The sequence below is a fragment of the Myotis yumanensis genome, unplaced genomic scaffold (genome assembly GCF_028538775.1).
Source record: "Myotis yumanensis isolate MYYU_CA2020_CCGP unplaced genomic scaffold, mMyoYum1.0.hap1 SCAF_8, whole genome shotgun sequence".
NCBI classification, from domain to species: Eukaryota; Metazoa; Chordata; class Mammalia; order Chiroptera; family Vespertilionidae; genus Myotis; species Myotis yumanensis.
The window spans coordinates 870,554-1,014,732 of record NW_027223759.1 but is presented as its reverse complement, the minus strand read 5'-3'; the positions used below and the strand labels follow the sequence as shown (position 1 = coordinate 1,014,732).

At 46.9% G+C, this 144,179-nt stretch overlaps 1 protein-coding gene across 1 annotated transcript; it reads right to left on the bottom strand.

Annotated features, from left to right (window-relative positions):
* Positions 1-81,988: 81,988 nt before the first annotated feature.
* On the bottom strand, positions 81,989-132,581 carry FSIP2 (fibrous sheath interacting protein 2). Its single transcript, XM_070423239.1, has 15 exons — positions 132,501-132,581; positions 131,114-131,227; positions 130,441-130,580; positions 129,348-129,489; positions 128,034-128,144; positions 125,626-125,752; positions 116,319-116,458; positions 111,621-112,026; positions 105,535-111,527; positions 103,083-105,474; positions 91,421-100,833; positions 88,508-88,894; positions 86,075-86,172; positions 84,238-84,398; positions 81,989-82,125 (listed from the first exon to the last, which is right to left on the bottom strand). The coding sequence occupies exons 1-15, from the start codon at positions 132,579-132,581 to the stop codon at positions 81,989-81,991; spliced, it is 19,842 nt and encodes a 6,613-aa protein (XP_070279340.1).
* Positions 132,582-144,179: the final 11,598 nt, after the last annotated feature.

Below are 144,179 nucleotides of genomic sequence, written 5' to 3'. Positions count from 1 at the left end.
AGTTCTTCATATATTTTGGATATTAACCCCTTATTAGATGAATAATTGGCAAATATGTTCTCCCATGCAGTGGGCTCTCTTGTTGTTTTGTTGATGGTTTCTCTTGCTGTGCAGAAGCTCTTTATTTTGATGTGGTCCCATTGGTTTATTTATTCCTTAGTTTCCTCTGCCTGAGGAGCTATATCGGCAAACACATTGCTACGAGAGACGTCTGAGATTTTGCTGCCTATGGTTTCTTCTAGGGATTTTATGGCTTCACGACTTATATTTAAGTCTTTTACCAAAACTCCCCAAACAAGTGCTTTTTTGACTAAAGCCATCCTCTGTGAATTAGTAAGAACACCTTTACATTTCACCAAAAATTATTTTTAAACTCTCACAAGATCTGTTTCTTTAAAACACAATAAAAGGACTAGATGCATGTCTGGTGATTTCTGTTGGGGTCGCCCAAGGAGGAACGCACGAGGCCACAGTGGTAAGGAAATAGAAATGTATTCGGTCATCTGGAGGCCGGAGGGGCTGAGCCCCAAATGCGCCTGCCCCCAGGGACTTTTGGAGGCTTTTTCTGGCGGAGAATTCTCTGTGCAGGACGGGGGTGGTTAGTGGGGGGGAGGGGAGGGGAGAAGGGGGACAGAATGGCCTCAGCGAGAGGGAATGTCCATTGTGAAATGGCCTGGAGGTCGGTTCCCAGGGGAGGGGTGCAGATTCAATTATTTGATCAAAGCTAACCACTTTCAGTCAATGAAGTCTAACGAGTGATTAATAGGAGAATGTGTATTTGCCATAGGGCTCTCCCTTTACTCTCTCGGAACCCCACTTTACAAAGGTCGGTTTTCAAAGCCTCCCTTTTAGTTGTGAGATGGGAAGAGTCTAATGGACATACTGCTTTCCAGGCAGAACCATGTTTAGAGTCCTTACATTTATTCTTTTATTCATTCAAAAATTATTTATTGAAGGCCTATTGTACATAAATCACTGTTCTGGGACCGGAGAAAGATTTAGTGAGCACAAAGCCTGGATGCTTAAAGGTGCTAATGTTTGTCATGATCTTAGAATATTCAGGGAGTCGGAGGAAAAGGCTGTTCGCATTTACATGAAGCATTGGAAAGGAATCCGAGCGCCTCAGGAAAACGTTACAGACACCCATGCCTTCCCCTGAGTGAGGGCGCTTCTGTCGGCCGCCTTTCCACAGAAATCCCTCTGCGGTGGCCGCGTGAATTTGAATGTGAGGTGTTGCCAGCAGGAGCGGAAGGAGTGAATAATCCGTGAAGCGAGTCCGCTGCTGCCGGGAAGCACATCACAGCGCGACGGCCTCCCTCCTTATGTTTAAGCATCGACCTAGCAATACTTGGGAAGTGACTGAGTTTTTGGCGTCGGGGGAAATTTCACCCAGTGTTTATGCGGGGAGTCGTGGCGTCTGTCATTCTGTAAGAGGAGCTGTTTTTAATGCTGGTGGGTTCCTTGCTTCCCCTTGGCTCTCACTTAGCATTTGGTTAGGACTTTTTGAAAATTAAATCCTGAGAGAGGAGAGCAGGTACGTGCCCTTGACCGGGATTGAACCCGGGACCCTTCAGTCTGCAGGCACATGCTCTAGACCAGGCGTCCTCACACTATGGCCCGCGGGCCACATGCAAATACAAATATTGTATTTGTTCCCGTTTTGTTTTTTTACTTCAAAATAAGATATGTGCAGTGTGCATAGGAATTTGTTCATAGTTTTTTTTTAAACTATAGTCCGGCCCTCCCACGATCTGAGGGACAGTGAACTGGCCCCCTGTTTAAAAAGTTTGAGGACCCCTGCTCTAACATGCTTCAGCCCATCAACCAACCACACCGTTGGGACCCTTTCTAACTCCCCACGTTGTAACATTACACTCGGACTCTGCTGGGTGAGACCAGGTCGGTAACTTCAGCCTGATCTGCTTTCGGTTCCTTCCACCGTATCTCACACCCCTACTGTCCATTCCTATACTTGCTCCTTGGATTTCTCTCTGTATAAATTAAAAAATGTGTGGGTGTGTGTGTGTGTTTTTTGCAAAGAGTCCATTTATTGTCATTAATTAGCCCTAATCAGACATTAAATATACTATTTGAAATATCGATATTAAAAAATAATTTATAATTGGTTTCTAATTAGGCACAACGTAAATATTTGTGAATTTGCAGGGTCTTGCTCAATATTTAAATCTCAGTGGAAGCCAAGTTCACGAAGGCCTTCCTGAGGGCGCGGAGAGCGAGCGCTTTTTATATACCTTCTGACCCTCTTCCCTTTGCCTTAAAGGTGCACTCCTTCCGCACGAACTCACGTCCCCCATCCCTTCTTCCCAGTAAAACTGCTACTAGGCTGCGCACAGTGTATCTAAAGAAAAACCTTCATTACATTTTATTTATTTCTTACATGGAAGGAAGTAGATTATCAATTAGATAACGACCCACTCCTTTATAGTTTGTTCATTTTACTGCTGTATACTTAAAGGACACTTAACATTTTCTGTGTGAAAAATGTATATCGTAGCTAGATCTGCTGTATGTGGCTTATTTCTTTACCTAGAGAACAATTTTGAAAATGATATTAGAAATCTGAGTAATAAAGCAATAACAATACCAGAAACAACTACCAGATTTTATAGATCAGGTAAGGAAATGAATCAATTGCTTATCTCTCCTGTTTTTGAGAATAATACTTTTTTATGAATTCAGAAATATATTCAGTATATAATTCTGACTATAATACTAAATTTCTATTAATCATAATGGTTTATGTACCATTTAAGGAACCAATACACATTATTTATAGCTTGTTTCTTTGGTCAGATTTGATTTGCAATTTTAGATAACATAAAAGTCTTAATTTCTAAATGCAAAGAAGAATCTTACCTGTATTTTAAAAAATATTTTCTATTAAAAATGTTCAGTCTGTTCTTCACAAATGTCTATTGTGACTCACAGTAATAAGGTTGTAAAGAGCTGTTATTATGTAGAGACAGAATAGCTAATCCAGATGATAGGATAAACATAATTAGTATAATTTTCATAATACATCTGTCTGGTTCATTGGTACTTAATCCACTTTAAAGCACCCTGAGCGACACGTTTTTCCTCTTCTTAACATAAAATGCTCTTTTTAAAATGTATGACTAGAACTTACAATACTCATTTCTGTGATGCATTCATGACTGGGGGAACAGCGGTCATTCAACTTCTCTTGATGTTTTATATCTCTACTTTAAAAACAATTGCTGATTTCAGGTTAAGTTTGCTTTCGTCTCTGCTTGGAATTTCCTGGTGTTGATGATGAAAATGATGATGATGCGTGGATGTGGGACTTGACTTCTTTTCTAGGGGGGAGGTGCAAGAAAATCACCTTGAAATGCGCGTGGTCCCCTTGCCCTCTTGCCTGGGGAAGAGGGTTAGAGTGGAAATACATTAGCTGTAGCTACCGGTGCCAGCTCAGCCTGGGAGGGCGGGATCCTCACCCTGAGGCCACCACCGCAGAGCCGGTGTAGACCCTGCGTTGCTCTGGGCCTGCGCTGGGCACTGGGCACTGGGCACTGGGCGAGGTGGGTGATGAGCCGGGAGGCTGCCCTAAGGGTGCGCCCTGGCCGATGCTCGGGGCCCAGGAGCTCTGAGCAGGGACGGGCCCCGGTGGGAAGTCGCAGAGGAAGGGCGGTCAGCAGCACTGGGTCCTTCCCGCTCAGTCCCGACCTCTCTCTCCGCGCCTGGAAATGGCCTGAACTTGCCATCTGTGGACTGTCGCCCTTTCTGGTAGCTTCCTTCCCTGGCCAGGGAACTGCCTAGGGAGCAGATTTCCACAGCAGACGCTGAACTCAGGCTCGCTCGTTGTATCCAGTGAACGGCTCATGTCAGTGAACCGTGCGTCTAACCCGGGTCTTGGATTAGTGGTGAAGAAGGAAGTGCCTGCTCTTCCCTTATGCTTTGCTTTAAAAACGGATGCTGATATTGGATGACTGCATGCATTTAACGACGACCTGCTTCTTTCTGACGAAGGAACCCTCCACATGGCGCCTTCATGCAGCCAGGGCACAGCTCAGCGGGTGAGCAGACAAGCCGGCCCTGCTCTCCAGGCTGTGGTCCCAGCGGCAGTATTCCCGCCGGCCGGCAGGTGTCACTGCTGTGCACGGAATGGGAGAAGAAGGAAAAGCCAGTAACTTGTGCACAGTTCCACCTGCCCCTCCCAGTCTTGTCGCATCTCCACCCCCCCCCCCCCCCCCCCCACCCCAGCTCGGGTGAAAACCGCCTTCCCAGCTGACAGGCCCTGGAAAATTCACCCACTGGGTGGATGCCCGTCAGTCACGCTCCGGCATCTCTCCATTTGGGAAAAGAGACGACAGCACGTGCGCAGAGGATTCCACCTCAGTTAGTAGTTTTGTGTGTTGGTAACTGGGAGTTAACCTCACACGATATCTGTTTTACCTCTAGCAAAAGAGAGTGTCTATCATCAGTACATTTAGCAGACATTAAGAACAAAATCAGGCTGTCTTGCAAATGCCTGTGGTTAAAGTCATAGCTCACTTAAAGCAGAGGAAAGCTACCAAAATATAGGTTTTACCTTGAGGTGAGTGGATGTCATGAATAGAATACGTTTTTAAACAATATGTCAGACCGTTAAAGAGTTCTTTTTATAATGAAAATGTTGACATCCCTTTACTTGGTGCTATTAAGACATTACAAAAGAAGCTTCACAATTTATAACATACTAGAGGCCCAGTGCGTGAAATCTGTGCACTGGAGTGGGCGGGGGCGGGGGGAGTCCCTCAGCCCGGCCTGCGCTCTTGCAGTCTGGGAGCCCTTGGGGGATGTCTGACTGACGGCTTAGACCCAGAGCAGGCCTAAGCCGTCAGTCATACATCCTTAGCACTGCCCCGGAGGCGGGAGAAGCTCCCACCACCGCCGCTGCACTTGCCAACTGTGAGCCCGGCTTCTGGCTGAGTGGCGCTCCCCCTGTGGGAGTGCACTGACCACCAGGGGACAGCTCCTGCGTTGAGCATCTGCCCCCTGGTGGTCAGTGTGCGTCATAGCGACTGGTTGTTCCACTGTTTGGTTGATTTGCATATTAGCCCTTTATTATATAGGATGAACTAATATGTAACACTTTGAACTACTAAGGTGATGTGAGGTTTACAAAATCCACAAAGATGCTGTCCAAGTATGTGATCAATGAGCATGAGCCTTGGTGGGAGAGTGGGAAGAGATCAGAGAACATCCAAGCATATTTTCACAGACAGTAGTGTAGCGAAGGCCTGGGTGGGGCGGGGCTGGGCGGAGGGGGAGGCACGGGGACATCTGTAATACTGACAACAATAAGATGGAAATAAGCATGAGCATTCACTGGTAATCCTATCTAATAAAAGACAAAAAGGGTAATTGACCGTACCTTTGCTACGCTTCCCATTGGCTAATCAGGGCAATATGCAAATTAACCACCAACAAAGATGGTGGTTAATTTGCATACATAGGCTCCAAGCGGTGGAGCGAAGCCAAATGGCCCCGAAGCCGCCGAGCAGCGAGGCCTCACGGCCCCGGGATCAGCGAAGCTGCGAGGCCTCACGGCCCCGGGATCAGCGAAGCTGCGAGGCCTCACGGCCCCGGGATCAGCGGAGCAGCGAAACCTGACCGCTGGGGAGGGGGAGGGGCTCTAGCCGGAGCCCAGCCAGAGCTAAGGCCTGGGTCCCTGGTGCCAGCAGCCAAGGGAAGGGAAGGCCTATTGCACGAATCTCTTTGTGCAACAGGCCTCTACTTTATCATATTTCTCCAATTCTTCCATGGTGCTTTGCTCGGACTTGAGAATGTTCAAAAGGAAGTAGAAATAGCATGAATATTCCTGATCTGCCTGTGGGACAGAGCCACTCCCTGCCTGCCCAATTGTCCTTCTTCCCCTTTTCTTTACTAATAGAACCCTGGTTGCTGTCTAACAGAAGGCCAGCTCTTCCCGCATACCTGGGCATTGGTGACGGCTAATGGTCTGAGGCCCAGGCTCCTGAGCACCTTAGTAACTGAGCTCTTGGTGCCTCTGTCATTTTCTCACCGTGCCCTCAAGCCCCAGAAGTACCTACAACTTTTGTTAAATTGTAGGTCATTTTAACTTAATCAATGTAATGACTATCTGTGTTCTATTTGGAAAAGTAATATATATTAATTAAGAGAAAAACTGCCTTTATTCTATTTTGACCAACCAGATTTTCGTGTTAATGGAGGTTCTTGCCTTGAATGCAGCACGACTTTTCAAAGCTTAGAATCTGGGCCCTGGCCCCTCATTTTCTGTTCCTCATTGATTTTCAAATAGCACTTGCTTCTTTTCTTTCTTACAATAGCCATTGTCAAAATCCCAGCTTTTCAAAGATGTGTCATTTCATGTAGCAAGGTCAACTGTTGAAACTGAATTTGCTCAGGATAGTAGCTCACTGGCTGTCTGACGGATGGCCCTTTCCTGGGAAACTTAAGGCATCCTGTTAGGCCCTGAATTTGCTGCAACACTTGTAGTTTGGCACAGAGTTTGGGTCTGTGTGACGGCCATTTCAGAGGGCCAACCAGCACTTGAAAGAACAGAAGATATGTGAAGGCTGGGAGAAGTTTGTCGAGGAGGACGCTTTTACTATTCTCCAGGAAAAGAAAATGCTCCAACGTTCTCTGTCACGGCAGTGAATTGGCAAAACGGTGAGGAATTCTCCACACAGATCCGAGCTTAGAAAGGTTTGCTTAGAGAAATGCATGTCTGACTGAGCCTGTTGGCAGCAGCCTTTCCACACTGTCACCCTGGCAGACAACCAGGCTGCAGAAACATTGGACGTTACAATTGAAATAAACGGAAATGCCAGCACCCCTCCTTCCAGCGTCAGGAATGCTGCTGGCTTTCCATTCCGCGTCATGTCCTCCTTCACGCGCTCCCGCTGTCACCCAGTATCAAAGGGCCACGGACAAGTGCCCTCACTGTTACTTTAAAAGGGAGCCTTGAGTTTGACTTGCAAATTGATGGAAAAAGAACACACTCATTTGTAGGGAACAGGAGTCCTTTGGGACTATCTGTGGTAAGGAAACGAGTCAACTATTTCAAATACAAAAAAACAAAACTCTATTCAGAGTTTGTCAAAGTATTTAAATACTGAAGATGTGTACAGAAGTTACTAAATTCTTTCCTTTCAACCCTAATTTCCAAACATCATTTTATTTTAATTTAATTTATTAAATACGTTTTTATTGATTTCAGAGAGGAAAGGAGAGGGAGAGAGTTAGAAACATCAGTGATCAGAGACAATCATTGATCGCTGCCTCCTGCACGCCCCACACTGGGGATTGAACCATGACCTCCTGGTTCATACGTCGACACTCAACCAGTGAGCCACACAGGCTGGGCTCAAAGACCATTTAATATACTTACCCCTTACCTGCCACTCCCACCTTATTCCCTCTTCCTCGGTCCAGACAAATAGATACACATTATTTCATTTGCAAGGCCCAGGGGAGGAAGTTGGTTGCACAATTTCAGAAAGTTTTGATATTTGTGACTTCAATATCTCCTGTTACTTCGCTCCTTTTCTCCTTGTCTTTGGACTTAAGTGGTGGAGAGCAATAATCTTCACAAGTTGAGGAAGGAAATTAATATTTACTGATACCTATTGTGTGTCAAGTTCTAGGAAGTTCTTTTTCATATATTATTTTACTTAGTATTTCTGCATAAAAATGAGACTATCTCAGACAAGGTGGTCTGGCTGAAGGCTTGGGATTCCAACAGCCTGTTTGCACCCCAGCCTTCTCATTTAGAAGCTGTTGGATCCTACTCATTACCTCAATGGAGGTGTTACTATTTCCATGCTAAAGACAGTTGTTTTTTAAAAATATTTTTATTGATTTCAGAGAGGAAGGGAGAGGGAGAAACATCAATGATGAGGATCAGTGACCAGCTAGCTGCCGCCTGCACGCCCCACACTAGGGAATGAGCCCACAACCTGGGCGTGTGCCCTGATGGGGAATGGAACTGTGGCCTCCTGGTTCACAGGTCCACACTCAGCCGCTGGGCCAGTCCGGCCGGGTGGACTTGAGTTCCTCGTTGTTTATCCTTTAATGGCTGAGCTGAACTTCTTAGGAAAACACTTCAACCGGCCCTGAGGACTCAGACACTTGATAGAAACCCGAGGGCTGGCAGGGACTCTCTTCCGGCTAGTTTCCTGGTTTTGTATGACTTCCAAGCGCGCTCTGGAATTCTGTCCTTAGCACTGAGAATCGAGGCCCCTTGCATCCACATTTGCTAAGCAGTTGGTAGTGAAAACTGAGATGGTTTTTGTCGACAGGACTAAGTGTTGGGTTCAGGATTCTTGCCTGGGAGGAGCTTGCTCGCCCGTTCCAACAGCAAATGTCTCGAAACTGTTCAGTGGTGAAGAGGTGCTTCATGTTCCTGTGAAGACGGAGCACAGCGTACCAGTGTCTTCCTCGCATGCGCACAGTCCTACACTGTGATCTGTTTATTTTTGCAGTATATATTTATTGATTTCAGAGGGCAAGGGAGAGATAGAGAGAGAGAGATACATCAATGGTGAGAGAGAATCATGGATCAGCTGCCTCCTGCACGCCCCACCCTGGGGATCGAGCCTGCAACCCGGGCACATCTGGGAATGACCAGGAACCGTGACCTCCTGGTTGGTAGGTCCACACTCAGCCGCCGAGCCACGCCAGCCGGGCGACACTGTTACATGGGGAGCTTTGCCCAATCCCGTTGGTTTTCTGCCTTGGAAGACCCGCCTCAAACCACTTCATCTTGGACCCCAAATCCTCTCTGCTGGTCTTTTCTGTCGCCCCTTCTTTTGGAGACATGAATGTGACTTTGTTGTTGGCGATGTTCTCCCTCATAACAGATGTGCACGTTTTTAGCTTTCTTCTGTTTTGTTTGTTTTCTGGTGCTCTTTTGAGGAGTTGTCAGTCAACACCATCAGCACCCGTCAGCCTTATACTCTGTCTTTTGAGGAGTGCTGGGTAGTCAAGAATTAACCTTCCCCACAGACAGACTCGGCCTTTGATTCTGGCTCCTGGGGAGTGACCGCTGAGCCTGTGGAAGAGCCTGCTCCCCGGGGCCATGGGACACTCGCACAACTGAACAGTGTGGTTTATGGAATGGGCTTTGGGCCGTGCAGTGTCAGCTCCACCCCCAGAGGGGCTCGGGGCTAGAGGTCAGTTATGGAAATGATGCCGGCGCCTGGCTCTGCACAGGAAAGAATTCAAACACCATCCAGCAGAGAGTTAGGGGGGCAGAGCTTATTAGTGAGGAGGTGGGACAGAGAAGGATACTCCAGGGAGAGCCGCCCCTCCCAGGGGGACTTGCTTCCTTTTGGGGTTTATTTCCTCAGAGGGCAGGGCCTCCCGTGAGGAGGAGGACGTTCAGCAGGGGGGGGGGGGGGGGGGGGGACTTCTCGGAAGAGCCCAATTGTCTTTTTGTGTCTTATATGGGCGTTCAGTTTCCAGTCCTGGCGGCGTGGGGTTTGTCGTTTAGGAGACTAATATGCACAGAGAGTGTATGAAGAGGCTGGGGTCCCCTCAGGGGGACGCTCGGGGCCATGTTGGATCCAGCTGGCCTTCTGTCTGTTTTAAGCCTTGGAACCATTGGGAGTTGGTCTTACTGTCTCCTGACAGTCCCTGTAGCCCTTACCGCAGCGGTTCTCAACCTGTGGGTCGCGACCCCTTTGGGGGTCGAATGGCCCTTTCACAGGGGTCGCCTAAGACCATCGGAAAACACATATATAATTACAGATTGTTTTTGTGATTAATCACTGTGCTTTCATTATGTTCAATTTGTAACAATGAAATTGGGGGTCACCACAACATGAGGAACTGTATTAAAGGGTCGCGGCCTTAGGAAGGTTGAGAACCACTGCCTGACCGCCTGCAGCCACACCCTGTCTCACAGGAGGTCAGTCCTGTCTGTGCCCAGCCCCCGTGAAGACTCTGGATACCAGGGCTTGTGTGAATGGCCCTGGTGGGCCATGCTCCACGCGTATTGTCACCGATCGTCGCCTGGGAAAGTTAGCATCGTTATGTCAGTGACGTGCGCCCATCATTATGGTGTGACATAGGACATGGTCGCTGCCCTGCGGTCCTCCGTGCTGACCTGTGGGCCCGTTCCTCACCCCACCCCTGAGAGCTCCTGGTGGCCAGTCCTCCCAGCGGGGAGTGCCTCTGAGCCGGCGGCGTGGGGGGCAGTGGGTCCGGGTGGGAGGAAGCTGTGCTCCTTCCCGTCCGTGTGGTTGTGCTCCCGCTCCTCCTGCTGGAGTGGCTTAGGCGGATCCGCGCTCTCCCAGAGCTTTCTCCGTGGATCGCTGTCTAAGTGTCCATCTCTGTGGAGGGACAGGGGCGGACCTTTCCTGCGCTGCCCTGTAGGTGATGTCACTCTTAAGTCATTTGTTTTTAACTTGCACCTAAATTACTCAGGTGTGCACTGTCATTCCAAGCTTCTGTGTCTCCGGTTCAGGAACTCCTAGGTGCTGGGTTGGAGAAACCCGGCCTTTATTTTCTAGCCGGTCTCCTCTTTGTGCTGAGCCTTGGGCCGATGTATCCATCTCTCAGTCCCTTTCTCTGATTCCATTGGTCTCTAATGTTCCTGAAATTCCAGAAACACGGTGGGTGGTTGAGGTAAATCCTCGCTGTGTATGTATGTGTGTGTGTGTGCACCCATGCATACATATGTGTGTTTTATAGGTAGTAGTTAACAGATAAAATAAGTTTTACATTTCTTTCCTTAATTTAATGATAGTTTAGAGGTAGAAGAAATGATCCTAAATGGCTCAACTCACTCAAGCATTTTCTTAAAATTACTAGATAGAATTTTGGACAGGAACACATCTATAGGATTTGGGAGAAGGATGAACGAGTATTATGCTGTTCTCAAAGGCTTTATTTTTCAAGCTTTTGATGATTACTCGTTCTGTAATCCACCTTCAGATTTCCCACATGCATCATATTTTAAGGCCTAAATTATCTGTAATACTTTAGCACGTTCATTTTTTTAGCTTTAAGAAATGATTGTATCAGAATGTTTGGAAACAGTTTTCTCGTGGTAAACAGCCTAAATTTGTCCCTGTTGGGCCCACTATGTAATGACTTAGATTTCAGCTAGATTGACCGCAGCTAAAAGAATGGCGCGTGGAGCCTTTAACGATCCACTGGGAACTAAAAGCCAAATTAAGAGACTACAAACCCAGTCATCTGTGACGGTGCCTTTAATCACCTCCAGGAGGAATTTACTAGGAACCTACACTTTTCCAATTCAGATAAGAATCTTCTCATATATATGTTTAAAAATATTTTTTTTATTGATTTCAGAGAAGAAAGAGGAAGAGAGAGAAACATCAATGATGACAGAATCATGGGTCAGCGGCCTCCTCCACGCCCCCTACTGGGGATGGAGCCTGCAACCCAGGCATGTGCCCTGACCAGCAATCGAACCTTGCCCCTCCGGTTCATAGGTCGACGCTCAACCACTAAGCCATGGCGGCCGGGCTCTCTTAGAGGGGTTTACTAGGAACCTACATTTTTCTAGTTCAGATAAGAATCTTCTTATGTTTAATGGGATCCTGAGGGAAAATGATGGATAATGAGGAAGGAAACCTTGAGAACATAGCCTGTTTGTTTTCTCATCAGAAATCTGATAAGGGATATAATTTTATTTGTAATTTGATTAAAGAAACTTTATAAAATGGCAAAAAGTAAATGAAATACAGTTTGTTCATAAAATAAGGATTTTTTTGATAATATAAAGTGTGTATTAAATTTTTCATTTTATTTTTATTGTGACATTATTTTATTTTTGTTTAGTTTCTATGGTCTCCCTTTCCCCCACCACAGATGAAGTTTACTTCATGATACACACAAACACAAGGCCATTACTGGCTATTAACACATTGTGGACCAGTAGTTTTATTGCTAGCTTTGCCCAGTGGCCAGATAAGTTTCTATTGAACAAGTACAAAAAACGTTTTACATGAATGTTAAAGGTACACTTTAAAATGAAATACCCATTGCATTTTGAAGTTATTTATTACATGTTCTTACAAGCTAATATCTTTTTAAAGTATGAGACTTTGTAAAACACTGTGTAATATGAAGCGAGAATTCTTGTGATTGGTCCGCAATGTGTTAAAATAAGAGCTAGTGTTTGTTATGTGTGTTTGTGCCCGGCCCTGCCCCCAGTGTCCTAGAATTATGATCTGTGTTAGTCCTCACAACAGTTCAATGAGGTAGCATTTATCATCATTCCAATTTTTAGGATAAACAATTTAAGGCTTAGAAAGTTTCACTTTTTTGCTGATGTTCCCCCAAATTAATGAAGTACTGGAGTCTTAGAATCAGACAACCATACTCTTAAGATCCATCTTTCAAGAATATGAATGTTGCTTGGACTTTGAAATACAAAGATAGAACCTGTTGTGTGTCCCCGGAAACGCTCAGTCTGTGTCAGCAGAAGACACCTGTACAGGGTCATCTGGGGAACAGAGCCTGAGCGTGAAGGCTGCCCGTGTGTCTGTGCAGGTCCCACGGGAGGGGAGCTCTGACTCTAGAATGAGTACGGAGTGTCAGCTCCTGAAGCAGGGGCTGCTGTTGAGGTTGAAGGAATAGTTGGTGAAATTCTAAAGGCATATGAGACCATTGCATGTCTGAGAAAGAGAAAAATAATAGCTATTAAAGTTTAGAAGCAGAGTGGCTTCTTAAAAAAAAGTCCTGTTATTTTGACCTTTCTGTCTCTGCCTCCCAATTTTACACCCACACGCACACACCCAGACACACCACACACAGCCACACACAGCACATACACATGCACACACACACACAGCCACACACACACACACACACCCCCACACACAGCCACACACACATGCACACACGCACACACAGCCACATACACACAGCAACACGCACACGCACACACACAGCCACATACACACAGCAACACACACACCCCACATACACAACCACACACACGCACATGCGCGCGCGCACACACACACACACACACACACAGCCACGCATGTTATCTGAGAAAAAATACGTTCCAGTTTCCTAAATTACTAAGCAATGGCACCCCTGTTTCCCCACTGTGGACAGCTTGACACTATTTTTTTCTGTTTCTGTTCAACAAAGTACTGTGGCCTCTGGTGGGCAGCCAGGAAGGGCCAGCACACGGTCCAGCAGAGCGGCCACAGTTCTCTGCTGCTTTCATGTATTCCCATCCCTGACGACACAATTACAGAGAAATGTGACTGGTGCCGACATGGACGTGGGAGAAACATGGAAGCAGCCTGGCTGGCTTATGCATTTAAAACCACGGATCACCTGGGGTGAGAAATACCCATTGCAGTTGATTGAGTTAAGGAGCAATAACATTTTCAGTGGAAAACGAGCGTAGCTTTAGTCTGAAAGTTAAACTGTATTGTCAACAGGTTATCTTTTCAAAGTCTCTGTGTCTTCCTTCTGGTTGTGAGAAGATGTAAAACGAATATGAGGACTGATAGATATAGATTCTTAAATCTCATAGCAGCATAACCTTAGTGATTAGAGTAATCATGCAACTATTGTGTGGATGCATTTTGTCTCCCACTACATCTATATAATCAAGGTGTTCATGAACAATTAAAATTCCAATTCCTTAGTACAAAATAAAAATTTTATGAAAAAATTCCTTTTGGATGGGAAGAAGGGATGCAAAACAATATTTCTCATAGTTGTACTATCCAGAGAAAATTTTAACACTTGGTATTTTTTTTCAATATCTTTATGAATGAAGTATGAATGTTACCATATTTATTTTAATCTATTATATAAGTGGGCATAAATATAGGATTATAATACTAACTAGAGGCCTGGTGCATGAAAATTCATACACTGGGGGAGGGGATCCCTCAGCCCGGCCTGCCCCCTTTCATAGTCTGGAAGCCCTCAGGGGATGTCCTACTGATGGCTTAGGCCTGCTCCCTGTGGCCAATTAGGAGAAGGCACTGCCCCCATCACCTCCTTGCTGCTGCTGCCTCTGGGAGGTGACCCAGCGATCAGGGGACACCCATCACGCCTCTGCTGCTGCCACTGCCAGCCACGCAGCCACCTGAGCCTCGGCCCTCACAGCCACCACGGTTTGCCTGAGCCTCGGCCCAGCCCTCGTTGTCTGAGCCTCGGGCCTTGGGCAGCGGCAGCCGCCATCGTGGCTTGCCTGAGCCCCAGGCAGCTGCTGCGGCTTTGTCCAGAAGGATGCAGCGTCAAGTCCCCGCCCACCCATGCGCGCCTGCCACACACGCAGCCTCCTGCTGATCGGTCGTTACGGCGTGATGGCCATTATCATATTAGCTCTTTATTATATAGGATAACCTAATATTTATAGTATTTTATAATAGAACTTGACATAATTCTGATTTGAGTGGGTTGATAATCCACCATGAAATCCATGGAGAGTCACTGTTATTCATCGTTTTAATGTAGCGATTATTTTAAGGTAGATAATAGCCCCATGGGAATACTCTGACATAATTAAGAGAGAGATTTAGGGGGAAGGGGAAGTTTGAGTTACTTTTTTATTTTTTGTTAATCCTAACTTGAGGGTATTTTTTCCCCAATGATTTTTTTAGAGGGAGTGGAAGGGACAGAGGGAGGGAGGAATTGGGAGAGAGAAAGAGAGAGAAACATGGATTAGGAGAGACACATTGATTGGTGACCTCCCGCACATGCTCAAAGTGGGGCCAGGGATCAAACCTGCACCCAGGTACGACATGTCCTGACCAAGAATCAGACTGGCGACCCTTTGGTGCGCAGGCCAATGCTCTAACCACTGAGCCATGGGCCAGGGCAAGCATTTTATCACGGTGTCCTATCATATTAAACATCAACTGTTCATATTTACAGACACATAATTTGCCATATTAATAGGAACCTTAGGTTTTCCTGCTGGTTGAGTGATAGACGATACCACTTCAACATTTTTTTGTTTTTAAAAAATTCCCACAAAAACTTCTGTCAAATCTGAGGAGAATTTAAAAAAGAGAGTTATTAAAGTGTATCAGAAACTTATGCAGTTGTAGAGAAAAATAAATGTTAATGTTAAGCGGTTAACCTTGGCTAAGTCATCCAGCATATTCACTCGATAACTCCCCTCCTACTTAGTCTAGACATGAAATACTAGAGACACAAAAGGGAAAGGCATGTATGTTTTTTTTAAATCTTTGTTGTTGAAAGGATTGCATATGTCCCCGTTTTTCTCCCGACTCATTGCCTGCCCTGCCCCCGGCCCAGGCCTCCACCATATTTTTGGGGAGGAGGTACGATTTGCCCCTAATTTGAACTCATTTGATGAAATATAAAATCTCAGGAAATTCAAGCCAACAGAACCCCCTGAGCTCCCGGCGCCCTGGAGCGCGTGGCGCAGCTGGAGCCCCGTCCCCACTGTGTGCAGGCTCATTCCCTTCTGCCGCCTGCAGCGGCCAGCGGCGCCCTTGCAGCTGCCAAGTGCAGCCTCGCCAGCTGTTGGACAACATGGAGCAACATTAACTCCTTAGACACACATTGATGCGCTGGCTGTGCTTTCTTGTCGTTCTGGCTGCCGTTCCCATCAGTCATCTGGCATTTGTCATGGCATTAGCGGAGCAAGTACTGTTGGCTCAGCCAGCTGACACTGTAGAGAGAGAATCATTGCTGTTTGAAACCATGCATCCCAGCTGGGGAACCAAAGGAGGACGGGAGACCTGTGTGGTGTGCCCGTGTGTTTGTCTAGCCGAGAGAGTTCGATCATGGACAGCTCAGCTGCATCAGTGAATAGAGCTCAGAGTTCTGCGTATTTGGATTCAAATCCTGCTTCTGACCCTTCCCAGAAGTGTGGCTTAGAAGCAGGCTTAGTTATCAATCTATAACGTAGTGATGCACTTATACCGTACGTATCTACTGAGCCTTTGTTATGTGCCAGATACTGGGTAAGTGCTGGGGCACATGTGGGCAAAGCTGTGGTGGTTGGCATGGGCCTTACAGCATAAGGAGGGAGACAAGCATTAGGATTAGTCACCAATAAACCCGTTATTCCAAATTGGGAAATTGCTGGGAAGGCAGAACATGGCTTTGTTCCTCCCCTCCCCGGAGCTTGCTCTGCCTCACTCCCCTCCACACGGCCACGCCCTTGGGTGTTGGTGTTTGGACCAGTGGGCAGGAGAGCATGTGGCGTGTGCTAAAAAGTCCCCAACTCATTAGTGAGAAGAGGTAGAGGCCAAAAAACGTTTGACAGGAATGAAAATCCTCGTAGCATCAAGTCAACGGTTATTGATTATCTTGGATTCAGTAGGTGCACAGGAGACACTGTGAGTATGTTGAGTGATTTTAGCCTGAGAGGAGAGCATACTGTATTCACATACTAGAAACATTGAAGACTTAATACTTTCCCTGGTGGGTGCAAAGCCATGTGGGTTGTTTTAGGTGGGGAGGGGAGAGATTATACACAAGAGAGTGGAACTGAATTTTCGTGCCCTGCAATTTCCGTCTTAAATAAAATAGCAGTAAGCACTGTGACGCTATCCATTTCCCTAACTCAGAAGTCTCTCGTTCAGCAGCTGAAGGCATCCATCCCGACTTGTTATGAATGGGAGAGTTTTTAGACCTTGCTGCTACCCCACGCTCCTCAGCTGAGCAACAGTTAACAGAACAGAATAAAACTGTCCCGGGAGCTAATGAGCAGGCGGCTTGTTCTCTTCTCTCTGTGACTTTATTCATAGATGCAAACAGAGTGCTTTAGGTGACTCCCCCGTAGACCTTAGATTTCCTGCTTTCTCCCCATACTTACTATTGTTATTACTTTAGGACTCAGTACCATTCTCAATGCTTCAGAGAAGCGCCGGAAGAGGTGTGCAGTGACACCGAGACCAAGAACAAGGGACTGGCCCAGGGGTCGGGGCAGGACGAGGCCCATTCGGGCTGGATATACAAACAAAACCCTTGCCTCAAAGCATGAACGTGCTTCACAGCAGGTTTTGTTGACTTGCCCACCTTCACCTTGAGCAATGACAAGAGGAGTCAGCATTCCGAATGTTCCGTTTGTCAGGTGGCTGAGGTCAGCGCTACCTGGACGAGCACTAATTGCTTTGTTTGCCTGCATTTCCCAGGGTTGATGTGGTTACGAGTAATAGTTGAAATCAAGGCTTGAGATGAAATAGAGTCTATATTTTGCAACAGCCTTTCTCTAAAGATGTCATTTTCCCGAAAGGGCTGTTTTAAAGGCCTGGCATCAATTTTTTATCAAGGGCTCAAACGTTTTGTGCAAAGCCTCTAATCTCCTACAGCAGATAATTTGATCTTAGTTCCCAGGCAGCGGGTCTTGTATGCCGTCCACTTACCACGTCTGTGATGAGGCAAGGCTGTGAGGTGTTCATGAAGTGTTTGTTGAAGATATCGAATAAATGGTAGAACTGGGGATAGGATCTTAGTGCCCTTAATTACTACTGCTCTATTCTAATTACTTTAGAGTAAAACTTAAGCTCCAACAAATTAGACACACTAAATAAATCCCCTTACAAAACCATTAAACAAACAAACATCCCCCCCCAAAAACACACCCAACACCCCAAAAAATGCCCTACAAAAAGCTTTAATTCTGACCACCCTTAAAAAAAGTAGTTTGAGATATTCTGCTAAGACTCCCACAACTGACGAGTTTCCTTCCTCTTCTTTAGAATTGCTTCTGCATTGATTGACTCTGACTCCAGTATTGCATTAGCCTGCTCTGCAAAGGATAATGGAGAGATAAGGGGATTAACATTTTGGAGACGTATTTGGCAAGAAGCAATATTAAATCTTTCACTAGGCTACCAACAGCATTTAGACAACATGCCAATCACATTGTAAGGCATCTTACACTCATAGATGGGACCCAGTGCCTCTCAGCCCCGGAATTGAGTGAGAGGAGCCGAGAAGCCATGGGAAGGGAAACCCTGCGTCCCAGCACACCTGGGACCCCTCGGGGCCTAAGCATACGTCTCCACGGTTTTGCGATACAAAAAGATTATAAATGTCAGCATCCGGGAGTCTCAGTGATAGCATCAGCGCACAGGAGCTCATTAGAGGGGCCATGTGACAGTGTCTCCTGAATTTTATGTTAGTCTGTGTTTTCACAAAATCAAGGCCTTCAGGGCCATGTCTGTCATCACAGTTCTCAAGGGAGGCTAAGTAGAGTCTTTTAAAAAATGTATGAATTGTGGGGAGGTGCCCATAGACGGTGAGGTGACCACACTTATCCAGGCAGTGGGCCTTTTTTTTTTTTGTAGGACTGTTGCATTTACTTTATACTTTAAAATTTTTTCATTAAGTAAATACTTAACCATAGTCTAAAATGTCAAATAATGCTAAGTGTTATTAAAAATGGTCGTGCCCGCCACCGTCCCGACATTCCCGTCGAGCGCTCTGGCTGTCTCTTCTGGCATTTATCTGCATATGTCTACACAGACATGCAGTGCGATATTTTGCTTTGTCATTTTGGGCACCATCTACTGGCTTCCTCATGTTGTAATTGTAAATTTTACTTCTCTCACACCCCCCTTTCCCACTTCCTTATCTGTGTATGGCGGTATTAACATTTTTGGTTGAACCCATAGTTACTCTTTCCACTAATATGATCTATAATAATAAAAGCATAATATGCTAATTAGTCCAGATAGCTGAATGACCTTCAGATGTCCTTCCAGATGACCTTCTGGATGAAGCCAGGGCTGCCAGGGCCAAGGCAGCTGCTGCAGCTGTGAGGGTCGAGCCCCTTGCACGAATTTCGTGCACCGGGCCTCTAGTTATGTATAAAAAAGGCTAACTGCCCAGCTAAGTATGCACCTTGTTTTCATTTCTGTTCTTGGACAATATTTTATTTCCAGCTGAGAATCATCACACGTTTTTCTGCTTTGATAATCACCTCATTTTGTTTTCCTTTAATTTGCTTATTATTATTTTTTTAAAAATCTGTGACATCTGGGTTATTTTACCTTCTCTGAGAGTTCAGGAAAATGCCTTTCCTTACAATTTTCCCCAGAGTCAACCTTACCAGTCACTGTTTGGGCGCTACTTTTGTTTTTCTTTGATACACTCATAGGTGGGACCCAGTGCCTCGCAGCTCTGCTGCTTGCTGAGTCAGAGGGCTGCCCTGGGAGTCCTCTGTCTCTCCCCATCTCTCTCTCCGAACTTTATGTCCCGTTCTTCCTTGCTGTGTTCCCTCTGACGCTGGCATGATTTTGAACCCAGGAGGGAAAGTGTTGGCATTCTGAGGGTCAGAAAATGGTTTTTGCTCTACGCTGCTTGTTGGTGAATCTTTGGGATCCATAGACACGTTGAGGTCAGAGATGACCTGGCCTTGGCAGTGAGGAGGCCCCGTCCCACTGCCGCTAGCCATGCTGCTGGGAAGATGCTCTGTGTGTGACCTGATCCTCGCAGGGTCACCTCTTCCCCCCGTTGTCCTAAAACTCTCTAAGGACGTGCCTGTTGTAGACCCTTTTACATCCATTTTGCTTGTACTGTTTAAAGGAGACGAATTTCCTTCTGCTGTAGAAAATCTTATAGTTTTTGTTTAAAATAATTTCCTTTCGCCCAGTTTCTCTGTTCTTTTCTTTCTGGAAATGACACCCTTCCTCCCCCCTCTGCTTTACTGAGATGTCATTGGCACATAGCATTGTGTAAGTTTAGGGCAGGGGAGGGCAAACTTTTTGACTCGAGGGCCACAATGGGTTCTTAAACTGGACCGGAGGCCAGAACAAAAGCATGGATGGAGTGTTTGTGTGAACTAATATAAATTCAACGTAAACATCATTACATAAAAGGGTACGGTCTTTTTTTGTTTTTAGTTTTATTCATTTCAAATGGGCCGGATCCGGCCCGCGGTCCGTAGTTTGCCCACGGCTGGTTTAGGGTGTAGATATGATGGTTTGGTAGACATATATGTTGGGAAGTGATCGCCACAATGGAGTTTCTGGAAATTCTTTAATTCACCTCTGGGCTTCCTTGTCTTCTCTCTTGGTTCATTTCTTTCTTCCTCCTTTCTCCCCCTCTCCCCTCTCTTCCCCGCGTGTCTGTCTCCCCTGCCCTCCTCCTCACTCCCTGCCTTTGCTGCTTGGCCACTGCTTTCCCTCTCCGTCTACTTCTGGGGAGAGAGATTTGACTTTATCATCTAACCTTTCTTTACAGATTAAAAAAAACCTGTTGTATTTTTAATTACTAAAATTTTTTCCTGCTTTTTAAATATTCCTTTTGACCCTTGAAGTCATTTTAGTGAATGCGTTATCATCTTTTATTGCCTGAGGGTATTATTTACAGTTTATTGTTAAGTCCAGAACCTTTGCCTGAAAAAGCTTCTTCTCTCCCTGTGACTCCGAGTCCATGGTCTGGATCGTTTCTGTCCTTCGTCTGTGCCCTTGCTCACACACAGTGCACTCTGAAACGCAAGTTACCGCTTCCTACACTGTGGCTCGCGCAGCGTTAGTGTGAAGTAATGGATCTCTACATGGTCTTTGCAGAGTTACGATGCTGCCAAGATGGGCGTGTTTTTCTGCCGGCCCAGAATTATTACATGACGCTCTGCATCCTGACACACCCACTGGCGGACAGAACATCGGGTTGGAGGTTGCAGACATTGCCACAAACAGTGGACACTGGCTAAGTGACTACATTCTCTGCAACAGGGCGATAGGTTAGACCAGTGGTCGGCAAACTCATTAGTCAACAGAGCCAAATATCAACAGGACAACGATTGAAATTTCTTTTGAGAGCCAAATTTTTAAAAATTAAACTATGTAGGTAGGTACATTGTTATTAACTTAATTAGGGTACTCCTAAGGCTTAGGAAGAGCCACATTCAAGGGGCCAAAGAGCCACAGTTTGCCGGCCGCAGTTTGCCAACCACGGGGTTAGACTCATTATTGTCTTCTAAACATCATACTGTGTTAGTCATGTCAAGGATCAACATATATTTAGCCTTTGCATTTGTAAGAACAAAAACCAAACTGTATTTATATGTAAATTCTTCCTGAGGAATATGTGATTGTTGTGTATATTAGGTAAAAAATATCTTTTTAAAAAAATGTTTTATTGATTTTTTTACAGAGAGGAAGGGAGAGGGATAGAGAGTCAGAAACATCGATGAGAGAGAAATATCGATCAGCTGCCTCCTGCACACCTCCTACTGGGGATGTGCCCGCAACCAAGGTACATGCCCTTGACCGGAATTGAACCTGGGACCTTTCAGTCCGCAGGCCGACGCTCTATCCACTGAGCAAAACCAGTCAGGGCGGTAAAAAATATCTTAACGATGATACTTTACATATAGGAATTTCATCAGAAAGTGTTACTAGTTTAAAATATTTTCATGAAATCAGGCTATGGAGAAGTGAGATTACTTGTAATGTATTTCAAAGTATACAGGTGATCAAAATCCCCTTTTATTTACTCAGATTGTGTTTATTATTTCTCCTGATAATAAAATTAATGCATTCTTAGTAAAAATTCCAACAATATAGATGATTATTTGAAGTATGGAACTTATCCTTCCAGAAGTTTTATGCATATAAAACAACCTATGCATAAATTTACTTACTTTAATATTGAAGAGTAACATTATACATAACATTCTATAATTTGATTTCAGAGTTCTTTGAATTATAGGTAATAATGAATTCTACTTAGGGCAATAAAATATTTTATATGATAGAATGTGATTTCATACTCGTATCCATAAAACTCTTGTTAGTTATAGAAATGTTACACCCTAATGAGTAAAAGGAATGCCTCATAACATTTGTCACTGAGTCTCTAATTTATTTTGACAAGCATATTTAATTTTAATCATTTGTGAATTTGTTTAATAGCAAACTAGTGAATGTGGATAACATTTCTTAAAAGTTATTACCTTAATGTTACGAGATCTTATTATAATTGTGCAGTTTTGATGAAACGTACGGAGACTGGGGAACTTACCACGCTGTGGACTGGGACAAGATCATTAGATGTGTGAGCGCCGACAGGATTCCATAGTTTGGAGAGGGATGTCTCTAGATTTTGTGCAAAGAACGCTTTTTTTTTTTAAACTGAAGACTTGAGCTCCTGTTGGGGGTGAGGTTGAGAGCTGAGCGTGAGCAGCAAAGGAGGTGGTTCTGCCGCGTGCACCTCATCCCATCGGTGGGGATTCCAGGGGCCTAGAGAAAACGGTGGGATTACCCAGGAGGGTCCAGTCTTCTGATTGGTGGGTGGGAGCTGAGCGAGGGCTGGGACCAAGGGCCAAGCTCTCCTGCCCTCGCTTCTCTGGGCACATTCCTTTGGAAGAGTTAGGAGAGTGTGTTTGAGAAGAAGCAAAATTGTTGTTAAAATTTAAACCTCTTGGGAACATCTGGAAACTATTTCTGAGTTGCGAGTGTCTTCTACTCCCTCTTCCAGGTTTGCCTCTTCCACATTCCGTTTGGGGAATCCGTTTCCCGAAGAACTGACGGAATGTCTTCCTGTCCCATAGACACACCATGGCACCGAGTTGACCATGAGCTTTGACTTTCTGTAACTGCTTTCACGCTCCTCCGGCCACGTGCGCGGCGTGGAGGGGCGAGGGCTCCGCCCGCAGACGTCTCTAGACATTTGCTGATGGTCTGTCACTTGGTTTCTTTGGATCCTGTAGCTTCTAGTCCTGCTCCCGAGGCAGGACTTCAAGGCAGGAGAGCTGTGCACATTCCCCACCAGACACGGGTGTCCAGGTCAGAGGTGGCTCTTCTGCAGCACCCACTCCCCTGTTCTCGGTCCCGCACCCTCGGCGGACATCCCTGACCTACGGTGGCCTTTCTCACGGGCTTAGCTGTCACCTCAGAGGTGCTCATGGACTCGGGACTCCTGGGCTCCTGCCTACACGGCTGAGACCCATAGAGAGACCAGACCGTCTTCCGAGTCCTTGGCCCGATGGCTGCATCGCTGTTTAGACATCAGGACTCACTAATCGCAGGCGGCACTGGAGAGATGGTCTCTCTTCCTCCTTGAGCCAGACTCGAGGTTGACTTCCCAGTGAATTTCACAAGGTTTGAGTTGGTTTTGCAAAACTCATTTGACTTCATTCCCAGACCAGGGTTAGCCGACCTTATTAAACAGCCAGTCGAAGTGAATGTTTACACGGCCCAGTGCGACCTCAGGGAACGCTGCTCACGCGCACGGTCATCCCAGCCGCAACGTGTCACACGGTCCCTTTCTGTCACTCAGGTCCCATCTCCCGGCTCCGGCTCAGTGGGTCAGGAATGAGCCCTGACCGGGCAGGTGGCGGCCAGCAGAGGGTCTTCTCAGCAGCCTGTGCTTGCTGTGCTGTGAGCAGGGGAAATGGGCCCATCGGATCCCCGCTCTTGGGAATTTGAAGAGGAAAACGCAGAGTTCCTTAGCCACACGGACCGCGGCCGAGAGGACACTGGCAGGTGGTTGATGCGTGGAAGTCGAGTAGAAACTGAAGTAAGGAGGGAGCCGGAAGCGGGTAAACGGAGGGACCCGGCCAGCAGAGAGGAGTGACGGGCAGGAGAGCGGGGACCGTGAGCCGCCGTGTGGCTCCTGGTGGAGGGAGGTGAGCCAGCCCCGGGCGGGTCCTGGCCCCGATCCTGTGCCATCACACCAACCCCCGTTCGTTTTATTAAATGAAGTGGACCTCTTCCCTGCCTACCTCGTCACGTGACAATGAACATGGTGCCATCCGGTCGTGCCAGGCCCTCACCCCTTGTTCTGATGCTTATTGTGAATGCTTCCTGGGTAAGAAACATGCAATGCTGTGGCCATAAACTAAAGTTTTATTAGGACCCGGGACTCTTAATACATTATTGTTTCATTAGGTTTGATAAATTTAGGGTGGCAATCGTGCCTGAGAGATTGGAAAGAGCATTTCTGTTTTATTGTAAATAAGCCCCAGAGTAGCCTTTATGTAACAAATCTTGGGAGCACTGGGCGCCGGCTTTGACGTGAGCCCGGAGCGGGGGCCAAGGGGCCGCAGTGTGACGAGGAGGAAATGTCCCCTGAATAATGGCACAGAGTCTGGACGAAAGAGCGTGAGAGCAGTGCCACGGTGTGGGGGGTGTGACAGGTGATGCCGGGGCCTGGGACTGTCCTCGCTGCCTGTGTTCACTTTTCAGTTTCACCAGGAAATGAACGTGGCTTAATAATGTATTTAAAAAAATTACCCAACCCGGCCGGGGTGGCTCAGGGGTTGAGCGTTGACCTATGAACCAGGAGGTCACAGTTGGATTCCCGGTCAGGGCACAGGCCCGGGTTGCGGGCTCGATCCCCAGTGTGGGGCATGTAGGAGGCAGCCGATCCATGATTCTCTCTCATCACCGATGTTTCTATATCTCTCTCCCTCTCCCTTCCCCTCTAAAATCAATAAAAACTTATTTTTAAAATAATTGTTATCTAGAAAGAGAAATTTTTTTTTTGGTAAATAGTAAAGGTCTGAAATTGAAAATAGCGGGTATGTTACATTTAGGAGTGTGTCCTAAGAATAGGTTGCAATTTTGTTTTACCTTATAAACGTATTGCAAAACCATCTAAAAAGTTAACCAGACTCCTATAAAAGCAGACACACATACCTGGCTGGTGTGGTTCAACGGTTGAGCGGCGACCCATGAACCAGGAGGTCAGGGTTTGCTTCCCAGTCAGGGCACATGCCCGGGTGGTGGGCTTGATCCCCAGCGTGGGGCCTGCACAAATATATGTAAGCGAAGCAGCCATTAAGAGATACATTCTGGCTGCAATGCCAGAGATGTGCGTGTATTTATATTTCTCAACATCAGATGTGATTTAAAGGATGTTGTGCACTATAGTTCGGGAATGTAAATTGTTCTGTCTTCTCTAAAGCTAGCTTATCTTTTCTAAAATCCTTCATTCGCAATATTTATTACTGATTTTATCACATCTGATTTATGTTATTTTCATAAATTGTTTCTGGAGGTAAAATTGTTCTCAGTTAAATAGTAATTTAAAATCTGTCTTTCAAGGCTATAACAGCACTGTGGTGGCATGACATATTTTCAAAGTCTGTTTTACTTGGGGATGATCATATTTCCCAGCTGGCAGTTCTAAATGACATAACTGCTCGCCAGTAGAGAGTTCACCTGGTAAGAAAAACACTAGAACTAGCCAAGCCGGAAGGTGTTTTAATTTATATTTCATTAAAGCTACAAACGTGTGCTGCTCTCTCCGGGATATTTCTTTTCCAGATTGCTTTCTGCAGAGTTTCCGTCACTGGTTTACTTTATGGAGCCATAACCCTGGGGAGATGTGTTTGCCATTTAATTTTCTATAACTGATGAAAATTGCGAAGGACAAATGCACCAATTTTTTGAAATTATGCATTAATTGATTTTTAAAAAGTCAGGAAAAAACTCAGATATAATAATCTGGAGACTGTCATTTTAGCACAGGTGGTAGAATAGTGATATAGTAATTTTGATTTTATTTCTACCTGTATAGAGCAAATAAAGTCAGAAAACAGTTAATCCATTTCTGTAATGTACTGTGGAAATTTAGTGAGATTATTTAATTAAAGAAAACATGTTTTTACCAAGTGGAAACATTTACTGTCTGATTTTGAGAAGTGTTGGACCTCACAGTTGTTTAAGAATTTAGATTCTATTGTGACTATATGTTTTTTTAAGTTTATATCAAGCCAATAACTCCTTTGCTTCTAATATTTTTAATCAATTTATCATGGAAGGATGGTTCTTTTTCAAGATAGAGATGTGTTTCCTTATATAATCTCTGCTATATTTTGTAATATTTCTTGCTAATATTGAGCCTGAGCAAGAAGATACCAAAAGGCCTCCTAGTGGCTAATTGGGCCTTTATTTATTTATTTATTTATTTACTTATTTATTTATTAGTTATCTGAGCCCTAATTTAAAACCACAAACTGCATTTGAAGTTGCACCCTGCACTGAACTGCCCACCTGCACTGGGTTCCCGCATCCCGACCAGCCCTTACACAGCAGTTCATAGAATGGCCTTTTAACCAATAGGACTGAGACTTCCCCCCTCCAATCAGAGTTGTGCAGGCATATTCCCCCATCAGCATCTTCATTGACCAATCAGAGTGGCCCCACTCCAACCAATCAAGACAGTGCTTTTTGGACCAATCAAACTGTGAGGATTTGGAGTCTTCATTTGCATGAGGACAGAGCAATGGAGGGACCGGGGTGGGGAATCCTCTGAGTCAGCTTCCCTCTGGCCTGGGAGTGCGCTTTCCCTTGTCATTAGAGACTGAGATTATGCTTCCCCGGCTGGAGCTGAACCGAGGAAGACTCCCCACGGGACCAAGCAGCACAGAGCCTGCCAGGCGGGGTCCATGGAGGGGGACAGACCCAAACAGACTGGAAGGGAGCTGAGGGGAGGGGCAGAGCTTTCTGGCCTGAGCGCGGCCTTGCTGAGGGTGCTCCTGGCTGTGCTTTCACCACCGCGTGGCTCATAGTTGAGCTGGTCCTGGCCTGGCTGGTCCGTCTCACCACTGAGCTATATGCACTGAAGTTTCCTTCTCCCCTGAGCCCCACATCGGGGATTCCTGTTGGCCTTGACTTGGTGGCAATGAGCATCGGTTGACAGTAATGAAGTCACACGAACATTTTCACAACTCGGAGTGTTTAGACATGCGTGGAGCTGCTGCTGAACATGATCTACTTTGAGTTCTGCATTACCACCTTCGGATGCAGATGAATTACCACCAACCTGTGAGGATGAGGGAACCAGGATGGCGGTATTTGTACAAACATCAACTATATATATAAAAGCCTAAGTGTCCGAATGGCTGAACGACCGAACCACTAGTCGACAGGTTGCTATGACGCACACTGACCATCAGGAGACAGATGCTCAAGACACAGGATAGGGCTCCCTCCTGTCTGGATCGGGCATGTGGGGATTGAGCCTGCCGGGATCGGGCCGAAACCAGCTATCGGACATCCCCCAAGAGGTCCTGGATTGCGAGAGGGTGCAGGCCAGGCCGAGGGACCCAGTCTGGCACGGATTCGTGCACCCGGCCTCTAGTACTATGTAAAGGTCTTGGAACAAATTATACGGCTTGATGATCACGGAACTGTAGCGAAATGGTGGGCAGCATATGCCCACCAGCTGAATAATGGACAGTTAGAGTCTGCACACAAATGTGGGTTCATAAACTAGACCAAGGCCAGTGTCTTGGGTTCAGATGCAGTGCCATTTTCCTAGAGGCCGATGCCCCTTAAGGAGGGAAGGCATGTGCACGTGAAGTTCTACTGATTTCGTTGGCTTGAGAGTGACGTGAACAAAACTTGAGCCAAGGACTCTAAAGTAAAATATAATTTCAATGTCACTAGCTACAAGAAAGAGGAATGCAGCACAAACCATAAACACTAATTTAGACTCATTTTCTAGCTGATCAAGACCCATACAAGCGTCACGTAATTACATGAGATCAGACTGTCTCATGCTCAGCAGCACACTTTTGACTCAACTTTGAACTTGCAATGGTAACGTTTAGTGCTTTGAAACTTCAGCCCTTTATGAGTGAAAGCCCGAGAATTACTGCCATGGCTGCTTCTGTAACTAATCCGAGGCGAGGGAAGATGTAGGAGGCAGGTGGGTCCAAGTTTCCTTTGAATTCTGCACCGTTCTTTACTTGCCATAAATATATTTCTTAAGTTAGGAGGCAACAAAACAAAACAACTATCTTGGACCAGCACCCTGCTCTCTGAGGAAGGAACACCTTTAGTCAAGAGAAGCAGTCCCAAAGAAGAGTTGAGAGAGAGGGACTTATTTTCAGAGAACTCATCTCGCCGGCATCAAGGATAAGGAAGCGAGTGGATCATGGCATGTGATTGGCACCTGGTCCTGGCGATGGTGCAGGCGTTTCCCCCCGGTGACAGCCTGGAGGCCGAGCTCAGCCGTCCTGGGCGTTGGTTTCCCACCGGCACATTGCTGTTGCCCAGGAGGCCCAGGCTGCCTGGGCGGCTCCCGAGGGCTCTGGTGGCTGCGGATTAATGAGGTGAATGAACTCAGCCACTTAAGGCACCTGTTATGGGAGCTCAAGCTGTTCCCACTGTTGCCGTGACGATGAGTAACCCCGACGGTTGCCAGTTAAATGCAAGTCACACATCAGGGACGCCAGGCTTCTTACCGACAGGAAGGAAGCCATTTCGTTTGCTCTCTAATGAACAAAATAACCTGACAAAACAGACCCAGAGACATGGAAGCCTGCCACAGACCAAGGGTCCTCAGAGGGGAAGGGGAGGGGAGAGACCAACCGAAGGACTTGTATGCATATACGGTGGGGCCTTGACTTACGAGTGTCCCCACTAACGAGTTTTTTGAGATATCAGCTGTCTCTCGGCTGATTTTTTGCATTGAGTTGATAGAGTAATTTGAGTTAACGAGCTCGGTCTCGGAATGAATTAAACTCGTAAGTCAAGGCCCCACTGTATGCTTAACCCATGGACACTGACAATAAGGTGGTGAGGCCTGGGGCGGGGGTGGGAGTGGGGAGGAGGGGCCAATGGGGAAAAAAAGGGGAACATCTGTAATACTTTCAACATTAAAGATAAATAAAAAAAAGAAATAATAGAAAAAGCAATTTTATTTGGTTATGACACATCATAAAGGCATATATACTAGTATATATATACATGTATATATATATATACCTTTTCTTCAAAATGTCATTAATTTAAGGTTTGTTACCTAGGGTGGGATTATGATCTTAGCTCTTAATACTTTAGTCCTGGTTTTAGAGAGCAAAATGCTGACTTAAGAAAGAGAAGTGAATGAACAAAGTCCCTCCCCGTGAGCAGTGCATATGAAGAGCATGCTGGGAAAGTGTTTTGTTTAAAGCCCTTACACTATCCTAACAACAAGGTCCCCAACGGCTCTCATGCTGAGAAGATATGAGTCAGATGCCGAAGGCAAAGTCCGAGCGTCCATTCATTCGCTCAGGCACTCATCGTTTACCGAGCACTTAATGCTAGTAGGTGCTCCTGCTCATGCCGGTGCCGGGGATGCTGCCCTCCAGCCCCAGGGGTAGTGTGTTTACCAGCTCCTGCCAAGTGTGTGCATCTCATGTTCTCCAGGGCTTTGTGGCTTCCTGTGGGACACCCACGGTGTACTATGGGCTTTCAAAGACCATTTTAGTGGGATGCAGTCTGGTTTCTGTAGTTTTTCTTTTGTTTCCTTTGCCTGAAGACACGTATTTTAAAAAGCGTCATTAAAAGTGATGTTGAGGAGTTTGCTGCCTATGCTTTCTTCTAGGAGTTTTATGGTTTCGGGTCTACATTTAAGACTTTCGTCCATTTTGGGTTTGTTCTTGTATATGGTGTGAAAAGGTGATCCAGTTTCGTTCTTTTGCATGTATGTGTCCTGTTTCCCTAGCACCATTTATTGAAGAGACTGTCTTTACCCCATTGTATATTGCTTTCTTTATCTTAGATTAATTGACCATATAGGTGTGAGTTTATTTCTGGGCTCTCTATTCTGTTCTGTTGATCAATGTGTCTGTTTTTAATGCTAGTACCATGCTGTTTTGATTACCACAGGTTTGTAGTATAGCTTAATATCAGGGAGTTGGATACCGACAACTTTGTTGTTCTTTCTCAAGATGTCATTGGCTATTCCGGGTCTTTTGTGGCTCCATATAAAATTTAGGATTATTTGATCTAGTTTTGTGAAAAATTTCATTGGCATATGAATAGGGATTGCACTAAATCTGTAGGTTTCTTTGGGTAGTATGGACAGTTTAATGATGTTAAATGTATCATCCGATCCCTGACATGGTGTACCCTTTCATTTATTTGTGTCTTTTTCAATTTATTTCTTCAGTGTCTTAAAGTTTTCTGAGCACAGGTCTTTTATCTCCTTGATTAAATTTATTCCTAATATTTTATGGTTTCTGATGCAATTGGAAATAGGATTGTTTGCTTCATTTCTTTTTCTGATAGTTTGTTATTGGTTTTGTACATAGAAGGAAACCATCCATAAAACAGAGAGGGAACTTACTAAATGGGATAAGATATTAGCCAATGATATATCCAATAAGGGGTTAATATCCAAAAGATATGGAACCCATGCAACTAATACCAAAAAAACCAAACAACTGATTAAAAAATGGGCAAGGGGACCTGAAGAGATTTCTTCAGAGAGAACACACAGATGGCCAATAGACAGATGAAAAGATCCTCCACATCAGTAATCATCAGGGAATGCAAATTAAAAACACAGTATCACCTTACACCTATCAGAATGGCAGTCAGTGACAAAGCAACAAACAACACGTAAATTGGTGAGGATGTGGAGAAAAGGGAACCCTCGTGTACCATTGGTGGGATGGTAAATTGATAAAGTCTCTATGGAAAACAGTATGGAGAACTACCATATGACCCAGCAATTTTAATTCTGGGTATTTTTCTGAAGAAATCCAAAACACTAAATCTTTAAAATAATATATACCCCTGTGTTCATTGCAGCATTATTTATAGTAGCCAAGACATGGAAATAACCTAAGTCTTCGTCAGTAGACTAATGGACAAAGAAGTGGTGCATATAGACAGTGGAATATTACCCATAAAAAGAAAGAAGTTTTGCCATTTGTGACAACATAGATGAACGGAGAGGATATTATGCTAAGTGAAATAAGTCGGGCAGAGAAAGACAAATGCCATATCATTTCACTTACAAGCTGAATCTAAAAAAACAAACAAAAAACGAACAACAAAACAGAACTCACCGATACGGAGAACAAATTGATGGTTGCCAGATGGGAGGAGGGCTGGGGATGGGTGAAAAGGGTGAAGGGATTTAGAAACACAAATTACCAGGTAAGAACAGTGCACAAGGGCCATGCGCTGACTGCTCGTGCCACTGGAGCTCCTCCAGCAGTCACGGATGTGAAGGGCAGCAGAGGGGACACAGTCAGTGATATCATAGTAGCCATGGATGGCATCAGGTGGTCCTCTGAAAAAGAGATAAAGGGCAAGTAGAGTCATAGTGGTACAAAGTAGTACTTAGTGCCTGGCCAGTGTGGCTCAGCAGGTGAGCATCGACCCAGGAACCAAGAGGTCGCCGGTTCTGTTCCAGGTTCTGTTCACATGCCTGGGTTGCCCCCTAGTGGGGGGCGTGCAAGAGTCAACCAACTGATGATGATCCTCTCATTGATGTCTCTATCTATCCCTCTCCCTCCCTCCTCTCTCTAAAAGTAAATAAAAACATATTTAAAACAAAACAAAACAGTAGTAGTTAGTGAGATAGTAGCCAAGAGACACACACATCATAGCTCCTAGCTCACAGGGACTTGCCACATTTTAATTTCTTCTTGGCCAGTTTTCCATATCGGCCTGGATTAGGTTTCGATGTATACTGAGCTTTGAGGAAGAGCCACAGGTCTTTAACTTGGCTGGCTAACAGAAATTACTAAAATTTATGTCGCATAAAAATAAAACCACTGCAATAAAACAAAAATTTTATAAATTAACTATAGTTATGAAGTGTTTTTAATATATAAACACAAATTTAAAATATGCCTGGAGATATTTAATGTCAAATCATTTTTGGCATATTTTATATAATTATTAGTTAATGCCTCTAGGTGGGTTATTCATTATAAATGAAAAAGTGTGGATTTACTGAAAGTATATAAAATTTAAGTAGAATTAAAAAAAACTATGCATGTTGTAAAGTTAAAATAAAAATAAATAGGAAGAAAATGAAAAATAATTGGAGATGCGTGGAGGTTTAACTTTCTGAGTATGATAGAAAGAAATAAACAAGATAAACAGCTGTGTGTCGACGTGTTCAGTTTTCAGAATGAAATGCATGATGATGGTGGGTATGATAGCCCTCAGTCGGCCACCAGTGACGCTGTAATGAAACTTCAGAAACACCGAGGTCTGGGGGCAGGGCCAGCGGATTTATAGGCCGTGTCACCTTGTGTGACAGCCAGGCTGTCCGTCTTCAGTGCGGAGCTGGGACAGAGCCCTGGCAGAAATAGCACGTTCGTCTTATTCTAAGGCTGCTTTCAATGCAACTAAACAAACACAGGAATTCACTTTCCCTTATTGTGTAAAGTATGTTATTTGATGTGTATAAATACACACATATCTGTCCTTTATTATACCAGTGATATTTATGAACTTATTATTTGTCTCATTGTAGGGAGTTAAGGATGGGAATAGAGTGTTTTGTTAGAAAATAATTTAATTGATAGTAAAAAGAAAGTGTACAAAAAACAAGTTGCGATTGAAGGATAAATACGAATCAACGGAGCAAACAGGGAAGGGAAGAATGTTTCCCGTGGAGGGAACAGCATGTGCAAAGGTTGTGGCCGAAGGAAATACGGCGTGTGTGATGGGCTGCGTGTGTCCCGGCTACAGGCATATAGAAGTCCTGTTTCCCAGTAGCTTATTTAGAAATTGGGTCATTGCCGATACAATTAGTTGTTAAAACGAGGTCATGCTGGAATGAGATGAGCCCTTGCTCTGGTGTAGCTGGTGCCCTAATAAGAGGAGAAGAGATTCAGAGATGGATGAGGAGAGGATGTCATGTGACCTGGAGGCAGAGCCTGAGCTGCACACTGAGGGCCATCTTGGCGCCTGGTGACCACCAGCTGCCCTGAGGACCCAGGGAAGAGGCTCCCCGGCAAGGTCAGAGGCCGGTGGCTCTGCCACACCCTGACTTCAGACTTCTCGTCTGCAGGGCTGCAGGACAGTGACTTCCTGTTCTGTTATTTCAAGCCATCAGGTTGTGATGACAGCCCTAGGGGACGATTGTGGCAGGTTTGAGGGGAAAAGAAGTGATGTGGCTGGAGATGGAGACTGGAGCAGGGTCGGCGAGGAGGCAGGCAAGGCCGGGCCATGCTGCCACACGGACACTGTATGTCATGGTAGGATTCTGGTCTCTAAGATCAATATGAAATCCCTGGATGATTTTAAACGAATACTTGACTTGATTGCATTTGTGTTCTGAAAAGATAAATCTAGACTGGAATGGAGGCAAGTAAAGGTTGAGAGACCACTTAGAAGGCTAGTACAGTAGCCGAATCTCAGAGAGTAGGTGGCGTGGGGGATACAGCTGTGTGCATATATGCTTAACCCGTGGGCACAGACAGTAGGGTGGTGAAAGCCGGGGGTAGGGGTGGGGGCTGGCTGGAAGGGGTCAGTGGGGAGAATCGGGGACATATATAGTACTTTCAACAATACAGATTTTTTTAAAAAAGGTAATGAAAAAGTGACTGCTACGGACTGAATGTTTGTGTCGCCTCCAAATCTGTATGTTGAAGCCCTAACGTCAATGTGATGGTGTCAGGAGGTGGGCCCTTGGGAGGAGTGAGGGGATCCCAGGGGAGAGAGAAGGCAGGGGGTGAAGAGAGGGTCTGAGGGCACACAGAGGACTGAGAGGGTGATGATGAGAGAGGAGAATCCCGGGAAAGGGAACGAGGATTGTCGTTTCCGAAACGATCATTTTGATTAACTGACGCGTTATTGACTATTCTCCCTTCTCTTTCTCACGTCTTCATTTCTGTACCTTGCTAATTGAAATCTCTTCTGCAATAAACCACTTCACTTAAATCCTGAGAGGAGAGAGAGATTTGATTCATATAGCCTTGAAGCTCTGTGGCATCATGGGCATATGTTATTCCAAAGGCATGACTCTGAAGAGGGTGTTATTTGTTGTTTGTGCAGCAGTGTGTCTTACGTTATAGTTGAGCTTAGACCCACTTGGCTCACCCGAAATTGAACTTAGACAACCTGAAGTGTATAAACAGATTCTAATTCTATTCTCTTTTATCCTCTCTCCGTAGTTCACAATACTTGCTTCTGCTGGGTTACCCAGTTGCACCGTGTTTGTGTGTTGGCTTTTATGGAATTCAGCATTTTGTGCTCTTCCTCTGAGCTTTTATTCAGATTCTTAAAAGGGTCACAGGTAGCTTTACAAAACAGATGAAAAGTAAATGGAGAATCAGCAGACCACGTTGAACTCCTAGTAGCCTAGGGCTCTGTGACGCTTCATGCTAGACCTGGCCTATATGTGACTTTCAGCAAATATTGTGGAATCCATGAAGATGGCATGAATGAGTGACTGTGACATGATTTTAAAGATGTCGAGTAGCTTCTGACTAAAATAATTTGGTCACTAATCTGCCACATCAGGTGTTTCTTATCTTGACTTTTTGTTTTCAAAACAGCTTAGAAATGAGAAATTTTGTTGGCTCTCTTTGGAAGGAACATTTTGTTATCTGACACAAAGCTTCTTCCTGCCCTGGGCTAATTGAAAAGTGACTGCCCCGAAGGGCCAGCGGTCACCCTCGGTAAAGCATCTCCTAACACTGTGTTGCCCCCACCATGGTGCTGCCTCAGGCAAGGGCCAGCCCTGAGGGACCACGTTCGTGATTTCTGAGACAACCGAGCCGCCATTGCTGTGCTGGGACTGAGTTCCACGTGTGGATTTGTGTTTCCTGCCGGCTCAGTATTCCCCTTTGATTTTGTTGTTGTAGGAGATTTCCTTTGTTACCAACTATTCTGTCCTTATTCTCTTTTTGGAGTATTTGATTCATCAGAAGGATCACATAGACAGTTTTATTTGTTCTCAATGAAAAAGGAAGTGTAATGTATGCTATACACAAAATATTTTTTCTTTTTATTTATTATCATTTTTAAAAATATATTTTATTGATTTTTTACAGAGAGGAAGGGAGAGGGATAGTTAGAAACATCGATGAGAGAGAAACACCGATCAGCTGCCTCCTGCACACCTCCTACTGGGGATGTGCCTGCAGCCAAGGTACATGCCCTTGACCGGAATCGAACCTGGGACCTTTCAGTCTGCAGGCTGACGCTCTATCCACTGAGCCTAACCAGTTAGGGCAGTGGTCGGCAAACTCATTAGTCAACAGAGCCAAATATCAACAGTACAATGATTGAAATTTCTTTTGAGAGCCAAATTTTTTAAACTTAAACTATATAGGTAGGTACATTGTTATTAACTTAATTAGGGTGCTCCTAAGGCTTAGGAAGAGTCATATTCAAGGGGCCAAAGAGCCGCATGTGGCTCGCGAGCCTCAGTTTGCCAACCACTGGGTTAGGGCAATTTATTATTTTTTAAAATTAAACTTATCGGAGTGACATTGGTTAATAAAATAACAGGTTTCAAGTGTACATTTCTATGGTACGTCATCTGTATATTGCGTTGTGTGGCCACCACCCAAAGTCAAGTCTTCTGTCACCATATATTTGACCCCCTTCCCTCTGGGAACCAACTCCTTGTTGTTTGGGTCTATGAGTTTTTTACAAATATATTTTTATTGATTTCAGAGAGGAAGGGAGAGGGAGAGAGAGATAGAAACATCAATGATGAGAGAGAGTCATCTACTGGCTGCCTCCTGCACACCCACTGGGGATCAGGCCCACAACCCAAACATGTGCCCTGACCAGGACTCGAACCCTGACCTCCTGGTTCATAGGTCAACACTCAACCACTGAGCCACGATGGCCAGGCACTTACTTGTTAAAATAGCTTCTCCCTAAATGGGATTTATTTCTGAATGAGAGAAATGGACCTGTTCGCATTTCTGCCCCATGTTCTTGTAAAGAACATTTTTGTTTTGTGTCACATTTTACACACACACACACACACACACACACACACACTCTAGAGGCCCGGTGCACAAAATTCATGCACGGTGGGGGGCAGGGTCCTTCATCCTGGCCTGTGCCCTCTCACAGTCCAGGACCCCTCGCTCCTTACCGCCCACCTGCTTGCTGCTCCTTACCGCTCGGCTCGCTGCTCCTTAGCGCTGCCTTGGAGGCGGGAGAGGCTCCCACCACTGCTGCTGTGCTTGCCAGCTGTGAGCTCGGCTTCTGGCTGAGCGATGCCCTCCTGTGGGAGCACACTGATCACCGGAGACAGCTCCTGCATGAGCGTCTGCCCCCTGGTGGTCAGTGTGTATCATAGTGACGCGTCATTCTGGCCATTCTGCCCTAATGGTTGCTTAGGCTTTTATTATATAGATAACATGGTTTTCTTGCGGCTTTGTTACCACAGAGTTTTCTCTTGGCTGCACTAATGTGAAGGTATTTCCTTTTCCATTTGGCTGTTTATAGAAATGGTGCCTCTGCGCATCGCTTTCCCTCCTGCTCCTGAAAGGGCCCCGTGGATGCACATCCGATTCTGTTTGACAGGGTCCTGGTTGGCAGGCCACAGGGTGTGTTTTGTTTTCCTCTCCAGTTGTTCCCTCTGTGTCACGTAATTCATCACAGGGATTTGAGAATGGAAAGTGTCACAAACCAAATGTACACAATGAATGAAGAGTTTATTCCATTGCGAAGGGCAGACCATGAACAACTGGGCAGCACAAAAGCAGCAAGAACCCCTGGGCACACACTCCTTCATCCAGTGAAGTCCAGGTTTCTCTGTGTCACTGATGTGGTCAGGGCACTGATAGTCGTCTTGCTTGATTTTTAAATTTGTGAAAGTCATAAATGATGACTTGTATCCACTTCACATAACTTCAGAGTTAAGGATAAGAACATGTTTAAAGCAGCTAGCAAATACAGATACCGTTAGCAAACAAAAAAACACAGTAGCATGCCTGGCTGGTATGGCTCAGTGGTTGGGCATCCACCCATGCAACCAAGAGGTTGTTGGTTTGATTCCTGGTCAGGGCACATGCCCAGGCTGCGGGCTCAATCCCCAGTAGGGGGCATGCAGGAGGCAGCTGATCAATGTTTCTCTCATCGATGTTTCTATCTCTCCCTTCCTCTCTGAAAATCAATAAAAACATATTTTTTAAAAAGCAAGTACAGTGTTAGCATTTTCAGAGCTATTGTAGGATGTGTTTGCTGCTAGCACCCAGATGTGTTCAGCGAGTCCTGTGTGCCTGTGGCCACATGTGAAATGTGGAGCCCAGGTTGGTGCCCATGGACTCTTGGAGCCAATGGGGTATGATTATGTTTGAAAAATGTGAGGGGCTGAGAGATAAACATCTCTCACCGAGTTCATTTTGGTCCAAACATATAAACAAAAGGGAAAAATAATAACCAAAGAACCTTGAACTCCAAACTCCTGTCCCTTCACCGATAGAGACATTTCGTAATCCTCGCCCCGTTTCAGCCCCCCAACGACGGCATTTCTGAGACGAAGTCAACTCACCTCTGATCGGTGAGCTTTGAATTCAGAAATGTGTGCTCTCCAAGGTCTCCTCCTAAACTCGTCGGAGCTTTTTGGCTTCTTGCGGCGTGAAACTCCCATCCATAGTCCGTGAACAATCTGAGCCTTAGCCATCTACCTTGGCATCAGAGATGTCTCTGGAGCCAACGTGTGGACGCGGCCTGTGTTCATAGGCCTAACTGCCCGATTCAGCTCATGACCACGAGGACTATAAAGGACACGGTCCAGTCATTGGACGGCTTAACACGATGTTGGCTTTTTTTGTTGCTTTCCTACTAAATAGTGAGTGCATACCATGTGTCTCTCAGCCTTCCCGTCACCAGCTGCTGTTGTGATCTTTCCAGAACACCTGCTCTCATAGCCTGTCTTGTCTCTAGACTCAGGGCCAATGAAATGTGTTAGGGTTTTTGGGGCCAGTGAAGCAGGCTGTGGGAGAATTCACAACTAAAGAAGAGATAGATGCAAAGAGAAAGTTTATTTTTCCCGAAGTGATAGGGCCGGGCATTGCTAATCAATACAAAGGCCAGGAACAAAAGCTCTCACTTCCCCCAGGCCCACTTTTAAAAACCTTGGGCAAGGAAAGGAGGGGGATGGTTTTCCAGCTGCTCCTGTTGCTAGGTGAAATTGAGCAGACATTGGGGGTGGGGGTTGTTTTTGTTAGTTCTTCAGGAGACAGTCCAGGCAGATGTCCCAGGGAGGTGTCTTACCAGTATTTTCCCAAGCCTGTAAAGCATTCGTAGGGCGAAAGTTATGAAGAGTTCAAGAGTGGCTTGTTTGAGGGGGAAGGGAACTTTCTACTAATTTATCCCTGTGTTGTAAACCAGCAGGGAGGAGGGGAATGCAAGAATGTGACCTTGAAAGTAGCTTATCTTGTCTTGCAGTTTGAACAGGGGGGCTGTTTGAATCAGAGGAGCTAACCATCTTGGGGTTTAATTACCAGGTGCTTCTCATAAATTGTGGAAGGCCACAGCAAGGAAAAAGAGGGGCCTTTCCCCTGCTCCCCCAATCCTAACAAAATGAAGCTAATAGGCTGACTAAATTAGGTGATTCTTTTTCATGAAGCTGTCATATGAATATTTGTTATTTTTTAATGGTAGGACCTTTTTTGCTTCTTTCATTTCTTAAAACGTACACACACCCACACAGGATTTTTTGCCAAAATTTATGCATCAGGAAAAGCTTGTAAAAGTCTGACAGAAAGCCTATCTCTCTCAAAAGAACTAACAAATTGCAAAGTGCAACTGCAAAGAACAACTTCCTCTCTACCCTCAATTCCCTGGGCATGGCTGGGCTGGGGTTCTGTTGCTCTGTAATCCATCCATGACCTTCTGCTCGAGTTCCTGGCACTTATCTAGAATCCGGGAGATCAAGTAAATCTTCCGTGTGTTGTTTTTCTCTCTTTTGTACTTTTGTTTCTGTCTCTGGATTTATTTTGTGATGTGTGTGTGTTTTTAAACAGAAACAGAACAAAACGCCCACCTCCCCATTTTCTTTGAGCAAAAGCCAAGTCTCATGAAAGGTAATTTGTTGTCCTTTTGTTTTATGAAGAATAGTTTATTATAATTGTGAGATTAAGGATTACAATGAAGCTATCAATAGGTAAAATTATTTTTCTGCTTTATCAATGGAAATAAAAACGAATGAATCCTTATCAGTTTAGCAGCTCACTGATGTCTTAATAAAAAGGTAAACGGGAGAACTAGATATCCCATCGTTGTGTTACAGAAGCTTTTTAAAGGAGATACTTCATATACTAAATGAAATTCAGACCTAAACATTCTGTGGATCATAAAATGTGGTCTTTGTATATAAACTGAGTGTTCTGTTACTGAACCGGAATATTTTAGTGCCGAACCCCTTCACTTTCAGTTTTTTTTTTATCTGTTCTAATATTAAAGGTTACCTTTTCTACCATGGAATTTGTTATTCTCCAGTGGCAGGGAAAATGCTAACTAGTTAGTTCCAGTACAAGAGTACTCAGCAATACAATTTTTCTCCATAATGGCATATCTACTTTTTTAATGTCATCCCACAAAAAAGTCATCATTGGGAGTTTGAGGTAATCGATTAAAAAACAAGCCAGCATGGCTCAGTGGTTGAGCTTCAACCTATGAACCTGGAGGTCATGGTTTGATTCCTAGTCAGGGCACATGCCTGGGCTTTGGGCTCGATGCCCAGTAGGGGGCGTGCAGGGGGCAGCCAATAGATGATTTTCTCTCATCGTTGATGTTTCTATCTCTCCCTTTCCCATCCTTTCTCTCTAAAAATCAGTTCAGTTTTCTGTGAAAGGCACATAGTTTCCTGTATCCATATTTTATTTTATCTTTATTTTTTAAGATACATTTTTATTGATTTCAGAGATAGGAAGGAAGAGGGAGAGAGAGAGAAACATCAATAATGAGAGAGAATCGTGCATCAGCTGCCTCCTGCGTGCCCCCTACTGAGGATCCAGCCACGACCCGGGCATGTGCCCCGACCTGCCATTGCAACAGTGACCTCTTGGACACTCAACAAACTGGGCCACACCAGCCGGGCGCTGTAGCCATATTTTAAAAATAAGGCTTTTGTGGAATTTGAAAGCGTAAACACTTTTTAATAAGGAGGTCTTTAATGCATAGTTACTGACTGAGAACAGTGATTGTCAATATGGGAAACATTGTGAATTAAAAAAGAACTTCTTTCCTTTCCGCCCTGGACTGGTCATTGGTGTCTGAGGGCCGTTGCTGTGGCCTGAGCAGATTTATATTTCTTGTGCTTTTGAGCGCTGCGCACTTCGGCATGGAAGGTGCCTGTGTGTCAGGTGGAGGATGACTTTCTCTCCCAGGCCCTTTCCTCCCCTGAGAAGGGCGCCCGCTTGCATACACCTGCGCCTCCCCCTGCACCATCGCTCACTCCTCTTCAGGGGAGAACAGTTGTCTGTCTTATTGGTGATTTAGGGCAAATAACTGGCTGTGACCCAACCCATTTCCCCTTTTCTTCCTCCTTGTCAGGCGGCCTCCAGCAGAGAGCACAGGATCTGCTCTGTCCCTTCCGGCCAGGAGGTCTATAGCACCCTGACCCTGTGACCCTGTGACCATGTGATCCCGTGACCCCATGACCCCGTGACCCGGTTTCTACCACGGAGAGGTGAGTGGTTGGGGACCTGTCGGACGTGGAGACAGTATCGGGGAGCTCACTCAGCAGGGGAGCAGTTCCGGCCTCCTGTGACTGACTGCTGGTAAAGCTGATGCCTTCATTTCCACATGCTGATGACGTGCTCATCTGGTTCAGACTTGGGTGAAAAGAGAGGAATGATTTTTTAAAAATCTGTCGTATGTAATATCAGTATGTGCTGCCTTTCGTCTGTGTAAGACAGGCATAAATAAAGAAGGTAATACAAGGCAAAAAGTATTGCTATGTGACAGTCAGAAATGAGAGAGAACTTCTGGATGGGGGAGGAAGTAATGGATAATTGAATTGAGCCTTAAAGATAGTTTTTAATCGGTTTAAAAGGTGGCAATAAAGTGTCACAATATTTCAAAGGAGGTAATTCCATGAGCAATCACAGGAATGTAAAATTAAAGATCTAATTTAGAGAATGTGAGGCTGGTTCAGCTAGAAGATATATGCACTGTGTGTGTGTGTGTGTGTGTGTGTGTAAGGGAAAATTCTAGAAAAGAACAAGTGTACTTAAACTTTGAGGTGCCTTGAAAGTCTGCTAAAAACTTTATTTTGAAAAATTGCTGAAGATCTGAGTCAGATCATGATTTGATCTGAGCAGTATTTGCAGGAATTACCTGGAAGAACTGTGGGCAGGCAGAAATAAAGTGAAGGAAAGAAAAGACCAATTAGAAATAAGAATTAGAACCGGTGAAGAGAAATGGGGACCTGAGCCGGGGCTATGGAAGTGGGAATATGAAGGAAGGAATTTGATGAGAGTCATTGAAAGAAGTATAATCTTTATTGCTTGGCAGGCGTGAATGTGGGGAGATGGGGAAGAACGATGGCCATAAGTAAATTTTATGCCTCGTGATGGGTGGGAATGTGATGAAATTAAATACAAATGAGATTTCAGAAAGATGAGCAAGTTTAATGGAAAAGGTAAGTTTAGTTTTAGATATGCTGAGTTTTATTGCTTTTGAGAGATCTAAGGCAAGCTGTGGAATGAAAACTGAATTTGAGGTGGTAGCCAATTCACATTTTAGACCTGTGGGTTTTGAGAATTATTGGTGGTGATGGGTTGAAGCTGTGGAGGTCATTACCCATAAATGGAGAATATATGAGCAGAATGTGAGAAAGAAGAGCTGCGGGAAAGGCTTAGGAAAGGTCTCGGGGTGATTGGACCGGGAAGAGAGGCCTAAGGATGGACGATGGAAATAAGCATTGCATACCAATTATGAAATTTGAGGTGGTTGTTCGTAGTAAGAGCCTTCTCAGTGGTACTTGAACGTTATGATTTACTATATACGATGGGTTGCTGGAAAAACACACACCTCTTAACATCTCACACAAAAATGCAGAATTCATTACTGACAAAGGTATCAAGGCAAATGAGTGTGTGGGGGGGGAAACAGACTTTCAGCAAATGGCATTGGGTAGCCATAGCAACACAGACATTCAGAGCCCAACTCGTATACCATTTCCAACCATTAGATCTAAATGTGAGAGACTAACCCTGTAGAAGAAGCAGGAGGAAATGTTGGTGACACTGGGTTTGACCAAGATCTCTTAATAAGGACACGGAAAGTACGCAAAAGGAAATGATAGTCAATCATTGCATGTCACATGTAGCTGATGGATGAATAAAACACCAAATTAAAGGTGAATCAATATAGTGTGGATTTTGGAATTATTTCTACCTTGTATGGCCATATGACACAGGAATCAGAATAATTTCAATATATTTAGATTAGATCATTTTATGAAAAAAATAGTTTATCAAGAAATATTTCTTTGAAATAAGTGGACAGCGATGTTCTTGCCTTCCTGCAGAGGGATTTGGAAGGGTCCTGCCACCTTATTTGTTTTTCTCCAAAGAGACAGTAGCCAGTCTTTACTCATCAGAAGGAGGTTCCTCACAATTAGGAGACCCCAAGCTCTGGGCACGGAAAAGAATATTTCCAAAAGAAATCCGACTGTGATATTTGAAGGCATTTCATTCTGTTTCATGGTCTCATGGATACGTGTATTTCGTATATACGTTTTGATCAACATATATTTCGGTGTCAGTATATCTTCATGAACAAAACAACTGTTTTTAGTTAAAAGTGATAATAGGAGGAGAGCGAAGGGGAGGCCAGCCATTGTGAGCGTGGTCCCCGGGGCAGCTTCACCAGGAAGCTGCAACATCACGCTCCCCGGGAACCACCGTCCATTCCCTGCAGGTCACCGGGGAAGGGGTCCAACAAGGCGGGAGATGGCCACACGGGCAGTGAAGTCGGGGTGACCTAGGGAAGGGCTTGCCTGTCAGTCTAGCCTGGGAACATGGATTGGCTAGCAAGGGATCCCATCAAGAAGTGCGTAATCTTGGAAGGTTAACACCCCCAGACCAAGAGTTGCCTCTCTCCTGCTCTGTGACCCACACGCACCCATACAGCCACCTCTTCTCTCTCTGTACCATGTGGCCTTAAGCAGTCGCATGGCCCATGGCTGTGTGGACCCCACATGCGATGGATTACAGCTGGGAGCACAAGCGAAGCTGGCCAGACACTGGACTGGACTGGACTTTAATGTGGAGCAGAAACTATGTGCAGGGGCCTGCATCCTGGCCCTGCTGACGACAAGATCGGACTCTTCCACGGTGGGGTGGGCAGAGGTGGGACATAAGAGGGGAACCCCTTAATTTTACCTCATCAATAAAGCTTTCCACAAAACCCCATCCTCCCACAGGGGCCTCAGGAAATTCTTTTCCTTGTAGCGCCCAAGAACCCCACTTCCATCGATAATATCATCATTGGATCTGCTCTAATATCTCAATATTCTTTAACTGCACCCCCACCCCCTAAATTGTGGCACAAATCCCCGCTCATTAGACACTTTGTGCATTTGTGTGGATGTGTTCAGTACCTTGATCTGGAATACAGGGTTTTACAGTCCTGACAACATGTGAATGTGCCTGTGTATTTGTAAAATATATTTTTCCCCCAGCAGTACTGCCAAGCTTCTTATTAAATCAGGCTCTTCAGTGTCAAGTTCTCCAATAAGCTGTTGCATTCCATTCGTGGTTGAACTCAAAGATGAATACGATCAGAATCAGTATGCGGGGTTATTATTTAAAGACAAAAGAACGTCTATCTACCACATTCGCAGTTAGTAAGAATGATATGCTCTTACGGTGCTGGGCTAACTCTAACCGTGGGCCATTCTGAGTAGAGCTCCATTTTCCATGTGGAAATAACTTCCAGTCATCGGCGCTAGTGATTAACTTTCCAATATGTAATTTCTGTGCATGTGACATACGACTCTCTCAAAAATCTGATGATTGCTCTCTGGAATAGAGTGTGATGCTCACATTTAAAGCCATTCTTTAAGGGCAGATTGCTCACTTAGATAACGTGTGAATAATTTATTTTCTTCCTTCATCTCTGGTTCCAGGAATAACTCACTCGAAGGCCTGCATAGTTAGTACAAGCCCAAAATCTCTTACTCAGTATCTTTGGGGACAGATGTGATTAGGAATTCAGAGCTTTTATTTATTGTGGTTTTTGTGTGTGTGTGTGTGTGTGTGTGTGTGTGTGTGTGTGTGTGTGGTGTGTGTGTGGGGTGTGTGTGTATGTGTCTATATGTGTATAGAATCTGTTCTATCCATTGTTTTGCCTTTTACTTACATGTCAAATTCTGGTTGTTTGGAGGCCTTGTAGGTATAAGGATTTTTATTCTTTATTTAAAAAAATATATTTTTATTGATTTCAGAGAGGAAGGGAGAGAGAAAGAGATAGAAACATCAACAAAGAGAGAGATTCATGGATCAGCTGCCTCCTGCACCCCCCACACTGGGGATCGAGCCCACAACCTGGGCCTGTGCTCTGACCGGGAATTGAACTGTGGCCTCCTGGTTCTTAGGTCGACGCTCAACCACTGAGCCACGCCGGCCGGGCTGTTCTTCTTCTTTAGTGAGTAAGCAGGCAAGGATACATTTTGTGCTGCTTTGGGAATAAATGTACAGACAGCATGAACCCATCATATTGCAGACTGTTTGGGTAAAACATGCCTTTTCCATGTTTGTCGATGCGTTACACACGCCGGGCAGTGCAGCCTGGGGCTCTGTTGTTCTCTTCTCTCCCTCTGCATGGGATGCACAGTGACACATAACTCAATGCCGCTTTTTTGGGATTCGGGCTCAGGACAGGGACCTGAGACACCAAGTGGGCGACGTGGTTTCGTGGACCGGGGTCCCAGGGCCCTGCGGGGCCTGCCTCTTCCCGCCCCTGCTGCTGCAGGCCTCCTGGGACCCCCCCCCCCCCCCCCCCCCCCCGCCCCCGGCAGCTGGGGCATGCGGGGCCCTGGCGTAAAGCAGCATCTCTGCCCTTGACCTGACGTTGCCACCGCGCTCTCTCTATTTTCATTTCCCGGCTTCACTGTAGACAGTCAGACGAAACCGTTTGCATAGAAGAGCTGCGAGCACATGCCGACTGAAAGGAGCAAAACTTTGGGTTGAACTGAAACCGTATGTAAAGGCCGCTGTTGCTATTGTTTGCTTGTTTGGTTGTTTGCTTATCGTTGGTATCATTTTCCCATGACCTTTGATAACATTGATGGTGCTTGTGGTCGTAAGTAAACCAGTCAGTAAATGAGTAATAAGAAGGCTCTACTTTCTTCTTCCTAAACAGAGTCACACATGAAAGTGCGAATATTTCCCTTCTAATCTTAAAGTTCATGTGACCCATGGAAATAAAAACAGAAGCAACTGAAGCTGATGTAGAACGATCACATTTAAACTGGTATTTAATCTGCTTATTACAGTGATTGTACACAGTTCTGTCAGGCGGTTAGTTTGGCCTGTCTTTCCGCCTGCAGCTTCCGTTCGTCGTAGTTACATCCAGGACATTGGGGGCCGATGGCTCAGCCTTCTCCATAGAGCCTGCGGGCCCGGTTCCGAGCCTTTCCGCCTCCGGCCTCAGGTCGTGAGCTTAATTCCAGTTTCTGCTGGCGTCAATATCAGTGTTTATGGCCACCCAGAGCCAGACCTGAGACCTGGCCGGCCTCCGGTCCTGGTGTGGTGCAGCCCACCGGCCAGTCCGCCTCCTTGGCTGCGGCTCTCCAGTGCTTGTGCTGTACTGGAGCCAGCTGGGGCACTTGACTTTCTTTTTTTTTTTTTTTTTTTTTTTAGTGGAAGTTCTTTTTTTTTTTTTTTTTTTTTTTAATTTTTCGCTTAAAGTATTACAAAGGGTATTACATAAGTGTCCTTTTTCCCCCCCACCCTTGACAAACCCCTACCCTCCCTTACCCCCCAGTGTCTTATGTCCATTAGTTATGCTTATATGCATGCATACAAGTCCTTCGGTTGATCTCTTACTCCCCTCCCTCCTGCCCCCCAACTCTCTCTGGCCTTCCCACTGCAGTTTGACAATCAGTTTGAGGCAGCTCTGCCTCTGTATCTATTATTGTTCAAAAGTTTGTAATGGTCTTTATTATCCATGAATGAGTGAGATCATGTGGTATTTTTCCTTCATTGACTGGCTTGTTTCACTTAGCATAATGCTCTCCAGTTCCATCCATGATGTTGCAAATGGTAGGAGTTCCTTCTTTTTAACAGCAGCATAGTATTCCATCCTGTAGATGTACCACAGTTTTCTAATCCATTCATCTACTGATGGGCACTTAGGCTGTTTCCAGATCTTAGCTATGGTGAATTGTGCTGCTATGAACATCTGGGTGCATATATCCTTTCTGATTGGTGTTTCTGGTTTCTTGGGATATATTCCTAGAAGTGGGATCACAGGGTCAAATGGGAGTTCCATTTCCAATTTTTTGAGGAACCTCCATACTGCCTTCCATAGTGGCTGCACCAGTCTGCATTCCCACCAGCAGTGCACAAGTTTGACTTTCTGTTTGGATATTTTACCTATTGTTTTGCTATCCTAACATCTTTTCATCTCAATTACTGCATTTAAAGTGCTAGCCTCCAAGTATTGCATTTTTTTGTTAATATATTATTATTGATTCCAGGGAGGAAGAGAGAGGGAGAGAGAGAGAGAGAAACATCAACAATGAGAGAGAACCATTGATGGGCGGTTTCCTGCACACCCCACACCGGGGATGGAGCCCGCAACCTGGGCATGTGCCCTGAGCAGAAATCGAACCGTGACCTCCTGGTTCATAGGTCAATGCTCAACCACTCAGCCATGCTGGCCGGCACCATAAGCAATTTTTAATTATTGTATTTGACTTTGGTTAAGAGACATGGTGAACGAATTTCATTAACAGTAGCTACTCTTACTATTCTAATTGAAATTTGGAAATGATAATCTGGTAAGACTATGGCATTCATATTTATTCAGAATAATCAAGTGCAAGTTTAAAAATTATAAATATATGTAAATGAAGCATAATTTGCAAAAAATATTTTCACTATGAAGATGATCTCAATGAATAATTAAATCATAGAAATTCTGCAAAATTATATGGGACGTCATATATCTCACACATAGAACGGGTTTTCAAGATGAATTTTATCATAACCCACAAGTCTTCATTTGCTGAATAAAAACTATAAGAGATTACATAATGAAACATTTTTGTTTTGCTCAAATTACTAATTGATGATTCCTGTTCAGATAGTTAATAAGTTTTCACATTTATGGTGTTTTGTCCATTAGCATAGTTTAAAATTATCTAGTTTATATAGGTACAAACCCTTCTAGGTGAAGCACAGAACTGAGTATGAGGCAGGATCAACAGAAGTGGATATAATACTGGTTATTATTCACAAAAACAAAAATGTTATTTTTTAAATCATTTTTGTTTTCATCATTCTATTTTTTTTGTTTAAAATGTTTACACACATCCCTTATTTAATATTCACAGACCGTGTGCAAGGTGTGAGATATAACCTCCTTTTAGAGACGATGAAACAGACTTCAAGGGGTATTATGGCTGACCTCAAATTGTGTCAATTGTCAGAGGCAGGATTTGAACTCATTACCTTGATTTCAGTAGCCAGGCCTCCTCCCCAGGCCAGCGTGCTTTTCTGTGTGTTCATAGTTGGCTTAGACCAGGGGTTAGCAAACTGTGTCCATGGGTCACACCTGGTTCATCACAACTAACAGCAGTTTGAAGGTGGTTTCGCTGTTACACAGCCCGGGCTGTTCAGTCAGGGATTGTCCAGGGCTGCGTTTGGGCTCCAAGGGCAGAATGGAGTGGTGGCAGAGTTGAATAACTGTGACAGACAGTGCTGCTCACAGTGCCCTAACTCTGTGCCCCCTGGTCCCTTGTAGAACAAGCTTGATAACCCCGGTTTTAGACCAGTTAGTCGCCCACACCTATGGCTCCATGGCAGAGTAAATCTATCCCACACGATGAAGATGAACGGAGTCATTCTTTTCTTCATTATTCCTTGGAGCATGAAATTCACAGGAAATTATTTCAGAAAAAATAATCCATGAATACCTTACTGGGGATTCATGCATACAGAGCTCCAACCCTGGAGCACTGGGCAGCGGCTCCTCTTATCAAGGCGAGATGTTCTCGGACGACCCAGAGCGGGTAGATCTGTGGGCGGATCTGAAAAGTGGTGAGACACACACAGGGCGCTCGGCTGAGTGAGAAGGAAGGGATGGAGTTGGTGGCGGGCGAACATAGAAGTTTAGCCGCTCGATAATCCTGGTATAAACAGTTCTTATTTTGATACTGAGTCAGCAGCATCTGCTTATTTAAATAGGGAACTATTTTAGGAAAGGGTAAGTACCGATGGCTTTTAAAATATAACCATGGCCTAACTGGTTTGGCTCAGTGGATAGAGCGTCAGCCTGTGGACTGAAAGGTCCCAGGTTCGATTCCAGTCAAGGGCATGTACCCTGGTTGCGGGCACATCCCCAGTAGGAGGTGTGCAGGAGGCAGCTGATCGATGATTCTCTCTCATCGATGTTTCTAACTCTCTATCTCTCTCCCTTTCTCTCTGTAAAAAATCAATAAAATATATTAAAAAAAATATAACCATGAAACTGACTCAAAAATAGCTTTGTTCCCAATGGCTCCCTAAGAAACAATATCAGTGTGTCAGGAGGGGAAATCTCTGATGAGTCTGTGTATATACTTGATGACTAAGAACCTTCAGCTAGTGTGTGTCGTACTTGACTAGCACAAAATCTGTGCTCATCATGCATTTGCAGCAGCTTGGAGAGGTTGGCATCAAAGCTTAGCACTCTCCCTCCTCTTCCCCAGAGTACGGGACAACCGAGGGGCTAGGGCTTCTCACCACTCTGTCTTAGCTCAATGGACTTCACCCTGAAGTAATTAAAATGGCACCATAATCCGGAAAGTAATTAGATGCGTTATGCTCTTCTTAGCCCTCTAATAAAGCAACATTAAATGGAATTCCAGTTCCTTCGACCTCTAAAAGGAAGAACAGACTTTTAAAACCATGAAAAAGTGCAAATATTTCCTCCTAACAATTCTCATTCTTCCTTCTTGAAATATTCTCAGTGGACCAATATAGTTATTGCTAATTCTCTTTTGTCAAGCATTCATTCATTCATTCATTCATTCATCTTTCCCTTATAAATAGAAAGACAGATGGGGACTCGGTACATGGGAGTGAAAGGCTTATCTAAGTCCATCAGGTTCGTCAGCAGCAAGAACTGAGATTTGAACCCAAGTTCTGAAATTCCAAATATAGTGTGCTTTCTATGAGTTCACATATATGTACACACGTATATAGATGTATATATATGACATGTGTACATATGTGTACCTATATATCTCACAGAACCTATATCCAAAATTACAGTCCCTTACAAAGGCTGTCTCATACACATGGATTGGCCTGCCCGTTTTACTACGTTATAGTGAGGATGAACTGTGTGAAAACTGTACAAATGAGTTTCTCCTGGAGAGCCGTGTTACGTTGAGTGCAAAGAGTTTATTATAGCTTGTAAGTTGCACTTGGGGACGCCTACAGTTTATATTTCAAGTCAGATTTGGTAGAGGTGCCTCGGGTAAGGAAGTTTGAGAGCGTAGTCTCTCCATTAGGGATCGACATGGTTTTTTAAGCAGCTGCACAAGGACTCTCACCCAGAGAGATGATAGCGAGGCCCAGGCTGCAAGCTGAGTAGCAGAGGAGGGGACACTCGCGTTATGCGGCAGGCTCGCGTTCAGGACCAACAGGCGTTATGTGGGGACCGCGGGAACGGTGATGGGTCTGGAATCGCACTGCCAGAGCCATCCGTAGTTTTTGGGGAACGTGACGTGAAAAGGACTTGCGGCTTCCCGGATGGCAGTAATGAGAGACTCCATGCTTACCCCGGCAGCGGGCAGCACAGAGATGCGCTAGGTGTTAGTAAGAATGGAGACCAAGCGACGTGGTTCTGGATAGCATTCTGTTAAAGCATAGCTCAAATCAAACAAATTCCTAAATTATTGTCTTTTTTGTAACAGTTGTCTAACAATTTTTTTTTTGGTTAATCCTCACCTGAGGATATTTTTCCATTGATTTTTTGAAGGGAGGGGGAGAGACAGAAACATCAATGTGAGAGACACATCGATTGGTTGCCTCCTGCACACGCCCCGACCAGGGCTGGGGATACCAGGGACAGGGATTGAGCCTGCAACCGAGGTTTGTGCCCTTGACTGGAATCGAACCCAGGACCGTTCAGCCCATGGACCGATCCTCTATCCACTGAGCCAAACTGGCCAGCTCCACTGTGTAACGATTGAAGAACACCCTCTTGCAGGGCCTTGCATGACGTGCTACAAAAGGACTCTGACATTTAAAGTTGAGGACGTCCACCTTGCTAAAGTTCCTGTAATTATTTGAACGGTACTGTGCTTCCTGTGTTCCTCATCTGTTTACGTAAAGCACCCACTGAACCCTTTTTTCCCCGTCACTCAAGGGCGGTTTCCAAGTCCACGTCTGTGGTTTGTATGGAGCTGTTCTTGGTCCGTCTCCAGCTACATACGCGCTCCCTTTTCTAGTTCTCTCTAGGAGCGGGTGTCTTTTCATCACATGTTTCGTGAGTACTTGGCATCTACAGTGAGGAACAGCCCACAGTAATTCTAAGGAAACACAGGGGGTGGCACTGGTCAACACGATCATACAGGTGTCAGGTGAGCTTTAGGTTTTTAATACTTACCTTCACTATCATATTCATTACATTAGAGCCGTGGTTGGCAAACTGTGGCTCGCGAGCCACATGCGGCTCTTTGGCTCCTTGAGTGTGGCTCTTCCTAAGCCTTAGGAGCACCCTAATTAAGTTAATAACAATGTACCTACCTATATAGTCTAAGTTTAAAAAATTTGGCTCTCAAAAGAAATTTCAATCGTTGTCCTGTTGATATTTGGCTCTGTTGACTAATGAGTTTGCCGACCACTGCATTAGAGTGAAGTTAATGTTGATAAATCTAAATTGTAGAAAAAATATGACCATGCTTCAAATATTTAGATATGCTGTCATTTAGGATAATGTGCAGATCTTTTTGCAGATGAGTGAGGATTTGGAAAGAGCTGAACATTCTGGTTAATTACTTTGGGGATCTATTCAAATTTTCAGTGATCCTAACAGGTATTAAATAAGCTTCTCCTAAATGAAAGGTGATGGATGTGAAATATATAGGTATATTTTCAGACATAAAGAAGATGAAATATAGCCATCAATATGGATAGATCTTCAGGGTATTATGCTAAATGAAGTAAGTCAGACAGAAAAAGAAAAAAAAGTATGACTTCACTGATATGTAGAATAGAAAACAAAAAAGTAATACGTGAACTAACGAAACAGACAAAAACAAATCCACAGAGACTAACAACGGAAAGGGGGTAGGCGGCCAATTCTCAAGTTGTGTGAGAGGAATGAGAGACGACCGTTTTGTTGTGTACAGGTTGTGCTTGTATCTGCCCAGGAAACATTGGTGAATCGAAGGATGTATATTTCCCACATTGACTCTGGTGGGGACTTTGCTCAGCCTCTGTCAATGTAATGATCCATCCCAGTCCGATTTATCATATCTCGGTGTAAACTCCTCAGATTGTCGCTGTAGATCGATTGGCAGTCCTAGTGTGTGTGTGTGGAGGGGGGGCCGGGGGGGGCGCTTTGTTTTTCAAGCTCCGCTGTGTTTTGGTTGCATTGTGCCGAGACCCCGTAGCTGGACAGCTCCTGGGGGGCATCTTGGGGATGAAACCAGTTCTGTGGTCGCCTGGCAATGCAGCTTTGACACTGACTTGCCTTATACTGTCTTCATTTTCTGTTTCTTTCCCAGGTTCCCCTGGGGCCCCTGCTGAGCACTGATGGTGTTGAAGGTTTGGTGAACTTGTTAATGTTTTTCCCGGCTGCTGGTCAGAGCTTTTTACTTCCTCATTTGTCTTCCTCCTTCACCTGCGTGGAATAAGTCATATTTACGTTTCTCCCCCTTGTTTAGTAAAACGCACACAGAAGTGTGAGCGTTAACTGAAGCTACTTGCCTGGGCCACTGTTAAACCGCTTTTAGGTTTAATGTGCTCTTTATCTTTGTCACTGATGCTCAGTTAACATCTGTAAAGATCAACACACAACTAGAGATTTATTCTCATTTAAAAAGGATCTTTATTGTTGGAAGTATTACATAGGTCACCCCCCCCCCCCGCCCCGCCCCATTGGCCCCTCCCAGCCCCTCCCCCCCAGCCTTCTCCCCCTGCCCCAGGCCCCCCCACCCCTTGCCTGTGTCCACGGGCGATGCATCTATGCACACAGGGTCTTTGGCTGATCTCCCCTCCACGCATCCCCCCCCCCCCCCTTCCCTCTGAGGTGCCGCGTCTGCTCCTGCTCCTGTGCATGGGGGTCTGTTTCTGTTCATCGGTTCGTGTGGTTCATTAGGTTCCACCCGGGAGCGAGCGCACTGGGCCTTGTCTCTCTGTGTCGGGCTGTCTCGCTCCATCCTGCTCTCAAGGCCACTGTTGATGTTGCTGATGCAGGTTTACCTGCTGGGGCGGAGGTGCACGTGGTATTCCTGTGGGAGTGAGCGGGACGCTCATGGGGGAGTGCGCTCAGCCCGTGTGCCCACTGCAGGGCCAGATGCTCGGACAAAGGGCTGAGGCCTCTGGAACCCGGGGCCTGGGCCTGGGCGAGTGAGGAGCCGGGACTCGCAGGGTGTCCCAGGCTGACGGCGCCTGGGTTGGTGCCCGTGGCGTCTGGTCGGTGCACAGGGGAGCAGTGACAGTTCTGCACGAAGCCGGCGCCGAGGGCCCGGGCCTCCCCAGGAAGAGGGGGCAGCAATGCCCGGGCTGGGAGCCCTGCCCCTTCCCACCCAGAGGCACGCGCTGCTGCATCCCGTCACCCCCTCTCTTCCCCACTGACCCCCGCCTCCCCTGCACCCCGCACTCCCCTAGAAACAGCAGCCCCCCCCCCACTCCCGAGCCGGCCCCGTGCACAGCGGATAGGACATGCACTGCCCTCCGTGTGCGCTGTCCAGGCCCCCCCCCCCCCCCATTTCAGATGTTGCTCTGCTCCAGCGCTGCACTCAGCGCCCGCCCCCCCCCTCCACCGGAGTCCCCGCACACCTGCTGCTTTAGGGGAAGCAGACCTCCAGACCTCACTGGACCTGACCGGCTGTCAGGGGGAGCCCCTTGGGCTTGGCTCCTGCGGGGGCAGGCGCTCCCGGCTCCTGGCTGAGGGGAAGGCGAGGCCTCCTGGCACAAAGCACTGGCCCTGAGAAGCCTCTGGACTGATCCTGCTCAGCCCGTCGATGGTCTCTGGTGCCCGTCTGGGCAGCGCACGCAGACTTTTCTAAGATAAAATGCAGTGAGAGGCGGAGGACAGCTGAACCATGAAGCGCAAAATGGACTCAACTGTGGTCCTTTGCGCTGCTGTGTGGATTTATGGCTGCAGGTGGCCACCAGTTCCTGTGGTGTGCATGTATGGTGGTTTTTAAAATAAATTAAAAGTTCAATAAAGCTATCCAGAGAGGAAATCTAGAGCTGGGATTGGAGAGTTATTTCTTTTTAGCCATCACCAGAAATGAGGTTTATAAAAAGAATTGTTTAAGTTTTATTTCGGAGAGGAAGGGAGAGGGAGAGAGAGAAACATCAGTGATGAGAGAGAGCCATGGATAGGCTGCCTCCTGCACGCCCCACACTGGGGACCGAGCCCGCACCCAGGCCTGTGCCCTGACTGGGAATCACCTCTTGGTTCATAGGTGGGCGCTCAACCACTGAGCCACACTGGCTGGGCTCTCATATACTTTAAAAATGTACATCTGTGACAAAAAGTTGATGTCTACTAGAAGAATATTAATCTCAGCTGCTTTTCCCTCTCAGGGGGACTTTATAAAGACATGTATTACGGAGTATTTATTCCTAATATCGTGGGAGAAGCTCTGAGACAGGACACAGAGAACACCTAGGCAGGGCTGCTGCGGAAGCAGCGTTGTGACCAGCACAATCCACTCAGCTCTTCATAACTGATATCCCCCAGCCCCATGGAGCTGAGCGTGGCCGAGTGGAGAGGGGAGGGAGGAGGACCCGGGTCGGGTGTGAAAGGAGGTTTTTGCTACTTACAGACCTAAAGGGATTAGGGCTTGAGACGGGATCGCTAAAGGGGTTTAGAAACACGATGGATCAACGCACGATATAAACCTTGGCTGCATCCTGGTTTCTATGCTGCTCTTGGAATTGAAAGATGTTTTCCTCTGAGGTTTGGGGGAGGCCCTGCTTGAGCGGGGTGCAATCTTACAGCTTCTGGGAGGAGAGAGAAGGCACATCACAGCGTGTGGGGGGTTCAGGGTTAGCTCTCAGGCAGTTCTAGCATCTGGGCATTTGTAACCTCTCAGTTTCAAGAGCTGTGTCTGTGGAGCAACTTTTCCCTGTCTGGAATCTGCATTATAGTGATCGGTTTAAATGTGTTTTATAGTAAATTGTTATAAACATAGGCTCGATGTTAACATATCTTTTCACATAACATGCATTTATTTTACAGTAGTTCCCCCTTAGCCATAGGGGATACATTCCAAGTCCCCAGTGGTATGGGGCTCTATATACACTGTTTTTACCTGTATGTGCACCCCAGTATACCTGTACACACACACACACACACACACACACACACACACATCTGCATACTTGTACAGACACACCTGCATACCTGTACATACACCTCTGCATACCTATACACACACACACCTGCATACCTGTACATACACCTCTGCATACCTATACACACACACCCGCATACCTGTACACACACCCCTGCATACCTTTATACCTCTGCATACCTATACACACACCCGCATGCCTGTACACACCCCCCTGCACACCCTGCTGAAGTCTTCGTATTGGCGAGTGCTTCCTGTGCCTGACATGCCGTCCGTCAGGGCCTGATTTCTGTTCAGTAGGTGATGGCTCCGGTCGGGGTCTTCTAGGCGGGAACGGACCCGACAGAAGCAGCACCTGTGGCTGGGGTGGTGGTTGTCCTGCCGTCCCTCTCTTGCTGTCCTGGGGGGAAGCAGAGGACAGACGCTCTTTCCTGCATCCTCTGGCAACTCACCAGCATCTTCCCAGCCGCCCGGGACCAGCGCTGAGCTATGTTTCCTGCCTGCAAACATGAGATGTGGGATGAGAGCACTTACCAGCTTTTGTAAAGAGCATCGAGTGATAGATGGAGCGATCAGATCTGAATGGCTTACTGCAGCGAAACATGGGTTAAATATGCAGTAAAAATATAAGTTAATCTGTCCAAAGAGCTGGATATATTCATTTGCTTTCTCTTTTTCTTCTTTTTTAATCCAGTTTCGTTGTCTCATTGGAAAGAAGGGAAAAGAGAAATGATATCCTAATTATTTACGTGTTTACAAGTTTTTCTGCCTCAGGCTGCTGTTACGCTGTCTCACTCCATGTACTGCGTGCCACAGCAATTTAATGTTTCATTAAAAAACCATGAATGAGCCCAGCCAGCGTGGCTCAGTGGTTGAACATCGACCCATGAGCATGCTTTTAATGTGCTGTTGAATTTGGTTTGCGCATATTTGGTTGAAAATGTTTGCGTCCATATTCATCAGGGTGTGGCCAGCAGTTTTCTTTGTGTGGAGGGTCCTCACCTGCGCTGGTACCAGGGCAAGGCCGGCTTCACTGAGTTGTCTGGGATGCTTCTCTCCTCCTGAGTTGTCTGGGACGGTGGGAAAGATTGGCATTGACTCTTCTCTACATGCTTGGTGGACCTCACCAGTGAACCCACCTGGCCCCGGGCTTTTCTTTGTTGGGGGGCTTTTGCTGACGACTTCAATCTTATTGGTCATTACTTGTCTGCTCATATTTTCTATTCATGACCCAATCTTGGTAGGTTGTATGTCTCGAGGGACTTGCCCCCTTCTTCTAGGTCAGTGGTCGGCAAACTAATTAGTCAACAGAGCCAAATATCAACAGCACTTCTTCAAAATAGACTCGCCCAGGCTGAATACCGACTTCTGCGCATGGGCCACGAAGTTTCAATTGCACTGTACGTGCGCGCCCGCACGTGGTGTTTTGTGGAAGAGCCACACTCAAGGGGCCAAAAAGCTGCATGTGGCTCGCGAGCCGCAGTTTGCTGACCACGGTTCTAGGTTATCTGATTCATTGGCATGTGATTGTGCATAGTAGCCCGTCAGGATCTTTTGTATTTCTTTGGTACTAGTTGCATTGCCTCCTCTGTTATTTTTAATTTTACTTAAGTCCTCTTTCTTTTTTCTTGGTTAGTCTATCTAAAGGTTTGCCAATTTTGTTTATCTTAAAAAAACAAACAAAATAAAACCCAAACCCCAAAGTCCCCAACTCTTATTTCCATTGATTTTTTTTCTATTCTGTTTCTAGTCTTGATTTCATTTATTTCTGCTCTGATCTTTATTAGTTCCTTCTCTCTAAATTTAGGTTTACTCTTAATCTTCTTTTTACAGTTTCTTGAGTTGTAAAGTTAGTTTATTTTAGATCTTTTTTCCCCTAATGTAGCATTTGTTGCTCTAAACCAAGCATGTCAAACTCGCAGCCCATGGGCCGCATGCAGCCCACAGCAAATATTTTTGTGGCCCAGCCAATATAACGGTATGTAACAAATGTTTTAATAAAAAATTTGTAACTTAATTTTTACAATATCCTGTTATACATAATTATTAATAACAAACTACAAGGTTTGCTAATGACTGATTACTATAATCGTGTTGCATTCATTTCCCTTATGCACCTTATGCGCAGGCGCACCATTTCTCTCCACTAATACCAGCAGCGAATATTTTAGCAGTGGCTGGCCACATCATTAGTCTTGTACTGACTTGTTTGGTGTGCGCAACAGGAAATATTTTGCTTTCGGAGAACAAGAAAAACAGGTTTATTTGTGTTACGCTCATAAATTTGTGCAGTTATTCAGTGTCTTGTAAGTTAATGTTCAAGAAAAATATGAATTTTTATTAAAATGTTCTGTTATTTTATGTTAATGATGACTCATTTATTTCAGCCCTTTGTATTCAGCATGTCTCTATCAAAATAAACCTATGTTGCTGTGAAAATTGAAGCTTTTGTTTGTTTGCGGCCACATACACTTAAACCTTGTGTATTTGGCCCGTGTTAGCCTTTGAGTGTGGCACGCTTGCTCTAAGCTGCCCTCTTAGGATTGGTTTTGCTGCACCCCATACACTCTGGTACGTTGCTGCTTACATTCGTCTAATGATGCTTTCTGTTCTGCCTTTTGATTTGCTCTTTGGCCCATTTGTTCCTCGGGATTATGTGGTTCAGTATCCACGTGTTTGTGAATTTTCCACGTTTCCTCCTGTTAATGATTTCTAGTTTCATACCATTGTGGTTTGAAAAGATACTCGTTATGACTTCAATCATTATTTAAAAAATATTCTCAACATTGTTCCAAAGACCATACAAGGGCTTTAATGGCAAACAGAAGAGATAAGTTCTCTTACATGATGAAGACAACAGAATGAAAGTAACATAATTTTATAATTTTGTGACATTTGTTTGAAAGGCACGAGGGAGGAAGTAATGGAGGATAGGATAAGGGGCCGTCAGGAGGTTCCTGAGAATTTAGCACCAAAGAGGGAGGATGAGAGAGCCTTGCTCTGCAGAGATGAGCAGGAGGAAGAGGAAGAGAAAAGCCGTTCCAAGGACAGTCAGCTCCCGGGACAGACAACTCCCGACAGACAACTCCCGGATACACAACTCTCGGGACACACAACTCCCGGACAGACAACTCCCGGGACAGACAACTCCCGGGACAGACAGCTCCTGGGACAGACATCTCCCGACAGACAACTCCCGGATACACAACTCCCGGGACACACAACTCCCGGACAGACAACTCCCGGGCAGACAACTCCTGGACACACAACTCCCGGGACACACAACTCCCGGGACACACAATTCCCGGGCAGACAACTCCTGGACAGACAACTCCCGGACACACAACTCCCGGGCAGACAGCTCCTGGGACACACAACTCCTGGACAGACAACTCCCGGGACAGACAACTCCCGGACACACAACTCCTGGACAGACAACTCCCGGGACACACAACTCCCGGACACACAACTCCCGGACAGACAACTCCCGGGACAGACAACTCCGGGACAGACAACTCCGGGACAGACAACTCCCAGGACACACAACTCCCGGACACACAACTCCCGGTGCGGGCCCTGGGTCAGGAGAGGAGCCTTTCCTTCTGCTTGTTACTAGCAGGTTCTTTATGATTTCATAGGCATATTAATAATTTATTCATACTGAAAAGAGAAACTAAAAAGTGACTATATTTATTTACGTTAAACTTCCCCATGTGGTTTGACCTTTTTTCCCCCGTTAGTGAAGATATTATTATAGAAAAAAAAAGGGGAAATTCCAAAATACTACTTGGGGAGCATTTTAGGAATGACCCCTTTCCCCTTTAGCTATTATTTTCCCCAGATGTTTATATGCATTACTTTTATAAGCTAAAACCCTGTAAAATGTAGTTCATGTTTTTTAAAAAGTGGTAACATCTGGGTAACCCCGTGTTTCAAATAGACCTGCAGCTGCTGCAGAGGCTCAGCTCGGAGGACCGGTGCCGGGTGCCGGGCAACGGCGGGTGCTTTGATGGCGCAGCTCTGCCCGCGCCCTGGGCATCGCAGACAGGACAGTGATTCCCAAACGAAGCTGCAGAGAGAAACGCTCTCTCACTCCATGGAAAGTAACTTGATGGGCTTAAAAAAGTCACTCAACCTTGCCGCGGAGATTTACAGCTGTTATCTGAGGAGAAACAGAGCTGGCACTGACATGAAGCGTACCGTTTGATCCCTTTATTATAAATTTCATGTTCTGCTCAGATTCTTCCACCACGGCCGTGTGGTTTCATTATGTCCGTTGCCGTTTGTTATGCCCAATAAGTTAAAACCTTATTATGTATTGATTTGCGGCTGGGAAGGCGTGAAAATCTTTGTGCTTCCAGCACCTCATCGATCAGATATCAATTGCTTTCGGCTCTCAGGCCACAGGACATATTAAACTGATTCTGAATATATCGGGGACATGCTCAAGGGCCTGACCCCAATTTTGCTGTTAAAGGCCTTTAGCTTCAGTTTTAAGAGCAGTTTTGTTTCTGATAATATTGTGGTGCTCTCCGCTCGGAATCCCACCTGCTCATTTATTTGGCTGGAAAGCAGGAGTAAACAGTGTTTCGGATAATTTGCAGGGAATTGGTGACTGCTGTTCTTGATTTAGTCCGTGTCAGTAAAGGGATTCTGAAACATCTTATTTGGAAAATGAGCTGCTGTACAAGTGGCCACAAATTAAAGTGGTTTTTAGAAAAATACCAGCAAAAAGGAACGAAGGCTTGGTCCCATCCCAGGTCCTGCTCCATGCGAGGTCGGCGTGTCTCTGGCTTGTGGGACGAGCGTTGTCTGAAGAAGGACAAAATGCAGCTGAATTTGCAACATAAACATCCGATTTTTGCTCTAAGCTCATAAAATCTAAAATATTGCATAAATATTTTATTCTTTATTTTATCTTTTTATTGATTAAGGTATTACATATGTGTCCTTATGCCCCCATTGCCTCCCTACCCCCCAATCATGCCCCACCCCCTGTTGTCTGCATCCATTGGTTATGCTTATATGCATGCATACAAGTCCTGTGTTTGATCTCTCCCCCTTCCCCTAACCCTCCCCTCCCTTCCCTCTGGGCCATGTGGGTCTGTTGTAAAATATCTACAAGATTCTACCCTCTCACATTTCTGTTGCCCTCACAGTGCAGGCAGCTTCCTTGACCTGGTCTACGGCGCTCCCCTGTGAGGGGCTCCCGTCTCTCTCCTGTGCCGTCTTTAACCACGGCTCCTGCATGGCCTACTGAGTTCTACCGTGTATTCTCACCCTACAACAGGCCACGTTTCTCCCAACGGAGGCATTGGATTGCTCTCCGCATCTTTCTGGCCTGACTCCTTCTCATGGGGGTCTCCCCGAAGCATCCCCTCCCCCAAGAGAGGGGTTCCCTGGCCCATTTCGGAGAAGAGGGCTCACCTTTCCGTGAAGCCCTGAGCTCTGCAAGGCACTCGGTGGTCATTGGGAAGGGCCCCCAGGGTCTCAGAAGGGGGGTGGTCTGTCTCCCAGAGACAGCTCCTAGGACGCAGCTGGGAGCCCATGGGCCAGGAGAGGGTTGAACAGGGTGGAGGGGACCCAGGGCCCAGGGAAGTCAGGCCTGAAGGTGGAGGGCCTCTGAGAGACGTGCTGGGTCAGGCCCCGTGGCCTGGCTGCGGCCTCAGCCATGGTCGCAGGTACCCAGGTCCTCAGGGGGAACCCCTCTGCCAGGAGCACAAGCTCCCCAGCAGCCCCTGGAGGCTTCCGGACCCCCCGGGGGACGGCCCCAGAGCGAGGCCCTTTCTCAGGAGCGAGGAAGGCCTGCGACAGCTCTGTGCATCTGACCCTGGATGTCCTCTTGGGGAGGGTTTGCGGTGAGGGGCGTGCGGAAGGGCTCATCCCTGGCTTAAGGAGACTGAGGACCCTGGACACTTGACTGGAACTGGCTTTGCTTCTGTGTCTTTGGAAAGTTCAATAACTGCAGGCCCACACACCTTCCCGGTGGACTGCGGGTGAACACGCCGAGCACATGCACGTGTGTGCATGTAAGTTGTGTGCGAATTCTAACTGCACAGACAGAGCTGACAGCACCAGAAGTGCATCTGTATCTGTCGGCCGGATCTGTAACCCTTCAAGGGCTGTAAATCCGTCCTGCCTGGCGGGAAGCCTGGGTTAGGGCAGTTCTCATCCTTGGTGGCTCATTTTACTCATCTGCGGGGGGTGGGGGGGGGACGGGGGGGGGGGGCTTTAGAACAAGCTCAGGTCTGTCTGAGGCTCCCCCAGAGAGTCCCATTTCATCGGCCTGGGGCGTGGCCCAGGCACCAGGACTTTCCTGAAATCTTTCTAGGGCCTTCTAACGCACAGCCAAGGCTGACAGAGGGAGAGTGAGATAATCTCTCTATACATCTCCCGTCATTCTCCACCCTTTCCTGCATGTTACTGGCTCTTTTTTTTATTTTATTTTTTCATTTTTAAGTGTAGTTTTTATTGTTGATAGTATTGCAGCTGTCTTCCATTTTCCTCCTTTCGTCCGTCCTCCCAACCTCCACTCCCACCCCCAGGTCTTCAACCCCCTATTGCCCGTGTCCATGGGCTGTGCATATCTATAATAATAAAAGCATAATATGCTAATGAGACCGGACAGCTGACCTTCCAGACGTCCTTCCGGATGAAGCCAGGGATGTGAGGGCCGAGCCCCTTGCACGAATTTCGTGCGTCAGGCCTCTAGTAAGCACCTAAGTTCTTTGTTTCTCGCTCCTCTTCCCTCCAAACCCCACATCGAGGTGTGTCCGTCTGCTCCATGCCTTCCTGCTTCGGGTCTTATTTTGTCGGTGGTTCATTTTGTTCATTAGATCCTGCAAATAGGGGAGATCACGTTTGATCTGAGTGAGATTTGGCCAGAGCACGGCCATCCCCCTCGTCTAAGGACCGCAGCTGGGCAGGGGCGAGGAATGGGCCCGGAGCCTGGGGAGCAGCCGCGAGCGCAGCGGCCTCTCCGGGCCGATGGGCTCCGTTGGCGCCGCGTGCCCGCCTCGGCGCCTTTGCAGCTGCTGGCATCAGTTTCTGGCTGTGAGGGAAGCTCAGGGGCTCCGAACGCAGCCCCGCCCGCTCACCAGCTCTCTCCTGACAGCTGCTGTCTGCTGGGGGGAAGGGGCACAAGCCCCCTCCGGTCGTTTTTGAGAACAAGTACTGCCTGTGTGTATATCTGTGGCTGTTCTGTTTTTTTCTTGTTGAGGTTTAGGCTTGACCCTGGGCATGTGGCCCCGGGGGAATCGCTCTTCGGAGAATAGCCTACCTCCCCCGCCCCCGGGAGTTAGTTACGATTTCCCATTCCCCCTCCCGTGGGTGTCAGCGCTCAGAGACCCGGCACAACCAAGCAGCGAATACAAAGGCAGACGGAAGTATCTGAGGAAATCAGCCAGTTACATTTGTGCAAGCCCGTTGACAATAATTTTCTACTGAAAAATTTAATCAAGTTTATTAATCATATCTCTCCGCTCACCAGTGTGAAATAAAAAATTAAAAGGTAGCAATCGATACACAGAGATAAAAGCATCTCAGGAATAAATGAGAGGCAGAAGTAACAGAGTCACTGGGCTGAAGTGCCTGCTATCAGCAGCAGCTGATAAAATATTTAACGGTGCGCCTTGTGCATCGTCTCCGGAGGGCCATCTCGCTGCCGTCCTCCTCCGTGACTGACAGCGGGGCGGCCTCCGGGAAGCAGAGTCTGTCTCTACTGCGATGCTCAGCTGCGTAGACTCTCTCCCTAAATGGGGCGGAAATAACAACCCCCTGGGTTGGATTTTAAGAAACTGAGCATTCTCCTCGGTTCTAGCTGAAGTTCAGTTTGCTCAGAATTAGGGAATTGTGTGGTATCAGGGATGCAGAAACAAAGCATTGTACCTGCGAACATGTGAAACTGTTTTGTGGGAGTTAAGAAATCACTGGAGGAAATTTTTTTTGGGCGGGGGGGGCGGGTATGGTTACAATATCAGAATAAATAGTAAGTAATCTTCAATGACCATCCCGTGTGCCTGGTGCTGAGCTCAATGACACACATGCATTCTCTTAGTGAAACTTCACTAAGAAGCCTCACCTATGGATGCATGATATTTTCATTGCACTTGAGAGAAGGAATTGAACCCCAGAAGAGTGAAGTTATGTGCCCAAGGTCAGTAAATAAGTGGTTGAACTTGACTTTGAGCCAAGAGCAACCTAACTCCCAGTGGCATGATGAATTGGTGTTGCCTACGAGGCTGATGACACCCTAGGCATCTATTCCCGAGAGTGATTAGGATAACCCTGAGCCCAAAATGTTCCGTGGAGGGCCACGTAGTAGAGGGATAAGATCAGAAAACACAAGACAGTGTTCTTTATTTCTCTGCCTAGTTCCAGAAAGTTGGTCTAGTAATAGGGAGGACAAAACAGATAGAAGCCTGAAAAGAACTGGAGATAGACGGATAAGTAGTGTGACTGTGGAGACCAGGCCACCCAAGCCTGGGGGTGGAGCCCTTGTTTTCCTTGTTCACTCGGGCATCAGGGCGTGGCTCAGCTGTGCAGCCAGAACTGGGGTGTCTTGTGGTGACTGGAGGGGTCAGGGCTTTGAGGGGGTTAGGACACCGGACAAGTAGTTGGTTGTCCTTCCACAGAAGATGGAGGAAGTGGTGATAGTAAGTCCCCCCCACCCCCCGCCCCAGGGAGTCTGACAGGAGACGTCACACAGGGTCTGGAATATGGAAAACCGAAACAAGGGGAGGACCTCACACCTGGGCACAGGGAGAGAGTGTGGGAGTCAGGAAACAGGGAATGAGAAGCACCAGGGCCCAGGGCACTAATGCTTTTCCTCTCTCTGCTGCATGGTCATGTCTTCAGGTTCAACGATCTTTTCTCTCTCAGTGTTTCATCTGCTGTTCATCTCACCCAGGGGCAATTTTATTTCATATATTGTACTTTCATCTGTAGACCTTCAATTGTTTTATAGTTTTTATTTCTTTCCTTATTATATTTATTAATTTCTCTATCTTCTTGAACATATGGAATCTATTTAAAAAAAATTTTTGAAAGCCCTTTTCTGCTCATATAAGCACCTTTGTCATTCCTGAGTTTTCCTACTTGCTGACTTTTCTTCGGGAAATGGGTTATATTGTTCTGTTTTTGGACATAATTTTTACTGTATGTTGGACATTGAGAGTTGTCTTGCCTGGATTTTGTTGTCTTCCTTTAAAAAGTATTTTTCTTTGTTTGACCACGTATTTAAGTTATTGTAGGTAATTTTTATTATATACGATAGCCAGTTCTTAAGATCTGCAAAGCCAGGCCCGAGTAGGATCCCTTTAGGATTAGTTGAACCATACTACTACATCTGGATCCCTTCAAGTCTCCATAAACATGTCAAATTGCAGTCTCTCTTTCTCAATTCAACTTGGTACCCAGCTTTGTTTCATGGTCTAGAAATTACCTTCCTGGTACTTTTACAAGTAAATCACTATAATCAAATGCCTTTCCAGGGTTTCTACCTATAATATTTTAATTTGTTTTGAAGTAATGGCACATTTTTATGATGTTTAGGTGTATGCAATATATTTTATAACCCATTGTAACTACACTATATGTTGTGGAAAAAGTTTATTTCTTCAGAATCAAATGCCATGAAAATTGATTTACATTACTTTTTATTATTTGGGAGAAATAATTTTATATCTGAATTCAATTCAGTGTTTATAAATTCACATTGATATTTATGCATTAGTTCAAGCATTCTATTTATATGTGTTTCATGGGTTGTTTTCAACTGAATGACATATTAACACATTATACAGGTGTGTATTTAAATATTTAGAGATGTCACTTTTTAAGTATAAAACAAAGTTACCACTATAAACATTTAGAACAGTGATTCCCAAAGTGGGCACTACCGCCCCCCCCGGTGGGCGCTGCAGCGATCCAGGGGGGCGGTGATGGCCACAGGTGCATTTGGGGGCAATGAGTAACTGCTATTAAAATTTTAAAAAAATTAATTTCCAGGGGCTGAGTAATATTTTTTCTGGAAAGGGGGCGGTAGGCCAAATAAGTTTGGGAACCACTGATTTAGAAGTACTTTGCTACATAAGAATTAAAATTTAAATTCAACCGTGTTTCTGTTGAGCTCTTGGGGAGAAACAAATTCACTTATCAAGAAGGATGGGAAAGAGTATGTCAAAGAAAAGGAACAAATAGCATCACAAACAACATGATTTGACGACAGCAACAAAATATTTCCACTGAGAAAGCTCATAAAGATACAGAAATTTCCCAAGACTGTAAAGAAAAGTAAGCTCCCTAAGTTTCCATCTTGGTAGAAGGTCAATTTAAGATTTTGATGCATGGCTACAAAATACACAATGCCCAGGTTTGTAGAGATTGCAAATCAAATTCACACGTTGGCTATGGACATTCTTTATCCGTTTCCTCTAGTCCCAGGTAACGAAAACCACAAGTACCGTAGAGGTTTGCTGTGACTTTAATGATAGACCTTGATGCACATATTTACATCCAAATAGTTTTAATTATTAAGTTACAAATAGTGATCTAAATGCACAAACCCAGATCTACCAAAATCGTATTAATAATCACTCATTCTGTCCTTTATCATCTTCTTGAAGTATTTTCCTTCCCACTTCTGGTTCCATTTGTTACATACTTGCAGAAAAATATACATTCTTGTTGTCATGTTATCAGTAATTGAGATTACAAATGCAAAGTCTACTCCCCCTTTTCTAAATTCTTTTTTAAAAAATTTTAAAAGATATTTTTATTGATTTCAGAGAGGAAGGGAGAGGGAGACAGATAGAAACATCAATGATGAGAGAGAATCATGGATTGGTTGCCTCCTGCACACCCCACAATGGGGATCCAGTCTGCAACCTGGGCCTGTGCCCTCACCAAGAATTGAACCATGGCCTATGGTTCATAGGTTGATGCTCAACCACTGAGCCATGCTGGCTGGGCCCCCTTGTCTAAATTCCTAGTAAATTTCTTAAATGTTGCTTCTTCTTTATATGCATGGTCTTCATACAGCTTATGCCTTTGCATGCTAGAATATTTCAAAAGACATCTAGTATGGCGCCCTGTCCACCAGACTGTATGTTTGATTTGTAGTCAGCTTCATGGAGTTAAGTTCTTAGGCATTTTTAAAATGTAATTTTTAAATCTTGAGCTATTGGAAAGAATTATAATTTCCCATTAAGTTGTCTCCTTATGAGAAACCTGATACAGCAGCATAATTAGCCAGCATTATGCATCATTGCAAGGAAAAGGGCAGCCTCTTCAGAAGCACACCGGGTCACATTTTGGGTCACTGCGTGTCAGTAAGAAAGGAATTAGCTGGGCAAATTCTGCAAAAGCCATTCATACGAAGCCCTCAGGCTCCTTGGAAATGAGAAAAAGAAAGTAAATTTGCTGGAAACAGGGCTGATGAACTTACAATGCTTGTAATTTTTAGAGGGAGAGCACATGTACTGACAACTCCGTTTGGGAAATAACATCTCAGCCGGCGCTCCGTGCTTTCCCTTTCTGTCATCAGTTTTCTGTGAAGTTCTGGCTTACCTCAGCAGAGTGCGATGGAGAGGTAGAGCTTCCTCCTTATGATCTGGGATTATTACAGCTCCGTCTGCCAAGTCTATTTTTTTAAAATATCTTTCGGCAACTTTTAAAAGAAAATGTACTTTTAGAGCAGTTTTTATTTTTTTTTATTTTTCGCTTAAAGTATTACAAAGGGTATTACATAAGTGTCCTTTTTCCCCCCCCTCCCCGCCCTTGACAAACCCCTACCCTCCCTTACCCCCCAGTGTCTTATGTCCATTAGTTATGCTTATATGCATGCATACAAGTCCTTCGGTTGATCTCTTACTCCCCTCCCTCCTGCCCCCCAACTCTCTCTGGCCTTCCCACTGCAGTTTGACAATCAGTTTGAGGCAGCTCTGCCTCTGTATCTATTATTGTTCAAAAGTTTGTAATGGTCTTTATTATCCATGAATGAGTGAGATCATGTGGTATTTTTCCTTCATTGACTGGCTTGTTTCACTTAGCATAATGCTCTCCAGTTCCATCCATGATGTTGCAAATGGTAGGAGTTCCTTCTTTTTAACAGCAGCATAGTATTCCATCCTGTAGATGTACCACAGTTTTCTAATCCATTCATCTACTGATGGGCACTTAGGCTGTTTCCAGATCTTAGCTATGGTGAATTGTGCTGCTATGAACATCTGGGTGCATATATCCTTTCTGATTGGTGTTTCTGGTTTCTTGGGATATATTCCTAGAAGTGGGATCACAGGGTCAAATGGGAGTTCCATTTCCAATTTTTTGAGGAACCTCCATACTGCCTTCCATAGTGGCTGCACCAGTCTGCATTCCCACCAGCAGTGCACAAGTGTTCCTTTTTCTCCACATCCTCTCCAGCACTTGTCGTTTGTTGATTTGTTGATGATGGCCATTCTGACAGGTGTGAGATGGTACCTCATTGTTGTTTTGATTTGCATCTCTCGGATGATTAGTGACTTTGAGCATGTTTTCATATGTCTCTTGGCTTTCTGAATGTCCTCTTTTGAAAGGTGTCTATTTAGATCCTTTGCCCATTTTTTGATTGGATTGTTTATCTTCTTTTTGTTAAGTTGTATGAGTTCCCTATAAATTTTGGAGATTAAGCCCTTATCAGATATGACGTTGGCAAATATGTTTTCCCACGAGGTGGGTTTTCTTGTTGTTTTGTTGATGGTTTCTTTTGCTGTGCAGAAGCTTTTTATTTTGATGTAGTCCCATTTGTTCATTTTCTCTTTAGTTTCAACTGCCCTAGGAGCTGTATCAGTGAAGAAATTGCTTTGGCATATGTCTGAGATTTTGTTGCCTTTGGATTCTTCTAGAATTTTTATGGTTTCCTGTCGTACATTTAAGTCCTTTATCCATTTTGAGTTTATTCTTGTGTATGGTGTAAGTTGGTGGTCTAGTTTCATTTTCTTGCATATGTCTGTCCAATTTTCCCAACACCATTTATTGAAGAGACTATCTTGGCTCCATTGTATGTTCATGCCTCCTTTGTCAAAAATTAATTGAGCATATTGGTTCGGGCTAATTTCTGGACTCTCTATTCTATTCCACTGATCTATATGTCTGTTCTTGTGCCAGTACCAGGCAGTTTTGAGAACAGTGGCTTTGTAATACAGCTTGATATCTGGCATTGAGATCCCACCTACTTTGTTCTTTCTCAGGATCGTTGCAGCTATTCGGGGTCTTTTTTTATTCCAGATGAATTTTTGGAGAGTTCGTTCTAGATCTTTGAAGAAGGCCATTGGTATTTTAATGGGAAGTGCGTTGAATGTATAGATTTCTGTGGGTAGTATGGACATTTTAATGATGTTGATTCTACCAATCCAAGAACATCGTATGTTCTTCCATCTGTTTATGTCTTCCTCTATCTCTTTTTTCAACGTCCTGTAGTTTTCTGAGTAGAGGTCTTTAACCTCTTTAGTTAAGTTTATTCCTAGGTATCTTAATTTTTTTGGTGCGATGATAAGTGGGATTGTTTTTCTGATCTCCCTTTCTGAAAGTTCACTATTGGTGTATAGAAATGCCTCAGATTTCTTGGGGTTAATTTTGTATCCTGCTACATTGCCAAATTCATGTATTAAGTCTAGTAGCTTTTTGATGGAGTCTCTAGGGTTTTGTATGTATAATATCATGTCATCTGCAAATAAGGACAGTTTTACTTCCTCTTTTCCAATTTGGATGCCTTTTATTTCTTCTTCTTGCCTAATTGCAATGGCTAATACTTCCAGTACTATGTTGAACAGGAGTGGTGAGAGTGGGCATCCCTGTCTTGTTCCTGTTCTTAGGGGAAATGGTGTTAGTTTTTGTCCATTGAGTATGATGTTGGCTGTGGGCCTGTCATATATGGCTTTTATTATGTTGAGGTATGATCCTTCTATTCCCACCTTTCTGAGAGTTTTTATCAAAAATGGGTGTTGGATTTTGTCGAATGCTTTTTCTGCATCAATTGATATGACCATGTGGTTTTTTTCTTTCAATTTGTTTATGTGATGTATCACATTTATTGATTTACGGATGTTGTACCATCCTTGCATCTCTGGGATAAATCCTACTTGGTCATGGTGTATGATCCTTCTGATGTACTGCTGGATCCGATTTGCTAAGATTTTGTTGAGGATTTTGGCATCTATGTTCATGAGGGATATTGGCCTGTAATTCTCTTTCATTGTGATGTCTTTACCTGGTTTTGGTATTAGGGTGATGCTGGCTTCATAGAATGAGCTTGGAAGCGTTCCTTCCTTAGAGCAGTTTTTGTCTCCCAGAAGAATTGCACAGAAAGTCTCTCAGTGTCCCCGCCCCCACCCCCACCCACACCCACAGCCTCCTCAGCCATTGACCTTCCCATCAGCGGTGCCTCCGCTGCGATGATGAGCCTTGACCCCAGTATAATCCAAAGCCTAGAGCAGACACAGGGCGCTCTCTTGGTGCTGCTTATTCTGTGGACTTTGGAAAATAGACAGTGACACGTACCCACCATTATTGTATCACACACAACAGTTTCACTGCCCCAGATCCTCTGCCCCCCATTCATCCTCCCGCTCTGCCCCCGAAGCCCTGGCCACCACCGTTATTTTAAACGTCTCCATAGTTTTGCCTTTTCCAAAGTGTCATGTGGTTGGAATCAGGCGGCACGCAGCCTGTCTGCATTGCTTCTTTCACTCCATGATGCGCACTGAGGTTTCCTCCAGAGCATTTCACGGACAGACAGCTCATTGCTTCTTCGTGTTGAAGAATATCTCATTGTCTGAATGCGGCCGGCTCACCCCCTCGGCTCACCCACTCGCCAACGGAAGGACATCTTGGTTGCTCCCAAGTCCTGGCGATTGTGAATAACGCTCCCATGGCCACCCCGTGCAGGAGTGTGTACGGTCCTGTGTCCAGTGCCTCCGGGAAATGCCAGCGAGCACTGTTGCTGGATTGTTTGGCGAGAGTGTGTTTAGCTTTGTAAGAAATGGCCCACGCGGCTTCCAAGATGGCTGTACTACTTCGCATTCCCATCATCTCTATTTTTTAAAATCGATTTTATTGATTTTTTTACAGAGAGGAAGGGAGAGAGATAGAGAGTTAGAAACATCGATGAGAGAGAAACATCAATCAGCTGCCTCCTGCATGCCCCCCACTGGGGATGTGCCCGCAACCCAGGCACATGCCCTTGACCGGAATCGAACCTGGGACCTTTCAGTCCGCAGGCCGACGCTCTATCCACTGAGCCAAACCGGTTTCGGCCATCATCTCTATTTTTAAGAATAAATACCCGGAGAATCAGAGGTTATTCTATGGACTGACTATGTGATCCGTCCATTAGAGACGCTCCCTGGGACTCCGGGTTCATGTGTCCAGTATCTCCTCTTTCTCCCACCCGCCTCTGAGCACAGTGGCCAAAGCAGAACTCTCATCCGCCCCCACTTCTACCCCAAAACGGGCCCCACACGCTTTACCGCCTCAGTCATCCCCGGTTCCTACCTTGCTCTCACCATTCGCATCCATCTATCAGCAGATATTCTTATCTCTTTAAAATATATCTTATATCTACGTACTTTTCTTTATAGTGTCCACTGTATTTAATATTATTATTTTTCATACTTTTAAATTAACATTTGCTTTTTTCTCCCCATTAACAGATTGTTGCTATGAGAGCAGAGACCTCACTTTTCCTGTTCTTGGTTTTATTTCCGATGCCTAATACATAGAGCCTGGAACATATAGGTATTCGATAAATGTTTCCTTAAATAAAATAGTGGTGGATGTAATGGACATTGTTGAACGTTCACATAGCATTCAGCGGACTCTCCTCCTCACCCGTTTCTGTCACGCAGAGCCCTCAGGTTGTGCAGGGAACCCCCCTCCTTCTCAGGCCCCCAGAGGCTCCCCCTTCCCTCTGCTATGCTCCCCTGAGCAGGCATGTGGCATGATTTGTGGACAATAAGATCTTTACTCTTAGTAAAAAACATGAGAACAGACGTGTTTATTCCCCGCATGTTGTCCTGGAGCATGGAACGTCCCAGCCCAGGGGAGCTGTTTGTGGCCACGAGGGGAAGTAGCAGAGAAAACACTGAGAACAGCTGAGGAGAACGACGAGAAGAACAAGGGCGCACGCCCGGGTTATGGACTCGCTCCCCAGTGTGGGGTGTGCATGAGGCAGCCGATCCCTGATTCTCTCTCATCATCGATGTTTTCTCCCTCTCTCCCCCTCTCGTCCTCTCTTTTATATTTAAAATAAAAAGAGAGGTTAAGTGACCTGCCTGCAGTCAGTTACACAGTCTGTGGAGCTGTGAATTCTTCTTCAAGTCACATTAGTGATGAACTCTTCAGCGCCCCGCTCTCACCATCTCTTGCTCGGCCTGTAGGGTGGCCATTGTGCAGAATCACGATTGGTGACTCCCAGACCCAGTTCCCTTTTCTGTTAACTGCGTTGAGCAATGCATTGTGATTCTCAACAGGAAGGATCACCATGTCATTATTCCTGTTCCTATAAGATTGTTTTCATAACCACTGTAGCCTTGCCGTGTCACGGCCGGTTGTATGAATAAGCTTCCGCATAGATGGTTCATTTAATCGGCGTGGTCAGGTGTCAGGTAGGGGCAGGAGCAAGGTGAGTGCATGGGGCCCACACGGCCAGCTGTCAGATCTACAGCAATCTCCTGTTTCGGTCTTACTGGCTATGGACATTGTTTAACAGCTTGTCAAAAGTCATGGAAATAAACTCATTTAAAAATGGTATTCAGTACAGATTATTCATGTAGAACAGTGGTCGCCAAGCTGTGGTCCGTGAGGTGTGAAAGGTTGGCGACCACTGATGTAGAAATCAACATTTAATGCAGAGTAATAAGCATTTTTGTTTTGTTACAAGTGAGTGAATCTGAATTCCACGACATGATCTTATTAAAAATGTTCAATAGTGATTGCTAGGTGTGCGGCATGATTTTCTGAAATACATGAAATAGAGTCAGAAATATACTTGAGCATTCACTGAGTTAGAACTGGAAGCGTTAGTTAGTACTGGAAGTGTTAGAACTGGAAGCATTAGTTAGTACTGGAGGTGTTAGTTAGTACTGGAAGCGTTAGTATTGGAAGCGTTAGTTAGTACTGGAAGCGTTAGTACTGGAGGTGTTAGTTAGTACTGGAAGCGTTAGTTAGTACTGGAAGCGTTAGTACTGGAGGTGTTAGTACTGGAAGCGTTAGTTAGTATTGGAAGCGTTTGTTAGCGTTAGCTAGTTAGTATGTTAGCGAGGGGGAAGGGGAATCAGGAACTCAGTGCTGGCCCTGATGAGTTTCAGGTGCCTTGGTGGTTCATTAGTAGGTGTGTCAAGTGGACAGTGGGACGTAATCGGCTCTGGTGGGGAGTCAGGCTGGAGGCAGAAAGAGGTAGGTGACCCGCAGGCCACAGAAGGTCTAATTAGCTCAGCATCCAAAGGGCAAAGGATGTCAGGGAGGTCCCAGCACCAGCTCGTAAGGCACTGCGGTGTCTATGGCCCATAAAGTAGGGTGGGTCTGTGCAGAGGAGAGAAGGGGGGGTGGGGCAAGAGAGGAAAGAGGAAAAGCAGGCAACTGTGTTACCACGGAAAACAAAGACAGAATCTCAAGAAAGAGCTCAGCCGCGCACAAGCTGCCGAGAGCCAAGAAAGGTGACTGACCACATCTCCGTGGATATCTCACTTTAGCCACGCGTTTTAAAAAACGATATTCACTTCCCTCTTATCTGTGATAAACATCCTGAACAGTTATCGAGATACGTCAATAAAGAAAACATTGATTTGGATCACACCAACATTTAAAACGTTGACAACTTAAAAAGTAAATAGCAAATCAAAGAAAAATAAAAAATTGAGAAAAATATTGGCAAGTTATATGGTAAAGATTTATGATACAATATTATTACAAATCAACGAGAAAACGCTGACACTGCAAAAAATGGGACAAAAATTGAATAAGCAGTTGATAAACATAGAAATGCTTATGATTGATAAACTGGAAAAGAGTACCCAGCAAGTGATCATCTTATTTCTTTTTCTTTTTAAATACATTTTTATTGATTTCAGAGAGGAAGGGAGAAGGAGAGAGAGATAGAAGCATCAATGATAAGAGGAAATCATGGATCGGCTGCCTCCTGCACGCCCCACACTGGCGATCGAGCTGGCAGTGGGGCCTGTGCCCTGACCGGGAATCGAACCGTGACCTCCTGTTGATGCTCAACCACTGAGCCAGGCCGGCCAGGCTGAACGTCTTATTTCTGAGCCTGCAAGGTTGACGGCTGGCCTGGGAGGTGGTGACTCGTCTCATCGGGAAGATACACTCCTACCTTCTGGCTCCCAAATCAGTGCTAGTCGGTGAACTGTGCATTCAAGTCTTGTAAGTTGATTGAAACTTATAAACAGTGATTATATCTGTCTGATAGAGGAACATTTTTGAGGGATCTTAACATTTCAAAAAAAAATATTGAATTTCTACAAGAGCATGGAAAATGGGATTGGAATTCAGGGTTATGAAGTGCAAGGAAGGAAAAGCAACAGTGTCTCCTGTTCTTACCAACCAGAACAAATGTTGGCTTTTGTGCCATACAGACCTCCGAGAGGCTCAACGAGAGGCACAGGTGGAAGTGGGTGGCCTTGGATGGAGAGCTGGTGCGGGGCTAGGCTTGTACGTAATGTTCTACATGTTTCCTCATATTAAGACGGTTGTTATGAGTGATAAGTAAACTAATTAGTGGAGAAAACTCATCACCAGTTTCTGTCCCCCCCCCCCACCCCCCCGGGGATCCAGTATATAGTGGTCAGTATGTTGCTTATATATTGCTAATTTTTAGGACTCTCTTCTGATGTGCATGGAAATATAAACAGAATATCAGCAGCAGCATTTAAAATGCATTATCTTTATCAGTAGAGGTTTATGCTATTTTAGTAACATCAGGATGATGGATGGCATATAATTCAGAGAAGAATGGCCCAGAGCAGATACACAGAATTTCCATAGGACGGATTTATCTGGCAATAAATCAAATGAAAATTTCAGTCATAAGGTCTTAATATTTCAAGAAGCTAATCCTAATTTACAATTTATTTGCATGACTTGAACAGTTTGAGCCTTTCATTTAACCTCAAATTATGTCATCTTTACCTAAGCGATCACCAGTAAGAGGAAGAGGTTAACGTTTTCTAAACTATCGTGCTGAAAGGCACCTTAAGGTTGAGGTCAGTGCATGTTCCATAAAGAAACAGTCCCCCCTCGCTCTTCATTCATGACTTTTGCATAGCGCAAGCATTGGACCCGTCCTTTGCAAGCACGCCGATGTCTCGTTTAGAAACCACGGCCAATGTATGAATGAAACCCAACACCCCTGCAGCATGGGTTACGGGCTGCCTTTTGTTCCATGTTTACCTATAGCACAGGTGGTTCCACCCTGGCTGCGCGTCAGAATCACATGCGAGGCCTTACACAAGGTGGCGAAAAGGCCAGCACCCTCAGCCTCCCCACTGGGCCTCCGCTGGGTCCCCTGGGCCCTGCCATTGTTATTTTGAAAAGTCTTCACAGATAGCAGTGGGACTGGAGGAAGTAAGACTCCTTAGGATATACATTCAAAAGAACCTCTGCGGTGCCTTGTAAAACGGGATCTTGTTTAAGGACCCTGACAAAAAGCTCTCCCCGAAACAGAGAGGGAAGTGGAGGCCGGGGAATTGAGACAGGGCTGGAGCATGGCGGTGTGTGTGTGTGTGTGTGTCTAGGTATGTGTGTGTGTGTGTGTGTGTGTAGGTGTGTGTGTGCGTGTGTAGGTGTGTGTGTGTAGGTGTGTGTGTGTAGGTGTGTGTGTGCGTGTGTAGGTGTGTGTGTGTAGGTGTGTGTGTAGGTGTGTGTGTGTGTGTGTAGGTGTGTGTGTAGGTGTGTGTGTGTGTGTAGGTGTGTGTGTGTAGGTGTGTGTGTGTAGGTGTGTGTGTGTAGGTGTGTGTGTGCGTGTGTAGGTGTGTGTGTGTGTAGGGGTGTGTGTGTGTGTGTGTAGGGGTGTGTGTGTGTGTGTCAGGCGGCTTCTGTGCAGGCTGCCCGCTGCCCTTTCCCTCTGAGCATCAGCTTCATCTGCCATCACCCACCGCGAGCGCCCACTCTTTCCCAGCTTTGGCGTTTCCTTTTTTGCTTTTCAAGAAGCACTCAGACGGGTTCTTGGACTCTGAGTGCTGACCCTAAGTTACTCTGAGGAAGGGTTCGTTGGCCGATCTGAGTCGGGTTCCACATCTTGGCCCAGACCCCCCACGCAGCCACGGCTGCCCCCACAGAGACGGGAGGACACCTACCTGCAGGGCCTTGCGAAGGTCAGGCCGGGGCTGGAAGTCACTGCACAATGTGTTTGAACAAAAAACCTTTATGTGCTCATCACTGGTGTCCCCCTGGGCTGGGAGCCCAAACTTCAGCAGGAGGGCTGTGGTCCCTGTGCACACGGTGCTTAATGTCTTGTTTAATTCTCGGCGATGTTTTGGATAATGATGTTCACTATTGATTGAGTCGCTGAAGACCTTGGTGAAGAGCAGATGTTTAGGGCGGGCGTTAAGGCGTTGACAGGCTGGGCCCTCTTTGTAAGCACACGGTGATCTCACCCTCTTTTATTCCACTGTCAGTCTGGTAGGGGAGCCCCTCTTCCTTTTGTGCGTATTCCCATCTGCTCCCGCACATCCCAATATTTAATCGGGGTCTGTATGCGTCTGTGTGTGCTCCACAACAGAATACCACCGCAGGGTGGCTTCAAGAATTAAAGTATTCAGCAGCTTGTGTGGTGGGTGGGACCTCATTTTTGCTTAATTCACAATTAATTCACGACAAACTATGTGAAGCGTTTTCACATGCACATCTGTCACCTGTGTACCTTCAGGTGAGGAGTCTGTTGTAATCTTCTCCCCACTTTTTAATTGGGTGGTTTCTTGTTGACTTTTGAGAGTTATTTTTATATTTTGATTCATGTTCTCTTTCAGATATTTGTTTTGCCACTATTTCCGTCCAGTCTGAGCAGTGTCTTTTGCAGAGAGTTTTAAATGTAATGAAATCCACTTTCAAAAACATTGTCCAGATCCACAGTAACCTGGATTTTCCTCCTGTGTTTTTTTTAGAATTTTATAGTTTTGGGTTTTGCATTGAGGTCTGCAATCCATTTTGAGTCAATTTTTGTGAGAGGTCTCAGGTCACGGTCGAGATCCATGGGTTCGCACAGACACTCACTCGCTCTCCAGCATTTGTTGAAAAGGTGGTGCCTTTTCCATTGTCTGCGTCCCTCGGTCAGAGGTCAGCTGACTGTGTCTGTCTGGGTCTCCTTCTGGGTTATCTATTCTGTCCCGTTGATCTATTTGTCTGTATTTTCAACAGTACTGCACGGCCTTGATTGCTCCATAGCTTTAGAGAATGTAATTTCTGTTCTCTGACTTTCTTCTTCAATGTTGCATTGGCCATTTTGGACCTTTTTCTTTTCCATATAAACTCAAGAATCATTCTGTTGACATCCACAAAGTAACTTGCTTGGAGAGGAAGACAATATTGTCAAGATGTCAATTCTACACAATGATCTACGGAATTAACACAATCCACATCATAATACCGATGGCTTCTCCCCCTCCCCAGAAATGAAAAAGGCTGATCCTCAAATTCAAATGACATGGCAAGAAGCCCCAAATTGCCAAGCACTCATGAGAAAGAAGGATACTATTGGAGGACATATACGTCCTGATTTCAGAACTTACCACAAAGCGATGTAATAAAAACGCTGCGACGCAGGCATGAGAACAGGCATATAGATCAGTAGAATATCATTGAAGGTTCAGAAATGAAGTCATATATTCATGCCAATTAATTTTTGACAAGGGCACCAATTTCACTGAATTAGTAAAATAGTCTCTTCAAAAGATGGTGCCAGGACAGGAGGATTTCCACGTACAAAAGAATAAAGTTGGGCCACCGAGTCACACACTATGCAGAAAATAACTCAGAATGATTAACGACCTAAATATAGAGCTAAAATCACCAAGTTCTTTGTAGGAAACATATGAGTAAATCTTCATGCCTTGGATTTGGTAATAGATTCTTAGGTATCATGCCAGAAGTATGAACAACAACAACAACAAAGAAGAATTGTACTACATCAACATTTTAAAATTTGTGCATCAAAAGACATTATCAGAAAAGTGTGAAGACCACCTATAGGATAGGAGGAAATATTTTCAAATCATATATCTGAAAAGGATATAATACCTAGAATATAAAAGAACTAATATAAATTAACAACAAAAGACAAGCAACACAATTGAAACATGAACAAAGAGCTTGAATATACATTTTGCCAAAGGAGATATACGAATGTCTAAGAAGACCCTGAAAAGAGGTGCAGTGTCATTGCTCATTAGGGAAATGCAAATCAAAACCACAGTGAGATTCCACGTTACACCCAGGAGAATGGTTATCATTATAAAAAGGGAGAGAGAAATATTAAGTGCTTCCCGTGCTGAGGGAATGCCAGACGATGCAGCTGCTATGGAAAATGCTCTGGGGATTCCCAATCAACAGCATAGACTTACCACAGAACCCGGCAATTCTCAGAGTATTCCCAAAGCGCTGAAAGCAGGTGCTTGAACAAACGTTTGTTCATCGGTGTCCACTGCCACATTATTCGCATAGTCTAGGGGTGGAAGCACCGCACGTGCCCATCAAAGTATGAATAGATGAATGAGACACAGACGCACACTAATGGGAGGATTTTCATCCACGAAAAGGATGAAGTTCTAACACATGCTCCCCGTGGAGGAACCTCGAACATACTATGCTGCATGAAACGAGCCAGACGCAAAGCACCAAGGCTGTGCGACCTCATTCACAGGAAATGTCTAGACGAGGCACATCCACTGACAGAATTCATCGTAAATTAGAGGTTGCCACTGGCCAGGGCCCAGGCACGTGAAGTTTATTTCGTGGTTTCAGAGTTTCTACTTGGGGCCATCAGAGTGTTTTATAAATAGAGAGTATTGATGGTTGTATAACACTGTAAGTATAATAAATGTCACTGAATTATGCATTAAAAAAGTGGCCAGAATGGTAAATTTTGTTACGTATATTTTACCACAATTAAATAACCTAGCCCTGGCCAGTGTGGGTCAGTGGTTGAGCATCATCCCATGCACCCATTGGCCGCTGGTTCTATTCGCTGTCAGGGCACATGCAGGAGGCAGCCAACTGATGTTTATCCTTTCTCTCTCTCTCTTTCTCTCTCTCTCTCTCTCTAATCAATAAAAACATTAAAATAGTAAAAAATAATATAATATACACAAACCATTGAATTGTACACCCTAAATGGGTGAATTGTATGGTCTGAAAATTACGTCACAACAAAGCTAATTTTGTTTTTTTTAACAGTTAGCATGTAAAAAAAATCATTCAACTCTGTTTTTATTGCTTAGCTCAAAGACTTTGGAAAACATACCTAGCCCCTTGAAAGCTTTAGTGTCCTCCTCTGTAAGATGGGCTAGAATTATACCACATTTCCCGAGTTATTCTGAGAAATGCTTAGAGAATGACTGTAAAATAACAGACCTGTCACATGGCTAGAAATTCATAACTAATGACTCCTGTCTGCGGGGGGAGGTGATGATGAGGGAAGACGGCTGAGGCGCGTCGAGGAGCAGGGGAGGACAAGCAGGGGAAGGTGCTGATCAGGACAGGAACCAAGATGGGAGGAGGGTGGTTCCCGGGCAGCCAGAGACCCAGTGAGAACCTGGTCCTCCGGTGTCTAACTGAGCAGCTGGTCTGCTCCTCGTATGAAACCTGGAGGGCGGCAGTAGATGCCTCCCGGGCGGTGTTCCCGCCTGTCGGGAAGCCGTTGTCAGTGTCTCTGTCAGGTGATCAGGTAGCGGTTACTGAGCTTGGACCATGTGCACCTGAGGCAGGACAAGACGGAGTTCTGCAGACGCAGGAGCTAGAGCCCAAAGACAAAATAGACCCAGAGGCACGGAAGCAGGAGCAGACTGAGGCGTCTCAGAGGGACGGGGTGGGATGAGGGGAGGGGAGAGATCAACCCAAGACCTTGCTTGATGTGTGCGTCACCCATGGACACAGACAATAGGGTGGGGAGGCCTGGGACGGGGGTGGGGCGGGGGGGCCAGAAGGGGTCAATGGGGGGAAAAGGGGGACATCTGTAATTCTCTCAACAATAAAGATAAATTAAAAACAAACAAAAATCACAAATCGTTTAAAAAATTTCTCTGTGAGCACCTCCCCAAGAGTGGCAGCGAGGACCCCCCCAGCCCTGTGGTTCCAGACCCTCTGGTTGGACTCCTGGCTGAATGACCAGGCGGTGATTTTGTAATGAAACCGGGAAACACAGTCACAGCAACACCTCGCTCCACGCTTCTGCTGGAGCAAACGAGGAATTCTCCCTACAGTACCCGCCTTGGGGCGGCATCAGGCCGCCAACGCCAAGCGCACAGGATCTCTGTGTCACCTGCTGGGGGTTCGCTGGGAGTTGACCGCACCCTGTCCTGCTCCATCGCTTCAGAGGGAACGGGTTCAGCTCTGACAGGAGCGTTTCCAAGGCGACTGGTCGAAAGCAGCAGGAGGCGGCGGAAGGGCAGAGCCAGATGGACCCATCAGCCAATTCTCTGGGCGTCCCTTTCATGACTGATTATCCCCCGGCAGCGCTGTCAGGGGGTTGTCCTCGCCGTTCCACGGCCGAAGCTGTTCAGCACCAGCTGATGGAAAGGGAAGGTGACCACGGCCCACCTCGGTGCCTCGATGGCTCCGGCCTCATGATGGCAGCTGAGGCCAGGCCTGACCTCGGGGGAGCGGCAGGAGGGAGGGGGCTTCCTCTGCCCCCGTCTCACTGTCTCACTGTCTCACCGTCTCACCGTCTCACCATCTCACCATCTCACCGTCTCACCGGAAACGGGTCTGGCTGCAGCCCTTTGGTACTAATGGCTCCGGAAGGAGGTGGGGGGCACCCGTCACATCGGCGCATCTGAAGTCACTGTCATTCAAGGGCGGAATTCACTTTTGTTTCAGAGCTTCAGTTTCTGTGCCGCAATTAGGACTTTTTACTTTTTTTTTTTTTTACTTTTTTTGATTTTTTATTTGAAGTTACAGTGTCTTCGAATACTAAGTTAAAAGCAAAAATGGAAAAGAATAAGGCTTAAAGAAGATTTAAGTAAACTGGATTTATAAAAAATAAGGCCAGATACAGAATAAATAAAACACTAAAACAAAGAATTCAAAATATTTAAAGGGCTTACTAATTTTTATTTAATCCTCACCTGAGGATATGTTTTCATTGATTTTAGAGAGAAAAATGAGGGAGGGAGAGGTGGGAGGGGTGCGGGGGGGGGGGGGAGAGAAGCAACATTGATGGGTTGCCTTCTGTATGTGTCCCGCCCACCCACAGCCCAGGCATGTGCCCTGACGGGGACTCTAACCTGCATCCTTTTCCTGTACAAGACGACCCGCCAACCAGCTGAGCCACCGGCCCAGGAAAGACATAGTTTGCTGGTATTGGTTCTACAGATGGTTGGTCAATTATTTCCCCCAAAGCATTACTTCCCCTTTTACCACGTGTTATGTGAAAATATTGCGTCTCGCCACCATTACTATGTAGTTGTGAAAAACAGGTCACAGCAATTCTGCACGAATCCCATGTAGACTGACTGTGTGCTGCGCCGTTTACTAATGGAAAACGTCCTGTGCTTTTGCACGTCTACTGTTGGTGACGTTTCACCAGATCAGATGTCCAGCGAGGCTGACCGAGGTCCTTCCCTCCTGCCCTGTGAGTGCCCGCAGCACTCTGGATTATAGACATTATTTACAAGATCTAAAGGCAGGGCCTTTGAATTTATATTTCTGAATTTATATCTTATGGAACAATTCTGGGCATAAAGGGGAAGATAAAATATATTTATTAAGTGACTCAACAGGCCCTAGCTGGTTTGGTTCTGTGGATAGAGCGTCGGCCTGCGCACTGAAAGGTCCCGGGTTCAATTCCAGTCAAGGGCATGTACCTCGGTTGCAGGCTCTGGTCAGGGCTCCTGTGGGAGGCAACCAATCAATGTGTCTCCCTCACATTAATGTCTCTCTCTCTGTCTCTCCCCCTCTCACTCTCTCTAAAAATCAATGGAAAAATATCCTCATGTGAGGATTAACAACAACAAGAACCAACAAAGAAGAAAAAAATGAATAAACAGTTGATTTAGTTTTTGAGAAGAGGATTGATGGTTGTCTGAGAGGAGAATGCCTTAGAAGTCAGTGTTAAATAATGTCTGGGATTATTACGGATTGAATAAATTACTAATTGAATAACTTCATTCTCATTGGGATGTAAACGTTTTACTATATAGTCACATCTTTTTCTCTGGAGCGTCCTGTCCCAACCTCACTGACTGATTTTGTTAAAGAAAATGCAATTTGGTAAAACAGAATTTTCTCAGATGCTTCAATTTTTAGCACCGGCTCCTACAAGGAAATTTTAGATCCAAAAGAAGATACCACATTCCTTAAAATTCCCGAGTCAGCGTTGGGCTGGCAGTGATGTGATGGACTCTCTCTTTTGTTTTGTTCACCTTCTTGGATCTTTTAAACAAGATCTTTAGATTTTAGGGGCAAACATGCTAAAATCACAAAGTACCATGTTAACTGATTTTGAAAAATTTCTTCCCCCTACTAGGGATGGAGCCCACAACCAAGGTACACGCCCTTGACCAGTATCGAATCCGGGGCCCTTCTGTCTGCAGGCTGATGCTCTATCCACTGAGCAACACCGGCCAGGGCTCTTTTATCACTGTATTAGCTCTCCATCTTGTTAAATTTTCTCTTTACTTTTTATTATTTTTAGAAATAGAGCCTTGCTATCTATTTTCATAAGGCTTTAATATTTACATAAGGCTTTAATAACTTTACTGACCCATGACTTTTTTATGGTATTTTATCCACAAAGATATTGTGTCCGAACAGGGTTTTTGTCAGTCCCAGGGGTCATTTTATGCATCTCTAGCATTTTATACAAAGTGATCACTTCCTTCTCTGTGGTGCTTTAGCCACACTGGGGTCTTGTTGCCTAGGAGGTATATCACTAGCATGAAAGGATGAAGTTTTATCTTCGGGGGAAAGCCGGTTCCTTCTGTCTGGTGTAAATACCCTGACTTGCACACCCACATCCACTGTAACAGTGAACCAGGCAGTTGTATAGCGGGGTCGTAGACTCCGCTCCAGTTTCACCTCCGTTTGTTAACTACTTTGATACGAATTCCTCCAAACATTTAACAGAAAAACCTTCAGGTTCACGTGCTGTTGGGCCCGGGGCTGAGGGTGCCCTCCCTCCGGCCACGTCCGGTCTCCTCCTCTGGAGGCTCCAGGTGATCGTAGCGCCAGCCCCTCCTTGGACCACGGGGCCCCCCGAGAAGCTCCCGGACCCTCTCTCACCCACGCCCACTCCTTTCTCTCGCCCTTCACCTTGGCCCCATGCTCTACAAAGCATCTCCGCTCACACGGGGTTTTGCTGCAAAAATCACTTTATTTTCAACGGGAGGTGAGTCTAGAAGTCTCGGGTATAAAAGTCTCAGCGCTCAGCCTGGGGCGGGGACGACGAGGCTTTGGACGCGCTGCTGCTGCTGCGAGAAAACACCTTGGACAGAACCGACGTGACCCGGGCCAGCATCTTGGACCCCGGCTTGGAAGCGCTGGGCTTGGCGGCTTCTGTGGACAAAGCAGAAGCGCAACATGGCATTTCTCAGACACCCTCATGCTGCCCACCCAGCCCGTGGTTAGAGGTCAGGCCTTCACAGGCATCACACACTCTAGGGCAGCCGTGGGCAAACTACGGCCCACGGGCCGGATCCGGCCCGTTTGAAATGAATAAAACTAAAAAAAAAAGACCGTACCCTTTTATGTAATGATGTTTACTTTGAATTTATATTAGTTCACACAAACACTCCATCCATGCTTTTGTTCCGGCCCTCCGGTCCAGTTTAAGAACCCATTGTGGCCCTCGAGTCAAAAAGTTTGCCCACCCCTGGGCTAGAGTGTCAAGGCCGCATAGCAGTAAGCATAGCTCTTCGTCTCTTGCACCTGCTACCCCCGTTAGAAATGTACATGTAATTTTTGTTAATCCTCACTCGAGGATACTTTTTCCGTTGGTTTTTAGAGAGAGTGGAAAGGGTAGGGGGGAGGCAGAGAGAGACACACACATACACACACACACACACACACACACACACATGGATTCGTTGCCTCCCACACTTGCCCCAGCCAGCGCTGGGGATTGAACCTGCAGCCTCGGTACATGCCCTCGACCAGGAATCAAATCCCTGACCTGTGGGTGCTCTAACCATTGAGCAACACCAGGCAGGGCTGTTAGAACTGTATTGATTCTCTGAGAATTCAATAAACAGAGAATCAAAACATCTTCACAGATGTTCTAAGGAGTTGGCACTGAGAGATTGAAAAAAAGAAAAGGTGATGCCTGGCTGGCGTGGCTCAGTGGTTGAGCGTTGACCTATGAACCAGGAGGTCACAGTTTGATTCCCGGTCAGGGCACATGTTTGGATTGTGGGCTCGATCCCCAGTGTGGGGCGTGCAGGAAGCAGCCGATCCATGATTCTCTCTCATCATTAATGTGTCTCTCTCTCCCTTTCCTGTCCTCTGAAATCAATAAAAGTGTATTTTGGAAAAAAAAAAGAGAGAGTTCCATTCTAGTTAGATTATGATGTCAGCAAATAAACTTAGCTCTAAAAGCCCCTCCTCTTTTTTTTGGGGGGGGGGGTGGGGGCCATTTTTGTAGGGCTAAGCCACAGGAAGAATAACCTCTCAAAAAATTGTTAAATCCTAGTGTCCTGGGTTCTGGCTTGGATAGAAACTGTGGTATGATATACCCTCATTTTGTGGCTGGGTCTCCACGGGAAATGTCGATTCACAGCATCATATTCCTCATCAAAATCATTAAGAAAATGTGACAGCACTTCAGACAAGACAAGCTGACGGGCTCATTTGGACACCTGAGGGATGTAGGATCATATTTCCAGAAGTAGTTCAAGCTCACAGAAAAAAACAAAAACCACACCAAAACCGAACCCAGGAGCTTCTGTGCATACGTGCACAGCCCGCGGCACAGGCAGCAGGGCGGCGGAGGCCTGGGAGGGGCCGCTGTGGGGTGGACGGCAGTCCATGGGGGAAAATGGGGAAAACTGGGGCATCTGGAATACTTTCAACAATAAAGAGAAATTAAGAAAAAAGGATCAATTTCAGATTTGATAACTGAACTATTGATCAAAGCAGTAGACAAAGTCCTCTTTTGAATACTTTCTAATTTAAGTTAAAAAAAATAAATCTCACCGTTTGATACTTTAGCAGGCGTCTCTGGGGCACAGTCCTTGGTCTCACTGAAAGCAAAGGAAAAAGCATTTCAAGGTCTGCGTACCGACCGGGGGAGGAATTACTCAGCGAAAGGACAGCTGTCAGCCGTTCTTCCCGTGGAAGTGAATGCGACGTACCAGGTCCCTGCGTGTCCAAAGGGGCGGCTGTGATTCCTCAGTGGGCTCCCCCCATTTCACAAACGTTGGCGAAGTCCACCCCACACACCGTGTAACCCTGAAACCGTTCATGTTGCCGGGCCGCCGTCACCACCCTCCTCTCCGGACGTTTCACCTTCCCAGCTGGTGCCCGCACCCTTCAGCGACTAACACCCACTGTCCGCGCCCACCCCCGGAGCCGCTCTTCTCCTTCCAGTTTGGCCACGAAGTATCTCACGGACGTGGAGTCATGTGGTGTCTGTCCTCTCGTGACGGACTTAGCCGTGTCTTCAGGTCACACGTGCTGTAGCGTGCCCAACCTCCTCCCTGTTACAGGCCGAGTCCGAGCCTCGTCCCTGGTGCACCACGTGTTCTCTCTCCACCGTCCCCCAGTGCGTGGCTCCCAGATCGGGATGGTGCTCCACGCTGCTGGGCACGAACTCTGGGCGCCCGTTCTCAGTCCTGTGGGCGCACACCCAGTCGTGGGCTTGCTGGATCGTACGGTAGCTCCACATTTAGCTTTCTTTTGAGAAACTGTCGTACTGTTTTTCACAGCGACTGTACCATTGTAAATTCCCAACAGCAAGTACAAGGGCCTATTTTTTGTGTTTCTCTCCCCCCTGCCCCGCCCCGCCACCTTCTTGATTGACTTAAATGTTTCCTTCCCAAGAGTTGTTATCGTGTCCCTCACGCAGGACCTCAGGACAGCTAGTGTGTCCCTCACCCAGGACCTCAGGAGAGCTAGTGTGTCCCTCACCCAGGACCTCAGGAGAGCTAGTGTGTCCCTCGGCCGATGGCCCACCCCTTGCTCTCAGGTGGGCAGGCACTGGCTGCCCCTGGGATGTTCCTGCCCGGGGCCCCCATCCACTGCCTTGGGGTGTCCAGGCCTAGACCATCCAGCCACCACCCCGGCTGCGCTTCTGTTCAGGGGAGACGGCAGCATCTCCCATCCCTCAGAACGTCTAGGATAGGCCGGGATATTGCCGACAAGTGGAAACCTACCCTTCCCACCCCAAGGGAGGAACCGGGATCTGGGCTCTTTCTACCCAACCGGACCGCGCCTGGTGCAGGACACGCCGGGGAAGGGCGAGTGCACCCTGTGGGATTTCCCTCCAGGGTGAATGTGGCTCTCGCTCACTCGCTCGCTCGCTCACTGGGCCTTCACTGGGTCGCTGCTGGCCCTGGGCGGGCCTCCGGACTCCTGTGCCGTTGCTGTGTCGGCAGCTGTTTGCCTGGCAAACAAAGGCCCGCAGTTTCCCGCTCCCAACCTGCCCGAACTTGGCTTTGATTTGGTTCGCTCCGTGCCGGGTCCTCATCTTTGCTACCAGCAGGAGGGAGGTGCTTGCGTGACTAAGTATGTGTGTTTAAGGAACCATCGCGCAGGAATAAAAGGCACGCGTGGTCCAGGAGCAAACATCCCCAAGTGGTGTGAGTGGCAGTGTCCAGAAGAAACAGTTCCCTCGTGCTGGGGGTCGGGGGGGGGGCAACAGGAATCTCTTTCTCCTCCTACCCACTGCGCTCCCACAACGGAGAACGCTGCCTCTTGCAGCGCACGCCTGTGTGCGCACTTAGAGCCGTTTTAGATAAACTTGAACCGCGTTAGGCCTGGTTACCAGTTAGATGGCAGGTCTAACTAGTAAGTGCTGTGCTCTGTCCTCTAGTCAGCCTGACTTGGTGTCTCCTCCTCATGCAGTTGCCGTCCATCCTTCCCGTCGCTCAGCAAACTCCCGTGCTCCCTAGCCGTCACCTGGGAGCCTCCAGCCCTCCCGGCCCTTCTCTCCCCGGGTGGTTCTTACAGGCGGTCGCAGGGACGTGCGGACAGGCAGGGGGTCTGAGCGGGCAGCCTCGGCAGGCACTGCAGAGGCCGCTGGGACCGGGGGCCTATGTCCCCGGTGAGAACAAGTAATGAAGGGAAATAAGACGCTCGGACATTGTGAGCCCAGACACATGGAGGCCCCGGGAATCAACATGGGGGTCACGTGGGAAGGGGAGGCCTTTGGGAGCAGCCATCGTGGGGGCTCCGGGAGGGAAGGCCTGGGACTGAGCCACGGCGCCATCGTGGCTCTACCAGGGCCCGTTCTCCCGACCCAGCCCTTCCCCTCCGATGGCTCCTCCCGTGCTGCTTTGCGGCCACGTACCTGGCAGGTGAGCCCAGGTCCTCCTGGTTGTAGGACGACGTGCTCATAATCCTGTGTATGAGGTGGTGGATCGGCTCCGTGGACTCCCCGTCTTCTTTCTGCAAAGGTGGAACCCAGGCGTCAGGCACTCACATGCACAGCGTGAGGGCGCGCCTGAGGGATTATTGGAAAGATGGACGAACCCATCGTTCTGATGAAAATGTCTCTTTCCAATGGAATCCGTGGGCGGTGGCTCAGTGAAGACGGTATTTTAATGTAGGAGTTTGAATGGGTTTTAAAGATAAACCTTGCACGATGTTTGAAGAATATTAGCTTTCCACTTCTGCACTTCACTAGTATTTTAATCAGGTTTTACTGGCTTCAAAAATAAAGGGAATAGATATAATCCCGGTCAATCTCAGAAGCTACCAGGTCAGTCACTGTGAGTGGCACTCTCATCTGCTTGCTGGGAAGTCATATGTGAATTTCATGGCCATACCTTTTATGAGAATACCTTTATTCTGAATCTCCAAAAAGGCTATTATGACTGGGAACATTACTCACAATATATTTTGACTTTTGCTAATGTAATACAACAACATTTCTTTAAAAATATTATTATGCAAGTTTCACGTATACAGCATTGTAATTCAACATGTGTATACACTAAAAAGTGATCACCCTCATTAAGTCTAGTTACTCTCCATTACCATCCAATCGACCCCTTTGACCCCTGTCACCAGTCCTACCCTCTTAACTTCTGGTCACCACCTATCTGTTCTCTGCATCTGTTAGGTTTCTTTATGTTTTTTTTTTTTTTTGCTTTTAATTTTTTAAAAAATTTTCACATGTGTGAAATCACATGTTATTTCTCTTTCTCTTTCTGACTTATTTCATTTCACATTACACCTTTAAGGTCCATCCATTTTGTCAAAATGGCAAGATTTCATTATTTTTATTATTGAATAGTATTCCATACATATGTAGCCACAACTTATCTCTCCATTCATTGTTGGACACGTGGGTTGCTTCTATATCTTGGCTACTGTAAACAGTGCTGCATGAATATAGGGAGTGCATATATCTTTTCAAATTAGTGTTTTCATATTCTTCAGATAAATATCCAGAAGTGGAACAACAGCTGGATTATGTGATTGTTCTATTCTTAATATTTTGAGGAACCTCCATACTGTTTTCCATGTGGCTGCATCAACTTACAGTCCTACCGACAGTATACAAGGGTTATATTTTCTCCACGTTCTCCCCAACATTTATTATTTCTTATCTTTTTTATAATAGCCATTCTACAGGTGTGTGGTTTAGATTTGCAATTCTAATAGTGATGTTGAACATCTTTTCATGTACCTATTGCCCGTTTGTATGTCTTCTTTTGAAAAATGTCTATTTTGATCCTCTGTCCATTTTCAGTTGGGTTATTTTTTTTATTGTTGCATGAGTTCTTTATATATTTTTGAATATTAACCCCTTGTTGGATGTATGATGTGCAAATATCTTTTCCCATTTAGTGAGTGGGTTGTCTTCTTTTTTATTGATTTCAGAGAGGCAGGGAGAAGGAGAGGGAGAGATAGAAACATCAATGATGAGAGAGAATCATTGATCAGCTGCCTTCTGCACACCTCCTACTGGGGATTGAGCCCACAACCTGGGCATGCGCCCTGACCAAGAATCAAACTATGACCTCCTGGTTCATAGGTTGATGCTCAACCACTGAGCCATGCTGGCTAGGCTGTCTTTTTGTTTTAACAATGGTTTCCTTCACTGTACAGAAGTCTTATTTTGTTGTAGTCCCTTTTGTTTATTTTTTCCTTTTTTCCTTTGTTTCATTTGCATTTGTGGTCAGATCCACAATAACATCTAGGCTGATGTCAAGGAGGTTGCAAGGAATTTTATTGTTTCAGGTCTTCCATTCAGCTCTCTGGGCTTCCTGGACCTGCATGTCTATTTCGTTTCCCAAATTAGGGATGTTTTGAGCCATTATTTCCTCAAATAATTTTCAATTCAAACCTAGATCATCTGAATTTGTGTGGATCTTTTATTTTCTTCCTACCTTGGCCCTTCCTCTGGTTATATCCTACCTGCATAAGGCTTTTCTACATAGAATCTTCAATGAGTGTTTATTAGCTAAAATACAATAAAGGCTGGAGCTTATTAAGTAATAGACATAAATAATTAGCTTTCATTTCTCCCACATGGTTTCCATTTTATGTCCTCCCGGGGCCTCTAACTAACCCAGGTCTCCTTCCGTGACCTGCGTTCCCTCAGTTGAGTTTTATGTCTTCGCCTGTTCATCATTTCTCTTATCCTATGAACATCACCAGGCTCCCGAGTGACAGGAACCACTTTAGTGTTCTCCTCTGCCTAATGAAGGAGTATTCTGGACAGATCTCCCCCTTTCCCATACATGTCGGGTCACCGGCAGCCCTCCTCACTCACCTCACACTGCGGCTCATTCCCCCAGAAGGAGTCGGTGACAGCCAGGATGGAGGAGCGGGTGGGCTGGTCCACCTCGGCGGCGGGCCACTTCACTTCCCTCCCCGTCGGTCCTCCTGGAGGCTTTCCGGTGGCCTCCGGGCTTTCCGTATCTGTCTCCGTGGCGTCGTCCTCACATAGTTCACAGCTTTCTTCTCTTAGGTCCTCTCTCAGAACAAATTCATAGTCATCAGTGGTCGCCTCCTCTCCCATGTGACTTTCAGACTCACCTTCAATATCATGAACTACTAATCGGATGAGAAGATCTTGTTTGTTCTGAACGTCTTTTAAAAGCTCCACCTTGGTGATATCAGGCTTTCTTAGGTTCTGAAAGGAATTTCGGCCAACAGCCTGCAATTGAAGTGACAAAGAATATTAAAAACAAGTGCCTCCATCCCTTTTTCTATGGTTCTGTGGTCTTAGAGCCATGTTAATAGGATTTATCGTTTTCAATTTAAATACCGTTTCCTTCCCTACCACTCACTTGTATGTTAGTAGCATTTTAAGGACCAAATGGAAATTATGAGACATACTTGGTGTCTATCATAACTTCTTTTACACTCGGAGATCATATTCATCTACCATAACTTACTTCAAAGTATAGAAGGTCTATAGCAGGTCCTTTTTTTCTTAAACTTGGTATTTTACTTTTCATCCACTTACTTTTAAAGTTTTGTAACAGAAGTAGCTGTGATCATCTATTTTTCAAAAATTCTAGATAAGGAACCATAGAGTAACCTTTTCTTTCCCCAATAAAAAACTGTTATTATCTAATTTTGATTTTTAAAAGACTAATACCAAAATTGTGAACGTTTTGATTTTGATCCTTATCCTTCTGCTCCTGGATCTTTGGACACATGTTTTTCAAAAGAATGTTTAGAACATACATCTCCACTCTTCTCTCATTTCCCTCATCGAACCTCACTTTCCATTCTCCACGTTGAAAGACAGTTCAAAGATATCGATGATTAAATAAGAGAGTTTCCCCACTTTTGTAGTCTTTGATGATGCCACAGAGCCTCTATACTGACTTAAGTTAATAATCGTTGACCTCAACATGCCTTTGCAACATGGTAAGTCCGTTTTCAGAAAATAGTGCCTTAAAGGAATATGTAACAATATATAGAAACTGCCTTCTTAGGAAATTAAAACAATCCATTTTGATTTTCTGTGTTAGTGGAGGGAACCGGTGGTTGAGAAAATCCAAAGTTATTCTATGTGGCTGTGAGATTTATTACTGTGTGTGGTTTTAATAATGTATACGCCTCGTGTGCTGGGAATTTGTCACCTCAGAGCAGAAAGTAAAGCCCGTAGTGGAGCTGACAGTCACCTGGTTCTCTGATCTAATTCACTGACTTCTGTCTTTCCTTCCTCTGTGCGGAGAGAGACTGTATTGGTACCCAGATTGGTGCAGGTGACATGTCTTAGCAGAGCTTGCTATGTCTGCTTCTTTATTTCTAAGTTTTATGTTTAGGATGGCTTTTCTCCCCCTTAGAGGATAGAGGATGGGGTAATTGTTTGGTTGACGTAGCCTCTTCCTGCTTTCTTTGGTCTATAAATGACTTCAGCAAAGAGAGCTGGCAACTAAGGGTAATATTTGTGACAGAGAATTCTACTGATAATTAAAAACTGATTTTGAGTAGTGTTACACCACTGTCTGCTCACACTCTTACTCCCGAGAGAGTCCTTGTACATGGATGAAGACTCCAAGTCGCATGCTAGGGCCATGATGAGAACCCATATGGAACAGGAACGTTTTGAGCCAGAAAGGATTGGTCCAAAAAGTTGAGGACAAAGGAGATGAAATTAGTGTCTCAGCCCACGAGAAACTCAGTTATTTGGGTATAAAAACAGAAAGCCCTCGGTAACATATTTACCAACCCTGAGCCTGAGTTCTGTGGGCTGCAGGGCAGGGAGCACAGTCCTATCCATTTTTTCTCTAGTTTTCCAGGCCACAGACTGTATGCCTGGACACACCTAGTCGTCCTATGAACGAGCACCATTCGACCAGGGGCTTTGATAACGAAGAAAAATGTGCAGTGGATCAGGGTCACCCCACTGCCCAGACACCCCCTGTCCTCAGGGGCATAGTTTCCTTGTAACAAGGGCATCATGTTGGCATTTTAAAGTCCCAGGCGGTTTCGTGTATGTGGGGCTTGAATGTGAGCGGCAAGGCAGAGCTAGGTCTACAGAAAGAGGACACAGGGTCGTCAGGGCGGTAGCATCAGGGCTGCTGTGTCCAGGAAAAGCGGGGAGAGGGAAGAACTGTGTACTTCTTTGCAGGATAGAAGAAATTGGAAAAGGCGAATGAAAGTCGGATAGTAAGAAACGAGTGTAATCTAAGAGTTTGTCGCCTAATGTTTGTGGACACGTTGCTAAAAGCCAGCAGGTTGCTGCTGCGGGAGAGCTTCAAGTCTGAGCAATTAAAGCTACTTTAGGTCGTTTTTGAACTTTCCTATGTCCTGATAGCCTAGCTGTCCCTTTGAGGCGCCTTTCGACATCCCCGGTAAGAACTGCAGGAACGGCACGAGATTGTGTTTCTTCTGAATCTTCACATGAAGATTATAGCCGCAGTCAACCTGCTTTTACTGTGAAGGGTATGCCCCTGTGCTCCCATTCTGTTTACAAACAGAGCAACACCGTTTAAACGGATTGTCTTAGGAACACTGGCCCGAGACCGTTAGAGGGAACCACCACGTGCCAAGTCCCAGGAAGTCAGATGACTGTCGGGCTGAACCAGCACAACCAACGCCCCCGTTGGGCTGGGCCGCAGCAGCGACACCAGAAAGCATCCCAAATACCCGTTCGGGGAGGAGAGTCACACGGCCACCTCGTCTCACTCTTCACCTGTTTGCCTGCGGCTGCGTTCACACTTACCTCTAAGGGTTTCATGTCCAGACGCCCCGTCCTGTTCAGCGAGGTGCGTCTTTCTTTCTTTAGCTTTTCCTCATTGGATGTGTCTGCGCAGGAATAACTTCTCCCCTGCATCGATGCTCTTCTCACTTCTGCTATGCTGTGCCCGGTGTTTCTTAAACACTCCATCTGAAGCTTCTCAAGAGGTTCAGTTTTTACCGAAATCACTGCTAAGTGTTGTGAAAGAATGCCGGGATCTATTTTGATGGGCTTGTTCCCAATGTGGGGGACGATTTTAATTTGCGTTTCCTCTCCCCATGTGTTTTGATCGGGCGCTCCATTCTTCGTGTCAGCGTTCGTTTTGAAAGCGTGTTCTTGCGCCTTCTGGACAATCCTGTTCACGTCTAGATCTCCAAAGTGGTCCGCATGGGAATCCTTGGAGCAATCGGTGTCTGTATCTAAGGTAACGCTGGAAACACCATCGATGATTAAATTGGCCACCTTTTGGGGGAAGACTCTGTTGGTGCCTTTGATGTCGTAGTAAAGGTCCTTGTAGGTCCCGGATTGTATCAGCACGTTGCTGTAAATAGAGTCGATAATCTGAGAGATCATTTCGACACTTTCCGGGTTTAAAAGCTGCCCCTCAGGGTCAGCAGCAACGAGACTAATGTTACTTTTGGAAATCTCCGCCGACACAGATTTGGTCAGCTGAGATGCAATTTTATTTAGCTCGGGCTTTGATAAGTTCTTGGCATCTTTGCTTGACGCACTGGGCAACTTTACCAGTTTGGCTAAGAACAAGGCCAGTGCTTCCTCTAAACACGTGGCATCCAACATGGAACCTTTTTTGGAGGAAGACCTGTCCTGGGACTTAAGTTCAACAATTTTGACCACCTTTTCCATAATTTTGACAGCTTCCAGCCCCAGTTCTGAGCTCGATACTTCTTCCCCTCCTTGCGGTTGAAATTTAGAATTGGAAATTTCCTTCACCATCAAGAAGCCTATTATGTCAGAGAGGACATTGCTCTTCCCCATTAAGTCCTTGAAGATGGACATGTGGGAGCCAGAGTGCTTTAACACCCGGGTGTAGACAGAATTGACCACCTTTTTGATCGTTTCATTGTCAGATAACGGGACAGTCGCCAATGCCTTGGCGGGTGGTATGAGTTGGATCTTACTTTTCGAGATAAATTCTTGCAGGGAAGTTAGTATTTTGGACATGATGTTTTGCATTTCAGTTTCTAGGGATTTGTTTCTTTTCTTGTCCACGTTGGGATACACAGATAAAAGCTTGGACAGAAACTGGACGGCAATTTCCTCTATGACGTTGTAAGGCAGCCTGTGGGCGGGCGCGGGGCGGGGCTGGGGCGTGTCCGCGCTGCGGATGGCGTCCTTGAGGATGTTCTCAATGATGCTGTCCACTTCTGCGCACTGACGCGGGGTCAGCTCCCCCGAGAAATAGCTCTGCAGCTGGTTCCCGGACACCTCTCGCAGCGCCAGCTCCACGATGGTCTCGGAGAGGATTCTGCAGCCACTGGCTGCACAGTTTCGTATCATCTCCTGCGAGCCAAACTGGGACAAGAGGTTCCCATAAATAGAAAGGGCCACCAGCTGGATGACCTCGTCGTCGTTGGGATGTAAGGACTCCACGTACTGAATGCTTATGTCTTTGTCCTTGGAGATCTCGGTCATGATGGTGCCCAGTAACTTCATTTGCAGGAAATCCAGTTCTGTGAGCCACCCGCCCTCCTCGGTGACTGCTTTGGTTTTGGGTGCGACTGAGAAAACCTTATGTAAAAGAGCAGAAATCATGTTCTGTAAAAACTCGCGAGGCAGCAGGATGGCGTACGGCGAGAACGTCTGGCACTCTTTACTGGCTGTCTGCACCACCTTCTGGACCTTTTTGACAATATCCTTACATTCCAGAGGCAGACACGCCGAAGATGGGACCTCATCGCTGGGCTCCAAGTTCAGCTGCTGCTGAAAAATTTCATTGATCACTGTGCTGGTCAGTTTTCTTGCTAAATTTCCCTTGTTGCTCTTTATATTCTGACAAAGGGAGTCTTGAGACCTATATTCCTTCAAAATATTGCATACAGAAGAGTGAACAACTTTGTTAACCAATGTTTTATCGATGGCCGGGATTCTATCTAGGAAAGACACCTTATTTAGAGGGATTTCTTTCATCACTTTCTGCTTTTGGGACATTTCCGCCCCCGTTGCTTTCTTAGTGGGAGATGAGGCTCCATCTGCCGTTGGCTCTTTCTGCTTAGGAGGCCCTTTAGGAACGGATGACCCTTTACCTCCAGGAGGGACTAGCGGGCCTTCCTTTTCTGGCCTAAATACCTTAATCTGAGCCTTGGACAGCTCCTTCAGCAGCGAATCAATGAGCTTCATGGCTGTGTCGAAGAGGTCGGCTTGATGTTGGCCATCACTGACATTTTGGCATCTATCAGATGTTTGTGCTTCTGGTGAGGCACAAAAGACCAACTTGTTAACCATTTCGATGATAACATCCTCTAAAAGTTTAGCAGGGAAAATCCCAGGCTTACTTTTCGGTGGGTCCTGAGCACTGTCGGGTTTCCTGGGTTCATTTTTGATCTCCTTCACTTCCACTTTCTCTTTTCCGCCCTCTCGCTGCTTCTCTTTCTCTCTCGCGTTCTCGTTATCCTTTTCTTCTTCCTTCTCCGGGGCAGGGAGATCTTTGTCGACCGAGACGGGTAAGTCCTTCATTGAAACAGACTGGGCAAAATCCTTGCGGACCTCTTGGGTGACATGAACTGTATCACTTGGGGTTTTTTTGAAACTTGAATAATCTGATTCTGGGGCAAAACACGTCTCTAAGATATTGTCATAAATATTTTCAGTGACATTTTGGACACGTTCATAGCCTGCGTAATGTTTGTTTATATCGACTAGCGGGAGAGTGCTTTTTCTCCACTCAGTGTTCGCCTTTGGGGTTAGTGTGGCCTCTGTGTTGGTCGCTGCATTTGTCACTCTGGGTGTCCAAGGTAACGGACAGGGCTCGTCCTCTTGTCTCAATGCATTTCCTCTTGTTTTGTCAACCTTCTGTTGGTTTGTGTCCAAATCTGGTCCCACCGTTTCCTCCTTCCGCCCCATCTCACCGGGAGCCCCTGGAGTCTGTGTGTACGCCTCATTCCGTTGCTTCTCTTCATCTGTTGCCACCGATCTGCTTTTCTTCTCAGTTTCATTATTTTTACCTGCTCCCGTCAAATCTGACTTCTGACTATCTTTACTTTTCACACTCATAGTTGGAGATGTACCTGTTGATACATTCTCAGTATAATTTTTAATTGAGATGGTCATTTTATTTTCATTCTCTTTCTTTTTAGTTGCCAGCCCTGCAGCTGCCCCCGGCAGCAGGTTCAGCAGGTTGCACTTCATGGTTCTAGTTAGAGAGGTGACTTTACGCTCTTGGGTCTCGCCTTTTCTCACGGGCGCCTCCTCACTCTGGACGCTTTCCTTTCTACTTGCTGTTCCTCTGTCTAGTTCCAAAGTTCCCAACACGTGTTTCCGGACTGAGGTTGGAGAAGTGTATTTATATGATTGCTCTGAAAAAGTAAGTTGGTTTCCTTTGAGGCCTGTGCTACTCAGTGCAGTGGTTTTCTGTGGCAGGTGCTGAACCCTTTGGGTGATGTGATCTGGATTTAGAAATGAAAAGAAGGTGGAAGACCAGTCTCCTGAGAACAGGGGTTGAATTTTGAAGGCAGAGATTGCCTTTTGGGCTAATGCAGCAATCGTTTCTATTAGCACGTGACCTTTATCATCCTCCTGCATGTCACCGGAGTCGTACTTCCCTATGAACTGATCGTACACAAAGTTGGATATCTTATCCACTGTCTCTTTGTCAATTGGTGGGAAAGCAAAGACTTCTTCAGCATTCGGTAGAACTTTAATTTCACTTTTCCTGAATTCTCCTATCAGAGAATTTGCAAATTTTATAGCCAACCCCACAAGTTCTGTCTCCGACATCCCTTTTTTCTTAGGTTCTTCGGCAATACTTAGGAGGGAAGAAAATTTGCGAACAAGGTCAACCACTACGTCTTCCAAAAATGTAGCCGAGTAGAGGGATGTCTGAGTCTTTTCTTTCCCAGGTTTGGTGAGTGCAGAGCCCCCGTCACCCTGTAAAAATGGCCTCAGATGATGGTCCATAATTTCCTTCATAACGAAACCCGCGACTTTGCTGAGGAACGAGCCTGCTTTTCTGTCTGCATCTCTTTGCACTTCCGCTTGAAAGTCAGATTTTTTCAAGATATTATTACATATCGAGTCAACCAGGTTCTCAATCATGTCTAGTTGGGTACTGTCGGCATTCTCTTCCGCCCTGGCGAGACGGATTTCGTGTTCCGTAATCTCTCTGATAATTTCATCCGTCAGTTTTGAAGCTGCAGCCACAAACTCGTCATCGGGTGAAGCGCCTTCCTCCCTGAGCTCGCCCCCCGTGTGGGCGGGAGGGAAGATACTCGCTATGAGCTTGTGAATGATGTCTTCCAACAGCACGCGCGGCAGCACCGTCATGCACGGGGTGGCGGGTTCGGCCTTCGTGATGACATTCAGCACGTTTCTGATGATGTTTTCGGTTTGAAGGGAAGAGCAGGAAGAAGATACCAATTCTCCTGACACTAACGACTGCATCTGATGATCATAAATTTCTTCCAATAGTAAGTGATAAATTTTCCTGCCGAAAGAAGTCGTGTCACTTTGCATAACCTTGTAGACTTGAATCAGAGATTTGTATTCACCTAATATCTTTTCATAAGTCAGGTTGGCTGTTTTTTGAACCATTTCTTTGTATCTTGCCGAAGAACACATATCATTATCGAAATAATTCGAAACTACAATCTCCGACGTGGTGAACTCCAGAACAATTGATTGTACTAATGTCGTCACAATGTCGGTAATTTTCACTTTCACTATGTCTGGGTGCTCAGCAGCCAAGACGTTGTGTGAGAACGCGTACAGGAGTTTACATAGCAGCTCTGCGATGACCTCCTCCAGGAAGGCAGCCGAGTTCACCACGAAAGCCAAGTTTCCTTGCTGAGCGTCGGTGGCTCTCTGTTTAGCGTCATGATCGACCGCAGCTGAGAGGCATGTTTTATCTCCGGGTAAAAATGACTGGAGATGATGGTTAAATATTTCTTTTATGATAAAACTCGCTATTTTCGAAACAGGCATCTTACTTATCCCTTTCTTATCCTTTGTGAGAGACTGATAGAGCTTTGAGCGTGAAAGGTCGGCGTAGATGGAACCCACCATGGACTGGATATCTTTCTCCGAGATCATGCTCTGTTTCCCACTGCCATGTTTGACAATGCAGATTGCGTGTTTGGAAATGATGGACATGATTTCGTTTATCAGCCTTATGACGTTATCGCTGAGCTCCGCCTTGGAAGTGCCCTTGCAGTCTGCGCTGGAGGCCAGTGGGCTCACCTGGGAGATCAGCTGGGCGACCACCTTTTCCAAGTGGGCGTGCGACAACATGGTGGTGTAGATAGTCGACGCCTGTCTTTGGAATCTTGATTTAGTGATGTAACCTTGGACTCTCTTTATCAAAACATCGACGTTCAGGCTGGCGTACGACTTAAAGCGAAGCTTTCCTATCAGCTTTGGGTGGATTTGGAAATCAAACGTGTGGGCCAGGAGGCTCTTAGTCACCCTTGCGGCCAAGGTCTTTGTGTCACTGAGGAAATCGTAATCGGGCAGGATGTCCATTTCATATTCTTGCAGCACTTTGCTGAACACCGTGTCCACAACGCTGCTGAGGACATCTCTCTCCACCGGAGGCAAACGGCACTGCCCCTCGGCGTTCTCCAGGATGCGGACCGGGGCTCTGGACAGCTCTTCTGCTATCAGATGTATGAGTTTCCCAGCTTTATCCAAAAGCTCATCTTCCGAGTCTTTTGCTGATTTTGTTTGCACAATGCCCAACACCCTGTGGAATATTTTCCTTAAAACTCCAAAGATCACATCTTCCAAAAACGCTGCCGAGTAAACATTGGCAGGAGGCCATGGCCTCCACTCGCCGTCAGGGTGAGTGTCTGTGGGGGAAGGCAATGCCTTTTGGTCCACAAACGGCTGAAGATGTTGTTGACAAATATGTTTGATGATGAAACCTGCTATTCTGTCGATGAGAGCGTCGTTGCTGCCTTTGATGTTTTGTTCAACCGATTCCTGAGACTCGGAGTTTTGTAAAATGTTTTCGAAGACAGAGTCCACGAGGTGCTGGACATCATCTTCTGAATAAACAAACTTGGTTTCTTCATCATCTTTTGAGAACTGGATGTCATGTTGAGAAATTTTCATCCTAATATCACTGATTATATTTGAAGCAATTTCATTGAAATTCACTCTGGACCTGTCTTTTAGAGTTTCTGTGTTTGGAACAAAGTCGGATGCAGAAGAGAAGATTCTAGATAATAGTACTCTGATCATGTCTTCTAAAAACGTGTATGGCAGCAAGGTATTATACGGAGATAAACTCGGGCTTGGCGTGGTGGGTTTGCTGATGTTACTAATGATGTCCTGGATGATGTTCTCAGCTGTGGAAATAGAACAGGAAGATGACAGATCACCAGAGAACAGCGGGTGCAGAAGGTAATCAGAAATGGCCGCTACAGTTAAATTGGTGATGTTTTCCACAAAAGCCTCGCTGTCTTCAGACTTCTTGTCAGCCTCAGGGTCCAGCCCGTGCTGCTGTAACACGTTTCCGTAAACAGAGGACACGAGCTCATCCACGATGTCTGTGCCCACAGAGGGGCAGGCGCCCCCCTTGCCGCCACCGAGGATGTGAGTTGTAGCTTTGTCGAAGTGGGTGGTTATCGAGTTCACTATTTTTTGTGTCATGTTTTCCAGCTCATTGTCAGTGTTCTGCTTGGAGCTGAATATCTTTGCTACAAGTCTGGCCACAATTTCCCCTATGAATGTGTCAGGGGGAACGCCTGTGGGTGAGGGCCTCTTGGGTCTGTGCGACGCTGTGACCTCACTGAGGACCTGTTTAACCATGTTCGATACTGCATCCAGTGGAGTATTTGGACGGTGCAAACCTTCTTCACACAAAAATGGTTGAAGATGGTTTTCAATAATCTCTTGGATAATAAAACTGGCTATTCGGTCCACCATAACTGGGCTTCGGCTCACCAGGCTGTTCTGGATTGAGACGAGAGAGTCAGGCATTTTCATGATGTTCCGATACACAGAATCCACCATCTTCTGGGTGTTTTTCCCTGCACATAGCTGTGGATTGTCACATATAGTGAGCCAGATTTTGTGTTTTGAAATGGCTGATAGAACCTTATTTATGATACAGTTAGACATTTCACTGAAATCTGAACTCATGAACTCTTTTCTCCCCAGAGGGGAAGCCTTACTGGGTGGAGCAGTGAGTTGGGCTAGAAGCCTCCTGATGATATCCTCTAAAAAGGAGTGTGACACCCTGGTGCTGTAGCCTCCCGCAGACCTGGATCTGGAAGCACATTCTCTCAGGGTCCTTTGTAGTTTCTGCAGGATGATTCCCGCTTCGAGAGGGCAGCAGGAGTTCGGGCTGAGCTTCTCCCGGAAGCAGGGTGGGAGTTGGTGGTCCACGATCTCTAACAGGATGCCGTTCGCTATTTGTCCTGCTAATGAGGAGTTGTCATGCGCCAGATTCACACCACAGGTCACTTTCAATTGATATTTCTGCAAAACGTCGGGGTAAACCGAGTCAACAACCCTCCGCACCCTGTCCTTTTGGACTGGCGGGAAGCACAGTCTCTCCTCCACGTTCCGCAGAACAGTGATCTGCGCGCGCGCAAACTCCCTCACCACGTTGTTGACAAGTAGTGTGTTCATCTCACTGAGCTGGGCCTCCGTGATGCTTTCATTTTTGCCCCACAGGGAAGTGGAGAGATCGAAAAACAGTTCTGAAATGATTTCCTCCAAAAATGTGGCCGAATAAACACCTGTACTCCTACTCCCCAGGTGTAGCTTGCTATGGATGGCGGTTTCCTGCCTCCTACAAGGTGTCACAGAAGAGGAGCTTACTGAACACTTCCTGCCAAACGGTGGTGACTGTGTTTTGGAGCGGACCATGCTGGAGAGATTTAGGGATCTGGTCAGAGCGCGACTGTCACAGCTGGTGAAGCCGGCAGAGCCTTTACCTTGTCCGCATCCTGCTAATTCTGGCCTTTTTGCTTTGATAAGCCCCGACTGTCTTTCTTGTGTTCGACCCTTCAAGTGCGGGCTTGCACTGGGCGGGCTGTGAGGGAGTTGAATATTGTGACAGAGTTTGTCCATCAGGGACTTCACCAAGCTGTGGGAAACGAGGGTGAGCATAGAGTCCGATGACAACACATCTGTATCCATTTCTGCCAGATTTTCCAAAAGATCTGACATACAATCTCCTTGGGACTGTTCACAGCCCATGGCCCCCTTACAGTCACTAAAGCCCTCGTCTTCTACACTTTGAAGCATTTTTAAAAGTTGACATTCTTCCGCAGACATTTCATCAGAAAGAGGGCCATGATCAAGAAAGGCCGTGTTTGTGCATTTTTCCAAAAGCGTTCTGATAAGTTTCTCACACACGACATTGAGAAGAAAAACGGATTTGGGGGTGAGCCCTAAGTTATTACTCGAGGACGATAAAGATTTTCTTGCTTTTTCATAACAATCCATAGCCTCACCTCTGCGTTCATCTGGTAAAAATAAATCTAAAACAATATTGAAGACCTTATTGACTACTTCTTTGGATTCACGAGTTTTCAGGCTACCAACGATACTGTCTAACTTGTATGCCAGGTAATCTAATTTCTCATTTTGAATGAGATGTTCATTTGGGTGAGTAGATGATTCCCAGTTTCTGCAACTTATCTGTCTTTTCATGGTGTTTGCTTTGTTGCCCATGGACACACTATTGCTTCTGAGCACGGACAATGGTTTACTTCTCCCATTGCTTTCAAGGTGATGAGTTATTCCTATCACTTTGGATAGTACGTGAATCACTCCTATTAGGAGATCCTGGAAAAGATGGTCAAAGTCAGTAGCAGTGACTCCTGGGCAATAAATGTACTTTGTTTTTAAAGAAAACATTTGCTGTGCAGTGTCAGGCTCTATAATGTTACTATCGCAAAGGATTTTAGTAATGATTTCAGAAATACTTAAAGCAAGTTCTCCGATAGAAATCGACCTGTTTTCAAATACTTGAGAATCAATGGAAATAATCTTGTTACATCCTGAATTTTGGCTTTCCCATGCCTTCGCACTTTCTCTGCCACCTCGGATGCCATCAGAAATGCTCGAAATTAAATGGCAAATGACAGACTCGGTGAGATGCTCACAAAGTTGGCAAAGCGAAGAATCATTATATATGCTTCTTAGACGCTGTTCTGACTCGTATGTTTTCTTTAACAGTGCGGAAACAATCGACATCTTCTCACTGGGCACTTCAAAAAGAAAACATAATTTGTAGCATGCATTAAGAGAAATACGGAAAATTCAATATATCGATAGTTATTTACATATGAGTTTCACCTTTGGAACACTTCACTAAAGAAAAAGAAAAATTTAGTCAAGAAAGAAATTGGGTTTTCTTCTGATACTTATTTCCCACCTTGTGGAATCATAATTTTAGCCAGAAAGTTGAGAAAATTAACCATGAAGAATTAAAATTCCAAGTCAAGTGCTGATGTCTGACTTGCTTAGATAGTTACGGGCTTTAAGAAGTTGGAAATTCTGGGGCAGAAAAATGAGTTTCGAGTTGAGTTTTACATCCTAGCATGTCCACAGTGATATATGGGGACCTCGTATCATTACTGAGGACATGTTTTGAGTCACAACATTTCATGGTGTGCTGTGTGTCACTCAGGAAACGAAGGAGTTGAGCGGCCATAAGAACACAATGAAGTAGGATTGTGCTCACTGCAGAAGTGTAGGGGCTTTGTGGCCATGGCAGTAGTTTTCTAACCCCTGGATTGTAGGTTGTCACAAAAAGGGAAGGCCATCCCAGCCAGGCGTAGGACTCCCTTCTTCCTCCCACTCAACAAGACATTTCCTGCAAACCATGCACCTGGTTGGGGTGGCCAACTTCTTGGAGGGCTGGTCAGAGCGCCAGCCTTGGTTCTCAGAGCTCCCTCAGGACACAGTCATCTATCGTCTATCTACCCCGTCACGTGTGGGAGGAGGCAGGTCTCTGGAGGTGGGAGGGGTTTAGCTGAGCTTTGACTGCTTGAAAGAGGGTCCCATGTGGAGATGGAGGGAGCGAGGAAGGAATATTCCACATGAAAGGAGGACCATGAGTGAGTTCCCTGCGAGGCACCAGACACCAACGGGATGGAGTCATCTATCTGCTTTTGTTGGCTTTGTTTTCCTTTATTAAGTTCAGTCAGGCCCTACTCGGGGACAGGCCATTTAGGAGCCTGAAGCTGCAGTTACACACTGCTCACCTCAGAAGAAAGGCCAGTTCTAAGGCTGGAGAATGACCTCTGCCTGCAGGTGGCGGGACTGGTAGTATGTGCTCTCGTATTTGAATGTCGGGCAAGTGATGTATCTGGACTGGCGATGTTGCTTACTGGTAACTGGAATTATTGATCCAGTTCAGAGCTATTACAGTATTATTAGATTCCATTTTATGAAATTGCCGATAATCAACAGGTTTGGACATGCAAGAATGGCTATTGCATGTGGTTCAACCTAACATATGCAGGCAAACATTCTTAGAAAGGGAGTGACAATACCTTTGTAAGAATATGTTTATAGTACTACACCTAAAAGGAATTTAAGAATACTGCAATGTAAACAAAACCAGGTGTTTAGCCAAGCGGGTGTGGCTCAGTGGTTGAGCATCAACCTATGAATCAGGAGGTCGTGGTTCGATTCCTGGTCAGGGCACATGCCTGGGTTGCAGGCTGGATCCCCAGTGTGGGGCGTGCAGGAGGCAGCCGATCAGTGATTCTTTCTCATCATTGACGTTTCTATCTCTCGCTCCCTCTCCCTTCCTCTCTAAAATCAATAAAGATATATGAAAAACAAAAACAAAAAAACCCCAGATGTCGAATGCCACTGCTCTTACAAACTGTGACTAGTAATGGCAAAGACGTCAACTGTACACCATGAAAAGACGAGTTGCTAACCTGCAATCCGCTAACTGTGGCTTTGGCATGAAGAAGCCATGCACGAGAATCTTAAAAACTCTTTGGAGCTCATGCCTTGTGCTCCACCGGCTCTCACATAGTCCCATCATCTCTCATCTAGGATGCGGGAAACTGAACACCACACCCTTTGGGGTTCCAACCCCGTGAATGCTAGACTCTTTGTCAGGGAGGTTCCTGACACAGTAAGAAGTACCGAGTCCCCACCTCCAAGGCTGTTTTCAGAAAGATGGCCCATGCAGCTCCATCTAGAGCGGTGATGGCGAACCTACGAACTCATTTTTTTGGTTGATTTTTCTTTGTTAAATGGCATTTAAATATATAAAATAAATATCAAAAATATAAGTCTTTGTTTTACTGTGGTTGCAAATATCAAAAAATTTCTATATGTGACACGGCACCAGAGTTAAGTTAGGGTTTTTCAGAATGCTGACACGCCAAGCTCAAAAGGTTCGCCATCACTGCTCTAGAGACCTTTAAACATACCTGACTGTTCTTTTTCTAAATTATGTCAACGTTTAGAGGAAGTTCTCTCTTTTGCTTACCTCTGGTTTTGAAGTTCTGGAAATATGTGACCACACATGTGGTTACATGTCTTGCTACCAAATTGATTTCATTTGGACCCAGTTCATGATCAGCAAAAGCAATGACTTCAAATTCCTTCACAGTCTTTCCCTTGGGGTCGCTCTTCTCCCACTTTTGCAATAAAGAAAAGTCTCCCCTGCCGGCTCCCGGGTTTCTGCTTCTTCCTCTGGGGGCGCAGCGGGTCCTGTCACCCCACGTGGCGAACACACTTTTCTCCTCCTCCTCTTGTCCTGCAGGGCTTGGCGTGGAGATGAAAAATGGTTTCATTGTCTCTGTGCTTTCGTTGATGGGTGGTTGACTGGGAAACCCATAGCTTGACAACACAGTATTGACAATATTTTCTGCTGCTAAACATATCTTGAGTGGAGAAACAGTTGTCTGAGTTTGGTTAGGCCCACCAACGGGCTTTGGGGTCCCGTAATGAAACACTTTTGGGTTTTTAGCTTTTCGCATTTCTATGAAGGACAGGCCTTGCTTCAATGCTTCTTCTGTGGACTCAGTCACCCGTTGAGCCAGTTTTTGTAAGATACTGCCTTCCGGCGTGGTTTGATCAAACGACCATTCCCTGGGGCCGCGGTCTGGGACCTTGTTTCTAGAGGAGGCTGGCGCATTTCCTGAGTCAGGCCTTTCCCTGGGCTCCGAGCTTCTGACCGGGCCTTCTCCGGGGGCTCTGGCACATGCAGGTACGTTGGGTGGGCCCCTGTACCTTTTCCTCGCGTCGTCTTCAGGATAAAACACCAAACCAGGAATGCTAACCCGTGGAGGAGGCCCATTCCCAAAATGAACTTCCTTTGCCTTGGGAATTTTCATATCAGTGGCGAATGCAAGGTGATTAACAATGTAGGTATTTTCCACTCCCGGGAACAAACTGGGCAGGTTTTTGATCAGAGACTCACTGACGTGCGTGCACTGGTCCATCAGCGCACCGATGATCTCACTCGCTGCCACGTTCTCGTGCAGCGCGCTGCCCGGCGGCTCCGCTTGGCCTATCTCCTTGTCCAGCTTGTTCTTGAGGACACCCAGCATGTCGCTGGTGATGGTCACAGCGCACGTAAGCAATTCTGAATGGAATGAGTGGACCTGCAGAAAAACATTCTGTACGTGTTCCTTGGAAATCATAGCACTGGACCTGCCATCATCAGCAAGCTTTTTCAGCGACTGCAGTTTAGGGAACATCTTTTTGCTTAACAGTCTCTGCTGGGCCGGGAACAGGTTTTCTACAGGCATTTTCACTATTTCGGAAAACTCGTACTTGCAGGTGTGTTTGAACTGCAGGTCTACAAACGCCTCCAGCGTGCCCAGCACCCTCTCCACAATGTCCAGGACAATCTGCTTGGTGGAGCCCAGAGACATGTGGTCCTTGGCGTCCATGTAGTAGATGGGCGCACCGCCGAGGACGTCCTTGGCTGGAAGGCCGTGTTTGCTCTGAGCGGCCTGTTCCTTCCTACTTGCTGGAGTTTCCTTACTGTCCCGGGTGGGCATCTGGGACAGAAAGCACAGCTGTAGTTTCTCAAGTAGCATTTCAACGATCTCCCTCGAGAACATATTGATTTGTGCCTTGGTGGCCTCCGCTCGCGTCGATGTTCCTTTAAGACGGTTATGGAGCCTGCTTTCCCAGTCCTCGGGGTGCGTCAGGTTTAAGAGGGAAAGATAATATTCTAATTCCTTCGATTTCATTGAAATGACAGTCAAAACATTTTCAGCCACTACCAGCAAGTTACATTTTTCACTTTCCATGTCGTTTGCTTCTGCCTGCCATTTGTCAAACATTTTTTTAAATATCCCGTCCTTGGGAAAGATCTGCTCGAGCTGGGAAGAGACGTTTTCCAAGTAGAAGCAGGCCTGCTTCTCAGCGAAGCCCCTCGCGCCCGGGCGCCCCGGGGGAGGCTTGAGGTCCGCCGGAGCCGAGAAGGTGCCCGGCGCGCACACCCCTTGCAGAACGGCCCGGACGATCCTGTTGGCTGCCCCGATTTGGTCAAACGGCAGCGCCTTCATACTGACCACGGCTCTCGTTTGCCTGGCCTTTTCAAACTCGGTCACGGTCGTCTCCAGGATCGCGCTGGTCACGTGCGTGGCGTGCGCCCTCAGGTCTGCGGCGGGCAGCCTGGCGCCCCGCGTGCCCTTGGCGTCCCCGGCGGTGAGCGTGTGCGGCAGCCCCAGGCAGGTCTTGGACTGGCTGCTCCTCAGGGTCCTCTCCCCGGGCCCCACCTTGGCCTTGCTCTTGGCCCTAACACCACCAGGGCCCAGGGGCGGCTTTGTCTTCAAATTAGGCAGAGAAGTCACTTTTGACTTTGCTTTTACACTTGTTTTAAAACCTGGCTGGAGGCTGCCCTTCGGGTTCACTTTAAGGCTCTGGAGCCTCTGAGGTTGCAGCTCATCAGCACATCTTTCAGGGGCCTCTTCCAGGTAAACGGAGGCAAACTGTGTGATCTTATCGAGCACCCTTTGGACCAACTCCTCCCCCACCTGCAGCGGCGAGTGCTGCTGGGAGCCGCTGTCGAACAGCGGGGCGTTGTGGTCGCCTGGGGAAGGGTAGGCCTGTGGCATCACGTGCCCCGTGGAATTCCTTCCTCTCCCGGCTTGTTTGGCTTCTCCCACGCACGGCGGCGGCTTAGGGAAGGTGCCATTGCCTTCGAAGGCTTCCTTTTGGTGACTCTCATGTAAGGAGGTCACAACCACAGCGTACATTTCCCCCAAAACACTCTCGACTATGTCGTTGGCTACGCCGTTAATATGGGACTGGACGAAGTTTTTGTGTGTTACGTCTGATGTTTTCGCTTTAGAGTTAGATGCCGAGTAGGGGGCTTCATTGAATGGAGGCAGACGGCCTTTGATTCTCATTACTTGTTGGTGCACTTTCCTTAAAACCTCTTTCACTGGAGTGAGCAAGGCAGCCTTTTCTTTTTGCTTGGATTCCCCACGTCTCATAAATATTTCTTCCAAAACCACTCTCTGGCTTTCCTTTCCCACTGCCCGTTGGTTTTGTTCGAACGGGTACTGTGAAAACAGAGCTAACTTGGTGTTTTGGTCCAGCTCTCTTTGTCCTAACAGCATTTCCTTGGGTACAGCTAACGGTGCAAATGCGCCAGGATGGTCTTTTGTGTAAAACTGCAGTTCATTTACAGACCTCTTAGCGTTCAAAACCTTTAAGGTGTTGTTGACAATCTCACTCACAATGACGTTCTCCTGGAAGGAAATATTGTTTGGATGTAGATATGCCCTTTGGATTTCCAGGTCCAAGTCGTTTTTAATAAGCTTCAGAATGACACTGGCGATGACGTCCGCGTATTCCTTAAGGCTGGTTTGGGAGAGGGGAATGGCGGATCCCCGTTTTTGTCCGTAACTCGCAAACGTGGGATCTGCAAGTTCGTGGCTGAGAACAGTTTCCGTTGATAGTTTCAGGACGTTCACATTGGACGCCTTTTGGCTTGGCTCGGGCTCACAGGGCTCCAGGCCCGGGCTAGCAAAGGACTTCTCCGTGGGCTGGGAAGCAAGAGCAATTAATGAGTCTATTCTTTTGGTGGCGAAAGATTCTAGCTGGTTGACGATAGTTTTGGTGATGAAGTGAGCGTTGTCCTCACAGGGGTCAGGGGCGGGCCCCCTGGGGTCTTCCCTCCCTACCACCGTTATCTGACTCGCCACCGCATACGCGGGCCTCACGTTGTTTGACGATGAAAAACGCTCTGTGTCTCCTTCACTCTGTGAGCCCGTGAGCGGGGGCAGCTGGCGCTCTGTGTGTGGGAACATGTCGCAGGAGGGGAGGGGCAGTCGTGCCGGAGGAGCGCGCTCTGGTTTTGTGCTGAGCGTGACGGCGGAGCTGAGGTTATGAAGGACAAGGTCCACGATGTCGTTGGAGATCAGCATGACGTCCGACTTGGGGACAGAAAGCGGTGGGACGATCTCGTTGGCACCCTCTACGGACAGCCCGGCGTCGACAGCCGGATGTTTCCTGGCTGCGAGGCCTCTCGGCATGGGCGTGGCGAAGGCCAGGTTGTTTTGATGCAGCGTTTTTTCATAAATGTCGCACAGGATGCCTTCCATGACATCCTGTATTTGGAACTGCAGCCCTTTGCGATACTCAGTCCTGTTGAACATCCTTTCAATGACGCCTTCCTGCAGACCTGCGTGAAGCTCTTCGTCAGAATCGTGTTTGTCAAACTTGCCTTTGGACGAGACGATCTCTAACACCGTGTTCACGATCTGACTCGCGATCCCTTCGGAAACCACGATGCTGTGCGTTAAGAAAGGACTTTCCCTTTCTTTATCTAACTCGTGTTTGATGCCTTGTAAAATTTTTCTGGCCACTTCTGTTGCGTGTGTGTTTAGTTTATTTAAAGAAAGTTGGCACGAGTTGGTCTTTTTCAGAAAACGATCCACGGACCAGGGAGAAAACCCATCATCCGGATACAGGCCTTTGGCGGACAACGCTTTGCTCAAAATGCTCTTCCCTTGCTGCACAGGGAAAGCCACTGGGACTGTGAACTTGATTTGGGGACAAAAGAGAGATTTTACTTTGTAAGTAGCGAAGGTTTCTAGGTTTGTTAGTATCTCCTGGATGATATCTTCAGCCACGTTTCCTTTGGCGTTGAGTCCGGGCGGGACAGGACACGGATTCCCATCTAGCACAGAGGCTGAGGACTGTTCCGCGCAGGCGGGGACGTGGAAAGAAACGTTCGCTGAAAAGGTGATGGTCTTGTACCTGTTTTCACTGGTGTTTCTCTGCGTCATGGCCGCTGCGTAAAGCTTATGCATCACAGTGGTGACCACATCACCCACCACGATGGTGACGTCGGCCTCGGACACCAAGGGGCCCGTCCTTTGGTCGATGAAGGGGACCCACGTCGGCGCCAGCGGCTCGCCACCCGCATCATGCGGGGCGCCCCCCAGCGGAGGGCAGGAGAGAGAAAGCACGTTTAATTGGTTGACCAGAGCCCCTTGGAAAATCTCGTTCAAAATGTTCCTGATGATGGGCACGATGGGAGATTTCTGTGGCTCCTTCAGTTTCCCTTCAATTTTGTTTAGGGTCCTTTCCAGAACCCACTGCTTCAGAGAACCCGGTTGCGTTTCTCCCCTCGGGAGGGTTCCCTCGGCTCCAAGTTCCTTCTCCGCAGGCGCAGCGTCTTCTAGACACGGGTCTGGCTCGGCCCCTCCGGGCAGGAAGTTCCCGTAGGTCGGCCGGTACCCGCAGGACTCCATGGTTCTCTCTTCGGGTTCGGTGTCGTCCAGCACATCTGAGGACACCACGTCTATAATCAAGTTGATCACATTCTTCAGGAGCTGTCTCTCCGGGGATGGGCTCTTGGCGCTGGCCCGCAGGTCCCCGGGGCTCCCGCCCAGCTCCGTCTGGATGGCCTTCAGGATGGTGCTGGACGCCCTCTTCGCGTGCATGTACAGCGCCGAGCGCAGCAGCTCCTCGCAGGCGTCCACGGCCTCGCTGGCGCCGTCGCACTGCAGGTCCACCTGGGCGGGGGTCTTGGGTCCCTTGCTGATGGGGTCCAGGGCTCCTAGGTTGCCACTGGCAAACCCTTCCAGCTTCGCAAACACCCCATTGAGGATGTCGGTGGCCAAGGCCGTCAGTCTGTTTGGATGCGTTTCTCTCGTGCTCCCTGTTTTGCAGGGCCCGGGAGCAACGGTTTTCGCGTCCCTGCCCGTCTCCTCTCTGTTACTCTCCCGCAGCATCCTGGACACGATGCCGGAGATGATGTCGGTGCACTTGGCCATTTCCTCAATGATCGACTTGAACGATAGGTTATCGATATCCGGGCACTCGGAGGCAGCTGTCATCCCAGGACCTGCGCAGCTGGTGTCCGTGTCGACCCTGCACAGCTTCTCGAGGATGCCGTCCAGGATGGTCTGGGAGAGGAGCTGGAGGTTAGGGTGCAGCTTCACGGCCACTCCCCGGTTCTCACACGTCTTCTCTCGGGGCGGCTGGCCCTCCGGGCGGGCTCCCAGGAGCTTGCACAGCATCTCGTACAGGGTTTCCCCAATGCTGTCCAGCACTTGCAGTTTGCCCTTGCCTTTGAGGTCTTTTCCACAGGGGTCGCTGTGGATGGCACATGGAGTCGCCAAGTAATGGTAAAAAGCTTGTTTCTCCTGCCGACTTGGAAGCGTGGGTGGTTTGCCAACATCGTCCAGCCCACACGCCACCGAAGGCCTTGGCTCATCGGGAGGGAGGGGGACGCTGCTCCGGTCGGAATGTGCGCTTGACAGCATCTCGCAAATGCAAGCCAGCAGTGGGGAGGCCTTGATGTCCTTGCTGAGATCCGCGTCGTCAGTGTCCGCCGAGACCTCTCTGCCTCGGAGGGGCTTGCCGTCGTCGGCTTCCCGCGGGCTCTGGCTTTTCTGGTCGAGTTCCAGCTCCTTCTGGATCGCTTGCAGAACGATGCCCACCACCTTGGTCGTGTAGGCGCTCAGCTGGCGGTGCAGCGAGGACGGCCCTGTGCAGGGCGGTGTGGAGCCCACGTGCAGTTTTGGGTAAATGAGTCCCTTCAGCTTCTTGAACACCGTGTCAATGATGTCCCCCGAGATGTCATCTACAGCCTTCGGCTCACATGACTCAGACCCGAACAGGGACGGGGTTTCAGGGCCTACGTCAAGTGAAGACAAATACTTCACTTTCTTCTCACTGTCAAACCATATTTTCAGTGGTTTTTTATGTGGCGCCTCTTTGGCCACGTCGGGAGTGTGAGGACGGCCCAGCGGAGTCTGCCGCCTGGCGGGTAGGACGGAACTTCTGGGGGTGCCGGGGATGCGGTTCAGGGCCTCGTGGAGGATGTTGATCACGGCCTCGGTTATGTCCTGAGCCACCGTGGTAACTTCTCCCATGGAGAACAGCTGGTCCCACTGGCCCTGAGCCGGCAGCCCTCGGGGCTTCCCGGAGAGGAGAAGGGCGGTGGCGGTGTCCTTGCCGGCCCTCCCGCCCGAGGGGCCCGGAGGAGGAGGCTGCTCCTTGAGCATCTCCGTCAAAATGCCTTTGATCACGTTTGCTGACGCCTCTTGTATTTGGTGCCTTTGGTCTTGGCTGAAGGTCAGCGTGTCTTTAGTTGAGCAGATTTTTCCCTTTAAAACTTCTTTCTTGTGAACACTCGGCCCCTCGGTCTCGGATCCCTCGCAGAACACGACTCTGCTTCTGAGGGAAGCGGGCCGTGGGGGCGGTTTGCTGTCTCTGTCCGGACGCGAGCTCCTCCCTGTGAACCAGCACTCGGGGTCCCGCTCCTGCGATCTCGCCTTCTCGTTCCTCAGAGAGGAGTCCAGCGCGCTCTCCACGAGCCTGTCGATCTCCTCGCTGTCGTCATCGGAGTACAGGACCATGCCCGGCACGTTGATGGGCGGCAGCGGCTTCCGCGGCCGGGGGCCGCTGGCCAGCGTGGTGCCGGCCAGCCGGTACTTCTCCTCCGTGTCAGGAGGGCGTCGGGGCCGGGGGCGTCTGCCCTTGGGCGCCTCAGCCTTGACCGGCTCCTGGTGCAGCTGCGTGAAGATGTCGTCCAGCAGCCGGAGAAAGACCACCGTTTCCTCCGACGCCACCAGCCGCTCGTTGTTCAGTTCAGTTTGGACGTAGCCGAGGATGGTGCTGATGGCTTCCTCGATGTAGCCCACCAGCGAGGACTGGGCAAAGATGCTGGAGATCAAACTCTGTATTTCCTCCTTCACCGGGAAGTTGGCCCCGTCGGGCTCGGGGCCCCCTTTCTTGGCGTCGGCTTTCTGCAGGGACGTGCCCACGGGGCCGGGCATGCGCCGCTGGGAGGGGGGCTTCGCCGCGGACGCCAGGTGGGGAGGCTCGTCCTGCTTACCCGACGCCAGAGCCATCAGCTTCTGCAGGATGGCCTGCACCATGTCCTCGGCCACGTCGCACATGGGCTCCCCGGGGTGTGGCAGGGAGGCCGACGGGGGTCTCCCGCTCGGCGGGAGGGGGCCCTCTCCGATGGGCAGGAAGCTGGGCATCATGTCAACCGGCCAATCTTCCTGCGAAAACATCTCCACGCACCTTTTCTCGACGGCGGACTGGAGCTTCTCGAGCATGTTTTCCACGATCTCGGAAGCCACGGAGCTGATGTCCACGTTGGAGAGAACGTCTCCTAGTTCGGGCTCACTCGGTTCAACGAAAACCTCGGCGGTGACGGAAGAAATGGCGGGAACGGCCTGCGTTAGGTCGGACATGATTTCCTGGAAGATGCTCTCTAAAATCAGCTCCGTTTCCCCTTTCAGGTGGCATTTAAAGTTCACAAAGATCTTCTCCAAGTTCTTGATTTCAGCTTTGGCTTTTTGCTTCGGAAGCAGCGGGCCCTCCAGGCCGTCGGTCTCCGTGGTGGCATCCTTGGACTTCTGGGCGCCTCCCTCGAAAAAGGCCAGGAGGTGGCTGTCAGACTTGCAGCTTCTGAGCTTGGGGTGGGCATAGACCCCGGTGGCTGTCTTATATGTGAGGGTCGTGGTCACGGGTGGGCCGTCCGTGCTGTAGGTCTTCTCGACCACCGTTCTCTCCACGTGGGCAGAAGGCGGGCCTTCCTCGTGGTAGGTCTTCTCGACCACCGTCCGCTCTATGTGGGCGGAAGGGGGGCCTTCCGTGTGGTAGGTCTTCTCGACCACCGTCCGCTCCACGTGGGCAGAGAGCGGCTTCAGCGGCGTCGGCGGGTGCCGGACCGCTATGTCCATGGCGAAGGCACGGGGCTCCCCGGGGAAAGTCTTGCTGGTGGCCGTGGTGTAGCTGCCGTAGGCGAAGCCCTCGCTGCAGGTGCTGCAGAAGCTGGAGCTCTCCGAAGACAGGGAGGACTCCACACCCCTGGAGTATGCCTGGCTTTGCAGCCTCTCCTCATACCTGGTGATGGCTGGGTACAGGATGCTGGTCACTGTGGCCACCACCCAGGCCATTATGTTCTGAAGTATACTGTTCAGCTCGTCAGAAGTCACCTGGGAGGGAGCAGGCAGGAAGGAAAGGAAAATCATGGAGCTACCCTCTCTCTTCTGGGAGAGAGGGTAGCGTTTACCTGTTTTTATAACAAGCCCTGCATCGCTGCATGTCATCGTGGTCATAAAGAGAATAGGTACAGAATCTATTGAGACCTTCTGATTAATTTCAAGTTGGTTTCATCTGTTCTACCATAAAATATTTTTATAGATGTTCCCATTTGATTCACATTCCTGCTGAACTCTCCCTGACCCCAACATTTTATTTTGCTGGGATAGATGACTTTTTGATTAAAAAGAAAGGAAGAAAGAAAGAAAGTCACCAAATTGCTCTCTAGAATCCTAACATGCAAGTATTTCAGCAAGAAGCAGCATCGTGTCTATGACCCAGCAGATTTCTAAAAAGACACCAGATTATTTCTATCAAAGTATTTTCAAAACTGATGTTGTGAAAACACGTGGGTGCCTATAGAAGCACCTGCCTGGCTAACATGTGAGGATGGGAGACATTTCGTCTCTCTGCCCCATTCCTGATGCAGGGATGAGCCTGTGATCTGTGTTGACCACAGCTCGTTGTCACGGGTTATTTGGTAGAAAACCTAGAGTTAATGCTTTGTGGAGATTGAATGCCTTTGTACCCAACAAGAGAGTATCAGTGCAGTGTGTCTTGGGTAGGAAGGCTGAGAAAAGATGATGCGATGGAGGCACCATTAGCTTAGATAGAAAACAAGGGCCGAGCTAGAACTGGGTCTGTAAGAGTCAGGAGGGCAGAGCCAGGGTCGGGAGTTGGAGAACTTCTCCTTTTGAGCTGGAAATATAAACCGAAGGATGTCCATTTCCTCAGAGGTCAGGACAAGAGTAGAAGCAGAACACTCTACGTATCTCTGATGACTGAGAATCTCCTTTGGGCTTGCAAAATCTCGATTTGTAGCCTATCATAAGCTAGTAGACTGTTTTTAAATTGTTATTACTTTTAAGACATAAAGGCTGCAAACAGGAATTGGCAGCAGAGCATGCAAGGCTTTGTATAGGTACAAGGTGAACAATAGGATTCTTGTCATGAGGCTGTTCACATCCCCAACATTGCCTGATGTTAGCATGGCATTCTCCACGTTTCAGGCCAACATTCAACAAAAAGGTAACACGTACGTAGCATACTCTCTCCTGATGCATTTGAGAGTGTTTGGAGGCACCCCAGGGACAGCCATTTTTTTCCTGCTCTAATCATTTTAATTTCCTAGAGATAACTTTTTCACTGATTATACAACATCTGTTGGATGACAGCGTATGTTGCATAATACTTGTCTCATATAATCGTATCCTAAATCAACTAAATTAAGAATAAAATCTAAATTTTCACAGAGGAAGTAATTGTCCTAATCCACTAACACATACAAACTAAGACATTCAATAAATGAGTATATTGTGTTTCTTATAATCAGAGGTAATAGGCCACAGATCTGCAGTGTCATTCTTTGGCTAGGTGGGAGGAAGTGTTTCCAACCTTGAGATGGGAAAAAGAGATATTCCTAAAGTTTTCTATGTAGTGAACTATGGAAAATAGAATCTAGTTTTCAGTTGCATTCTATCCCATTATGATATTAAACTGAGAAATATTCCCTGGAATCAAAGCTTTTGTATTTGCTCCACTTACTGTGAACTGAGCAGGTGTCCATGCGGTAAAAGCATGCCAGAGTACGTGTTGTCCTCCAACCCCTTGTTCTTTCCTACCTGGTTGTGACTTATAAACCTACCCTCCTATCTGTCTGCTGCACATCTCAGTTGATGGGTGACCAGGTGCCTTTTTATGTGACTTTCATGGGTGACTAGCCCTCTTCCTATGAAAATGGCGAGGGACAGACCCAGGCATCCCAGCCTATCAGTCAAGTCTGTACTAATGGTTTTCCATGGGAGGGTGCGTGTGTGTGTCTGATGATGTCCTTATAATGGGCAGGTCCCTTAACACCCCTGTCCCTTCTATCCCCATGAGACCCCTTCCTGCAAGGCCAGCATCCCCTTTGGTAAGAACTCTAGACCCCTACAAAATCCAAGAATTAACCAAAAGGAAACATTAAAGAAGAAAATAAGGGCAAAGAGAGAGACTGATAGCCAGAGAGGATTACTCATTATTTGGTTCACAGCTCTTTTCCTATTATGACCCAGTAGAAAGTATTATTAATATGCTACTTTATCAATGGATTTTATGATACGTACTTTTTTTTGTAGGTAATTCTGTTGCCTGTAAAGTCAAGAAAGGGGATCATTGAGTTATTACTTAAGGCCAAAAATCTATGGAAACTTTTCTCAAATTTCTGATCATTTCTGACCAGTGCCTCCCCTTTATATCTGAGAGTTTTTCTACAGAAACTCAAAAGGAAGAATAAACTTTACTTTTGTCAACCCACCTCCAAGACCCACCCATTTCTCCTCCTCCTCCTGTACTGACCCACATGCTTTATTACTCAGAGGAGTGATAGAACATACCTGCATAAACCGCATAAAACACACGTCTGCCTGAAAATCCCACAGGGAGAGTGTGGGGCCGCGGAGCGGAGAGGCAGGCGGGGAAGGAAGAACATCCCCCTTGTCTACTCCAGCATTTGAGCTTAGTGCTGAGCGGGACCCGAAGACGGAGCCTTCACTACGTCCCGGTGGCACACCACTGTTCACTGTGGACTAGAACTTGTGTAGTTATGAAAATGTTAATTCACAATGACACATGAACGTCCTTAGATACTTACATGTTTGAGAAAAATTGTGGAGGGAAAGCATTTGGGACTGGGTCAGGATCCTGTAGTCCTGTTTATCAGGAAAAGAAAATTACAGTCGGTACCCTTCCCTAGCAGCTTATACAACTGCCATTGCTCCCCTGCAGTGGGTGTCTATTCTCTGTTGTCCCGGCCTAGTTGTAAAGTCTGCAGAAACTCACTGTCATGAAGCGCCAACCCTCCTTTAGCAAGGCAGAGCATGCACCCGCACTCCGCTGTTCTGACCTCCCTGGCCAGCGTCCTCTCGGCTGGTCTTTCAGGTATAGACTGTGGTCCAAACACACAGAAACACTTATAACTCCCTCATGGACCCCGTCTCTGTGCCTCCGAGTCCTTTTTGTGCTGCGTCCTTTGTCGGGAGGACCCTCTGCCTTCCTGTCACGTGTCTCTCAGGTCTCTTTCAGCCTGCGTTAGCCCCCCGGGAAGCCTTGCTCACCATCTGCGGAGTCAGTAAATCTCCGGCTGTTTCTCTCCTTGCCCCGATGTCTTTACCGCACTTATTGCATTGTGCACCGTTATCGGCAGGCCTGTCCCCCCACTTCACGGGCACAGCCCTGCGTGAGAACCCTGGGTTTTCTTCATTCAGCCCCAGACCCGGCACGAATTGGAGCCCAGTACGTGTTGGCGGAGGGGATGAGTGAAAAGACTGCGTGTTTACCCAGTGGCTGGGCTGGTGTTTACCTGCGTCGTAGCCATAGCTCGGTCTCCTGTTTTGTTTTTTATTCCAAGAAGCGTTCATGTCCTTCTGTGTAACACAAGCAACGAAACAAACAGATTCCCTCAGAGGGTTCCCCGGGATCGGAGCCTCAGCTCCATCTACACACTGCCCTGCAGAAATCTAAGATTTGGAGCACATCCCTTACATGTCAGTTTTTGAGATGCCTGTCCATGGTGTGCTGTTTCGATCACATCTGTCACTTACAGAATCTGAAACAGCACAGTTGCATCATAGGAGGGCCACAAGAGCACTCACCCACTTGGTGACCTGTTCAGCCACTGGGACTCAGAATGTGTTTGTACTCACATCTAAGATTTATGACAAAAAGACCCCCTGTAGGACCAGTCCTGGGAAGGCACGGGCGGGTCTGACCCCCTGTAGGACCAGTCGGGGGAAGGCACGGGCGGGTGTGGGGAGCTCCACACACAGGGGCCCTCGTGCTCGCTCTCCTGCTGGAGGACCTGGCTTGAACCTGTTCTCTTCTCCAGCAACAAAAAACGCCCAACCGAGTCAGTGTTCCGGGGGGTCCATGAGAAATTCAGCGCTCAAGGCTCCTATGGAAGACCCCCTGCCTTCGTGCAGAGCAAATTCCCACTTCCCCGAAGGCAGTCAGGTGCTCAGCAAAAATGCCATTCTTTCCAGAGGCGAGACCCCCCAGTGCCGCCCTCGCCAGGAGGAAACGCTGTGTCGGGCAGGGATGCTAGAAAGCCCTTCCCCAGCACCCGCCCCAGCTCCCCTCTGCGTGGTCCCTTTGTGAATGACATGCTTTAATACCAAGGATGGTCTTAGAATGGTACCTCATTCATTACGTTTGTACGTGTGCCAAAAGAAATGTTGTATTCGTCAACTTTTGTAGGCCCCAAATAAGACTGTGAGGATTTGTGAACATTTCTTGTGGGTGAATTCTGAGCGGAAAGAAGAGTGCCTGGAGCTGAGGTGAACGCGGCACCTAGAAAGAAAACGCGATGCTTTTACACAGAGCAGGTCAGACTGCTGGAGCAGGGGCGAGTGTACCGTGTTAATCCTCACCTGAGGGTATTTTCCTGCTGGTTTTTAGAGAGAGTGGAAGGGAAGAGCCAGAGGGAGAGAAACGTCCATGTGAGAGAGACATATCAATTGGTGACCCCCCACATTTGCCATCTCCACCTAGGTATGTGCCCTTGACCAGAATTGAACCCCTTCTGGCAACACTCTATCCACTAAGCCAGTGGTCAGCAAACTGTGGCTCATGAGCCACATGTGGCTCTTTGGCTCCTCGAGTGTGGCTCTTCCACAAAATACCACGTGCGGGCGCATGTACAGTGCGATTGAAACTTCGTGGCCCATGCGCAGAAGTCGGTATTTTGTGGAAGAGCCACACTCAAGGGGCCAAAAAGCTGCATGTGGCTCGCGAGCCGCAGTTTGCCAACCACTAGGCCTGGGTGAATATTAATGAGTAGAATTGATCCAGTGTTCTCCCTGCTGAACTATCACAGTCACTGGATTACCATATGGGGGATTTGTCTGAGTTAAAGAAGTATCTAAAAGGACAGCATGGAAAATAAAATAAAATAAAATAAAATAAAATAAAATACAATGAAATGATAGCATGGCCTTTTTTAATGATCACTGACTACAGATTTCCAGTGGTTCACCATCGGTTCCAAGGAAAAGTCTCAAATCCTTAACTTCTGTTCCTAATTTATTTAATATTACGATCAGCTTAATCCCTATAACTAACCACAGACCATGGCCTGGAACACTTCTCACTTCATTCAGTCTGCAATGAAAAACTTCTAACAACTTGAATGACCAAAGCTGTTGGGTTTTTGTTGTTGTTGTTCGTGTGTTTTTTTCAAAAATACATTTTCATTGATTTCAGAGAGGAAGGGAGAGGGAGAGAGAGAAAGAAACATCCATGATGAGAGAGAATCATGGATCAGCTGTCTCCTGCATGCCCCACACTGGGCATGTGCCCTGACTCAGAATCGAACCATGACCTCCTGGTTCATAGGTCGACACTCAACCACTGAGCCACGCCAGCTGGGCCCGAGGCTGTTTTCTTAGGAAGAACGCTTTCACAGCAAATGCATGGTGCATGAAGAGGAGGAGGAAGAGTGGGAGGAAGGGGACTAACGTTGGGCAGGACCTGTAAGAATGGAGCAGAGGAGAGGGCCAGGGAAACAAAGAGGGCAGATTGGACAGAAAGAGACCACTTTGGGATGCAAACTACAAGAAAGAGGAAGAGTCCCAGATAACGGGTTTTGTTCCTGGGTGAACTGGGGCAGGAAGACGATGCATTTGACTGTGTTGAATTTGAGGTCATCATTGGGCACTGGGTGGAGACGTGTGATGTTTTCTGCTTGTACATTTAAATATGTGTGAGGAAGGAACTTTTCAGGGACTTCCAGAAATCTGACAAGACACATAAAAACTTAATATTATTATTTTTTTGCCCTAGCTGGTTTGGCTCAGTGGATAGACCATCGGCCTCTGGACTGAAGAGTCCCAGCTTCGATTCTGCTCAAGGGCACATGCCCAGTAGGGGGCATGCAGGAGGCAGCTAATCAATGAATCTCTCTCATTATTGATGTTTCTTTCTCTCTCTCTCTCCCTTGCCCTTCCTCTCTGAAGGCAATAAAAATGTACTGTTTTAAAAACACACCAGAAAACCTTTATTGTTGAGAGTATTACAGATATCCCCCCCCATTACTCCCCTCTATCTAGTTCCCGCCCCACCCCAGGCCTTCACCACCCTATTTTTTGTGTCAGAGGTAATGCATACATGCATATGTTCTTTGGTTAATCTCCTCCTGCCCCGCCTTCCCTCTAAATATTTCTTTTTAAAAAAAAATATATTTTATTAATTTTTCACAGAGAGGAAGGGAGAGGGATAGTGAGCTAGAAACATTGATGAGAGAGAAACATCAATCAGCTGCCTCCTGTACACTCCCCACTGGGGATGTGCCCGCAACCTAGGTACATGCCCTGGACCGGAATCGAACCTGGGACCCCTGAGTCTGCAGGCCAACGCTCTATCCACTGAGCCAAACCGGTTAGGGCCTAATTATTTCTTTAATGTACATTCCACTCAAGGGGATATGGGAAATTGGAATGCTGTCTGGCGGGGTTGCTGGCACTGCTTCCTGGGGACACATTTCTTTACTGTAACCTGCTGAGCCATAAAGTGTCAGTAACTTACTCTGCCTGTCACGATACACAGCCATACTGGGACCCTCATTTCCACACTTGGCCAATTTCAAAAGCCACACTCACAAAGCAATCACTCAGGTATTTGGGCTAATTATAACATCTATAATCATCAGCAATCTTACACCATGCTTTATTTTCTAAGATAACCACCATTTTTATAATCAGGTAAAACAAATAGCTTGAAAAAGTATGGTGAAACCATAATTATATTTTTAATAAACAACAAGACAGTTATATTTTTTTCATTTTCTTACCTTTGCCATTGGCAGTACTTGATTTTCTAGTTATCAATCCATCTTTCTATGTGGTACAACATTAAAGAGAAAAAAACATTTATTGGTGACTATACTGGAAAAGATTTTGCCTTCTATGAACCAAATACAGATTTGTTTTCACCCTTTTATCTCCTAATTCTCTCATGAAAATTGTTTCAGGAACAATAGGTCTTACCAACTTTCTTGGACACCTTTCACGGGAATCTCAATTCTAACTATTTTGAAATTGAGTTCAGCATATAGCAATGTACAAATTTGGTCCTCTCCTAATGTCCCATGTGTTGTTTAAATCATGGAGTCCATTCAATGGTCGGTTCTAAAAGTTTAGAGTCACTCAGTTTATTTCAGGGAAAGATAATCCAATCTGCTCTAATCTAATCTAATGCTTAATGAACACATTGCTTAGAATCAAAATAAAATTCATCATCCCAGAATCTCATTTTATTGTAAAAACATTTTACTGTGTCTCTCTGGCCTGCTGGACAAGGAGTTCTCAAGTGCTTGTCTCGCTTATCTTTGTATCCTGTGTGACCCCATTCTCTCATTCTCCCTTCCCTCTGGCTTAGCACAGAGCTTTGCCAGCAGTAGATGCTCAGTAAATATTAGCTGTGATTATAATTGCTAAATGTTTGATTAGGTTAGTTTCTCCTAAATTATAGAATGAGTTTACACAAAGGTAACTCAGCAGTGTCAAGAACAGACCCTGATATTCCTCAATAGTCAGTGCCCTGCTGGTAGTGAAAGAGACAGTTCACAGAGGTGAACGTTCGCCAGGTAAATTAATGTTCACCATACAGAAGTTTGGGACATCATTCCATACCTTTTGTTCAGTACCGTTATCGCGAAACATAGCTGGATTTGATGAGTTTCTGGTAACATTCTTGGATGTACTTGGAGATTGACGATCACCTATTGTCTGTTCTAAACATAAATGAAAGAAAAAAAACACTAGGTTGTTTTTTTTAAAAAACAACAACACAAAACCCAACAACTTATTGAAGTATGATTGAAGTATAAAAAACTGTACTTATTTAAATGTTTTTATCAATTTTAAAATGTCTATAGCTGTGAAACCATCACTTGAAATCAAAATAACACTCCCAATACCCTCAAAAGATTTCACCCACATTTGTAGTCCGTCCATCTTGCTCTTACCATCCCTGAACACTACTGCTCTGTGCCTCTCACACAATGTTATTTTACATGAATGGAATCCTAGAGGATGTACTCTTATTTTTTGCCTGGCTTCTTCCACTTAACACAATGTCACATGTATTAAAACTTGTTCCTTTTTCTGTGTGTGTGTGTGTGTGTGTGTGTGTAACTTTTAAGAAATGCCAAAGTGTTTTCCGAAGTGGTTTTACCATTTTACATACCATGTACCCGTGCTGATGTTCCTCTTTCTCTCCCCCTCTCTCTCTTCCTCTCCGAAATCAATAAAAGTATATTTTAAAAAAAAAGAATGGCTCCCATGCCACACTTCTTAGAGCAGAGACTTAGATAGATCAACCCCCACCCCGTGCCCGATAGGTACCACTGCACTTTCAGAATTCATCTTTTCGTGGAAAATGCCTCCCAACTAGACTTAAATTTATAGGTCTGATCCCCTGACAGTTGTCCCAGCTAGACTGGCAGCCTGGTGAGGCTGAAAACAAGATTTTCCATCTAGCATCTTTTCATTCAATACCACTGAGTTTGTTTTTATAAATATCAGTAAGACCAGCCTGGGCTGCATTAAATCCCTGAGTTTGAGAAGATCACCGTGGGTGAGATAATTGCTTTAGACATTGAGAATTTAGGTTCAAGCTCTACATTTTAGTAGACGTGGGGCCAGTGGTGTCAGCATTGTGTGCGTTGTAAGACCCCTTTGGTGTTTTATGCAAAAGTCTTTGGAATTTAAAAGTGGGATCTGCCCTAGCTGGTTTGGCTCAGTGGATAGAGCATCTACTTGTGGACTGAAGGGTCCCAGATTTGATTCAGGTCAAGGGCGCAGGGTTGCAGGCTCAATCCCCAGGAGGGGGTGTGCAGGAGGTAGCCCATCAATGATTCTCTCTCATCGTTGATGTTTCTTTCTCTCTCTCTCCCTCTCTTCCTTCCTCTCTGAAATCAATTAAAAATATATTTAAAAAAAATAAAAGTGGGATCCATGGAGCTTCAAGATGTATGACCTCGACCTCAGTGGTTCTGAGTGACACTCAGCTGCCCCCAAGGCCGCCCTGTCTCTTCCCAGGTTTCTGAATCCTGATGAGACTCATCGAATTACAGGCTCAGGGAGGAAAGAGTTTGGATTTTATTCTTTAGATGCTAACTGATAAGCACACAGGGATTTAACTGTCACATGTTACTTTCCCCCGGAAATTTAATTGTGGGAGGAGATCAATGTTCCATTTTGAACAGTCTTGTACTTTTGATCGTGTAACATTTGGAGCAGTGGTCGCCAACTGGTGGTCCGTGAAGTCCCAAAGGTTGGCCACCGCTGATTTGGAGGATGTTGAGGCTGCCTGCTGGGTTCGGGTGAGCTCTGACAGACACGTGACATAGTACGGTATGAGATAAATAACTTCACGGTGGCTTTGCAGTTCACGTACTTAATTTATGACTCACTTCAGAGTTTCCTAAAATCGTTTTGAGTATTATAAAATTACTTTGCAATTTGTTAGGTTTCCTGTACCATTTGTTTAATGGCGCTGAACCTTCACTGAATTTTTCTAAAATGATGCTATCGTGTTAAGTTTGAAACACTAAATCAGTAGTTAGAGATCAAATTCTGGTAAGAAACCCTCTCAACCAGTCATTGGACAACAGAGAATAGAGTATGTATCTGCATTGAAGCAAAAGGGGCATCTAAAGCCAGCCTTTTCCCAAATTACCTTTAGTATTTCTTATCTCACTAATCAATTACCATAGCCTCCTTTATTTGGTTTTTGGTCGCCAACCGTGTAAATTGTCTTTATGTCTTCAGAAGCCTTCTTTTTCCTCATTGGAATATAAGCTTAAAGAAATGTAAGAAAACACTTATTTTTAATAATGGTGATGACAGAATTACCCGAGATAGACCCCCTTTTCTAGGCCCGAGGAATTAAATTCTATGCTAATTTCCAGTGGGCCAGTGGGGAGACAATGAGGAGCTGGGGAGATGTGGAATGGAAGACAGACGACAGGTCTTGAAAGAGTATTCCTTCTGGTCAAACGAGGGACAGAGCTCATGGACCCAGACAATAGGGTGATGAAGACCTGGAGGGTGGGTACCGGGCTGGTGGAGCAAATGGGAAACATCTATAATAATTTCAACAATAATATGTGTGTGTGCGTGTATACACACACACACACACACATATACACATATATATGTATATACACACACACACATACACACATATATATGTATACACACACATATACACACATATATATGTATACACACATATACACATATATGTGTTACACACATATACACATATACACATGTATACACACACATACACACACATATATATCTATACACACATATATATGTATACACACATACACACATATATGTATACACATATACACACATATGTATGTATACACACATATATGTATACACACATATACACATACATGTATACACATATACACATATATGTATACACACATATACACACATATATATGTATACACACACATATGCACACATATATATAATCAAAAAGAAAATGTGATATATATATAAAATATGGACTATTATTTAGCCATAAAAAAGAATGAAATCTTGCTACTTGCAACCACATGGATGGACCTTGAGGGCATTACGCTATGTAAGATAAGACAGACAGAGAAAGGCAAATATCAGATCATCTCTCTTCTGTGTGCAATCTAAAAGTAAGTAAATAAGCCAAGTTTATAGATACAGAGAACAGGTTGGTGGTTGCCAGAGGCAGGAGTGGGGGGAGGGAGATCTGCATGAATTATTTTTTTTAGTTTAATAAAAAATAAATAAATGAGAGCCAGTGTTTTCTTCTGGCCGAGAGGAGAGGCCACCCCAGCTCGAGTAGACAGTGCAGTTTCCTCTCTGTGGGGAGCGCACCAGCCTGGCCACTGCAGTCCTGAGACGGGCCCACAGCCCGGCATAGGCAGCCACATCCATACTTACCCCTTGTTTGTGACGGAGGAGATGCTACTAGCTCCCGGCCCTCACCATGCAAGGCGGGGGTGAGGGGGGTGGGGGGTGGGGGGGGGTGGGGGGGTCCTCACAGTGCGCTCAGGGGGTTCATTAGAGAGATGACAGCAGAGCCATCCGTCCCCACCAGAGCAGATCCCCTCAATGGGCCCTTCCTGCCCTCTCTGTGCCCCTGGAGCCGTGTGCTTGGGGGGGACGACATCACTCCCGAGCTATGCTTTCATGTCATCTGAGAAACATGTTGCCTCCAGAGCATACATTCACCTCTAACCTACTTCTTCACAAAAGGGGGATTTGAGGTAACAAGGGTTTAAAATGCCCACTTGAAACTCCTTTTCCTACTAAGTGAGACAGTTCCCAGTTGATGAGGAAGGAATATGTATAGTTACTGAAGTGATTTCTGAAGTGGGTCATTGCTGTCATTATCCCAATGAGCTGAATCGATTGAATTAGCTCATTCAGCAAACATGCATGTAGTCTATACGTACATACATGCATAGAGTGCTAGGTGCCCGAGAAACACCGAGGTTGCAATGTGGGGGCTGGTGAAGGTGGCTGGGAGTCTGTAACACGTGGGTCAAGGATGGCACAAAGCAGCCCTGGCTCGTGTGGCTTGGTGGGTTGGACCATCGTTCTGTGCACCAAAAGATGGTGGGCTGGGTTCCAGGTCAGGGCACATGCCCAGGTTGTGGGTTCGATTCCCAGTCGGGCATTGTACGGGAAGCACCCGATTGATCTTTCTTACATCGATGTTTCTCTTTCCCTTACTCCCTCCCTCCTTCTCTCTCCCTCCTCCCTCCCTCTCTCCCTCCCTTCCTCTTTCTAGGATGAATTAAAAAATAAAATAACAATGTGGCTTGAATGCATCAAAAAGGAAAAAGAATGACCCAGGGTACTACAGGGCCTCCAAGGAGAGGGACGCGCCAGCTGGGTCTGTTGAGGACAGCTTTCTGGAGCTGACTTCACAGCCGGGCTTGGAGAGCTGGTCAGTGAGCGTGCAGACCAGGCTGAGGAGACTCGGGAGGGGAGGCCTGGAAATACGGGAGGTGATGTGTGTTTTAGGAGCGGCCTTTCATCTCACTTGATTGGATAGTGAACTGACTTGAGTGCTTACTGTGGCCAGAACGTTTAAACACGAGTGTGCGCTGTCACCAAAGGACGGCAGTGAGGCTCAGGAGTGAAGTGACCTTCCAGCTATTTGCCTGGGAGGGACGCCGTAAAGCGGGGCGTGGACTCTCGCATCTGGCTCAAGAGCCTGGACATGTTAGCGACTAGATCACAGCTGCCTTCAAGGAGACACAGGAAATACAGTAGAACGTCAGACTTGGTGAGGACTCTAGACGGCGATCAATGAGAGGACCGGCTGCCTACGAAGGCAGAGCTCCAGTGAGAGGCCCTGGGCTCCTTCAGTTGTGGGGCCGGGAACAGAAACAATCGGGAGAGCTGAAAGCATCGGTAGGTCGTCGTTTAAAAATGGGTTTGAAGTGGGTTACGTGGAGAGCCGGTGGAGACAGTTAGGGGCTTACGGGGGTGACACAGGTAGGCTCTCACCTGGACACAGGACCAGCGGGCAGAGGCTGGCTGGCTGGGATGCTGTGCTGATGGCTGCATGGGGAGTGACCGTGTGTTCCCGATACTACAGGGTCACAGATCATTAAAACGAGTCTACATCTTTGTGTTCTGGCCATGAAATATTCATGTTATGAATTAAATTGACGTGATAAAGTCCCCAGTAGTTTTATAACGTTATCTATGAAAGGAATCCAGTAGAGATCGGGCCTGGCCAAGTCGTGGCCTGATGTTCCTGCCTTAAACTTTCTCCATGTCCTTTTCCCCTCCCATTCCCTCACTCCCCTTCCCGCTCTCAGTCCGCAGCCCTCCTCCTTCCCTTGCTCTGTCTCCGGTACTGACTGCTGTTCTTTCTGGCTGGCGACATCACAGAAAACTCGGTTGGCATATCCTGGCCTTTATCTTTCACGCAACTTTTTTAGGTGTTAGCAGCGGTTCTCAACTTGTGGGTCGCGACCCCTTTGGCGGTCGAACGACCCTTTCACAGGGGTCGCCTAAGACCATCCTGCATATCAGATATTTACATTACGATTCATAACAGTAGCAACATTACAGTGATGAAGTAGCAACGGAAATAATGTTATGGTTGGGGGTCACCACAACATGAGGAACTGTATGAAAGGGTCGCAGCATTAGGAAGGTTGAGAACCACTGTAGCAGCAAAGAAGACAGGACTTTCCGTCTAGAGAAATTGGTTAGAATTGCAGCGTAGGCAGCCCTGTCTACTGAACCACGCTGTAAGGTTATTTTGGTGTGTTTTTGCACACATGTCTACTCTTCACCTTGAACGGAATAGGGGAGCGTCTAGAGCTGCGCCTGGTACAGAGCAAGGAGAGCAAGCCCCGTTTTACAGGAGCGTTTCCATCCACACACACAGCAGCATGCTCTCCACAGCGGCACCTCACCGCGAGCGCTTACATTCAGAGCACGCGCCCTCCTGTCCCCTGTAGTCTGGTGTATTCTTCCCCGTGTCTTCTCTTCTGAGGCCATTTTGTTGCATTTTTTGTAAGTGATAAGCCATTTTCTTCTCTAAAAGAACTTGTTTCTGAAACGTTAAAGAAAATGCATTGGTTAGCATCACCTGGCCATGGAGAAGCGCAGAACACACACGAACGGTTCGAGGGCACCTGGGACACGAGCTTCATCCTGGCGGGTGGCCGGTCAGGTTGTTGGGGCGCCGCCGGGCGGGGAGCCGGGTGCGCTTCCACTTGTGCTCAGACGCGACTGGCACACACAGTTCACTCCCCGCAGGAGTTCGGGGACCTGGTCCCGAGTCCGGTCGGAAGGGGCTCTGACTGCCTAGCGCCCCGGGAAGCTGAGGGCGTTTTAATCACCTTCCATGGGCGGGTGGGTTTTCGAGGGACTCACCCACCGTCACTCAGGCCGGCCCGAGGGAAACATGATAGAACCCTGACATGCGACTTCCTTTTGTGAACCTCCAAGCTAGGAGTGGCCCTGGAGGTGCCAGAAAGGAGGTAGCTGCCCAGAGCAAGCCCCCCGCCCTCCTCAGGTGGTTCCCTAGCAGAGAGCGGAGCAGCACCTGCATGTGGCCAGCGGCCTGGACCACAGCCAGGACCGTCCCAAAGGGCCAGGAGCACCGGGCTCCGGGCCGCCTGCCCCGCCTGCCCCGCCTGCCCCGCCTGCCCCGCCTGCCCCGCAGCCACTCTGGGAACTTGCACTCCCCGTGCGTTGGGTGGGGAAGCGGGTGGGGGGGGGGGGGTGGCGGGGGGGGGGGGTGGGGGCGGGTAACTAGTCCCGGGTTAGACACGGTCTGGCTCCATCTGACACATTTTAAAAAGCAAGACCACACCGATCAAAGGGTTTCTAAATAAATCATCTCCATCCAAGAAAAACAACAACAATGAATAGTATTTATAAGAAAAAGATTCAGCACCCCAAAAGGCAAGTTCATGGTATCGAGCATCCGCTCAAAGGCAGCTAAGCATACAAAGCAGCAGGGAACAAGGAGCCATAAGACAAGGAAATAAATCAATCCCAGACGCTCGCAGAAATACCGTGCACGAGGCGTGCCTCTGGGAGGGCGTGTGCCCGTAGTTCATGGCGTGGTGCCGGAATTGCCAATCCTTTCGCTCTCTCTTTTTTAAAACAGATTGAGACGCAAAATCTTAAAATATTATATCTGATTTAAAATTAAAAGCATTTACTCTGAAATTAACTGATGGGTGAAATGGAGAACTTTCCCCAAGAAATTTTGATTCTAAGAAAAAATCAGTCCCATCACTGGTTTCCTGTAGGAATTCCAAGTGTGGCTCATGGTGTGGGACCGTCAAACCCTGGGCGGTGCTTTCTGTACTGTAGTCAGAACCCAGTGTGGCCAAGGTGGGAACCGTGTTCATCGCTCGGAGCTGCCGCCGACCCCATTCGGGGCGACACACTGCAGCGCACATGTCCCTCAGAGCCCACACTAGCCTCCACCTGTACCCCACAGAGGGGAGGCCACACTAGCCCCCCCCGGAACCCCGCAGAGGGGAGGCCACACTAGCCCCCACCTGTACCCTGCAGAGGGGAGGCCACACTAGCCCCCACCTGTACCCCGCAGAGGGGAGGCCACACTAGCCCCCACCTGTACCCCGCAGAGGGGAGCCCACACTAGTCCCCACCTGTACCCCGCAGAGGGAGGCCACAGCTACCTTCCTGTACCCCTCAGAGGGAGGCCACACTAGCCCCCACCTGTACCCCGCAGAGGGGAGGCCACACTAGCCCCCACCTGTACCCTGCAGAGGGGAGGCCACACTAGCCCCCACCTGTACCCCACAGAGGGGAGGCCACGCTAGCCCCCACCTGTACCCCACAGAGGGAGGCCACACTAGCCCCCACCTGTACCCCGCAGAGGGGAGGCCACACTAGCCCCCACCTGTACCCCACAGAGGGGAGGCCACACTAGCCCCCACCTGTACCCCGCAGAGGGGAGGCCACACTAGCCCCCACCTGTACCCCACAGAGGGGAGGCCACACTAGCCCCCACCTGTACCCCACAGAGGGGAGGCCACACTAGCCCCCACCTGTACCCTGCAGAGGGGAGGCCACACTAGCCCCCACCTGTACCCCACAGAGGGGAGGCCACACTAGCCCCCACCTGTACCCTGCAGAGGGAGGCCACACTAGCCCCCCCCCCCCGGAACCCCGCAGAGGGGAGGCCACACTAGCCCCCCCCGGAACCCCGCAGAGGAGAGGCCACACTAGCCCCCTCCCCCCGGAACCCCGCAGAGGGGAGCCCACACTAGCCCCTGCCTGTACCCCGCAGAGGGGAGCCCACACTATCCCTGGCCTGTACCCTGATGTGGCAGAGGGGAGGCCACGTCTACCTTCCTGTCGCTCTCCTCCCGGTTCCGCCGCCGCTGCTCCTCTATTCGCGCTTCTCGCTTCACGTCTTCTACGATTCTCGTGAGCAGCAGCATCTCCTTTGTCTTCCATTCCTGGAGGCACAGAGTTGCTGTTAGTGTGCACTCCCAGCCTTTGTCTCTGGTCCGCCACCACCCGGCAGATGCGACCAAGTCAGGGCCCCAAAAGCAGGCCCCGGGCAGTGAGCGTGGGCACTGGCCCCAAAGGGGGCTCCTTCCTCCGGCCCCGGTGGGAAGGCAGGCGGAGAAGTTGGCATTTCCCCCCCAAAGCTCCCTCCTCACATTGAGGTCTCCAGACCATTTAGTGTCTAGTTGTCTGGCCAGTTGAGTGTTGACTTAGGAACCAGGAGGTCAGGGTTCGATTCCCCGTCAGGGCATATGCCCGGGTTGTGGCCTTCATCCCCAGTGTGGGGCGTGCACGAGGCAGCCGACCCATGATTCTCTCTCATCATTGATGTGCCATCTCTCTCCCTCCCTTCCTCTCTGAAGTCAATAAAAATATATTTAAAAAAATCTCTAATACTTACAATAATAATCTACACTAATAAAAGACAAACATGCAAATTGACCTTACCTTTGCTATGGCTTAAGCCACGCCCACCAGCCAATCAGAGCGGCTATATGCAAATTAACCCAACCAAGATGGCGGACGGCAGCCATGGAGCTGGAGCGAGCAGGAGGCTTGGTTACCCCAATGATGGAGGAAGCCAAGCTTCCCTCCCGCCCACCCTGGCCAGCTCTGAGCTCCTCTCAAGGCTACAAAGTTTCAATTATAGAAGGTAAATAAATCCCAGAATAAAAATTAAAAAAGGAGAGGCTGGGAGCTTCCGTCGCCAGGGCGGCTTGGCCAGCCTGAAAACGGTGCTCAGTCCCTCACCCAGACTGGCCAGGCACCCCAGTGGGGACCCCCACCCTGAAGGGGGTGTGACTAGCCTGCAAACAGCCATCAGCCCCTCACCCAGGCTGGCCAGACACCCCAGCGGGACCCCCACCCTGATACGGGACACCCTTCAGGGCAAACCAGCCTGCCCCCACCCATGCACCAGGCCTCTGTCCTACATAGGAATAAATGATGTCTGTGACGTTCACAGTCATGGCTCTCGGGGTGGACAGGCCTGTGGAGGCCCGTGGAGCCGAAATGTGAGCTCCCAGTGGGTGCAGCCGCTGCCTGGGGGAGCCAGGAGAGGTTGCGTGTGGGCATGGGACCCAGGCCTGGCATGGCGTCAGGAGGCTGACAGCTAAGTCACTTGTGAACGAAACCCCACACCCGCGTCTCACCTCCTCGATCTTCCTGCGCAGCCCCAGTTTCCTGCGCATGTGGTCCCAGTGCCGCCGCTCCTCCCGGTCCATCCAGAGCCGGCGCTGCTCCTCCGCCAGGCGCTCCCGGTACTCCAGCTCCCGGTTGATCATGTCCAGGTACCTGCAGCGCAGGCGCGGGTGAGCGGCTCCCCTCCATGCCCCCACCCCCTTCCAGTGGGCACCAGTGTCTGCTGCGGACAGGACCACGGTTAGAGGGGGAGCAGACCCCGTGAAACCATGGGGCACCGTGTTATTCCCAACTCAGCCGCTCTGAGGGTCTGTGTTTGCAAAGAAGACTGAAATAACCGAGAACTTGATTTCAAACAGAGGAAAAAAGATCAGTGTTTCCTAAGAAAAAGTTGTATTCCAGGTTCCCAGGGTCTTACAAAGCCTCGAACACCTGGAGTCCGGTCTCAGGTATGTCATATGCTTACAGAACCACCACAAAATAAATCCAGCGGACATGGAAGTCAGGCTGTGCCGCCCAACCCCTCACTGCATGGAGGAGGAGGGGGAGGAGGGAGGAACCCACACAGGATAAAGCCCTTCCACTTCCTAAGCTACGGGCTGGGCCGCGAGGAGGTAAGACCTGAGCGCTCACACCGTCTCCTTTATGCACCTCTACGTCAGCGTTAAGGACAGTTTAATCCACCTCCATCTTTGACTTTGCACTGACTTCTTCAGGTTTGTGCCGTCGGCCCTTAAAGATGAGCCATAAAAAGCTGCTGCTAGCGGCTCAGTGTGTGAAGAGGCCCTTCCTCCGGCTGCAGCCAGGGCTCTGAGTCCCAGTCTCTCCTGCCCTCAGCGTGGACGACCTCTCGGATTCCCAGAAGCCCTAGCGCTTCTGGTGGGAATTGCGCTTCCTTCCCTGGGCATCCACGTTCCCGATGTCTGTGCCGCTGGGTCTCCCTGCCTCTCTGTACCGAGGGCAGTAGTGGCGTTAAATCATGTCGACTGCGTTAACACAGGCCCGACTCCAGTTCTTTCTAGTATTTCCCCAGCTTATTGGTGTGCACGGTGCGCGCACACACACACACACACACACACACACAGGCAGCCCCTCCAGCCCTACCTGTGCCGTATGAGTCGCTCCTGGTCCCTGAAAGATGGGACCGGGTCCATGAGCATCCAGTTTTGGAACTGGGTAACTTCAGGGCGTCCAGGTAGCTGGTTGTTGTCTTGTAGTCGATTGACTTGCCTTGTAAGCATTTTCTATTAAAATAAAAGCGTGCGCCGTGCACAGACGCTTATCTCTGTGCGTGTACAGTGTAAAGCTTACCAGAAATAGGACGTCCCATTGATACGCCTTTTTCTATTCAGTAACCCCCCTGTACTTCCTAAAGAGCTCATTCTGTTGAACTCCATCAGTGTATTTTGCATCCATTACAGACGCGGGAAACTGAACCAAAGGAACCGTTTCTCCCTGAGAAGGGAAGACAAAGATCATCCCTTTCCAGCCGCTCGATGCCTGGGGAGAGGGCTCGGGGCCTCCCTGTCAGGGCCAGTTGGGGAGTGTTCGCCTTTCCTTTAGGCTCTATTTCCGGGGGTGAGACCTCCCTGCTCCTACTGTCGCCAAAGAAGCCAGGAGGCTCACAGTCAGGGTCCAAGGGCAGCCAGGGGACCTGGGGCCTCGCCCGCCGCTCACACTAACGCCGAGCCCCACCAGGGCACTGGTTACCAGTGGGGCCTGTGGGGGCTCTCCCTGCCCCGCCCACCAAAGACCAGAACCTGGCCTAGCCCCTCACCTCCTCCCCCAGGCTATTGGTGGCCGCCTTGATAGAGTCGGCCTTGGCCTTCTTGGAGCAGAAGTTGAGGTACAGCTCCATCGTAGCTGGCACCTCCCCTCCTAGTCCCTGGTCCTGATGGGACCTGAAATGGCCAGGGCCCCGTCTCCAAGACCCCACTGTTGCAGAGTTCCGAGTCAGAATGTGGGGGCCCCAGAGGGCAGAGCCCTGAGCGGCCTGGCCCCTCTGGCTTGAGGCTTGAGCACCCAGAGTTGGGGAAATCAGTCCTAGGCCTGGTCTGAGAGGCCGAGAGTTAAAATATCATTTCTTTTGAAACCAACACCAGGCAGATGAAACGTAATTGCTTTGGCCTCTTTGTCAGAAACAAGGGCTGCTCCACTTTCTTACATGGACCCCCATGTCTGCCTTTTCCCTTCCATATAGTTACGTCTTCATTATTTTCTGTCATTAATGACTCACAGTTTACGTCGCAGAGAGAGCGAGCATCTTCTGCTAGATCCCCCCCCTCCCCCCGGGCGTTTTACATTTTGTGTATGATAATGGCAATTAAACACCGTTGTTAAAATAGGACTGATCTGATTTTGCTATTTTAACCTTTTATTCTTGAACTTTGCCATACTCATTTACAAATTTTAATAATTTCTTTTAGATTCCATGGAAGTTTTTGTTGAAACAACTGTCCTCTCTGTAAAAGGTTTCCTCCTTGCTTTCCTGTGTCTCTGTCTGTTAGATTTTGGCTTCCTGCAAAGGCTCGGCCGACGCCCGGGAGGAGAGCTGGAAGTGGGAGTCACTACCCTGTTCCTGATTCCTCAGCAAAGAGCCAGGCTTCCTTCACGAGGAAGATCCAGGCTGTGGATGTTCTTAGATTCACGTCATCAGGTTAGGACGGTGTCTCTTACGGTCCACCTGCTTTCTTGAGGTGCAGTAGGCATTTAAGACCTGCTTGCAAGTAACGTGTATAATCCCTATGACGGGACCGGCCATGGGCAAGCGCCCCTGATCCATCACCACAATCAAGGGGACGATGCATAGCTAACGTCTCCCAGACTTTTTGGGTTTCTTTTTATTTTTCGTTTTGCAGTAAGAACACAGTGAGAGAGCTGGTTGGTTAACACATTCTGAGTGAACAACACTGTATTGTTGGGCTGTATTTCCTTGGGTGAGGCCTGCCTACCCTGGCTGTAAACAAAGGAAGTGAAGAGCCACACGGCCAGGGTTGAAGGGCCCCCCCTGCAGACAGCACGGAGGACCTGGGGTCCCCCACCAGCCAGTGGCAGCTGACGCTGAGCCCCCCAGGGCGCCCCAAGTGCCCGGTTACCACGTGGGGCCTGTGGGGGGTTCTCCCTGCCCTGTCCACCAAAGACCAGGGCCCTGGCCCTGCCCTCACCTCGTCAGACAGGCTGCTGGCAGCCGTCTTGGTGGAGGTAGCCCTGGCTGCCTTGGAGCAGGAGCAGAAGTACAGCTCCATCGTCGCCCGGCCCTTCGCCTTCCCTTCCCTTGTCCCGATGGGACCAGGAGTGGCAGGACCCCCGTCTCCAAGACCTCACTGTGGCAGAGTTCCAAGTCAGAATGTGGGGGCCCTGACGGGCAGAACCCTCAGGGGTTGGCCCCCTCTAGCTTGAGGCCTGAGCTCCCAGAGTTGGGGAAATTGGTCAGTTCCAGAGCCTGGTCTAAGGGTCCCACAGTCGAAATATCCTTTCTCTCTGAAACCAACACCAAACCAACAGTCCAACCAAACCCTGAATCACGACATATATATCTTTGCTGGTGCATAGCTGGCTAGTTTCTCCTGGCCTCCAAAGAGCTATGAGTCCAGAAAACAAAACAAAACAAAACACCCCAGGAGTGATTGTACTGCCTGTTCCAAGGCTAGAGGCCTGGCTTCCCCCTGTGCCCCCACAGACTATGAGCACACCCGACCTCAGGCTCCCCCAGCCCCTCCCCATGCAGAGCTTCATAACATACATTGGCTCCCTTGTGGGAATGTTGCCTTCCTCCTCCCCTCCTCCCCTCCTCCCCTCCTCCCAGTAGTTCCCTCTTTTCCTTCTAGCTCCCTTCTCTCTTCTACTCCCCCCTCTCGGCCTCCTTTCTTTCTCCTCTCAGCCATTTGGCCAGAACTTATACAAGGCCTGACTCCCTTGGCCAGTCATCGAGTTGGGCACCGGGAACTCAGCAGGGACTGAAATATGACCCTGTTCTCCTAGGAGCTATGTAAGGACATCGGGGTAGCGGCTGTACCTGATTCAGGAATTTGGATTTAGCCTCTTGGATTCCTTAGCCTTGCTGTTCCCTGTGATTCCTGGGCCATTTAGTAATGATACCTACCGTTTCTTGAGAATATACTAACTCCAGACACTGGGCTAAGTACCACATTGAATCTTGGTCACAGCCTTGCGGGTAATCACCCTTTTCTATTCAAAGATTAAAGACGAATCTAGTCACTATTGTGTGGAGCCCCCAGAGGCAGCTTCCTGCTTTGTTGTGATGAGTCTAACCTGGGGGTAGAGCCCACCCTCGCTCCCCACATGGATGGGCCACAACCCTCTGAAACTCGGTGTCCTCAAATCTCAACCCACACTCTCCACCTCAACAGACAACACAAAGGCCCATTCTTCCTGCATTTCCCGTCTCTGTGCGGATATCAGTATCCACCCTTCACAGCTGCGAAGTGCTCCTGGGTACTTTCCCTCCCCTCCTCCCCACAGTCATGTGATCTCACTCCTACTGATTTCATCACTGAAATTATTGGTCCTCTCTCACCCATCTCTACAGCACTCCCCAGGCCATCGGCTAATCTCTGTTTTTTGGTCTGATTTCCACAGCTTCAGAACAAACCTTTATTCCCAACAGTCCATCTCTTACCAAGTTCGCTTTTGCTGCCGTTTCTCTACCCACATTAGATTCCTGATTCCTCCCAGGAAGACTGAACACACAGCACGTAGCAGCCTCCGTGACTCGGTTCTGTGTTGGTTTCTCATTGCTGCCGGAACACCTGGCCCCAATCTTAGTGGCTTACACAGCACCGAGGTGTGACCGTGGCATAGGTGAGGTCAGCGGTCTGAAATGAGTCCACGGTGGTGAAATCAAGGTGCCAGCAAGACTGTCTCCTTCTGGAGTCTGTAGGGCACAGTCTACGTCCTTGTTCCTTCTGGCTTCTAGAAGCTTCCCTTTGCTCCCACCTCAGATCCAGCACGTCGCACCCTCAGATCGCCCTCTGCCTCAGACCTCTGCTTCCCTCTCCTGCCATGAAGAGTCTTTGGCTTCCCCCTGTGCCCCCAGGAGATGTCCTGGTTCCGAGGTCAGTTGATTGGCAGCCTCCATGCCATCAGCAGCCTTGACTGTCCAGTGCGACGGGACAGAACAGTCACAGGTCTTGGCAATGAGGATGTAGACAACTCTGGGGGGTGTCATCCTACTGCCACTCCCTTTCTATGACACACCTGCCCTAGATGCCCGGTGGTGAAGGCCTGGAGGGGGGGGGGGTAGGTTAGGCGGTGGGGGCCAAAAAGGGAGAAAATGAGAGACATCTGTAATAGTGTCAACAATAACATAAAATACATTTAAAAGGAATATAGAAAGTTTCCACAAACATGGTATTGGTTCCAGCACTGCCTAATGCAGTAGCTCAGAGCTAGCCGCCTAAACCAGCATTATCCTTTGTCCTGTCGTTCTGAAGGCCTGTCGTGTGAGATCGGGCCCGCAGGCCGGGTCTCTGAAACCCACAGGGGCTCTCTGCCTGTCCCTGGCTCTGGTGGTGGGGCGCCTGGACGGTGCAATGTCCCCTCTGCCCCAGCTGTCGGGCCTCCGATTTCTGCATAGACCGGCCAGGCTGCTGTTTCTGTGTCTCAGGGGGGAGGTGTGGTAGCTGAGGAAGGTGCTTCTTGGTAGGCGAGATGTGGTAGGATTCTGGGTACATGTTTGGTTAGAGTCAGTGGATTTCCTGAGTAATGTGATATAAGGCGTGTAAGAGAGGAATAAAGGCGCCGCCGGTGTGGCTCAGTGGTTGAGTGTTGACCTATGAACCATGAGGTCAGGATTCGATTCCCGGTCAGGGCACAGGCCCGGGTTTCCGGCTCCATCCCCAGTGGGGCGTGCAGGAGGCAGCCAATCCATGATTCTCTCTCATCATTGATGTTTCTCTCTCTCTCTCCCTTCCTCTCTGAAATCAATAAAAATGTATGAGAGAGAGAGAGAGTGAGAGAGAGAGAGAGAGAGAGAAAGGGGTTAGGGATGACATCAAGGCTTCTGGCCAGACCCTGTGAGAACAATGGGATTGCATGCATGTTGGGGGCACGGTGGAGGGCAGAGATTGGACATGTTGGGTTTGGCCTGTGGGTTGACGTCCAGCCGGGGATCAGCGCCCACGGGTGACGTGAGGCAGGATTCGGGCAGGAGGTCGGGGTGGCAGGTGGCGTTCCAGAGCCGCGAGGCCCGGGGTGTGTCTGCAGCAGGAGCATCGCTGGCTGGCTGCACGGGCTGCCCATTGCAGTCCTGGGAGCGCACCGCAGCCTCCATTCTCCCGGCCTCTGGGCTCGCCCTCCTGCCTTTTATCTGTGCGCTGAGGGGCGACGCCTTGCTCATGGGGTCTCTCTCTCCCCGGGTGGTTCCATTCGGCCGCTGTTCAAGCTCTGCAGCTGTGCCTGGGCCACCATGTTAGCATCTCGCTCAAAACCTTCGTCTCTGAGTTCCAAACTCTCCTTTGTTCTACTTCCTCTGCGTCCTCAGCCCCATGTTTCCATTTTTTGTTTTGACTTTTACATGTGACTTATTACTATTTCGAACATCAGCCTGAGAACAGGGTTAGAACCGCACGCCAGGTTCAGGGACATTCCAGTGGCCAGATGGACTATAGGTCACATCAACACCCCTGACGCAGATCTGAGTTTTGTATCAGAAAAGAAATGCAAATACACGAGTAACACCCTTGTGGTTCTTAAAGAGAAAGTAAACAAAAATAAAAAGGAGTGGAAGCACATTTTAACATGGTCATTGTGAGCTATTAGAAAGAATGCAATAAAAAGCATTGCTTCTGATGAGCAATTTCCCTTAGTCAGGTAATTTAAAAAATACATTTGAATGTAAGCCAGACCTAAGAAGTTACAATAAGATATGTCCTATCTGTTCACACTCAGAACAAATAAGTCATGTACAACTAACTCCTGTTATAGAGCTGCAGATGTCTACTAAGGATTTGGGAATAGTTGAATAGACAATGAATGTTATTAAAAAATCTGGCATGGTATGTTATTTAAAAATGTTTGTTTTTCTATGCTTTTTGGGGAAGAGAGATAGATGTAAGATGAATAGTAATAAAATTTATTCCTATTATAACCATTTATTAGTGCATTCATATTTTTACAGATTAGTAAATGTTATGTATATAATACATATAACTTGCATTTTTATATATGTGTGTATAGATAGATAGATATAGAGATAAACCACCATCTAATACTTCAGATTCATACCTTTCACTTTTCCTCTCCTGCATCAGTTTTTCAAACATTGAGAAGGGGGAGGGGAGTCTATTTTCACTGTTATTTAAAAAATATATTTTTATTGATTTCAGGGAGGAAGAGAGAGGAAGAGAGAGAGACAGAAACATCAATGATGAGAGAGAAACATTAACCAGCTGCCTCCTGCACGTCCCCTTCTGGGGATCGAGCCCACACCCAGGCCTGTGCCCTGACTGGGAATTGAACCCTGACCTCCTGGTTCATGGGTTGATGCTCACCCACTGAGCAACACAGGCCTATTTTCACTCTTCCTGAAACTGTGAGACTGCTGCCCCCCCGCCCCCTTGCTCCAGCTCTAGTCGCCCTCAATCTGCAGGGACCTGAGTGTGTGAGACAAACAGTCCAGCAGAAACACTTCCAAACTGTTCCCTAAGAGAACAGTGATGGAGAATAAGACTATTATTGTAGGTGCTGGCTCTGTGTGTGTGTCTGGTGACAAAGCAGTAGCTGACTACGAGCATCATGAGGTCTCCCACCAGGGTCCCTGTGGCTATTGTACCCACTCAGCGTGCCCGTGGCCGGGCCGAGGTCCTGGTCAGCTCCCGCCTGAGGCCAGCCGGCCGCTTGGTGGCAGCTTGACCTCATTTGGTCTCTCTCCGCTTTGGAGGGACGGCAATCTTTTCTCAATGTTTGTAGTTCAAGTAGCGTTAATTAGCAGAACGTGTCAGATAACCAGCAGACATTCCGTGGACACTGAACGCCATTGCACTTGTCGTTCGTGGCAAGCTGACACGAGTGGAGCCATTTCAGAGAGGAGCAAGAGCAGCCATTCGAGAGGCGCGGCCGGGCACAGCTGCCTCCTTGACGCTCTGGAACGTGCGAACGGGCAACGTGAGCCTCGGGCTTCTGCCTGAACGAGCCCCTCGATGAAAGTTCTTTGATCTCAAATAAACGCTTGTTGCCTCTCACTTGGGCTTTTTATTTCTAGGTTAACAACTTTAAACTCGTTTTCCTGCCATCTCTCGGTCGTTGTAAGATTGAATGGTGCCCTATGAGCAGTTCCTTCTACAGAGACCAGAAAGAGCAAGAACACCAATAGAGGCAGCAGGACCACATTTCAGGGTGTTTGAGACCCACCTCAGATGTTTGCTCTTGGCCTAAACCAGTGATGGCGAACCTTCTGAGCTCGGCGGGTCAGCATTTTGAAAAACCCTAACTTAACTCTGATGTTGTGTCACATATAGAAATTTTTTGGTATTTGCAACCATAGTAAAACAAAGATTTATATGTTTGATATTTATTTTATATATTTAAATGCCATTTAACAAAGAAAAATCAACCAAAAAAAATGAGTTTGCATGTCACCTCTGACACGCGTGTCCTAGGTTCGCCAGCATGCCTGTCTTCAAAGGTGACTGACGTACTCGCACTCTGCTGCGAATTCTGGGTGGTTGAGGAGCCCGTAGAATTCATCGACATCTGTGACGGTGCTGCAGTAAAGGCCCCTCTGATGACAGACAGATGAAAATTTCGCAACAAACCAAATTTGAAATATACTTTGGGGAGTGTCAAAATTTGTGACATAAGATTTCAGAAAGAATGGAGAAGTCAAATGGTTTTGCTCTAAATCATGGAGAACTTTGACTGAAAACCAGACAGTGTAATGTTCCCCTCGCGTTAAAATCAGTTCATATCGATTGATAAATAGTTGATTCCAAAATGTCAATGGACTTCTGCCCATCTTACTGTTTTACTTTGCCCATTAGAAAGGCCAACCAGGCCAGCAGGGAGCCACGCCGGCTTTAGGGATATTCGCAAGGACTGTGTGCTTGTTGTCTCCTTACTTGTCTGCACTGCAGGCATTTCAGATACTGCGATAGACGAAATGGTAACGAAAACAACAACAAAAGTAATTCAGAATTTCCCTCTTGTCTGTACAACATCTGTCACAACCAGAATGAAATCCAGACAATCGTTACTGCAATCCCTCTTGTTTCAGAGAAAGCGCTTCTGTACCCTGATGGAGCAGAGAAGGTCCCTGCGGGAGTGTGACTTGGTCTTGGGCAGTGACAGTGAAAACAGTGCTGAACCGCCTGTGACTATCGAGACAACACATCACATTCAGAGCAGGTGTGGTCCCTCCAGGAGTGGATGTCAGGCTGTGAAACGGACGCGTTGCCGGAAGCAGTGGCGTGTACAGTAGTGCAGGCTGACTTCAGAAAGGGTGTGCATGGCCCCCTTTTTGTAGCATTCTGATTTCTAGACATCAATCAAACCCCGACTTACTCTGCAAGGCGATATTATAAATACGTGATCTGTGTTGATTCATAGTCTGATGATAGAAGCCATTTTCCTAAAGATAAGGACCTGGGTTTCCATGCCGAGCGGTGATTACTAGTATATGGGCTTCAGGTAAGAGGCGGTGCAGCAAGGAATGAACCCCACCCTCTCCAGCTCTGAGAGCTTGTCATCATCGGGTTTAGCGTCATCACATTCTCCTCAGCAACGATGTGAGGCTGTAGGTAATGAAGGTATGAACTCCGAGTGCTTTCTAACTAATAGATTTCCATTTTTATTACGATCTATTAATTTACCAATAAGCGGTGGCTTGAAGTACACTGATAAAAACTTCATAGGAGTGCAGAGGAGAGTAGTCTAAGACCTTGTATATGCTACGGTAAAAAGCACAGTTATTTTGTAAATAGATCAACTTACCTACAGATATTTATGTGATACAAGTTTTATAAGCAAAGGGAAAACACGTTTAGCATTGAAGGCACTAATGTTAAATACTCTTAAATACAGATGTTGAGTTTCTGAAATTTATATGTAAATATTTAATTAATAATCCTTTGGTTAACAGAGTGATATTATAAAACTACTATTTTGAGTCACTTTCTCAAAGATGTAACTTCATTTTTCTTAACCCCATGGACTCTTCTATTGTATTCAATTGGTTAAAAATAGGATTTTGTAGTTCCTGAAATAAGACCTTTCTCGCCCTGTGGGAGATTTCTCCTAGTTCTCTACTCCTGTGCCCATTTGTAAAGGAGTCAGCAGTTCATGCTAAATGATCATTAACAAGACTAGCCAGTCCTTTTCCTTTTCCGGAATTTTCTTGTCCACATTTGTAAGAAAAGATGTTCTCTGCATAAAACTAAGTGCTAAGCGCTCGCCCACGTCCTGTTCTCTGGGAGGGTGTTCCTGGCCTTGGCGCTCCTCTGTGTTTGAATAAATGTCAGGGAGGCATCGCCTTTAACGACCTTGAACTGACGTTTTCTTTGTGGGAAGGCTTTTACTTATAGATTCAACCTCATAGAAACGTTAACATTTTCCATTTATTCTTGTGATTATTTTTAAGTGATGGTTTTCTAAGAATTTGTTCACTCAGGTAATTTTCATTTTCCCGATAATTGGGCAGCAGACACTTTCATGTTTTTGATACCTGTAGGGTCTGGAGGATGCTGCCTTTCCCCGTGTTGGCCAAGGCAGCATTTCTTGAGAACGAAGCTGTCAGTTTTATCGTTCCATCTTTCAAAATAATATCTCTCTTTTCTGTGGCTATTTTATGATTTTCTATTTGTCTTTTTAAAAATACATTTTTATTGATTTCAGAGAGGAAGGGAGAGGGAGAAAGTGAGAGTGAAACATCACTGGTGGGAAAGAATCATGGATCAGCTGCCTCCTGCACGCCCCCTACTGGGGATCAAGCCCAAAACCCTGGCATGTGGCCTGACCAGGAATCCAATTGTGACCTGGTTCATGGGCTGACGCCCAATCGCTGAGCCATGCTGGCCGGGCCTATTTGTCTTTTGATTAGCAGAAGCTTTATGTAAGGCATGACTACTTGTGGTTTTCTATGTGTTAATCTTCTTCAGTTTTCATTAAATCGTATCTTGATTTTTAAAAATTAGATTTAGAAGATTCTTATTCCTTGTCTCTTCACAGATTGCTTCTTCCCTTTCTGAGTCTCTACTGACATATATTTTAGGGCTTTCATTCAAGTCCTATGTGTTTATTAGTTTTTCTTGCTGAGTTTTCTTTTTTCCTGATTTTGGTATCTCAGCTGATCCACGTGTTCATCTAATCTGCCTTCCGCTCTATCCGTCTATTAGTGACTGCAGCTCTTCAGTGCTAGGCCTCACATACTGCTCTTCTGACTTCTGGATTTCCATGGGGTTCTTACTCATAGTTCCCAGTGCTCTGGTAAGATTCTATTTATTACCGACTGTTTTCTTTATTGTTTTTTAATATATATTTTTAAATCTTTGTTGTTGGAAGCATTGCCTGTGTCCCTGGGACTCGCAAATATACATACACGTTCTTTGGTTGATCGCCTCCCACCCACCCTCCTCACCTTCCCTCTGCGATTCCGAAGTCTGTTTCATGCGTCTGTGTCTCTGGATCTATTTTTCTCACCAGTTTATTTTGTTCATTAGATTCCACATATAAGTGAGATCATATGGTATTTGTCGTTCTCTGACTGGCTTATTTCACTCAGCACAATATTATGTTTTTCTTCCTTTTTTTAATGATCATTTCAAAGCTGGGCAACCTCTGGCTTTGTTTCTAAGTTCATTTCCCTTATTTCTGTGTCTGCTTTTTGTTGTTGTTTTAAGAAACAATTTTTAATAACTTTTTTTTGGTTTTGTCTGTGTCAAATCTTATTGGCTACGACTTATTTCGTGTCGCAGAGCATTTATCCCATCCTTCTGCAGAGACATAGACGAAGGGAGATTATCACAAGCAAACCGCGGACCGAGCTGACTCCCGATGGGATGCAGTGTTGGGAGCTCAGTCCCTCTCCCGCTGGCACTGGTTCCTAGGCCCTGCTCTCCAGGCCCAGCTGCTGGCTGCCTGCTCACCGGGGCTCTCTTCCCGGAATCCGGGGAAGCCCGCACTGCGAGTCTCTGCTCAGCATCAGGAGATGCCCCGCTGCTCTGCAGACTGGATGGCGGCTCTTCCTCGGTTTGATGCCTTTACTTGTCCCGTTCAATTAGAACAGCCCGAGGGTAACGCTGCTGGCTGCCAGGCTGTCTTCTTCTTTCCCTCTTCCTCCTCTTCCCCTTCCTCTTCTTCCTCTTCCTCCTCTTCCTTCTCTTGTTCTCCTCCTCCTCCTTCTCCTCACTTGAGGATATTTTCTCCTTTGATTTTTAGAGTGGAAAAGAGTGGGGGAGAGAAAGAGAGAGAGAGAAACATCGATGAGAGAGAGAGACACATGCCTTTGACCAGAATTGTGCCTGAGAACTTTCAGTGTACGGGCCGATGCTCTAACCACAGGGCCGCACCGGCCAGGCCGAGGCTCACTTCTGGTCACTTCCATTCTCTCTGAGATTAGACCTCCTTTCTCTAAGATCTTGATCTCTTATGACCTGGTTATCTTGTCATCACCTCCCACCCCCTAGCTTCTTGGACTTACCTCCTACCCAAGGCATTTTTAAAATATAGGTGCCCCCCGAAATGTCTATACATATTAACAGCTGACAGCTCAATTTTGAAAATGAAATGTATTTTAATAAACACTGCCTTTATAATTATTCAAAATGTGTGTACACATTTTTGGGACACTATAGAAATATATATATATTAATTTGTTTCCCATTGAATTCTATTTAAAACAATTCTGAGAAGTCGTGCACAGGTAATTAGGTTAAAATTTCTTTCTTCTCAAGAATTGTGTAAATCATAATTTTCAACTAGGGTTGAAATAGAATTAAATAAAACCACATGTTTAAGACACAGTAAAATGATAAAGGGATGATATATGTAAATGGTGAGGTCTTCTTGGGAGAGGCATGGCCTCTAATAGTGAATAGTTATCCTATTTAAAGATGGCACGGAGCCATTGTATCGTAATGTGCAGGTAATGGCAATCCTTGGGTGTTGGCACTTGAAAATTTCCAAGTCTTGTTTCCCCCAAATAAGACTTGTGTGAACAAAAACAAGTTCTATATAGCACATACACGTCACTAGCAAAATGAAAGGAGGAAGGAAGGAAGGAGGAAAATAGGGAAGGAAAGAGTGTTAAAGGGAGGGTGGAAGAAGGAAGAAAGAGAGAGAGAGAGGAAGAAAGGAAGAATTGTGTAAATAATAATTTACAACTTGTCAAGTGTCTTCGTGGAACTAGAGTTTTTTTCTTTGAAATGGACTTGCAACTGCACCAGAGTCAGAGACCAAGACCCACATTCTAGATGAGTTTAAGAATTTCAGTCCCACGCAGCCGGGGAGATTGCCCGATGGGACTCGGTACCCATGACCTTGGCACGTAAGCCCACCTAGTTAGAGTCTTGTCGAGATGACTGATGATTCATCATTCGTTAGACCAAAATTGTTAATTGCTTTTTTTATCAGGTAGAGAATAAAATAAAACAATCTTAAGATACCAAGAGAAAATGATAATAAAATTTTTTAAATTATTTTATTTCTACACAAAATAATTTTGAGTAATAATAGAATATAACGTGCATTGATTTTCAAATAATTTTGAAAGATTTCCTATGTTTTTTCAAATAGTGACTATAAACAATCCAAGTAGAGAAGAACAGTAACAGGCAACCATGGAAAACACCCCGCACACGTCCTGTAAGAGGCTCGGTTCTATTCAATGCCACCAACAAATGGGAAGATCGCCAGTGTCCGCAGGGCGCTGCATCGTCTCATTGTGCGGAAAGACTTCCCCCAGTGTCCTCACTGTGTTTTGTTTCCTTGTTTAATAACAACATTCTCAGGGCCTGTAGATGCCAAAAATGACTTTGAAAGTGTTCAACCTTCAGTATTATACAGAGAAATGTCCTTTTTCTTGTACAAGCCAATAGTGCATGGGCTCTGGCTGCAGCTGCTGTATAATCAACATTTGGTTTGGCACGAAGAGACTTGCCTTCAAATGGCAGCTGTCCACGTGACTGCCAGTTGTGTGACCTTCAGTCACGCACGCCTGTGGCTGTGAGCTTAGTTTTCCTCATTCAGAAAGTGAAGTAAACTCTCCCAGGAATGGGCAACTGGAAGGCAATAAAGTCACTGGAAGCATTCAGTTCCTTTTCTGTCTCATTGCAGATGCGCAACGAGAGTTAAAATGAAGTGTTTTTAGTTGTTCTTTGTCAACATTAAAAAGCTAGTTTACACTCTGAAATTTCTCATCATTTAAAAAATTAAAAAAAATATATTTTTATTGATTTCAAAGAGAAAGGCAGAGAAAGAGAGATAGGAACATCAGTGATGAGAGAGAATCATTGGTGGGCTGCCTCCTGCATGACCCACATTGGGGATCGAATCCGCAACCCAGGCATGTGCCCTGTCTGGGAATCTAACCGTGACCTCCTGATTCATAGGTCAATGCTGAACCACTGAGCCGCGCCGGCCGGGCCTCATCATTTCTAACTAAAGATTTTAGGGCAGTAAAGAAAGATCTCTTCAACACAGCCATCTTTCATGTCCTCAAAAATGTCTCTCTGAGCTTTGCCCAAGGTCAGTCCACCCAGGAAACTATCTTAACTTACCACGATGAAATGTGCCCAGACTTAAATGAGGAAAGATTTTATGTAGAAGTCCTCTGGCAAAGGGACCGTGTCTCAGCATGAAGAAAGAGGGGATTTCTTCTCTTTAGGGACAAG

Coding starts and splice junctions, on each gene's coding strand:
- FSIP2 (XM_070423239.1), bottom strand. CDS start 132,581: ATGGAGCTGTACTTCTGCTCCTGCTCCAAGGCAGCCAGGGCTACCTCC. Junction 129,490..130,440: donor GAGCGACTCATACGGCACAG/GTAGGGCTGGAG, acceptor CCTGCGCTGCAG/GTACCTGGACATGATCAACC. Junction 116,459..125,625: donor GGAGGGCGCGTGCTCTGAAT/GTAAGCGCTCGC, acceptor TTTTCTTTCTAG/GTGCCGCGTTCACCTCAGCT.